Source organism: Ischnura elegans, chromosome 2, assembly GCF_921293095.1.
Source record: "Ischnura elegans chromosome 2, ioIscEleg1.1, whole genome shotgun sequence".
Classification (NCBI taxonomy): domain Eukaryota; kingdom Metazoa; phylum Arthropoda; class Insecta; order Odonata; family Coenagrionidae; genus Ischnura; species Ischnura elegans.
The window spans coordinates 87,024,869-87,169,047 of NC_060247.1; the positions used below are offsets into that span (position 1 = coordinate 87,024,869).

Below are 144,179 nucleotides of genomic sequence, written 5' to 3' on the forward strand. Positions count from 1 at the left end.
GCGTGAAATACGTACTTCAGGAGCAATATTCTTTCGATTTAGGCAATTAAAAAAGTAGGAAACCTCCCTAAAGACTCATGAACTTAAGAAAAACTGTAATAAATGAACTCTGCTCTTTGAAGACAGTATGATTATTGATACCACTCAGAACACTCACTCTGTGTGCATTATAATAGCCGACCTTAAACAAAGTAAAAAGTCCCCTTATTTCCCAAGTTAGATCCCTGTCACAAGCTTGGGCTTCTGAATGTACGTTTAATTATCATTTACATACTTGTTACATTACCAATTGCTGTTCATAATTCTTGAATCTTGAGTCGACGTCATTGCTTCGTTTTTATATGTACTTACCTATATATAACTACTCAACTTCACTTTTATTCATTCAGCGCGAACAATCGATGGCTGATTCGATGATTGCACCACGTTGAGAACTTATGGATAAGCTTCTTTAAGTTTGCTCAGTCCAACGAGATTAGAAAGTCTGAATAATAGTCTCGAGTCTTTAGAAGCCTCGTTGTGTTAGCCTCCCCCCCCCCCCACCATAGAGACCGTTTAATATTTGGTGGCCCCTGTGCAGATGTCGGTTTTGGGTATTGGCGAGTCTATTTTGAAGAAGTAACATCTCTGTGGTAACATCACATGAGGGTGTACTAATTTTAATTGCTAATTTTAACTGCGACTCGACTACATTCAATGTCTCTGCTTGACTCAATCCGAAGCGCTTCGCCCCTCCTCCGAATTACTCTTTGTAGGCAGTATGATTATACAACAATTGATACCACGCAGAGCACTCATGTTGTTTACATTTCAATAGCCAACCTGAACAAATCCTAAATTTAGACCCCTGTCACAAGTGTGGGCAACTGACTGTACTCGTTTACGGAAGGAAAAAGAGCTTATTCTCTTTTATTTTCGTTGAGGATGAAAAACCCGAAGTTTTTATTCTGAAAATGAAAATCAAACTTTATTGAGGAAACAAGGCCCGTAAAATTCTGGTAATAGGACTCCCTCTTGGTAAAGTCCGCTCAATGAAAGTTTTTTAGGGAAAAAAAATTTTAAGTCGCATATTTTTGTACATTTGCAGAGCTTAGCCTTATTAAAACCCGCTACCACCCCTGACCCCTGGGAGAGAGCGGAGGTCAGGGCTCCCGTGACTTTTACGCGTTTTTCGTATAGAACTCGTAAACCATGACCTTTACTGAAACGATTCAAGAATAAAATTTAAAACGATTCTAAAATATTCATCAAAGCTTTTCCTTATGGTTTTTATTTTCGGAACTGTAGTTTTCGAGTTGCAGTGGATTTGAAATTGGGAGTGGAAAAATATTATTTCATTGGTGTGAAAGAAACGTGTAGAGTCAATTTCAATAGGAAATAAAAGCTATGTGCATATTTATTGCGAGAAACATCTACCGGGAGTGGTGAAGGCCGTTTTACACGGGGCACATACTTGCAAAATCTGGCGTGTGAACAAGGGCGCAGTCAAAATTGCGTCGTGTTAGGGGGTGAATTGCTAGAACACATGCGAGAATGCGTGGACTTGAGATGGCAACATAGCCCCTGTTCTAATTTCGTTCATACATTCGCGCAATTCCGCGCCATTTTAGAAATTGATGCAGTTCTAACCTGCGCAATTCCGTGCCCCGTGTAAAACGGCCTCAAGAGTTATTGGGAGAATAAGAGGAACCCGATTCAATTCCAGGAGAAGGATCTTTCCCATACATATTGATGGCTAATATATCATTAGTTGCCTCATTTTCCTCCATTTCCCCGTATCAATTTAGTTGCTGCATCGTTCGCAATCAGCAGAGGTAAGTGTGATTTCCAACTGTTCCATTCTGTCAAATTTTTGTCCCATGTCAATACCAAATTTTGTGGATATGCAACGTGAATTTGATCCATAATGTTTCAAATCTCTAATCACATTTAATTTTTTTCCCCATATCAATACTAAATTTTGATGTTTTACATCGTAAATTTGATCCTTATTCCGTGTCAAATGATGATAAATTGATGATTATTTTTCGGGATTATTCAGCGTCGACTCATTTTTGGTGGACGACAGTTTCGGGCGCGTTCCAGCTCCCGTCTTTGGGTCATAATGATCTGCAGAGCTGGACTTCATCACATATGAGGCTGGTCAGGCGCACGCAGATTTGCTCGGTTTTAATTCCATTGTGGGAAGAGACGTTTGAGAGATGAAGATAAAGGATAGCCATCCTCTTTATTGAAAATCATTTCGTGAATCGCTATTTCTATCGCCTCCCTTATCAGCCGAGGGAAACAAAAAATAATAATTTTTAATAATTTAGAAATAGTGAATAGCGAAAATAACTTAATTAGCGAGGACGGCTATCCTTAAGCTTCATCTTTCAAACGGCTCTTCCAACAATGGAATTCAAGCCGAGAAAATCAGCGCGCGCATGAGTAGTCTTAATTATAAAGAATAGGGTGGTTTCCATTTATTTTTTTATTGCCTAAATCGAAAGATTATTACTCCTGGAATACGAATTTCACACTTTTAGATTTTTAAATGATGATATCTATTTTTCGCGATTAAATTAAAGGTGAAAATTTTCAAGCGCACGAAAACGCGATGGCAAAGCACGAATGCCGGGAAAAGCCCGTGTGACGTCATTCTGGTTCCCGCTGCCGCAAAGTGAGGTGACCTCGGGGCGAGGACATGTGCGCCGCTAGGCGCAGGCTGCTGATGCAGGCTGCTAGCAGGTACCAGAGTACCCTGCTAGCAGATACCGCTTGGCTTAATTATGGATTATTAATACCTTATCAAACTATGGAAACTTTCTGACTTTAGCTAGTTTTAATAGGTTATTATTAAGAGAATTTTCCCTGAGCTCTGTGCCTCATGCATGCATTGGTAATCTCAGACGATATAAAAATCCTATCTACTCTTATAGAAACTAGGTCCCTGTGGAGTCACGTGTAGTGGCATCGCATGGGCGCCAATCTGGCCTTTTTCAAATGCGGTTAAAATTGACCCTTGCCATTCGCCTAAACTGGGATTTCTAAAACCAAATAATTTGTATATTATGAATACTCTAATGGTGGGTAATGAATCGCAATCAATGCATTTCGTTTTCTTTGATGAAGGAAACTACCCTATTGAAGCTTTACAGATTATTTTGACCCAGGAGAAGGAGCTGGAACGCGCCCGAAACTGTCGTCCATCAAAAATCAGTTGACGCGAAATCAACTGAGAAAATAATCGTCAATTAAATCACCGCGGAAGCCTTCGTAACGATAATAAATTGTTTTGAAATCTCGGCATTCTTCTATTACAGTGGAGAGTGGCAGGGGAACGATTGGAACTATTTTCGAACGCACAATGGAGGGATTTGGAGTGAGACTTAAGAGATTTTAAATTATCCGAAGAAGAGATTAGGGTAATAGTAGACATATAGGGGGGCAAGGTCAAAAGGCGAATCTGTGAGACTGTCGGGACGGTTTTATTAGATAGATTATATAGATTAGATGGAGAGGTGAAGGAAAGAATTTTGTTGTTGCGTAGCTCGTAATCAGCAGTGGTAGCTGTGATTTCAAACGGCCCCATTCAGTCATATTTTTCCCCCAATCGATAATAAATTTTGTGATTACACAACGTTAGGAAAGAATTTTGTTGTTGCGTAGCTCGTAATCAGCAGTGGTAGCTGTGATTTCAAACGGCCCCATTCAGTCATATTTTTCCCCCAATCGATAATAAATTTTGTGATTACACAACTTGCATTTGATGTATATTCTGTACCAAATGACGATCCTTTTTGTTAACATCACGGCACTGTTCTATACAAAAGTGTGCAAAAACCGGTGTCTCTTATATTGAGTGTGATCAGTACCTTCCAGAAAGTGAAGATGGCGACTTGTCTAAAAAAGTTACTTTATCTATTCTAGCCAAAATATTATACAAGGACTAAGTTAATGTTGGCATTTAAACTTACGACCAATCGAAAATGTTAGTCCTTGCACCTCTTCGGTATGGGCTCTTCTCTGCTCTCATAATAGGGGATTTCAATGGACGAATTTCACATATATGCGTGAAGGAAGTCCAGAAATACCTGTATAACGATGAAAACCTGTTACTTATTGCAATATTTACGATAGAAAATGATATGAAAATGTGTTTCCAGAGACCTTATTTAATGCAACAGGCAATTTAGTGCAACACGCTTATTTAATCAAATTTCCATGAAGTGTAATCAACTAGAATGAGATAATACGTATGGAAATGAATGAAAACTAGCTCTGAAGTTATATACGAGTCATTCCATTTGAAATCAATACAGCTTCCAACCTGACCCTCTTCGATTTTCATGAAATTTGGTGTGTTCATTACACATAACAAGAGAATGAAAAATACCAAATTACAGATTTTTATCACAAGTATCATAAGAGTAATGGCCACTTGAAGTTATAAAAATGTGCGGAAAATTTGGCCAACACCCATGACAGAAATGGCTGTAACTTCCGTTCTAATAATGATAGAACAATGAATTAGGTAATTTTGGAAAGGTCTTAAAACAAGCTTTCCAATGATATGCCATTTGGTCATATTAGAGGAATTCTCATAGTTAAGGTCAGTGACCTTGACCTTTAATATCTCAAAACATGTCACCTTCGAAATTAATGAAAAAAATATATTTGATTTATCACGATATTCTTTACAAGTTAGTAAAAATTCAAGTTGGGATGACCATGGGATCAGGAGATATAAATTAATGAGTACAGCAATGCCTGGCATTATTTCACTACAGGATGAGCCCCATAGCAGGAGGGGTTCAGATACGGAAGGGACCCAAGGCCGAAAAAAAAGCGAAACAACGTAGGCGTGAAAAACCCCAATCCTAAGCTTCAAACGTCGTAAATATGATACTAGATGCTGGCAGGTCTTCGAGGTTCCGAGGACCATTGAGTGACAAGGCCTGGAAGGTCCATGACTTCACTATATATTGCCACGGTGAAAGAGAAAGGAAACGATGAGGCAGAAAAGCAGATGATAATGAACCACAGAGGAAAGCATTCAGTGACCCCACACAGAACACACAATCGCTAAGAAAGCACATAAATCGGAGCGTGAGTGGAGGAATATCTTCCATGAGCATCCACCAGGCACCGCTCCTAAAGCATCCTGGCATCAGCAGGAAAAATATTCGAAAGAAATACGAGCACTCAAACAAAGGCAATTAAGAGGCGCAGAAAGAAAGCAGGCAGATATTTCTCACAGATATACTCATTAAAGTACATATATGGAGGCTAAAGATATAGGATTTGTTGATGAAACCTTCGGACGCCTATGTGTGTCACGCACGCTTGAGGCGCATTCAGAAGATGCAGTCAGTGCATCGTACATGCTGAGAGAAGGACCACGGGAATTTAAAGTCACGCTTAAGGGGTTAAGCATTGTTACGTGCGCCAGGAGCAGGAATAGGTCACATGTAAACCTCATTTGGTTCTGTTACCCACCTGTGAAAAATAGTATACTGTGCATAAGTGAAGTGTTTGGCATAAGTTATTGTATGACAGTGTGGCTGGTGCATATACACCAATATTTGCTGAAAACGTTTTGTGTATTGACAAAGTTACCTTGAAGATGGAGTTTGAGCAGATCATCTATTGCTGTAATCCATTCGGGGAAAATGGACACGATAGATACAAGAAAAATCTACGTAAAGTGCAAATGTGGATGATTGACATGATTGGTGGCATAACCAGTGACTACAAAATATGTGATAAATGTAGAAAAAAGTTATCTCAGGGACAACGGCCTGTGACTACATCAAAACAAGTGGATTCCACTAAACGGCATAGCTCCTCAGAAGAGTCGGACACATTCGTGGCCCCAGAAATTGCCTTAGATTCATTAAATGATAGTTTGGTATCTCTTGGTGAGTCCCCAGTGAAAAAGAAGAGACTGAGTGAGAAAACTTATGCACAGAGGAAGTTTGAGAAAGTGTCTGAGGTTTTCAAAAGTAAATATGTATCTAGTGTAGAAAAAAATACAGAGCATGAAAACAATTTAGAATCTCAAATAATATTGCAATTGAAAGATAAATTCAGAACAAGCACCACAAACAGTGAAAAGATACAAATTCTGACACTACTTCCAAAAGGTTGGAGCATTCGAATGATTGAAAATGAATTTGGAGCCTCAAACTATTTAGTAAGAAAAGCAAAGCAATTAGTCAAAGAATTCGGTATTTTAGCAACTCCCAATCCACGACCTAAACGTTCCTTAAGCGAACAAATAGTGAACAGTGTCATAGAATTCTACAATAGAGACGATATAAGCCGCTGTTTGCCTGGAAAGAAGGATTTTGTGTCCGTCAAAGAAAATGGTTCCAGGATTCACAAACAAAAACGACTAGTGCTAGCAAACCTGCACGAACTGTATAAGGCATTTAAGGATGAACACCCAGGACTGAAAGTAGGGCTATCAAAATTCTGCCAGTTGCGACTCAGGAACTGCGTTTTGGCCGGTGCAGCTGGTACCCATAGTGTTTGTGTTTGTAGTATTCACCAAAATGTGAAGCTCATGTTGGAAGGTTGCAGACTGAAAGAGTTGACACGTGATGCAGACTGTCAACTTAGCACATACAAACAGTGTCTTGCTTGGATTATTTGTAATCCTGCACATCCAAAATGTTATAATTCCACTTGTGAAAACTGCCCAGGTATGCATTCCATCATGACACACCTACAAGAATTATTTGATGAAAATGGAATGGATGAAATAACATACAAACAGTGGATATCTACCGATAGAACAACTCTCCAGACATGTGTATCATCCGTGGAAGACTTTTTGGAAAACCTTGGAGACAAATTAAAAAAGTTTTTGTTGCATTCCTTCATAGCCACACAACAATCACAATTTCTACAACATCTGAAAGAGAGACTTAGTGACAATGAATATATTGTAATATGTGATTTTGCCGAAAATTATGCATTTGTCTTGCAAGATGAGGTTCAGGGATTTCATTGGAACAATGCTCAGGCCACAATGCATCCATTTGTTATTTATTACAGACATCCAGAAAACCATATGATAGATCACATTTCATTTGTTATAATTTCAGAATGCCGTAAACATGACACAGTGAGTGTTCATCTTTTTCAGCGTCACCTGATCAACTTCATGAAATCCCACTTCCTCAGAACACCCAAACACGTGTACTACTTCTCAGATGGTGCTGCAGCCCAATATAAGAATCACAAAAATTTTACAAACATAACTTTTCATCATGCTGATTTCAGTGTCTCTTCAGAGTGGCATTTCTTTGCCACATCACATGGCAAAGGACCATGTGATGGTGTTGCTGGTACTGTCAAGAGACTTGCTGCTCGTGCCAGTCTGCAGTGCATCTACAACTCGCAGATAATGACACCCAGACAGTTGTTTGAATGGTGCTCCAAGAACATTGAAGTGTGTCATTTTTGTTATACAACCAACAGCGAGTATGATGAAGAATTATCTCTCCTTCAAGAGCGATTTGCACAAAGTCACACAATCGCAGGTACCCACAAAATACATTGCGTTATTCCCATTGGCCATTACAATATTCAAACGAAAATTTTCTCCGATTCTCTAGACATCAGAAATGAATCCCTAACTAGGCCCCAACGAGACTTGTTCCTTGATGACATCACAGGTTTTGTTGCATGTATGTATGAAGGTCACTGGTGGCTTGGATGTGTTTTAAATGTTAATGAAGATACCAATGAGGTTTCAATTAGCCTCCTACATCCTCATGGGCCTTCACCTTCATATGTATACCCTGAGAAACCTGACATCTTAACTGTGGACAAGAAGGACATTGTTGCGAAGGTTGATGTGAGAACAGCAACCGGTCAAACTTATTTGATTTCACCAAAAGATGCACAAAGAGTATTATATGCTGCTTCCCGTTACTGAAGAATAAGAAGTCAGGTGATTTATTTTTCACATTTGTATCTGTAATTCTGAATGCCTGCAAAACATATTTTATGCTGGGAGGCAAAAACCATGATTTGCATCATTGAAAGTCTGATATCAGTGCATGTGACCTCCCATATTACAAATTCTTGCTATTGGCCCGTTGATTCACTTACTGACTGTGCTTTGGTAAATTACCATTTTTTTCTAACAAAAACATTTTTCAGTGCTTCTATTCCCATTGTAAGTATCTGAATACGTTTAATTGGGAAATAATGCAACACATTGCTGTACTCATTAATTTATATCTCCTGATCCCATGGTCATCCCAACTTGAATTTTTACTAACTTGTAAAGAATATCATGATAAATCAAATACATTTTTTTCATTAATTTCGAAGGTGACATGTTTTGAGATATTAAAGGTCAAGGTCACTGACCTTAACTATGAGAATTCCTCTAATATGACAAAATGGCATATCATTGGAAAGCTTGTTTTAAGACCTTTCCAAAATTACCTAATTCATTGTTCTATCATTATTAGAACGGAAGTTACAGCCATTTCTGTCATGGGTGTTGGCCAAATTTTCCGCACATTTTTATAACTTCAAGTGGCCATTACTCTTATGATACTTGTGATAAAAATCTGTAATTTGGTATTTTTCATTCTCTTGTTATGTGTAATGAACACACCAAATTTCATGAAAATCGAAGAGGGTCAGGTTGGAAATTGTACTTTTCTGTGTTGATTTGAAATGGAATGACCCATACACGGTATTACATTGCTAAAAAATCCTTAGAATTGCGAGTAAAATTATTGTTTTTACTTAGAACAAAAAGAAACTTGGACTGAAATATAAAGCGGTATTCATCATAGCTAAAATTTTCAAGTCAAAACGACATTTCTGTCATAGTTTGTTACGCTCGAGTACATATAATTCCATTCAGAGCTACTGAAGTGAATTCAGATTTTTATGGCGTTAAAAAATTCTGTTGGGCATATACGCAATTGTGAATGCTTGTCCAAAATTTGTTTCGAGTCGATCATTGTTAACGTAGACCACTTAATTAACTTTGAATAGCAATTATTTTGGATATCGATGAGAAGCGCAATGAAGCCCTCCATTACATGTATGTAGTTGATACCCCGAAACCAGATCTACGGGCGGTAAAGACACATATTTGCAGAAATAAATGGGAGACGGGTGTAATAGGTTTACTTGTAAACTGATCATCTTGGCTTATAGAAAGAGAAGTGGGAGCTGCTTGAGTAAAGTACCATCCATTAACCAAAAATGATACTCATAAGAGAAGATTAGTAAACCTTATGATTTGTTTATGACACCTGCAAAGTCTATCCTGAATTCGTAGGTCGATTAATTTTATCTAAAATTTTACTATTCTAAAGTCTAAATATTTTTCTAAGCTATGGTTATCACAGCTACATTATTACAAAAATCACTGCCGGTACTATCAGGTTCTACGTTACGACCTGATCGTAATATTAATACTTACGAAAATGTTCTGCCTTGGAGTATAATGTATTTTTATCAGCAGTTAATAGGTGATCATTTAAAATCGTTGAGGACATGTCGGCAATTTCAATCCCACCAATTTGTGATTAAATCCATGCCCGTCTGCGCTTGCAATCAATCGCAATATCATGCTATAATTATCGGCACTTAAAAGAGTAAATATTGCCCTTTAACTTGCGATGCCATTTTCTTTCCCCGGGAACTGAGCATTCCTTGATCATTTAATTATATTCTCGTCTCTTTATCCGGTTGGACTTCAGTAAATTGTGACTTGTGTGTGCGGGTTATTATGAGCGCACTCGCCTTGAACAGGAAAGGGAAACCCTGTCTGGTGTCTGCGGGGAAATGAGGTCATCGGAAGACGGCCTCAGAGGGGCCTGACCAGCCTGACCCTCAACTCGCGCGGTGGCCAAGTCCACTGAGGATGCTAAGAATCATTTTGATGAACTATCTCAGGGTTAGTATAGGAATTTGAAGTATCTGTGAATCTTCGAATACTAGACCATTTTCCTTCATCTAAACGAAGTTGTTTACTCCATCAAAAATGCATAGTAACTAAAAATGCCGGCTATGATATTGTCAATTTTAGAACTCGGTACATTTTTATTATAATTCTTCTAATTTTGTCGAGTGCCAATGAATATTTTTTAATTTTTTTGTAAGAGATATTATTTATTATTGCTAGTTGTAAAATATGAAAATTATACTTTTAGAATCGATAAGACATGTTTTATATGAAAAACGTTGGTAATAACTGCGAATTAACTGACAAATGTTCGAGAGAAGTTACTTTTTTAATATTTTTGAGATGTTGATACAATGTCGGATTTGTATGAATTTTTCGAATGATATGTTGAGCAAATTATAATACATTACTTGTAGTGCTTCACATTATCTAAAAACTCAAGTTACTTGAGCCAATGGGCTCAAATTAATCGTGACCACATCTCTTGCTCTCTAGTGTATAAAGATTTTGGGCTCAAGTTCGCCACAGCAATTATGTCACTGTTTAAATATTTTAGGAATGGTTTACTCATCACCTGCTTCCATTATTCAGAAACAAAGAAGGGAAGAAGGTTATAATTGGAGACTCAACTCAATATCAACGTTATTTAACTCGGTGTACTTTGCTTGTCTTCCCCTAAGTCGTCCCACCTCACTCGACCACTGTATGTTGCGTATTTTCGGCTTTTCAAAATAATGTTGAAGGACGTTCTTGACCGATGGACACAGTCACATGTAAGAAAAAGAAGAAGTGTGCTTTCAAAGGATCGGTTTCCAACGCAAACTGCTTTAGTAGAAATTGGTCAAAACACAGAATGCAACCTAAAGGCAGGCATCAAGAAAGCTGGATTAATGCCTATAGACGAAATTAGATTATAAGCCGTTTGCCAAATCAAGACTAATCCTAACCAAATGCAGCCTTTCCCATCATTGTAGATGCATTATTTCAAAGACTGCAAGAGGAGAGGGGAGAGTTTGTTACACCTCGCACTACTTAGAAGAAAAAATCTCCAAGTGCCAATGGACAAAGTGTGTGTCTGACTTCTTCTCTACCAGTACCTCTGACGAAAACGATATATATCAGGAAAATGACCCTAAACTGAAGGCGTCGTAAAGAAATCAAGATCAGCATTCGAAAAAGAAAAACTTCGCAAGTCTCCACATCAGAAGAAGATGAGGCATTCAGTTTAAGATCAGGAGGTGACAGCGACATCAGCCTCTACGATAGTGATGAGAAGCATATCGGGTACTAGCCTGTGTGTTCTCTCAAAGCCAAATCTCATCAGCACCGATGGATGTAAAGTAAGATAACCTAGAAATAGGCAATTTTGTTTTGGTAAAATGGAAAGAAAAGCAATATCCAGGAAGCATCCTCGCTATAGAAGCAGAGCGTGTTATGGTCGACTGCGTGGAACCTACGCTCAAAGCTTGTAGGTGGCGCAAAAATAAAGAATGTCATGTCGCACAAATTTGAAGATGTGGCCATGAAAATAGACCCCCAAGACTAATAAAGAGAGGTTTATATTATTTAACTGGGCTCTATAGATTGCTATACGCAAGCCTACTTTTGTTTGTACAATATCTTTGAAAGGTTGCTCAAATTAAGGTTTCGAGTTCATTATTTAATTAACATAATTAAAATTACGTTTTAAAATAATATTTTTCTTTGAAATAAACGTTTTGAAGAGCACTGAATGTTTATAAATTATTTATTTCAATAAAAATCGCCCTACTTGAACCCAAACTGCCTTCAAATGGTAATATCAATGGGAATTATAGTCTGGGGTCAAGTAACCCAATCTTGAGCCTGTGGCGCATCGTCCGCCACAATGTAGAGTTGGACCAGTGGATAAGTGTCCGCCTACTAATCGGACGGCGCGCGTTCGAGTCCTGGCGCCGGCCGGTATTTTTTCCTATATCTTTTCAGGAATTATAGAAGGTTCGAGGAAGATCCGGCGCGGCGTTCCAGAATATTCGCCGCATGTATATAAGCTAGCCATCTGGGCTACCCAAGTCAGTTCTGTATTGTCAAGTCACAATAAACGCCTCTCCGCAGATAACCAAAGTGTGTTATTTAGCGTAGCCATCGCTACAAGCCAAATAAAATATAAAAACGAAAATATTGTCGTATGAAAACAAAAATATAAAAACAAAAATATGTCATTAAAAATGTGTAATATATGTTTAAGCATTCATAATGAGCTCTAGTTTAAATATATAAGGTGAGAATGTGAAATATAACAATTTGATGTGCCTATTTTTGAAAATGATGTTAAAATTTAAAAAATATAGGCTCAAGTAGCCCGTGTTTTCCGCACATAATTATAAATCGCTGAGCACTACCATTAAACAGAATTTTATGGCATAAATTAATCCACTAATGCGTATCCTTTAAGTGAAAGTAACGTCATATTTAAAAATTAGGCTCAAATTTACACTGTTTATAATTATTCACCTATGTTCACGAAAGCTCTTCTTGCTATTTTCGCAGCCCATATGTTCGAATGTAAATGTTACATCTACCGATACACGACATTGCATGGTCATGCGAGGATTATACCGCACACATCATCGAAAAATTCATGTAAAATTTAATGGCAAACTTGGAGCTGGGTATTGCGTATCCTAAGACTATTTCAGCCAGCCTATTTTGGCACTGAAAATTCTGGGCTTGTTAGCATGAAGACAGACACTTGACGCAAGGTCAGACATCGAATGATTCTGGCAACAGAGTCGCTATTAATCCGCGATTTCGTCGATTTTGTTTCTCTCTTGAGATGGGGGGACCTTGACGACCTTGACCAAGAAAAGAACGTACACTCTGGCTGTTCCTCGATACCTCAGGAATTCGAAGGACTATTGATATTTATGAAAGGGCGAGAAAAACATCTAATAAAATTCTCCAACGGCTCTGAATTAAAAAAGCACTCATTTCATTCATTACGACTGGATTGGAATTCAAGCCTTCCAAACGAACAATACTGTAAACATCTGAACGATGGGCTCGCTGCGAAGGAATTAGAAGCTTCGTTCCGAAGTAGAATTACCGCTGTGATTCTTCCGAGAACGAATTCCCTGGTCTAAGAGAATTTGGTAGTAGCGAATAACCGAGCAGTGCTCAGCATCTAGTAATATTCCAAATTCAAGGGGACTGCAAAGAGGAGGCCCAATTCCGTCTCATAGAAGACTGATTTTCGTTGCCACTTCGGTCGCATTTTAATCGGTTTTCAAAAATGTCCGCGGCACGGTGACGAGTGCAATGCGATCCAATTTTTTTCGACATTTTTCGGTATCATGTTTATAATTACGAGGAATAGCATTGAAAGGTAACGAATTTGATGTATCACATCATCATGTGTATAAATTTCGGTTAATACCCCTAATTGTACCTTATTTCCCCGTGAAACTCGGGTCAATTTGTCCGTCAGCGACGCGTGTGGCGACTTTTGTAAACCCATTTAAATGCGCGGTGGATGACAACACGTTTAGAGGCCGAGTTGAGGATCCTTTTATGCAACATTTGTGTCCAAGGGCTTCACGTCAGAATGCTTAATTTCGCCCAAATTTATTCTGACGCTTTCTGCTTTGCCCTGGGGTGAGTTTTGGACAGAAGGTAAAAGCGGTAGATTCAGCGCTGTATATCCTCCACGCCGTTAGCCGAGTCGATAGATGAAATAGTTATATTTTTTCCTTTGGCGCCTGCTCTCGACGTGATTGAAATTCAGAAGTGGGCGAAAACCCAGTGTTGGTCTAAAATGTATAATTTAGTGGTTAGCGTATGCAGAGGAAGTTAAGGCCGAATGGAATGGCTATTAATCAAGAAAATAAATTTATGCGAATGACCTTAGATTTGGTCCCCATCTTCATGGCCTTACCAATCTATCTAGAAAATAATCCCTTTCCCATTCAGCGAGGGACTATTCACCTATAATGGAAATGTTTTTGCCGAACATGGGTTCACAGAGTGCCTTTACTGAAAACTTGCATGCCACCCGGCGTTGCTCAGGAAGGATAGTACCAAGAGAAGTGAGAAACTTGGAATTCGTCGTCTCATAGCAGGATTTTAGGTAGGAAAGGAAACAAAGCAGGCATAATGATGGTATTCATATGTAACAGCAAACTATGGAGAAAAAAACTGTTCCCATATACCGCGCACGGGATCAGCTCTAGCCCACTCCACAACATTGATCGTTATGTTTGACCGTGCGTACACTTAAAACGTCGTGTGGACGCATACCCCAGCAAAAAGGTTTGCGCCAAGAGGATTAATAGTTTTTGAGCTATGTTTTATGAACGGTAATGAGAAATCGACGCAAAGGACGCATCGGGCACAACCAGAATTAGCACTACGAGCTTTGGGAGCATAAGATGCACCTCGTACTTTGGTTGCAATCCGTGTTGCAATTTGGAAATGCATAGCTTACAGACAAACAGACTTTTTCTTTGGTATTTAGAAATTTTTCCAAGAAATATTCTCCATGAGGTGGTAGCGTAGTTAGGTGTTTATGAAGAAGACTAAGTTAAAAGAGGTTGACACCACTTCAGTTCTTGGAGGAGAGTATACCATGATATTTCACATTGTGAATGATGTAAATATTATTATTAGAAAGAAATTCGATCCTTTATTCGTTGGTCCCTCCTTTTCGTTTCGCTTGAACCAAATACTTCTGCTTTCGTTGATGGATCATTGTGGTGGCTATACAACGGAGAAGTTGCAAATGCATATTCATCACGGGATCTTCATATGTATGCTTTTTCTCTTCCATAACAATTGGCCCTAATCACAATGAACTTAGAAGTGTTGATTTCACATCTGCTCACATTATAGTCTTAACTTTCAAACAAAGGTGCATTAGTGCCTCAGTATATTTCCCAATCCATTTTTATTTAATAACTGGGGAATGCCTAGATTCTTTTTAATAGGAAAATATTTTTTTTCTTTTCCTACTCACTAAGGACGTCTGTGATAAAGGGAAGGGGTATAGCCCAGGTCATAGAGGAGAAAAGGCTCGTAAAAAGAATGAATAGTAGAGAGAAAGATCATATACACGTCTTGCTCATAGGCGAAAATTCTTTTGGGAATGGGTACAGGCGGGGTTGATTAGTAGAAATAGTGCATTGTTTTACGCATAAATCCACCTTATTTAAAAAGTATCCTGCAAAAATATGAAATCGTTTTTGGGAATGAATTAAATCCTGATTTCAGCTTGCTAAAATTATACCTGATATTTGGGTCTTACTGGTCGTATAAGGCTCGTTCGCGTGTTAATCTATCTATATTTACATACCACGCCGCAAGCCACCTCATTTGGCGTGTGGCGGTGGTATTGGGACACAAGGCGCAAACAACTATAAAGGAAATGCTCTAACGAAGTTCTGCATAGCATTCATTAAAGTCGTTCACACGAATATTAATAAATAGGATCCTCAAGGCGGCTTCCAAATGTGTTGTCAACCACCGCGCATTTAAATAGGTTTACAGAAGTCGCCACTCGCGTCGCTGACAGACAAATTAATCTGATTTTCGCGGGAAACTATTATATAATTAGGGGTGTCAACCGAAATTCACATTCATTATGATGTAATTTATCAAATTCATAGCTTATAAATTCGTTTGCGGCTTAATTTTGTGGAATAATGATATATCCGTGATTAAAACACAAATGGTAATATCCGCACTATTTCATTTATCACTCAACAGACCATGGTTTCGACACTTGGTGTCATTTTCAAGGTGGAGACCTTGAAAATGACTGTGTCGAAGTGTCGAAACCGTGGTAAATATAATAGTGTGGATATTACCATTTGTGCTTTAATCATGAAATTCATAACTCTCCAACGCTATTCCCTGCAATTACAATTATTATACTGAAAAATATTGGAAAAAAGTGGATCGAATTAAACTCATCACGTTTTGGAAAGCCGGTTAAAATGCGACCGCAGTGGCAACAGCAATCCGCTTTCTATCCCTAGTAGCAATTGATATCTATACAATATCCATACAATATCTATACTATCCAAAGGATATCCAATTTTCATCCAACAATATTGCTTAGATATCCACATAATATCCGAAGTTGTCGCCAAATGCCATCTATATAATATCCAACTTGGATACTACCTAATATCTAATTTTCATCCAATAATATTTTATGAATATTGGGGGGCCCATACTGGAGGTCTTGCCCCCCTGATGAACTCCTCCTGTTGTTGCAATCAATATTCAACCATACAAATTGTGCATATAGGTAATTGCTCTACCTAATTTTTAAAATCCAAATTCTTTACAGCGATGTGTAATGCATTTTCAAGAGGGAGATTGAAAATATATATTTAACTCTCTCACTGGAAAGAATTTGACTGGAAATGCTGAGGACAGTAATTATATGCACATATTCAAATGGGAAATTCACAAGAAATTAAGTAATGAACCCAATCAAGAGAATATAAAGATCAATTTCATTGAAAAAGTTATTTGAAACTGGCGTGGTTAATTTTAGATGATTCATTTCATAGCAGGAGTTAGAAAAAATCTATCATTAATGAAACTCATTTGGTTATTAACAGAAAAATAAATTCTAATACTTTTATGCATTTATGTTATCACAAATCTATTTATTTTCTAATTTATCTTAATGCCCAAAATGGAACAACTTAAGTAATATTTTCTAACAGAATTTTAAAACAAGCTAGGTACACTAATAAACAGCTTTAGAATACTTCCAAAAAGATATCAAATTTAACATTAAAAAGGAAATTTAACATTGTTATTCAATGTAACTTAAAAGTTAAAACACCAATTGACGTAATATGGGAAAATTAATTCCACACTATTGCTACTAATAAGTGAGAACTGCACTTTTGAATAGGATGATCAATATGATGGCCTTTCTTCTAGGCATCCCTAAATTTGGCATGTCTAAGTCAATCCTTTATGTAATTTTCTAGTTCCTTAGATGAAGCACTTAGGTGGTAATGTCGAACTGCATCTGTAAAAGAAGAGGTATTCCCTATGACAATGATATCAACAACATGTAGTCCAATTAATCATCATAGGTAATTTATAAAATTTTTGGAGGAACAATTTATTGGAAAATAAGGAAGAGATATGTAAAACAATAACTTATGTAGTGGGGATGAAGAGCTTAAGAAATAAGCCTTACTGAACAAAGGGATAGATGTTTGTTCGGGGTGTTTTCACAAATAAATATCCTTTTGATTTAGAATTGCCCCACTATCTACCCTCTCATTTAATGATGAAAAATGTAATATAAAACTTACCAAAAATTATTGATTTCAGCCCAAGCTCAGGAATTACTCTTTCCTTTTTGTAGCCTATCCAGCTATAGTTTGCTGACAAGTTGTCTTTCATGACATACCGGAAAGTTCGTACAATCATTTCCTTAGAAGTGTTGCCTCCAATGAGGGCCAACTCGGAAATCTGCAATGAAATTAACAAAGTAAATACATGTTAATCTTCATTTTCTAAGGTAGATGTGTCAAGTCTTTCATAGAATGACAAATATTCATGATGATACAATTTTATAGGAATCTGTCGCATGAGACATTTTGTCTAACAATAGTTTCACCAGCATTATTGCTAGTTTCTTCAGGTTTTATTGGCAATTCAGATATGTCCTGTTTATTGTACATTGCATTCACAAACTGATATCCAATATATATTTAAACCAGTTGAGATATTATTTTTCGAATATATTATTTTTGCCTCAATTCCAAATTCTACAGAAATTGCCAGCAAATTGTGAAAATTGATAACGATATAACTCTTTATGACTTTCATTGCAATTTAGGCATTTGTGAAAAATGAACTGAAGCGCAAATCAATACCTAGATGATAATGATCGGAGAGAGTTGACTATGTTTTGAACAGCTTATTAATTACTATAATTCTTCGACATATTTTTATTGGTTATTCATTTTCATGAAAAAACCTTCGTATACGAGTTGATTGATTGAGACTGATACTTTAATACCATAACGAACTGCTAACAAAGTGGATTCTTCTGCGAGAAACCTGCTATTTCAACATAATCGGTGAATGGATTGTATTTTTACTATGGCCGCGAAAGCAAAGATCATGCTAAATTGTGATTACACTGTGAACATAGTAATTAATAATCTTAAATACTTATTGGATATAAATTAGCGGTTCATTAATCGTATTATTACATACGAAAGGGTACTTGGGCACAAGTTCGGTGATTCACTGACGAATCGAAAAAATGTTCCATTTACTTACATTTACATGGTCAGCTCAGCAGATATGTGTTGATGCTGACAAAGGTATCTTCTTATATCTCTTCGTGCCGCTAAGATCCACTTTATCCGGTAATTCAGTATACAGAAACTTAATCCGGCGTTGATTTCAAAGTGCCTGAAATAGTATTCTTCAAATTCTTTTTGCCAGTCTTCACAGCGAAACACGGATTATTTTCGTCTTGCGTAGCGTACTTCAACGTAAATTTGCTTGTAAAATAAGATTCTACAGCATAGCTAAATTCGCAAAGTCACAAAACACAGTAACTACGAATGTAAACAAGGGTAAACATTTGCGATGGCAGTTGGGTCACGTGCAATGCAAGATGCAATGCCGCCGGTCGTTATGGCGCAAGTTTCAAAATACGATATTTAATCCGTTATATTAAAAAATAATTACGTAATATAATGGGCAAAATATGTAACTTAGGTATTTAAAACGCCAAATATATATTTCCCATAGTTCCCAAAAGTTACGAAAATACTTGCTTGTCCCTGTTTTCACTTTTTGTTGCCTAAATTATTTTGTTCAATTTACTACATATTTGCATTCCTCTTTCATTGCAACCATAGTTAGTATACATCACTAGCGCAGCGAGGGGGATTTGGAGGATAAACCTCCCTACCCGTAGAGCTTAGAGAAATTTTAAAGTTTAATCCATTTCTTTTAATTTGATTAATATTACTGATATAATCTATAGTGTGAGCGATCAATAAAATATCCCTCAGAAAGCCGTAAAACTCACCATTTTGAGATATTTATCAGAAAATTATTCTAGGGGAGGGCCCTCGCATATCCCACTTACCCTAGCGGGTATTCCAGACCCTCAGACCCCCCAGTGTTAGTTGCGCCTAAAACCATTGATTCCTGGCTGCTCCCCTGGTGCACAATGTATTCACTAATTATGTTCACGTTTGTTTGAATGGAATTAAAGAAATGTCTATCATTCCCATTTATATCCAAAAGTCAATAGAAAATTAACATCATTACAATATCCACACAATATTACTTTTGGATATTATGCTTTTTCAAAAAGCCAGCACATATCAATATCCTCACAATATCCATACAATATTACTTTTAGACATAATGCGTATTGGATATTGGTAACCATCTATGGATATTATATGGATATCCATTGCTACTAGGGATGGGATGGAATTGGGCATCCTCTATGCAGTTCCTTGTTTGTCTATTGTTTGGGGGAAAACAAATTCCCATATTTATCCGTTTGGCAAAATATATCTCTTAATTTATCGTTTCTGTCGGACCTCGTAATGAAACGTGGCATTCTAATATGTTCTTCGTATATTACTGAGCGATATTCATCAATAGAGTTTACTTTCCAACAATATGGGCTGCGTAAATAGTTATAAGATATTTTGTGCAGATAGGTAAATAATTTAAATGGTGTAAATTGGAACTCAGTCGTTAAATATGACGCTAATTTTATTTGAAGGTCAGGCATTGATGGATTAAATTTAAATCATAAAATCAGTTTAATGGTTGTGCCCAGCAAATCGTGACTATGTGATCATTGTAACTATCTAATTGCTACAGCTCCTAGAGTTGGTCACCTTGATATTTCATTTGAAGCCAATGAATCCGTGAAGTCTTTAATTAAAGTGTCATCCGTGATTCCCTGCAGTCGTACAATCAAAAAGATGTCATCACGAATAATCGAGCTATTGTTGTGCGGAGGAAATCGTTTATGACGCTTTGACGCTAAATGGAACTAGAGGATGACCATTTTAAGCAATCTAAGCCTAATGCAATGCTGTCCGTAAGGAGGATATTTCGAGTTGAAATGACATTGAAGGTCAGATCACAGAAATCTTGGTGGAGCCTTCGTCGGAATGGGCGTAGATGGTAACTTACGAGATGTGGGCGCGGAGGAAGAAATGGAAAGTGTGATTTTCGTGGACGGGTGAGAAAAACGAAAAAGAAATCGATACACTGTGAAGGAGATGGCAGAATTGGATCGAGGACGCTTCAACCTCTGACGCAATTCTGTGAGAAGAAGGTAACAGAGGGAGGAAGGGGAAGTTGTTAAATTTAGCCATAAACTAAGGCGATTATATTCTAATATATTCCACGTAATAAATTTAAATTGACCAGAGAGGGAACCACTATAATGAGGACTGCCTGTCCAACGTGATAATCATCTCGATAACCAGGCTAAACTGAAATAGGTAGTGGACTTCTTGTATCAATTTTGATTGAGGTATAATCTCTTCTTTATGGTAAAATACGCCCGTAGTAGAGAGAAAATCGTTTCTAATGTACAATTGCAAGTTACGCACTTCGAATCCCGGTTAACAAAGGTAGTCCATCTTACCGTGTCCTTATTTGTAATTGCTTTGGGCATAGCTTAACGATCTTACAATATGTTGGGAATGTGACACTTATGAAAAGCATTTATAGATTGAATGTTTCCTTTTATACATACTCTGTATTAGTTCTTCAGCGCTAATCCACCAAATAAATTGTATCATAAATTCTAAAATAATCTGATTACCCCTGAAACCTGATTCTGGTAGTTTTGTTTCATAAGTCTCGTAAAACATAATTTCCTTATTAGATCAATAATAGTTGAAACAGTGTTCTAGCACATTTTTTATGCATAAACAGAAAATATAAGTTCCATTGTCGAAGGTTTTATTGGGTGTTCCTCAATTCTAATGTTGCCTACAATTATGGTAAAAGATTAGAATGAATATAAATAAGAAGTGAGGGCGAAAGGCGATTTGCTATCCTCCAATTACACCACGAAGATACTTGGCTACTCTATCTATCCCAATAGCTTTTACATATTGTTCCCGATACATTAACATAATTATTTTTCGACTTATTTAGGTGATTCGCGTTATCACACGAGTATAAAGATAATATGGGAACAGTGAGCCGAGCAGGGTCATTGAACTCAATCTGCAGTAAACTAGATGAGACCGAATTTCTCATTTCTGGCAACAAAAGCATGCTAAAATGCATGTTCTGGCTTAAAGAAAATTCATTTCTGGTTGCTTGAATTTTCTTTAAACCTGAAATTCTTACTTATTTGATTACTTCAAACCAGAAACTTACCGTTTCAATCCTAGCAGAAAAATAAAATCAGAAATGATTAGGAAAATGACGTGCGACTAGCGCCTAGAAAGGACGAACGACCATAAAAAGTGAAAAATCTTCTCAGAATGGCATTTAGCAAGTGTGTTCGGTATTGTAATGTTAATAAGATGAAGAAAGAAGAGACAAGAATTTTGACAGTCCGAGTTATTTAGGCGATTCGCGTTATCACACCAGTATAAAGATAATATGAGAACAGTGAGCCGAGCACGGTTATTGAACTCAAGCTGCAGTAAACTGGATGAGACCGGATTTCTCATTTCTGGCAACAATAGCATGCTAAAATGCATGCTCTGGCTTTAAAAAAATCATTTCTGGTTGCATGAATTTTCTTTAAACCAGAGCCAGCTACAGTACTATGACTTTTTTCCTCATTTTAACTAAGCTAGTGCAGATCATAGTTACCACCTATTTGGATTTATTAAGGTGGTTAGAGCGCCTCCATAAAAGTTACGAAAATTTTATTAACCTTTGGTTTTCGAGATATTTGAAGGTAAAGTTAGAATAATTTAACATGGGTTTTTTATGGATAAATTTGGTTTTTTCGAGCTAGTGAAACTGTTTGTAACAAGACGTTGTTGAGACGACACACATTAGAACTAAATACGTCCGGAAAAGTATAAGACGATGAAATAAGAAAGGTAGTTGCGAAAAACTGCCTGAAACTGATAAGGCGGCTAGGAATCTCTGGTACCAACATTGCAAAACGAAAACCATTCATCCGAATTCGCCTAAATTACGCAAATATATTTTATTTACAGGCTTTTACATGCGTTTAGCACATCTTTTGTTTCTAAAGAAATATATTTATTTATGATTTAACATTTAGTTTGTAAATATTTAGCCAAAGTGTCGTCAACAGTTCAGCGTGCAAAGATTGGAAGCATTGTTGAAACTAGTCAAGTTGACTACCGCGAATACCTTTTAAAAAATACCTTCATTTTTTACTTTTTCATTGAGCTGAAGTGCAAAACTGCACTCAAAATTTCATTCTTTTATTATTTTTTATTTTATTTAAATTTTGGCGACTCTTTTGTGCAAATAATACGTAGCTCGAGTAGCTCACTTGACTTCGGCCGATTCTGCTCTGACTACCTTGCATCAAAAATAAATTGAACATAGATTGTAACTTATAATCTTTCTTTTCAGCTGTTTTCGTTTTTAGGGATATGAATCATTTCTTTAACCCTCTGTTGGTCGCAAAGCGTCTACCAGATGGCAAGGCATTTTCTTTTCTTAGTATTTTCATAGTTAGAAAATTTGCCTTCTTTGTTAAGCTTATACATTATTTTATGCTTCTGAATTAGTCACCAAACTGATTTTATGTTTTGTCAGATTTCTGGAAAAAAAATATTGATATTTTGTTGTTTTTGGAGTCTAGTAGACGCCACGCGACAACTTCAGCTACAGGACGTTATATGATAATACCATCGCGATATTCATAAACAAGTTTTTTTAATACTTTAATAATTTAAAAAACTGATATTTAAAGCATATCATTTTGGATATGCGTCTTATTTCTGCCAGTTTTTTTTACTGCAATCAATGTAACACCGGAATTAAACTATTCTTGCAAGAACTGACTATGGCTCTCACATAATTTGAGTGAACTTTGGCATATACTACACCGTTTTCCCCCTCCCACTCATTTATAGTGGCTTGCAGGGTATGGACATAGTTGTAGATGCAGTACGTTAACCATATATATATATATACATAACAATTTTGTAGTTGCATCAAATTATAATTTTTCAATCTGATAGGAGAAAATGTTTTGGTTCAAGTTTAACTCAAGACGCTTTCAAAATGAAATACCTCCAAATTCACCACAATGATAAATTTAGGAGCAGTAAATGCTCAGATAATAATCCAGAGAAAAATTATATTTCCCAGAAACTTCGTAAAAGAATATTTTGTAAAAATTTGGCCAAAGAATTAGCGGCGGAACACATAAAAAAGACGTCTAAAATCACTTTTTTTTATCAATACAGTGGAAGAAAAGAGGATTAGAACTCGATGTAATAATTAATAAAACACCGAAGAGAATGAGTTGTGTAAGGGTACGCGAATATGTTTCCGAAAGGACACTGAATAAAATAGAAAAAAAGAAATGCCGTAGCCCAGAAGAGGTCTATGGGCGAAAAAATCATAGAATGGCTAATAACATGTATATTATAATCATTGTAAAAATTTCTTTTTCATGGAGCATTCAGAAAATTCTGGCAGTTTTTCTTCAAATAAAACATTTATAGAAAGAAACAATAATATAATTACGATGCAATAAAACTGTTAAAACGACATAATAAGTAGATTTAAGTATTTTATCAATACAAATGTCTCCATCATTTTTATGCATAAATTTTTTGCTCATGCATGAAATTAAATATTCTATGACTCACTTTTCGTAGTTAAAAAATTCATTTCTGGTTGCATGAAATTTCTTTGAATATTGCATAATGGTGTCTGTGAGACACGTGGTCATCGTGGAAATTGCGCGTGAAGTTTGGTGGCCTCATTTCTCACGACGCACCAGCCAATGCCAAGTTCAGAGGGCTATTAAACTCCAATGCTGTCCATTATGAAATGAAGCATGAAATATATCACAGTTGAAACATATCACATAATAATAAGAATATGAACTATATTACATAATAATAAGAACAGAGCTACAAAGATTTAATTCCTCCATCCTCCTTGAATCGTGAAGCATTGTTTACTCCGCTTTCCGTTCCATTGGCTTGGAATCACGCGAATTTTAACCAAATGGCTAAATTTTGTAATAAGAGGTATTAATTAACGTGATAATAATTCCGAAAAAAATTTTCAATTATTATTTAATATAATCGATTTTTTCCCCTCTCTTGCTTAAATTACAATTTGCAAGGTCACATAGTGTAATTATATTGTTTATGGATGATTTGTTTTGGCAAATCCTATTCTTTAAGCACTGCAATGTCTGTCCTATATTGCAACTGTTATAACCGAGGCATAGAATGAAATATAATTTTAGATTTTAAGGGGTTTCTTATTTTATTTTTGTGTATCAATCATCAGAATATCCATACAATTGCATTGCATTTATCCTCATACTCTAATGGATTTACTTTTCATATCATAAAATTCGAATTTTTCTTAAGTAAAGGTATTCAAATAACTTTCTTGATTTTTTTTTGCCCAAAAACATATTCAATAGTTTTTTGTTGCAAAGCTACCGAACCCTATTTTCTTACCGTATAGCATACTTTTATAACGCATAAATTCGTGGAATAATTACAGGAAATAATCAGTCATCGATACCGTGATCTTACAGCTTCAAAGTTTCTTCCATGACCCGACCAAATAATCGATCTTAGACTGCCTGCCTGCCATTTACAACTAATATTCTTCAATTCAATCTGTTTCATTACAATATTTCATTTTTTAATTTTAATGAATATGAAGTAAAATTTGAAGAGCTTTTGTTATATTATAAATAACTTCTCAATGGTTCAAATTCCTATCCATTGTTGTCCATATTCCTAGATTCAAGCGTATACGTCACTTATATTCACGTGTCAGTTTAGTTATTTGCTTGGTGAGAAATGATTCTTAAACCTGATGTCTGAGAATGGATCTGTTTCTTGTGAATCATTGTGGCATCTTACAGCTCAAAAGACAATGCTTTATTAAACCCCACTTACTTCGATTTTTTATATAGTCCTTAATCTTATTATCGTACTTCAAATGCCTTTTGAGATATATCCCACTATCTTATGAAATCATTTGGTTGTAAAGATTCTTGTGTGACTGAAACCCAACACCACTCAAGCATAGAACTTACCTGTTTCATTACCTAATCATTGTTGCATTGTTGACACTGGCTCAAAGCTCTCGTTTCACTAAGCTCAAAGATTAATTGTTTCATACAAATATGTTCGCATATTTTTTTCCAACCTTAACCTTCTTGTCTTGTCTTGTCCCATGTCTTTAAAAATCTAGAGTATTAAATATAAAGGATTCCAACAAAAACTGTTTTCATGGCAACTGCGAAGTGCATCCAAAAAATGTTTGCGTTGCCGTAGCTCGGTAACTAAGAAGTTGTGATCACATTTTTGTGGACAAAAATGCTTAAAATTGTCTCCCCTACCACCTCCTGAAGTATAGAAGATTCTACCTGAAACACCTGCATACTTGCGGATTCTATAATATTTCACTGCGTAGCCGTAGCGTAATATTTCACCCAAGTTTTTCGTGGAGCATATATGTGGGAGACTTCAATGCCATTGAAAGTTCTTGGGAAAACCTTTAAGGGGACTCAACGGGACCTGCATTGCTTGTTTGGGTTAACGCTTCTGCCTGTTTCTTCCTTGTTTTCTGGTTCACTCCAGGTTCGTGTGTAATTAGTACCCATAAATCATCATATTAAGCTCTCTGTGATCGTAATTTCTGTGTTTGTTTTCCTCCGTTCTGCAGCGATTCAATTGCGCGCCACGTACAAGAATCAATGGAAGTATTTTTCTTTCTTTTCTGCGTGTCAGAGCCTTCACCTTCATCGAGGATCAGTCTGCATTCTGTAAGCGATACTTTTTTAGAGATCAAGTATCCATGCACGCACGTAATTAAAGACGTTATTTACACCTAATTTTTTTCTGCATCATCTTCATTCATTTAGACATATCCCTCGCTAAAAGATCTTCTCATTGTTATGTACATACGTGTTGTTAAAACTTTGGTTAGATAGATGGATAGTATATTTTTAGAGTATTTTCACGAAAATACTTAAGGTCTTATTTAATTAGTTCAAAGTATACATTGAATAGTTAATTTAATTAGATACTTATCGTTCATTTTAAATTTATAGCTGCAAACGGCACTTACTTAGTGATCTTTAATTGATAAGAATTCTCAATATTTAAAAAGCATCACTCACTATGTCCTTCAACCTGAAGATTGTCAGGGGTAAAGCAGGATATACAACGTCGGCTCTGGGAATCTGTCAATTGCATAACTATAACATTTTGAATGCAATTCAATTTTGATTTATAATTATTTAAATTTAAATTATTTAATTTCTGAATGCCATGGACAAACAAATACCATAGTTACTTTTACATAGATACGTTTACTGGTACATACCGATTTTTTTAGCAAAGACGCGAAAAGAAAGAATACAACCACTTAAAATGGAACTTCAGCTGAAGTTACTAACTTTAGAAGTTACTACGCAGTAAGTCACTAACCTAGGTTACGCCAACTTTTTTTCTGCATCCGCTTCATTCATTTAGACATATCCCTCGCTAAAAGATCTTCTCATTGTTCAATTCATTAACTCGTTTATAAGATATGATTCACTCGTTTGTAAGATATGATCGTATCACTCCAAAATCAATGTGTTTTTCTCCCTTAAGATCGAGACAGAGTCTACATCTTCGTAATGATTCATGTTGCATCTCTGTGATAGGTAATGTGGAAATCGGTATGTACCAGTAAAAGTACCTATGTAAAAGTAACTATAGTATTTGATTGTCCATGGCATTCAGCAATGAAATAATTTAAACTTAAATCATAATAAATCAAAATTGAATTACATTCAAAATGTTCTAGTTAAGCAATTGACTGATTCCCAGAGCCTACGTTGTGTACCCTGCCTTACCCCTGCAAGGTCGTTCAATTCAAATAGTGAGAGTCACGTGACGTGGCTACCGGGCGAGGGAGCGTGGAAGAGTCGCGAGAACATTGCAAGCGAAACTCGTTTCCTCGTCACGGGGCTGGGGAGCCGCGCGCCTTTCCCGCGATTTTTGCACTCCGCTTCGCTGCTAGCGCTACCTGTTGGACAAAATATTTACTTCTACCAGACGAAAAATGAATTCTGGAGGGAACGTTTGAAAGAGCTTTAGCGCAAAACGCTTGCAGCTGGGTTGTCTCCGTTCGGCTCTAGTTACCAGTCGATGTTATGGCTAGAAAATTTTTTATTTCATTCAGCCGATGTGAAAACTAAAAAAAATTAATATAATTCAGTTCTCATTTTTTTAGAATCGAAATTTTCGTTGTAATTTATTTGATTGCTTTAGAATCGAAATTTTTATTGTAATATATTTGAATGCTTTAAGTTGAATCTGATGGTCATTGAATCATCATATTTTACGAATTTGTCTTGCCTGAGGACAGAGCCATGATGTTTCTTAGGCCCCCTTCAGGTTTTCAGGTATTATACTAAGACCGCTGAAATTTATAAAGTTCGACTAATCGTATTTTATTCGTAAATATTCATTGCAGTATCTCCATTAATTGTTGTGTGTTTCTTTGCCGTAATGCAACGAATTACATTCGTGGCAGTTGTAAGAATGAACTGAAAATCGTATCATTCAGTGTCCGTATGATTCGTATCGTATCATTCAGTCGTTCGTAAGATATGATCGTATCATTCCAAAATCAATCAGTGTTTTTCTCCCTTAAGATCGAGATAGAGTCTACATCTTCGTAATGATTCATGTTGAATTTCTGTAATGATTTATCTGTTTTTATATTTAGGACAAGGGTCGATTGTGTACATCGAATTGATGTCGTGCTTTAATCCTAGAATCCATTTTTGCGTATTTTACGCATTAAAAGTGTATTTTTCAAGCATGATTATATCGAGCAATCGTTTACTTACATTATCGTATTCCAGCATAAGAGAGGAAGAATGAATAGGTGGGCCAACCACTAGAACCTTCCCATTGCTCCTGTGGAGAGGTACACAGTTGGACGATTTATCTTTTTTTATTTAAGTTGTTGCTAGGTGTAAGTATAAACGTTTCCTACTAAAGGAAAACATGTATTGATAATAAAAGCATAAGAGAGGAAGCATATGTTTCCATAAAATGTTTCCTTTTGGTAGGAAACATTGAGTCTTGCACATTGTAACAACTTAAAGAATGAAAAAGAAAAATCGTCCAACTTGGACATGATGCCTTTCTGCAGTTAGCGATTTAAATGTGATTACTCTTGGAGTTATTTTTTGTTTATGTTTAACAAATCTTAGGCGATTCTACATGCTTGTTCACATTACCTTAAGTTCCATTTTAAGTGGTTGTATTCTTTCTTTTCGCCTCCTGGAAAATTGGACCATAGGATTCCGAGTTTAAAAACACATTCGATAGTGAATGGGAGTGGGTAATCGCCTTTTAGTATTTTGAAATTTCTGTAAGATTCCCAGTCATTCTTGGGATATAGCGTGTCCGTTTCGAAATTTACTTTGCCTATACGGATATAGAACCATAGATTGAGCAAAAGTGTGTTCGGATTCTGACAAACTTTGTGAAATTGTTGTATGATGGATTCAAAGTATGCATAAATAATTCTTCAATTCTCCGGGCTCTTAGTAGAATTTTACCCAAGTTTCTATTCAGAAACATTCTCGAAAATGATTGATTGGTTTGAAACAAACCTGAATATCCTCAGAGAGTAAACAGTTTATTTTTTATTATCTTCCTTATATTTTTTTGTAAATGAAATCTGGTAAATCAGAGTGGCGTTAACGTCCTAAATGTTGAATTAAGAGCACCCATTCATGTGGCTCATTTGAGTTTATATTTTAGCGTTTTTAATGAATACAATTGTTTTGACGTACTGAACTCTATTATCCTTCCTAAAAATTAAATTTTTAATGCTCCATCGAGGTTCTTTCATTGTCTCAAGCTTGGAACTATACATATAAGTACTGGAAACGATTATTGAAAATAAATGTAAACTGAAACACCAGCAAGCAATTATCTATCACGGAAAGGCGTCGCGACCACATAAAACACCACATGACCACACGCGTCGTGTACTTATTGGTATCGGTGAGAATTTATTATTTCTCTATTCATGATGTCATTGGTCAAGTGCGTTGTTAAAGGAAGATTACTATGGCGGTGATGTTAACTATGCTTGTTTTTGTCTGCCGAGGCCTCGGACGACACGCACAGAAAGGTATTCTCAAAATAAATTTTTCTGCCATTAATTCTCCCTGTCCTGATTGACCATTAACTACCATAGCACAATTCGTTTACTTATATGTTTAATAACAGTTTCGATGCCATGAAATTTTCTTTTACATCCTTTTCTCCTTCCAACGTGGGTTATTTTTTCACCATTACCATTTATTGTTCATATCGCGCTTCATATGTTCACATCTGTGGATTAGTTCAAACGCTCTCATATTATTTCCATCCTAGCCTCAATAAAGATGCAAATAATGAAATTTTCTCATCAGTATAACGGTAATACATTAAAGTAATAATTGGCGAAAAATTAATACCGTATCACTTCTATCTGCTGCCATGAAAACTGTGTTCATCGTATTTTGTGCGACAAAAATAATCGTCGAGATGATCACGGCCAAGGGTACGGCCAGCAATGCTCTAATTTCCTTGGGGATGGAAACGCTCGAATCAGTTTAAATGATGGAAATAATAATTACACCGTAGCACCATTCTATCCAATCTCTCCGTGAGAAATAGCCCGAGAACGTCATTGGTGGAAGCTCTAGGAAATGAGCGGCGAAGGATTAGAACGGAAGATATCCGTCGCTAGGGGATATAATATCATTCCACTACTCGCGAGTAAAATTCAAATCGTATGGGGTTTTGCCGATTTCCCTCACGTCTCGGGCGAATGCCAGGCCGCGAATCTATCCCGAAGGAAAAGAATTTAAGCGCAATAAGTTTATCCTATCGCTGTTAATATCTTCCAACCAATCACTTCAATATTCACAAATTTTGGTAAAGTATGGAGAGGACATTATTACTTTTCCGGAGTACCTCCAGGTATTTTCATGCTGACTAGTCTCAATAAGTGAATGTCCATGACAGTATTTGAAGTAAATACTCTTTCATAAAATTGAGTTGAATCTTCATTAGGCCGAAAGAATTTTGTGTGTCCCTTGATTTTCGAAACATAGTCTTCAGAAGTTTTTTAAAGGTCTTAAAATATTTAGTAAATATGGAGTTGCCCCTTTTTAATACTCCGTATCTCATTTTTGTTAATTTAACGTCAGTAGATTCTCTTATATTCTTCTTCTTATTCTCCTCTTATATTAAAATTTGTACTTGACTCATATTCAAATTAACCTGGCGCCAATCAATTCATCGTGAATATAAACGTTCTTTCATCAAATTGACTTGAATGTTCATAACACAGCAAGAATTTTGTGTGTCTCTTGAAATTCGGAAAACTGCCTTAAAGGGTACACCTTGTACTTTTATGAGAAGTTTCTCCTATCTCTGCCTCGAGCTCAAGCACTAGAGGTGGAATGATGCTGTGTCCCCTAACGACGAGATTTCTTCCGTTTCGATCCTTCTCGGTCCGCTTCCTCGGGATTTCACTCTTACGATGACATTTCTTATTGGAATGACTAATGCGTGGAAGCCTTATCATTGAAAATGATTCTAGAGTTTTCATCTCTAAGGCAATGAGAGCATTGTTAGCCATTGCCTCGGCCCTGATAACTGCGGGGCCCATTCAGTTTCCATGGCAGCAAGGCATGAGGGTGAAAACAATAATTTTTTTCTGAAATCATTCTTTCATCGTCTTACGCTTATACCAATTAGAATTTTGACTTATTAATATGTCTATTGAGGTAATCTAGTTTTTCGTTTGATGTATACCTACTTCCATAGTAGGTTTGCACGATATGTACTCATTTGATAAACTTAGAAAATGGTCTAAGGAAAAAATCTGACTTTAGAAATGCATGACGTTCGGATTATCAATGATGAAAAATTATATAAACTTGATTCTAGAGGAAGAGAATATTTCGTAAACTGGTACTATTTTAAGTCTCAATCGGTGTTGTTGGTTAAAACCTACAGTTTGCGGTATAAGTTTGACAGCATCAATATAGTTGATAATAATATCGAACATTAAGAAATATCATTACATATTTTCAAACAAATCTTCTGGTTTAAAAATTCCTCAGCCAAAATATATATTGACATTTGTAAACTTGCAGGCGTATAAATCACTGATCAGAAAAGAAATTAGGTGATTATATTAGCTATCGCTTTGTGAAGCATTTTATTTTCAGTACCTTGTGAAATTTTACTTTTCATAGGTACATGATGGGAGACTTCCGAGCTCTCTTGCAATGGGGAATTCCACTGAAAATGGATGATTATGTAATAAAAAATATCTTCCACACTGAAAATTACTGTGAAAGCATTATTCTCTAACCTTCCTATTATTCTTAAATTTCCACTTTTAAAATTGAATAGTAATCTTGCGCACCAAACGACTCATCGCCATGTTTGCTGAGCGTTACGTCAGAGTTCAGTAAACAATACATTTACGTGGTGCCAGTAGACTGTTTGTCCCAGTTTTAGAAAAAAAAACATATGCATCTCCCTGTACTTTTTTCTCACTACAATTTATTTCTTTTCATATTAATTTCATCATAAGTCATGTGAAAGATTTACACAGCATAATTGAAAGGTTTAAAGAATGTTTGCGTAGTGGAAGATGCAGCACAGTCATGACAAACAGAGCTTATTACTTTTTCATCCTCCTCATCTACGGCGATTTCCACAATATAAGGTAATTGTTCTCACAGTATGTTCTGGTGTTACCTTAGCCCCAACAGTGCAAACGCTCAAATTTATTGTCACTTAAACCTATCCAACAGCTAATCTCCGTACATCTCACTTACAGCCCTAGGAATACTAAGTAAATCGGCGTCAAATATGTACCGTTGTTTTTCTCCAAAACGTTAACTTCACGTATTCCAATATTGCACCCATTACATATTAAAAGTAATGAGTAAATGACAGTAGTAAAATGAGAAACAAACAGAGCTCTAGATTACTAGCGAACGAGCGACTAGCGTTGATTTAATTTATGTTGCATTTCAGTTTCGCGGCTTCTCAATTCCGCACCAATAAATCTTCATTGCCGGAGAAGAAATCGGCGACCATGAATTAATCTATACCTTTTGAATGTTCCCAGAATGCGCCTTTACGAAGTCAGAGTCAGCCTTCGCGCAATGCGTACACCGTAAAATCTGTAAAAGCATTCACAACTGTTCAAACATTCACAACTGTTTGTGTTTGTAAAAGTATTCTGTTTTTGAGACACCCTTCAAGTTATGAATCAGTATCGTCGTAGCTGTTTGTTATGGTCGTTACCATGGGCGTAACCAGCGAGGGTCCCCTTCCCCCCCCCCCCCATCCCCCCAAGGGGATTTACAGCCCTCCCCCCCTAAAAGCAAAAATCGCTTATCGAGAGGGAATGTATTCACAAGCTGTACTGAAAGATATTGCGTGCATAGTTTACGTGTTCGGACAATTTCACTTAATAGTGTCAAAACTTGATACTACTTGAAATGCGTAAAATGGTTGACTGGAAATACCTGCGATCCTAGTTGGCAGGCATCACCGCAACGCATAACGGTCTTAGCTGGTTGCCGAATTACATAATTCCAACAGTTAGGGTCAGGATTCAGTATTGATAGGGAATTACTCGCTCATGAAATGAAGCAGAAGAGGATTATAAGAAAGTAAGCGCATGCATGCGGTAATGATCTGGTTATCATAATCTATGCCCTATCTTGAATGCTGCATATACCGCTTATTGAGTATAGAGCATTGATGGTAGTTATAATTTCCATAATTTGACATTTCAAAAGTACACCATGTAGCACTGTATTATTTCAGTTGAAAACCTGCTATGATCTGTGATTTGCATTCTCTGCCTCTTGCGGGAAGAAATCCGGATCACATCTTCCAACTCAATGCTAGGGCAGCATTCCTTGTTTTGTTGAAATAAGTACAGGGATTCTATTTCTGTCACGACAGGCCTAGATGGCAGACTTGTCAAAATAAATTTTCTCAAAAAAATATAGGCTGGAATCCAAGATGGTGGGATTATTTCAAAATCAAAATAATAAATATATTTATAATTTAATAAATTTATTTATATATCACTATTGTGATGCTTTGGGGCAGATGACGGTCATTTTTCTGGAGGGAGCAGAGTTCATTACTTCCCCTGGCACCATGGTTACATGCAATTTCTCTCAGGAGTGATGTGTCTTGAGATCTGATATGCATAAACAAGTGGATTTTCAATATTTTTTAAGTATTTTTAACACTGTTTGTTATGATGATGAAATAAATGTTTTAATTACCACCTAAAGATTACCATCTTCTCAATTTTTACGGGGAGGGCAGCCACCCTCCCCCACTCCTTTATCCCCCACTAGTGATGCTCGATATTTATGGGAAAAGCATTGTTTTAACTATGATATAAATATCATTGTGACAAAAAAATTGATATTTTTTCGGCTCTTTCACAAGAATTTTGATAAAAATAAAAACTAGGTGTGTCACAAAACTATCTTTTGAGTTATTAGCAGATGAATATTGCAATAGAGGTCAACTAGTTATCAAACTAGTTACCTGAAAATGGCACTATAAACGGTTCTTAAAGTTTGAAAAAACAGCAGTTTAAAAAATATAAGCATTATTTTTCCACAATTGTACCCCCTTTCATTGCTGTCTGATATCAATGATATCAATGCCCGGTACACACAAACCCACAAAATTGTCTTTTTATTATTGTTTAGGGGTCTACACCAAGGATGGTAAGTATGGGATAGAGCACCTAGTTTTAGGGATTTAGCTTGATGGTGTCAGTCATAAAGCATGCATCATAATATTGACAATGCATAAGACCTAGGACAACTTTGAGAGGACTTACGATCTGCAATGGGTCATACAAAGTTTTTTCTGACTTATAACTGCATTAGAGGTAGATCAGTTTGCAAAGAAATGTGGAACTCTATTTCTTGATGGCATATGTTGTGTTTCACTAGCTATAAAATACCCAGTCATATTCCTAAAATCTACAAAAGCAATTGCTTCCCGTGTCATACCATCGGCTTATAAGCAAAGTCCAATGTATTTGATACCATTGCCGAGTTTGGATGAACTCCAATGAAATACCAGCGCAAATCTTCAGGCCTCCATCTTCAATTAGATGGAATTAGATACACTTCATACTGCACATGACGACTGAATCCAAAGACAAGGTGTCACTAATTCAAATTTATTTACCGTATCAACTCATTTTTAAATTAACATGTACATATTATTTACAATAGGTTTTTACACCCACATCTTCATGATTATGTTTTTTTTAACTTTGAGGGGTATTTGCTGTCAGATGTGATGATGAAAAAGAAACACATTTGTCAACCTTAATAGAAAAAGAATTATTCCCCAAAATAGTCATGATTAATGGCAGTATTCTTTCAAAGAAAAACTGCAGGGAGCGCCCTTCATCAAAATATTAAATGTTTTTTTTAGTAATATTTACTACTTCTTCAAAAGAAAGCAACAAATAATGAATTACCATAAAGCAATACATGTAAATTTCCTGGTACATAGAATAGTTTCAATTGCGTATTGTGCATACAATTCATGAATTCTTACACCCCTAATGCTGAGATTGGTATGAAGTTAAATACTGACAAGTATGAAATATGTTTATCCACTTCAATCATTAATATTGACATATCATAGACAGGGTGAACTGGTATCTATAGATTACCCGTGAGCATTACATAAGTGGCAATCTAATTATGTATGCCATCACTTTGCAACACTGGTCTGAACTGTGTAAAATAATTTATATACAGTCTTTGAACACTTGACCATCAATTAGCAACCAAGGCCATGGACTATGGACTGCTTTACATTTTCAGCTTTTATACAATTTTCAGCATTGTTCTTAAAAAGCCGGTTCATATAAGTACTCATCAATACCTCTTTGGCATCAGATTTTCAAGTATCTGAGTGGAACATTAAGATCAAGCATCAAAATTACATTTTTCCTGCTTGATGCACTGTTTGTAAGCAATTGGATGGCATCTTATGATGTTCCAATTTTCGTCCACTAATTTAAAAAACATCTCCATCGAATATGTAGTTATATTCAGCAAAACCATGATCTTGGGGTGATGAAATCCATGACAGGATCCTGAAGGAAGAAGAAATGAAGACAATGCTTTACAAGTTTTGAATTTAAACCTACATCTATTACATCATTTAAATGATCCTTTCTAATATATCTAGGCAAAATATGTATTTAGCTAATCACAAAGGAAACCCATCCAAAATTTAAAAATCTTAACAAATGTTGGTGCAAGAGGTATAAGTGTCCCTTGAATGGTCAGAATGAGACAATTCTAGAGTAGGTCTGCTTGTATATCAGCTATGCCGTCATACTATTGGCTAAGTTGCATTCACTAAGCTTTTTTTACCTACTCTGGAATATGTCATTCATAACTCCTTATTAGGATAAATTATTTTTGGCCATTCCTGACAAATGTTAAATCCCTCATTCTTATGAGTTACAGCCACCTGAATGAATTAGTCGAGACTCTGGATTGGGTTAATGTGACTTTTGATACTGCCCCCAAAAGTAAAAAGTTGCTATGATTAACTCAAAATTTTGGATATAATGAAGAAGTATAAGCGAGTATGGGGGGAGGGGGAATGATCACTTAAAATAGTTTTTCACACTTATGCATCAGCATTTTCACATTCATCAGATTCACTATATTTCATAAAAAGCACAGTTAACCTATTATGAGTCATACTTGACATACACTATGAAAGAGTAAAGGGTAAATTATAATGACATAATTTGAAATACTAACCAGCTGCATTGGGCAAACCTTCCTGGCATACCATTCATTACAATACAAGGCGAATAGAATAGCATCTCCTAATCCCAATGAAAATATCATCATCATGTTGCAAAAGTCTCCTTTGGTTTTAACATAAGATGTCATCATCCCTGAAATTTATAAAATACTATTTACATGGCATCAAGGACAGCAAAAAGACAAGTAAATGATGAATCTAACTTTACCGAGAGATTTAGTATGTGAAAATAACTTTAATTTCTCCAAATGCGTCAATAACAATCTTTCAAACAAAAGAATTTGTTTATGGGAGCAGTCTTGATACATTATTAAAAATTATTTCATGGAAATCATCTAAACAGTGGCATTACTGTAACAGGCATATGATAAATTAGAAAAAAATGAAATGTACTCAATGCCATAGGTAGTCAGTAAGGGTAGGACAATGCCATTCAAAACCCCCAAAATTTTGTAGAGCTTAGTTAAGAGTGTTCTGTATCCTAAAAAAAAACCAAATGTACTCTTCTTCTGAATAAGCCACGCAAAGAGTTCTTTATTTGCTGCCTTGAGTTTAAAGATGCATTTGAATCAAAAGAAATACATGCATAAATTTTAACCCATTTAGTGTGGTGGGCTGATGCATCGTCTTTTGCCGCTTGGGCGAAATGTGCGGTGGGGTGATATATATAGGCTCTTACATAGTCCAGTATTAAATTTGCCATAACTTATTATATTAGATTTATATTTCAGTAAACATAAAAATATTTTGTCAATATTAACCAGTTTAACCTCATCAATGTAAAAAAAACCACATATGCATATGTAATAAAATGGCTATGTATTGCTTTTTTCCTAGTTGCAACATTTTATTAAAATACCGTCCAAATTGCCGGCGATACCACTCCAGGTGACATCACAGGGACCTAGATGCTATACAAGTAGTCAGGAGTTTTACATCGTCTGAGATTACCAATGCATACATGACCTAAAGAGCTTGGGGAAACATCTCTTAATAATCACCTATTAAAATTGCCTACAGTCGGAAAGTTTCCTTCGTTTGATAGGGATTTAATAATCCTTATTTAAGCCAAGCACTACCTGCTAGCAGGATATTCTATGCTACCCCCATGCTCGGCAGCAAGCATTTTATCTGCGCTCATAGCCTAGCACCAAGGTGGCCTCACACGGCGGCAGCCAGAATGGCGTCACACGGGCTTTTTCCAGCATTCAAATTTTGCCGTCACGTTTTCCCGTGCTTGACAATTTTCATTTTTCATTCAATCGCAAAAAATAGATATCGTCATTAAAAAATCTAAAAGCGTGAAATACGTACTCCAGGAGTAATAATCTCTCAATTTAGGAAACTAAAAAAATAATAGGAAACCACCCTATTGAATGACAGAATCTTTGAGCCAAGCGCTCCAATCGGCCGTGAGGTTACCTTGTTGCCGGATGCTTTGGACAACTCATGACTTCAAATGCTTTCCCTTCCAGAGATTGCAATGTATCCAGGACATCCAGACAAACTCAAGGCCAATCAGAGCGCTCGACTCAAAGTTTCTATGGTTTAAAAATGGAGCTTTTTTGATCTAAGCATCACTTGTAATTGTGGTTCCTATTGGTATTAGCTATCCAAGGTTAAAATTTCATGACATAATTTTTCTGCACCCTGTACATCACATAGCATATTAAATAATTATCTTCATAATTTAAAACAACATGAATTTTTCAAAAATTGAAGTCAACTTGGAAAAGCCATGTATTTTTAATCAAAATAATAGTATGAATAGGAAAGTCGCAAGGGAATGTTGAAATCAACAGTTATGTAACAGCCTTCTTGCAGAGACTTTGATACTTAATAGCATTCGTATTTTTATAGAATATATCTGATGGAATGAATTTAAATATATAATAATTTTAGAATTCCCCTAAGATATATGTATTAGTATGTGCTGATGCATCTATTTTTGATAGTGCTTCACTGCTGATGACAACAATGAGTTGGCATGCATTGTTAATCAAAAAACCCTGAGGAAATGACATCATTTTATTTCCAACATTTTAGAAAATTATCTAATCCATGAGTTTAATTGAATTAGTGGGAAAATGAATAAAATTTTTACAGTAATGTACAGCAGAGCTTTGAATATCCATTTGATTAACCATTTATTGGGTTGTCTGTGTGGCAAACCTAACTGGTCGAAATTGCCTCACATACCAAAAGTGTCCTGATAAAAAGGTTCGATTCTCATCACAGATGTTATGCTCTACTGCGATGCCGAACCAATTTCTAGAGTTACTACAAAATGATTTAATTATACCAAAAAATCCACAGAGAAAAAAATCATTCAACTTGACCGGAATTCGGACCGGGATCCTCCAATTTCTGGTATTTTAAAATTTGTCTGGTATAGTCCTCAAATTTTCACTGGGGAGCATGATGCCTTGGTAGCTTAACTGGCTAAAGCACTCGAAATGCACCGGATAATGGGGGGATCCGGGTTCGAATCCTGGTTAAGGCGAATGATTTTTTCTCTGTGGATTTACCTCAGAGTTAATAAGAGTTGTATCCTTAGGGATGAATGTAAGTGAGTGGGGCCCATTTTATTAGATGAATTTGATTGCATTTTATCATTCAAGAAATTTGAGGAAGACACCAGAAAATAATGTCATTGGTGCTAAACAACTGGTATTGAGGTAACAGCTACCCAAGCAGCAGACAATATCCATTCCATATCTAAATTAAGTTGATGCCCTATATGTCTGAATATAGTCCCCCCTTTTTTTCCAAAAATGCCCAAGGTAAAAGTAAAGGGGGGACTATATTCAAACGCATTTTTTTTTAACTTTCCCGAAACTGAAGCCCCAAAATTGGGGGGGGGACTATATTCAGAGGGGGATTATATTCGGAGAAATATGGTATATCCAAAACACATTGTTATTACGCAATAGATATTTTGACAACATTAAATAGATATCCTATTTGTAACATCCACAACAAGTGGTAAAAATTACGTTACATAGATATTCAAGTCTTACCCAGCTAGCACATTATAAGTCATTGAGATAAGGTGAAAGGAAGAAATAAGGAAGTCGCTTCTCAAGTAAGCTTGTTATGGGTTTCTTACGGCCAGGGCGACAAACATCCAGAGTAATGGCAAAATGGATGCCAAACTTTCAGCACTTCCGTAGATGCTGTTATTATCCCATCGTTACAGAGTGTTAATTAAGGCCTTTATGCATTAAAACAATGTTTTTATTATTGGCGCTTCTATATTATGAGGAGAAATAACATCATACCACCATAATTTGAAAATCATTCACATTTATGAACTGATAGCTTAACGAAGGTCGTAAGAAAAACACAATTTCACAAGAATACCAACGTAGAATAATATGAAAATGCCGGAAGGAACATCTAATATACGTATTGTAGTCATCGGGTTATCAAACCATAATTTAAAATTCATAAATGTTAAAATGTATGGACCTTGAATAAATTCAGTTTTTCATGCACATGCCAAACAAGTTTTTTTACATAATTGGATATTTAATTAGAAACTACGCTCCCTCATCTCAACAACTGCTGTGGTGTAGTGGTCAGCGTGTAGTGCTACGGCTCCGGGGGTCGCACGTTCGATTCCACCCTGATGTTATTTTTTTTTCTCTTTCCGCCGCATGGATAGAGTACTTGTACTATACTTTATATCTTCACTAGCCGGTTGCTTGCAGTTATTAATTTTTTTCTATTTACGGGAAAATCTGTTATCAGTTGTTTAGCCCTTATAAAAACTCGCTAAATTTCCCCAATAGCCTTTAAATTCATGTCAAGATGAGCCGCGTAGCATGTTTAGTACGCTGTTCAGCCGCCTTTGGCGCTCCAACAGAAGTGACTTACATTGCCTGAGGATATTTGACGGCAATCCTTACCTAAACGTCCCTAACGTCTTACCCTTGCCTTATATAAGTCCCTTAGCTTACGATAAGCTGCTTATCAATTTTTTCCGTAAGAAAACCATAAGAAACGGTTAACTCACTTACTTTGTGCTATCTGGGTATGTATCCAGGATATTAAAAAATTGTTATTCCAAACATTATCCATAGGTAGTTAGCATATGTTCTGCATAGAATTGAAGTGCACAAATGTTTTGTTGTATGTCTGGGGATTACCAAAAACCATTACATATAAGCATAACCATTTTGTACTTATTAGATTTATTGAGGATATCTAAGAAATGTTGTAATATGGACCTCCATTTCCACAGTTGGGCATTGCTGAAACGTTGCTGGGTGGGTCCTTTTGATATTTTACAGATATCCCTAAAATGTTTATTTGATTTATATGGATATTGTACGGATGCCATATGTTAATGCTGACAATGTTGTCAGGATGTTGTTGGGATATTAATTGCTGCTTGGGTAGAATTTTAAAAACCTGACATTGGGTCAGGGTCTTTCATAATAGATAGGAATTCTTACCTCCGATTCCAGCGAACATTATGAATTGAATTGGATAAAGGAATTTTAATCCACCGGCAATTATGTATTCATGAAAAAATGCAGACACAGTGAAAACTGCCATGCGAGGAATCATTGGTCTGTTTCTATACTTCTTGGTATCTTTATCTTTAACTGCAGAGAGGGCGGCAACGTCCTGATAAATGTACACATACAGCCAATCTCCAACAAGCACATTCCATGTCCTGAAGAAAGTGGAGAAGTCTGTGCATGCCCACCAATCCTATGTACGAGAAAAAGATTTAATTGAAAAAAATTTGTAAAACGACAAGTCCATCATGATTGGGAAGGTTTAGGGGTTCCCACTCTCCAAAAATTATTGATAGTTATGTTATTAAGTGTACTGCCCCCTATAATGAGAACCCTTAAATGTACCCACTCACCAAAAACTTCCAAAATTTGTGTTCTATTCTCATGTTTGGATAACATGATAATGCATTAACTGAAAACCAGAGGTCTTTTTAAAATCATCACCTTGAACTTCAAATCCTTAAACTTAATAATCCTTATAATTATACTTATCTTTTGGAGAGGCTTAACTGGTATATAGGTAACTAAACATACAAATTAGTTAAGGTATTAGGTTAGGGTATTGAGGCAGTTGCTGAACCTAAATTGATTTACTCCATGTATGATGGCATGCTAAAAATGAAGATGAATTGATATCTTATTGTATGAAAATGCCAAATATTTTTGGCCCTCTGAAATCTTAATTTGGTGTTTTATAATCATTCAGTTAGGTTAACGGTATAATCGGTGAGGTCTCAGGGTTTTGGCTTTAAGTAATTAGTAATCAGCTATGTACCTCACCTTTTTATGAAAATGATGAGTATGTATGTACAGTCAACTCCAAAAGTAAATGTGGGAAGCTCAGCCGCGCCACTCCTAGGACCCAGCTCGAACCACATCAAATTCGCATGGCAAACTTTCGGATGTTGGCACTGCATTTGAAAAAAGACGCGGTAAGAGGAGTTGGGGGTGGTTGGGGTGGAAGAGAAGTGGGATGAGGAAGCTACGAACTGCGAGAAGTCCTTTGGTTTGAGCCGTATAGCGCGAGTTGAATGGACACTACCTTTCGAGCTATTATATCGGCGACAAAAATTCTTTCGTGGACTAAAAACATACGAGCGAGATCCCAGGCAGTACGATCGCAGCTGGCACGAGTGACGAAGCTAGGAGCAAGGTAGAGAGCCAGGAGGAGAGTACCGAGGCAGGAAAGGAGAAAGTTATCAGGAGAAAAGTGTATCCACCGACATGAACCTGGTGTCGGCACCATTGCATTTTTTCCGTAGAGGCGTGTGGGACTCGGAAATAATCTTGCATAAATTGTATTCACAACAAATTTCTCAATAGCTGTTGGTTAATCAAGAGTATCTTTTAATAAATAACTGCAAATTGTGCATTTCTACCGGCAGATATGTTTGTGACAGCACATAATATCAGTCAAACTACTCCATAGTAAAGTAAAACCGACAACTGATTTCTCAGGGTCGAGATATTAAAACTGAACTGCCGATAGTATTTTTATTAATTAATATCTTTAAAAAAATAATCAAGCTTTCAATGCATAGCTTGCTTGGAAAGCAATAATAATATTCCCAACATGATTCGCCATAATTATGAATAATTCCAACTTCAAGAAACGTTTAGCAATTAAATTCTTTTTTAGGATCCAAGTTCCCTAACCTGACCAAACACTGACAGGATGCTATGATCATAATGTAGCGCCGCGGCGCTAGATTGCCGGATCGTGGAAGAAGGGTTGGCAAGTGAAATAAAACGCCTTCCAAGCCCAAGCAAGGCCGCTTTACTCTTTCATCATAGGGTTTTTCTCGGACTATGTCCCTATATGACTTATGGAGGATCCCACATCTGTAAACGTGTAAGGTGTCAAGTTAATTCTCCCAGAGGATTATGCCATAAGGATCTCCCCAATCACTCCAATATACTTGGTGTCTGGTCACTAAGATACTAGCACACTTACCGGTGCTGACTTGGCACATAACATCTTGGCCAGTAAAAACTCGCTTCCAATTCCCATCCCACTGACAGAGTGATAGAGCATCGATTCCGATTAAATATATTTATGGCGCACATCAAGCTGAATAAAATTCCTGAGCGTCTTTTTATTATCATTCTTATTATTCGAAACCATTGCGCTTCTTACACGTCAAGCACTGTAGTAATCATTTGCATGAAAACATGAATAATTATAGTTCGCCAAAATAGAAAATAAATGGTTATTAGAAATTGTGAGTTGAGAGTTTTCCGTTTGTTTTGTCGAAATATTTAACCGATGATTTCCACCACAATACTTATGTCAACGTAAAAACACCTGTCATTATTTAATGCAAAAACAAATTTAAATGTCCAGAAGCGAATTTGTGGCCTAAAACTACTATTTGTGGCTGCATGCAACCTAACAGCTAGATATCGCATCCGAATAGGTAAGAGTAATGCACTTAAAAGTTTGATTCTCCCACCTAAAGGACGGTGAAATGCTGTGCTGGCTGTAAAATTCCTTGCGTTCAATTCTCACATCCAAAGAATTAGTTACCTATCACTCTCGATTGCGAATCCAAACCACCCCAGGCAAAAGATTTTTTGTTTCATGCCCCCGGCCATCGAATTATTTCTTCTTAGCAGTCAGGAACTTTTAATTGCAGCAAAAAATCCTTAAAATTCTCTCACCATTTCCATGACAATCAAACCCTACTCAAAACATTTCTAATTGAAAACGAAATTCAAAAGTGAATTTTTGCTATGTGCATAACTAAGAAAACTAGACAATTGTTTGTGTAAGATTGGAGGGGTGAGATCCCTAATTAGAATTTCACGTTCCCAGTGAGAAATGGGTGGTGGAATCCACGTGGAACCCACGTGGAGAATTAACGTGGATACCACGTGTTTTTGGTCGTGGAATCAACGTGGAACCCACGTGGAAATTTGGTGGAAAAATTAAAACAGCAGTTGGTGCTGTCCTAAAACCATTAAAACCTCAACCACTCTATATCTAAACCTTCTATATATGTGTCTACGATTTTTCATGTGCTCTCATGGCTGCCTTTCCACGAATTATATAAAAATAGAATGTGCGATACATTTTCACATAACTAGCGTGGTTTCAGGATGATAAATGACGCAATGTCACACCAGAGAGTTAAGTTCCACAAATTAGAAATTCTGTTTAACATTTTATGATAATCACCACAAATCCGCTTGAAATCAACGTGGATTCCACGTGGGTCCAACCACTCAATATCCACCACCACCAAATATCCACCACTCAACGTGGATTCCACGTGGGTTCCACGTGGACTCCACCACCCATTTCTCACTGGGTTGTCTCTCATAGGGGAGGCGAGAGGTCATGAGGCGTCAAAAATCGTTTTATGCAGTATTTTAATAGCACACTATCAAAAATATTTTGAGAAATTATCTGGAGCTCGATGCAGGGATAAGTGACGCCTTTCTAAAAAAATTTTGAGCTTAAATAGAATTAGTGGACTGAAATTCGAGTGTTGCGATGTTGCCCCGTAACACAACGCATCGGAAAATCGAGGGGCTCTCTAAGGCCTTTCTTCGTCACTCATGCCGGCTAAGATTGTACTGCCTGGGATCCCGCTCGTATGTTTTTAGTCCACGAAAGAATTTTTGTCGCCGATAAAATAGCTCGAAAGGTAGTGTCCATTCAACTCACACTATACGGCGCAAACCAAAGAACTTCTCGCAGTTCGTAGCTTCCTCATCCCACTTCTCTTCCACCCCAACCACCCCCAACTCCTCTTACCGCGTCTTTTTTCAAATGCAGTGCCAACATCCGAAAGTTTGTCAGGCGAATTTGACGTGGTTCGAGCTGGGTCCTAGGTGTGGCGCGGCTGATCTTCCCACATTTACTTTTGGAGTTGACTGTACATATTATTAAAATTTTAATTAAAAATTATTTGAGAGAGTTATCGTTTAGACCAATTTAGCAACTTGTGTTTTCCTAGGTAAATATATTGTATATTTCATATTGGTCCAGGACCAAGTCACCACTTAGGCTGCAGTTGTTCATGTTATAGTAGTGGGATTAAATAATGTAAATGAAACTGCTTGCTAACATATTTATGGCTGTACCTACCTTATAAAATAAGCGATCTGGAAAATGCATTAACTCTGCAAAGCCATTCATCCAACAATGAAGCAAGAGGTAGAAAGATGTTAGGTGCAGCATCAGCATTGGAATGGTGGTGTGTATGATACTCGATGCCAAGACTTTCAAAGACATATTTTCTGGAGTAAAATTTTGATATTTTGGGGAGATGTAATGCTTGAATATGGTTGCCCAAATCACCATCATTGCAGCAAAACTGGTAAAATTCCATATTACAACATTCCAATCAATGTGGCTTTTCCTGCAAACAAGTAAATAAATATACATATGTACTTTCTGAAGAGCTTTGGATGATGTCATCTTAATTTTATGGAAATATATCATACACCTTTACAAATATGTGATTGATGTGTGTGATTAATCTGGAGCCACACAATATATAGTTGCATAATAAAATCAACTAATTATCGTTTTTAGTCCCAAGGAATCACATGGTAGGTCATACAAATGTAGATTTCATATCCAACTCAAAGCACCTACCATTCAGGATCAGTGACAATAATGCCTAGCAAATCAAATAAGTGGAATTCTTGAATGACCAGGATTTGGAATTGGTTTCCCGAAGTATATTTGCACCATGTAAGTGTGAAATGATTAGCTCACAAGAGAACTGATAGAAGAGCTTTGTGTAACAAATATTTTAGGTAAGTTGACAAGTAATAATGATGACAGCAAAACACATTTATTTTCAATTGAAATATTTTGATTTTTATATTTTAAAAGTTTTAGTACATATATCTAATGAATAATTAATTTTTAAAGTATACCGGGACTAGCCACGGTGATAACTTATAAGGGAGTCACCCGCAATGCACATTCGTGCGAAAGATCCACAGAGAAAAAATCATTCGCCTTGACCGGGATTCAAAACCCGGATCCCCCGATTTCCGGTCGAGTGCTTTGGCCAGTTAAGCTACCGAGGCGTCGTTCTTCCCTGTGGATAATATATGTATAGTCCTCAAATTTTCACAGGGAAGAACGACGCCTCGGTAGCTTAACTGGCTAAAGCACTCGACCGGAAATCGGGGGATCCGGGTTCGAATCCCGGTCAAGGCAAATAATTTTTTCTCTGTGGATCTTTCGCACGAATAATTAATTATAAATAACATAGAATACAATCTCAGTGAGGGGGCCCTTACGCAGAAAAAAGTGTTGCAATTGAGTTTGACAGACAAGATAGAGCCTGGGCAGCTGGTCGAGTCTTTCTCTGAATTGGGACTCAGTAAGAGACTCAGCCAGTACTTATTTATTAGCACTAGTATGCTATAAATTTGACAATATTGACACCAAACTCAAATTTTGACAAATGCCTTTCATTTTCATGAGGTGTAGAGACAACAGACACTTTCTGACCCCAGATAGCAACTATACCTGATGCTTTTAATTTTGCAGTGGAAAATCCCTCGTAGCCATTTATGAAATGAAAATGAGAAAGAAAATCTCCAATGCCTTTAGCTGGTGCTAAGATCACCAAAGTAGGGATATTAAACATGAGTCTTATCAGACAAGAGAGTTATAATCAGAAATAATTTTAGAAATTTGTTCCAGAACAGCCTCATGGTAATTGTGATTTGGAATTGAGATATGTATAAGGAAAGGGGAACAAGAAAATCAGAAACAATATGTACACAGATATAATGGAGCATGACATCACGATAAAGAATAATTTAATGAAAAATTTGTTAGGTAGCATGTATGCATAACAAGAAATTAATTTCAGCTATACTTTATGGAATTTATATAAAGCTCTCATGAAAATCGCTTGGTATAAATGCCCACTTTATTTCATACATACCAGGTTTCAATGTAGTAACTACATGTTTCCAAATAAATTTTTTTATTAGAATAGATAAAAAATGGTATTGCTTACCTTGGATAATGACTCCTATAAATAAGTGTAGGCACAAACAGAAAATATGTGTAGTGCGAAATATCAGGGAAACATTTTGCAAATTCCTCGTCTCCACAGTTTTTCATCAATTTTGGAATGGTTGTCCGACTAAAGGCATATTTTTTCATCGAAAAGCGTACCTACACAAAAATAAAGCAAAATCATTTATTAAATTAATTAACTTTATCCCAGTAAATAATTTGAAGTTCAATCAATGAATTTTATTTCTCATTGATAATACCAACTAATTGAATGAAAGGTTGGTCTAGAGCTTCAGAAATTTCTTAGCATCGAAAATATATTGTAAATCAAAATTTATTTGCTATTGTACTCAATTTTATACACACAACTGGTTTCAATACATTTTGTATTATTGTCAGGTGACTTTTCCTTGATAATTTTGTTCCAACACCGCATTTAAATGACTTTTTTTTGATAAAAAGTCAACTGCCAATAATACAAAGTTGATTGAAAGGGGCCATGTGAATAAAATTGTTTGTGGAAAATTTCCAGTTAAGTTTTAATTTACATTACGTTATAATTCCACCAGATTATGCCTGAATCAACTCCTTATATCTAACAGAATGGATGGTTGAATTACAAATATAAGATTTAATACTCAGACATAGGTACCACAAACATTTGCCAAGTTTTCATGCGCATTGTGCAATGTGCGCAATGTGCATTGTGATGTTGATGATTTTGGGACGGGAGGAGTTCATTTTATAAAAACTGGTAGTTGCAGGTGGGAGATTAGCACAAGTATGCTATAAATTTGACAATATTTTCACCAAACTCAAATTTTGACAAATGCCTTCAATGAATTTGAATGTCATCAAGTATTTGCCATAGGGCAGAGTGGAGAGTGTGATGTCCCTTCCTCAATTGAGGTTTGGCTGAGAAGGATAGGCCATCGTCCTCATGCCAAAAAATTAGTCAATGCCTATATGGCTTTTAATTATCTTTTAACTCTGAGACACTCTATATGTTACTCATTCTGCCTTCCTCATATTTAAGTCTACATCCCCTTCCCTAATCCTCAAATTTCACCATCAGCCTTAGCACGCTTAAACACTGCAAGCATTCACAAGAGATGTATTTAACGTAAGTATGTACTTGAATGAGGTACAACAACTTACCTGTTCAAACAGAACTATCATTGTAGATGCAACTGGAAGATTTTTTTGCATCAAGAAATAGCAAGGACCAAATAGGAATGTGAGCATATAAACTACCATGAATAATAAAAAATAACTATCCCATTTTTCAATCAAGTGCTGTTTTTTCCCTGGAAAAAGAAAAGCATCAAGTGAATTATTGAAATTAATTGCAATGATAAAAAACTATAGCATTAAATTCATACAGCCTGACATAGAAAGCTTGATCAAAGGTGGGTATAAACTACATATGTTTCCACCAACAGATCCAAATTCTCTCTCACAAGTGCTTTCTCTGATCTGGAAGGGATATTGCTACCATAATAAATATCACTTTTTCCTATTTGAAGCACATAAATACTGCAAATTTTACAAATTTTATATTCATAGTTTAAAATGGTTCAAGAATTCTGGCGGTTCAAAATTACAAGAAGTACCTTACCTAATATGCATGTATCAGAATGCTCGCAAGAGGGAAACCATAGGCTTCCATAAAGTGATACTGAGCTAAAGCTACTGAGTGATTTGGATAGAAAGATGATATAACTAGGCTTAAGCAATCTTGAGGAATTAAATAGAGGCATTTTTTAGTAATGAGCTTTTTTCCCTTAACTTGTTTCTAAAACTCCCATTACTTACCAAGCTTTTGGAACTTTCTCCTCTCAGTTGCCCAGAAGTAAAATGCATAGTAATATGCTACTGTGGAAGAAAATATTCCCAGCCAATAAACAATAATAGTTCCTAGTCCTCCAAAATTCCACAGAAGAAGATCAAATGCTAGGTCAAACCTAATAAAATTTGAGGAGATCAAACAATAATTTTAGTATAAGCTTATAAATAACACCATTAAAATAAATTTGCATGTATTATTGAAGGATGAGATTATTACAATGCACATGCATCATCCAACAGTGATGCCGTTAAAGGCTTTTAAGGGGAAAGCTGATAGAGGTACAGAACACACAATTCAGTATTTCTCAAGACTCAATCGGAGCAGCTTTTGCCTTCTCAGTCCTCTGTGGGAAATAACCTCAATTTTTAAACACATAATTTCTTAGGATAACTGTAGCCTTATGAAAAGAGAAATTACAGTAAAACCCCTTATTTACACTTTTCTAGGGACCCAAGAAAAAAAGTGTAAATTGCGGGAAAATGCAAATAGCGGGAAATAGAGAATTTTCACTTTTATTCATATACTGGCTTTGGAAATGTGAATTTTTTAATTGTTCACTAAGCATTATTCCATAACATTGTTTCCCTCAGAAGCACAGTGATTGTGCTGGCAGCAAAAAATTGAAAACTAATCCTGTTTTGTCTGCATTGAAAGCATCTTTTGGGCTGTAACCCTTCCAGAACTCTAATATATTCAGATTCTTTCCACTGAGTTGCTGTCTCTATGTTAACATCTTTGCTTTCACCACTCACCATCTTATATACAAGACTGTACCTATTTTTGAATCTATCCAACCAACCATTATAGATGCTGTGGAATCTTCGATTCCCAATATTGCGGGGAAATGCTTTTTCTCAAGGGCCTTTGGGCCTGTTTACACGATACATTAACACGTACGAGTTAATTTCTGCTTGCATGAATGATTTTTGTGGACCGGAACGGGACATGTACGAATGTAGGTAGGGGCAGATCCAGGATTTTTTTCTGGGAAGGGCACAGAGGGCCTGACAGGCAAAAGATCTTGTCTGAATTGAGATTAAAAACAAGATATAACAATGACTTTAAAAAATTCTCTTTATTTTTATATCAAAGTTATTCTTATTGAACTAAATGATTAAGCCTCCTTTAGTAATACACAAAACAAAGTGAATGTAATGATGACCATCAGGCGGATCCAGGATTTCTTTCTGGGGGGCACAAGCAATGCCGTATCCAGCATTTTGTTCTGGAGGGGGGGGGGGGCACAATGATACCACGTTATACAAAAGGAACGCAATGATAACCCGACCGTATTAAAAATCTTGCATATTTTTTAAGTGTCTGGGGGGCACATGCCCCCCCCCCCCCCCCCCCATAGATCCTCCTATGATAACCGTATTCAAATTTTGTCTATTTTTTTAAGCATCTGGGGGGGGGCACATCCCCTGCCCCAAAATCCGACTACGAATGCATGAACCAAATTTGAACAGGTTCTATTTTCTGCTCATGCATACGCGCAAGTTGGGTGAATACACGGTGCATTTTCATGTTCAAAATTTAGACATTAACTTGTACGGGTTAATGTACTATGTAAACAGGCCTTTAGATGACACCGTTTGGAGGGACATTTGATGATCTTGCACCTAAAAACTACTCCTTTAGAATTCGTTCTATTTCTTCTTACCTGGAATTCTTCACATATATTCTCTTTTTTGATAAATGGCCGCACTGGTTTGCATATTTTACAATGGCATCGCGATTTCTCACCACGGTATCGAATGTTGAGACTGGGAATCCGATCGGATTTCCAGTCCCAACATTCGAGTTGCTTCGCCAGCGTTTGAATCGATGTGGGTTCCGGTGTGGGAATCGACTAGCTCTAAAATTTTCATTTTATCGTCAATTAAAAATGTCCGTTTTTCACCTCGAATTTCCATTTTCAAGCCGGATAAGTTCTATTTCCTGTACGAATTGAGGGTAACTTGGCAACACACGAGTATCTGAACTACTCCTCGGCGATCAAGTGCGTAGTACAAACTGTCTTGCGACTTTATAATTTTTGAAAGTTACAATAGTTTGCGATACACTGCTATTTGAATGGGATAATTCAAGTTTAAATAATTTTTTTTAAGTATTTAATTAACCCATAATTGCTACGCAACTGTTGAATGAAGTCAGCGCAAATGATCCCAGTTGTCGGTCAAGTTTTATAGTTCCGGCATTTATCACGTTTCATCACGTCTGGTTTCCTTTCAAACTCTCGCATCAAATTATCGACTACATGATTATTGTCAACATTCCTTCAGGAGTTCTTGCATTATAATTATTGCATAGCTCGATTGCTCAAAACACCTACTTTCATATCATGAATCTTTTCGCCGCTGACAGAAAACGAGATGACGTAGTTCAACTTTCCGACGTTAGTAGCGTTCTGTCCCGCCACATTCAAATTCTTCCCGAAAATAGTTCTCATTACGTCTCTCTCTCTTAGATTTTTAAATAAAAATGCGCGAAAGAAAGCCAAAAGACAGTTTTTATGGGCTGATATGCACGATTAATTGTTTTAGTACGCAAATATTTTTTTTTAGTCGGCACGTCGCGATGCACATGGCGGGAAAACGAAAAAAACACGGCGTAAATACAGGGTTCTATTTACATTGGAGAGATAGGAAATATGACGGGACCCAGAAAAAACTTGCAATTTGCGGGAAAACGTAAATTCCGATAACGCAAATACGGGGTTCTACTGTATTTGAAGAAAACTTATTCTTAGTTTTATACTTACTCCTGAATTCCCATCATGTGTAGAGTAATTTCCTTGATTATGTAAGCCATCAGAAAAACTACAACCATCTTACTCATGGAGAATCCATGTTTAGAGTAATAAATATCTGTGAGCAATGAATTTCTTTCCAAACATAACTTATCACCATATATTTCTCCTGGTTCACTGTAAATAAATGCATGAAAGAATTTACATATGCAGGTATGGAAAAATATGTTAAAAATTTATGGTGTATAACTTGAGCAAAAAAGTATTCTCCAGTGAATAATAGTGAAAATCCAAACTGTAAAATGATTATTACATATCATCCGACACAACATTCAGAGGAACTTCACTTTCAAGGATTGCATATGAGAGGCCAAGTGAAGGCGATCTCAATTCAGGCATGAAAAAAGCAGAACGTGAGTGGCAATAGAAAATTTTTATCATAAAAGCAGGCATATACCGAAAGGTAGTGTCATTATCTTCATTATCATCTTCAAAATAAATAAAGCATTCATAAAATTTAAATAATCCAAGAGCAATAAAGAGGATTCATGGAGGGTAGGAAAGCAAATAAAAACACACTTTCTACTAACAAGGTTTTTTTCTTATTTGTATTAACTTTTAAAAAGCTTATAACAGCATTAATAGGGAACATTTGTGAAGAAAAATGGATAAGTTCGGAATCCCAAGAAATATGATTAACTTAGCAAAGTTGAATAGTAAGGATGCATTGTTGATCATTAATGGAAATAATTCTGAACCATATACAATACAATACATGTACAATAAACATGGGGGATGGCAGGGAGATGGGTTTTCCCCAATTCCATTTCACATACCAGACAAGGAAACTTTGAAACAAGTAGCCAGAAGAGAGCATGGAATCAGAATTCAGACCAAAATAAATGTTTGCAGCCTTTACAGGTGGTGCGGAGATACATAGGTACTTGCAGAAAGATGAATTCATTTAAATATGCTGATAAAAGTATTCATGAAGAAAACAGAAAAAAATGAGACTAAAGATAGTATTGCAAGACAGAGAACCGGACCAAATTGAGGGGCATTTTTTAGGGGGTCAAATGAGGATCCTAGAAGCTAAGCGGTATAAGTAATTTTTTTTTAATTTTGGAGATAGATGCAGATAATAGTTGGTGGGGTGCATAGTTTTGTTGTAGCAGAGGCACTGCTGATTCCTGAATCAATGTACAGTAAAGGTCATTTTATAACCCACCCCACTAAACCACGGTTTCAGGTATACCATGGTTCTCACCATGTCCCCCTTTGTCATAATGGTATGATTTTGATTTGTACTTGTGGGTTATTTTTCGGCAAATTTCATCCTATCGACTGCTCCACCAGAAGAAAAAATCAGATTGTTTTCAAAACTTCCATTACGATAGAATGCCGACAATACCTGGACAATAAAATAGCATTTTCAATATGTTATATGCAAACAAATTGGCAGTAAAATTTAGCTTCAGAGGTTTTTTTTTTCCTTTTCCTCCAAAAATAGTTTCCTATATGAACACAGGTTGCCCATAGTGGGGGTATGAACTCTGTCCTCCCAGACCCGTGTTATAACCAGATTTTACTGTATTTTTACTTATCAGTGAGTCACTTGTATCCCTTTGTTACAGCAATATTGTGTTCCCCACCAACCATTATCTGCATTTATCTCCAAAATTGTAATAAATGCACTTGTACCCCTTGGCTTCTAAGGTCCTCAAACATCAACAGGGATATAAAGGGCCTTGGGAGTGATTAACTAAAGTAAAATTAAGTCAAGCAATGATATAGACAAAACCAGCAACAAGAATCCTAGTCTTGACCCATACATTGAGCTTAGTTCATTCAAGAAAATTTTCAAAATAACAAAAAATTAGGAACAGTAAGAAATTAGCTCCTATTAACTTTGAGATTTTTTCCCTAATGTGCATTCATCATGAGTTGGTATACTTGTGTAGAAAACTTAAGATCTCTAACTTTCATTAAAAAGGGACATGGAAATATGTTGATATCACTAGATCCTTCCACCTAACAATATTGGCACTATTGGGCGAGATTAAATAAGCGATAAAATCGACTAATTTCAATTAAAAAGATTTTTAAAATAATTCTTACCTTTTGGTGTATTTTATAGAATCCCCGGTTACCGGAGTGTCAGTAGCCGCACAAATCTCTTCAACTTTGATTTTTTGACCCATTTTACGGTATATTCTGCCTCTGGAAGGTACAAAAAATCAACCAGAATATTATCGCCAAAGTCAAATAGAAACAAATTCAAAACATCAGGAAGCGCACTGAAGTAAAAGGTACTTCCCGCGATTTCTAAGCCCACTCGGCGCCAAAATTCGTTTCAAAAGAACCCGCGAGATAAATCGAAATACATACGTAACGACTTGAGTTCGCCGCGCAATTCGAAAAAATTGCGGAGTGCTACCTAAGAAATTCGCCCGATGAACGAAAAGGAACGCCTAGAAATACGTTGTTCACCTCCTAATCGGACGAAGAAATGGCGGAATGAGAGTGCCAGATATAAGATGTGCACGACATGCGAGCAATTTTGAATCTAAAGTGACAACCTGGGAGAAGCCCATCCAATATCATCACACTGACCTTAGTTGCTTCACTGAAGCTTTGGCGTGAACCACCTAAGTGTGCTAATCAAAATGTCAACAGCATTAGAAACACACCCACATCTTTTATCCGTGAAGATTTCCTGGGTGACGTTTGAATACACTGACGGACAAAATGGAAGTCGAGATTTTTTACGACCCAGCCAGGAGGAAAAAATATTGCCGTCTGTTGTAAGATTGCCACCGCCAATTGTTACGTTGATCCCGAGGCAATTTTTTACCGTTTTCTTTTGTTCCATTTTTCTTCCGACGCATCACAGAACTAAAAAAACACAAAGGAATCCATATTAGAATCAATTCTATTTTCTTTCAAACAAAGGATTAAGGAGAGAAGAGAAAAAAACGATGAAAAAGTTATCAGCCTGCGTCATTGCTTTGAAGTGAGAGATTTATTATTTGAATATCGAAACAATAGGATACTCTGGTAGTTTTGAGAACCACCGTTTCCTATGGACTCATCATCAAGGTTAAAATGAAACGCAAAAAGCATATAACAAGGACCCACAAGATGGTAAAGTATAGTCAAACAGGTAGAAGGCTTCGGAAAGGGATCTACGTCCGAGATAGAGTCAACGATATAAGATAAAGAGTCAATGACATTTACTGAATATTATATACTCGGTAAAACAAATTACCGTAGTATAGACTAAAAACTTTTTTGGGTTAACTAAAGTATGGTTTATAGCTGAGTAGATCCTACACAAAATAAATTTCCAGAGAGATCCCTGTGCCTTCGATTACATTTGTGGGTAATCTATGACCACTTACTCATGGTAGGGAAACAGAGGGTCTCCAAAATATTGAACACACATATTATTTGTTCTCCAGCACAGAGACATTCGGGGGCCAGTCTTCGGCTTCAGGATAAAATCGTTTCAAGTATAAGTGTCCAGGGTCCTACCGTATATCTCTGACACTTGGAATACTTAGAAAATTGAGCAAAAAAAGGCTGGAAAAGCCAATTGAATTGTGGAATTGTCGGAGTGCTCTTCAAATTCGGCGAACACGTAAGATCTCCAAAAATGGAGTCTTCCTGAGCAGGGCCGGCCTTAGGGCGGGGCGACCGCCCCGGGTTCGTGAAAAAATTAAAATATACGATAGTTTTGAAAACGCTATTGAAAAAACGCGCTTTTTATGTTTATTTTACGTTATAATTTTATGAATAAATATAAATTTTATTTGTATTATACTATTTTGAACTCAACTACGTGATGGTATCATAACGGCGTAATTACGAAGTCTGAATTTGGGAGGGGAACACATACTTAGCCAGAGAGTGGTAGGGATTCAAAATGCTCGAGTTTGTAGATGGGGTATAGAGTTTAATATTTTAAGTGAAGGGCCCCGCACTCAAGGTTCGCCCCTAGCCCCGCACCTGCTAGGGCCGGCCCTGTTCCTGAGAATTGATATACGTTCTTCACTTTGGGAGATTCTGTAACGGAGGAGAGATGAATCGTTTGAAAGGATACATCATATTGCGCGAAAACTTGCTTAGATACAATGACGCATACTGGCTGCTTCAGTAGGAATTTGCAATACTTCAGGAGGTGGTTGGAGAAACAATTTTAATCATTTTTTGTCCATGAGCAGGTGGATTATTAAGGAGGTTAAAAAATTAATGTTGGTCGAAAATGTTCGATTATAACTTTCTGAAGCAATAAATCTTTGAGCTTAATTAAACGAGAGCTTTGAGCGAGTATCAACAATATGATTGCGCAATATCACCCATTTTGAGATTAATTGTTATGTGTGGTATGTAAATGTGAGTGTATGTGTAAATATATGGTTGCCTGTGCGCAAAATGACCAGTAAATGACCTTTTAAAATGCATCCTACAAAGCAAAATTACCATATTCATAATTAATTGAAGAGTTAATAACGCGTTCAGGACATAGTTTTGTCAACAGAAACAAAAATAAAGAAGTTATACGTAAAAAAAACTAACCTAGTCGTTTTTTATCATGTATTTTATTGCACTCATGTCAAATCAAAAACCCGTTGCTATAGAATGAAATTTTAGCGCATAAGTAATTGCTGGTAGTTTCTACTTTGGAGTAAACCATTGAATTTAACAAAAGCGTCATTTTTATTAAATCGATTTTTTCTGTGTAGTATTTGAAGTGGAGAATTTATCTTATCTTCACCGGCAGAATGGTAGAAAACTTTTTATCACAATAAAGACCACCGGAATCATGACAAATAAATTCACGGTCCAACGAAACCTACGATACGAACATCATTACTCATTTGGCTATAAAAATATCGTTAAATCTGAAAAGCTCCGATAAAATTTTACTGTCCAGCTAACAGGTGATATGGGATGATTGCCAATTCTAAATTTCAGGCTTTCTAAAAATGATTTTGAATGAATGTTACAATGGCGGCTAAACGGTTAATTGTCAGATACTGAAACTTGATTGCTATAAAAAATTATATACGGGTATATCTCTCAGACAACCCTTATAACCACACCATCGTACAGCTCAAAACCACCTCTCTGAATGAGGAAATCATTTTAAAACTGGTTTTTGATGATTGATTTAAACATTCACCAATAAAATACAAAATTAATAAAATATTACAAACTCTTCTCATAATCCCTTGCATTCATATTAAAAATCTCTCATCTCTACGTGCTAAAACCGGTAGGTACCTATTAAACGGCCAGCATTACAACGCATTTCTAAGTTGACGAAAATCTCAAAGCGGGAAGTGTTTCTCATATGGAGATCACACGTACCTATATACGTTTTCAGTGCCTATGTTACTCATTCCGTTTGGCAAAAAGATTCATTGTGAAATAACTACTCCCTCTGATGGGGTTACTAAACACAAGGAGAGTGACCAAGAACGTCACGATCCATGAAATATTATAATATTTGAAACTAGTTTTGTGAATATACGGATAGTACTCCAGTTTTGGACCATCGTGAGGGGGAAAAATGTACATCTTCACCATTTTTTCTTCCTCGGGAAGTGGGGGCCTTAAGCTCAGTACTTGTCCAGCAAGGAAAGCTTGACGCGGAGTTTCTATTTGTTTCTCTCGCCAAGTCATGCTCACTGTTTTTCCAACATTAATCCAAGTTTCGTCTGTGAATACATTCGTCCTATGTTCGCGACGACATTTTAAAGATGCTTTAAATAATTGTGCCGCCAACGAATAATATCATCCCTTTCAATAAGGATGCTTCTTTTCCCCCTGCGTTAGTACACGAAGCCTATGTCCAAAAGAAGACGGCATAGTGTGGTATTTTTGTAATCTGGGAGATCACTATCCATATTTACCGAGATGAAGATGGATTTTAAAGTCGGAGGAATATTTTTCACGAAGATTTCATGTACCTTCCTTCTCATTCTCGATCTCACAAAATCGTCGAAAATCACTACTCTCGAATTTTTTAAAGACTGTCTAATTTATTTAGTTTTTGAAGGAGTTACCAATCGACCACGGGAGCTTTCCTTTCTCCTTCTGTAAGCAGTGGACTCTGAGCACCCAGTAGCCTTCGAAGTTTCTCGGTAGGCCTCACTAATGCTGAGCACCAACTGTCTTTCGCGACTTCTGAGCTTCTCACCTTTTCTCCTCTTCTTTGTATCGGACATGGTGATTGGACATGGCGTTACAGCAGAGATAAATGTAAAACTTACTTCACAGTTCTCAAATTCAGCAGATCACACAACCTTGTTCACTCCAAAAAATGCAACGACAAACTGAACGCCTTCGTAAATTCTTCCCCCGGCCCTTTCGGCTAGGGTCGCTTCTGGTGTAGATGTTTTATGGTGTGCTATGAACGGAATTTGAGGAAAACCCAAGCTCTCTTTTGTAAAAGGCATGCACTGGAAGGGATAGTGTTTTGCGCAGATTATAAGACCTTTTCTTTATTGGTTTCTGCGGCGGGACCGAAACACCCAAGGCGAAATTTGCGTTTTATTTCCAAGCCGGTAAAATTTGCTTTCTTTCGTGCATCAATGTATTGAAATAAAAACACTGCTGTTACGACGTATGAGTATTCTCTGTTCTGGATATCAAACGAATAGATATATATTTCATAGTATGCATTGACAAAAAGCTCCTTTTCCGCCCAAGAATTTTCCCTCTTGTGGCATTTTTTAGTGTTACCCCCCCCCCCCCCAAAATTTCTGGTACCCCTCCCCCCCAGAAATTCTTCGAACTTCCTCGAACTTCCTCCGAACTTATCCGCAGAACTTAGCGCGAAAAATCCTTAGCGGGAGAAGGTTTTTCGCGCAAAGGATTTTCGCGCAAAACGCCTGTAGCAAAACCCTGTCTCGCAAAATCCTGTCTCCGGAAAATGCTGCCTCCGGAAAGCAGCATCCGAAAGCCAGCACCGGAAGCCAGCACCGAAGCCAGCACCGAAGCCAGCACCGAAGCCAGCACCGAAGCCAGCACCGAACCCAGCACCGAACCCAGCCTACCTGCAATCCAAGACTTATATAGGACTACTGCGGAGGAATACTTACTCCTTGGCAAGCAAGGGGAAATCGGTGCTAAGGCCTTAGTATTGCACTTGGAGTGAGAAGTTTTACCATTGTCCTATCACAACTCTCTCTCCCTCCAACACCTCACCCCAGTATCTCCTTCCCCTCCATGTGTTCCAATGAACTATCCCCCTGATTCCTCTGATGTCTCCAACCCAGAAGTTGAGGGGAAAATTCTGGGTGCTGTGCGGTTGTCTCAAAACCAGGGAATGCTGATTTTGTGGAGCGGCCGTTCTATGCAGAGTGGCGCCGTAGTTGAATTCGCCTGCCTACCCCTCCACTCCCTGGAAGAATCCCTCCCCTCAAATCCTGGCTTTTCCTGAATAGGAGAGCCCTTTTTCTGCTCGTGACCTGCTGGGAGTCACATGTCTTGTGAGCCATGGCATATTTAGAGCAATTTTCTGCTGGTATTTAGCTGGTAATGTTTTCTTTTGGGATCATGAATTACTATCATTGTTTTCTGTAATACTTCTGATTTTTTGAATACTCTACCTTGAATAGATATCGTACGGTAATAACTCGTAAATTGTTTTTGGCTACCTTTTTCTTGTGAGCTGTTTTTCTTGTTTGTGGAGTCTTTCCCTGATCCAGCATGTGACCGACGGTTGGAGTATTTCCCTTGTCTGGACTTACGTGAAAAATCAACCAGATTTTACGACGTAACGTCACACTCTGCGCGCAAGAAAAAGCAAGAAGTCCGGCCCAGCGGCGCCGTAATATTATTTTAAGATCAAAACCTTGTAACTCCCTTCAAAATTAAGAGAAGTAAATTATTTTTTCACTATAATAACTTTGTATTTTTCTTCCAATTTGATACGCAGCATATAGGGACCTACGATGAAATAAACGTAAGTTAGGAAGCGACTACTTTTTACCTTCCGAAAATCAAATTTATTTTGTCTTAAAGGGTATTACGTCGGCATAACAACATTTTAACTCAATCATTGTAAAATTGCTGAAGACTTTCAAAGAGAAAATAGTATGAAGAATTTTGTGCAGAAGACAGAAAACGGTCAGGCAGCAATTGCAAGACGAAGATAAAATAAAAAATACACGTTTCTAATGGAAATTTAAGGATACGTTTTCAATAGCTTTTGTTGTAATTTTTATCGAAAAACTATTGGTACCAATGAGTGCAGCATCTCTTACTACATTAGAATACAACGTTTTAATCAGTGCATAGTGCAACATTAATTTTCGCGCTGTTATTGACAACACCGCGCTCCCGGCCTTACGGAGATCAACGTGGGAAACTTGTTTATATAGCATGTTACTCAGTGTAAACGCACCTTTAGATATGGGTCAAAACAAACTGAAATTCGGCCCTGTTGGACTTTAATTTCATGTTTTTCAGTGGAATAGTGCCTTTCCAGCCCCAAAAAACTAAATTAAAAGTCTCACTCACTGTTCCTGAGTGCGAGAGAATAAAATAATCTTCTAAGCAAATTTCCGTAAAATAAGGCTGAAGAAAAGCAGGAGAAATCCATGTTCGAAGGAAGTGTTTATAAAATAAGTCCTATCAGTTACTTGTGCATTATTTCGACCTGGCCATATCACTCCAGCTCTGATTTGTCGTCTTCTAATTTCTCACGGAGATTTGGGCCGCAGTTGCTGGTAAATTCAAGTGAAATATTTCTTTTTAACCGTGGAAGTATTCCGGCTTGCTCTATTTTTCTCTAGCTTTTATCTTTCATTTTCTACCGCAAAAAAATGGAAATTTATCGCCCTCAGTTTTCGATTCCTAGTCTTGCTGTGAGTAAGAAGTTCGCATTTTCACATTAGCTTATTTCATTTCGATAATATTTATCAACTCTGACGACTCAGTGTACAGGGAGATGCAACTGTTCCCAAGATAGTAAAATATACCAATGACAGCACTTTAATGCCAAAAACTACTTTTCGACGCCATTTGGAATTTGTAAAACACAAAATGAGTTATTGAGTGCAGCCGTGTCATTATTAGATCGATGATTATTCCCTAAAAGTGAATAAAAATAGGCTCAGGGTATAAGGTATGGAAATTCAAAGCAATATCGTACACTCACTCCACCACTGAGGTTATATCGTGGCCTACAATCACCTCCGTGTATCTCAATATCACACGAAAACGGTTTAATGATCCCCGGGATAAAATTTTTAGAACATTTTATTTACTTTAATTTTGAACTCTGAAATTTCTCCATTAAAAGTTGATATTTATGAACAAAAAATTTTTAAAAAGTAATAACTTTTCGCCCATTTTTGTAATGCTGCGTCACGAAATTTTGTTGAGTAACCTCAGATTCCGATTTAGCAGCCCAAAATTCTCGTAAAATGAAACATCAAAACTACCCCAAAATTATCTGATGAAAACTGCATCTTGACTTCGAATGTCTCCACGGACAAGGACCCACTACCGCGTATAAAAATGCAAGTCCAATAAATTCACTTGCATAATTGACGGCCTCAGCCTTGAATACATGGAACCAATTCATCAGGTAAAATGACTATGCTGACTTTGTTGTTCCTCATAAGAAAACTTTATTTAAACGACCGGGGTATTGAAGTCTCCTAACTCGAACTCTGCCCGACGATGAAGTGAGACTTCAAAACCGGGTCGCTTAAGTATAGTTTTTTATGTGGAACAACTAAGTCAGTATTGTCATTTGCATGAAAAATCACTCACAACGTGACCACTTAGGTTTGTTCGGAGTGATCACTCCTTCGTGGATCTAAAAAACGTATTGACTAATGGTTCAACAGGATAGCTTCTACAAAAGGGACCCTCAAATCCTACAAAAAAATTCACAAACTAGGATAAAAGTCTCCGATTTTGGAGCAATCATAGATTAATGATATATGTGGGATTATTTCAATGGCAGTCATATTTCAATCAAGTTTAGGAACACTCGGAAAAGCATCCGTTTTTAACTATTAAAAAAATATAATCACCGCTTGCAACTTAGTCACCGCGATAATATTTTAAAACTAATGGGAACTAACTACTCAGCATTCAAAAAGCACTTTAAGGAAACCTGACGCTACAGAAGGGATGTGAAATATACAATAGCGTTTCTTGCTGTTATGCCCTCACTGAACCTTTCGAATTCGAATTTTTTTCATCATAAGAATTGGAATCTTTAATACGAGCTCTAACGCTTCGGATAATCCTTGTCAAAAGAGATACACACTCGTACCAGTTTCTTATTTTCTATTGCTTAAGAATTGTTGAATTCAACTCACTATTGCATACGCTGTCGTTCAAGTGCTGGATATCTCACTGGCATCGCAGAGGGCTTCCATCAGTAAAAAGTAAATGCTTAACTACTGATAATTTTTGCATAAAATGATCAACTTTTTTACAAAAAAACTTTTTAGGATAATAAAGAGTCATAGCATGATTCAAGTCAAACTTTCACGCTTTTTGAAGTACATTAATCCTCATCCAACGAAAATTACTATTCCTAGCCATTCCGTGCGAGGAGCACATTCGCTCGGAAGAATCCATTGAAATACAGTAAAATTAATGACCGCAAGAAAAAATACACCAGGACCGTATAACAAACAAGATACCTTTGGCTTTACCATCCATTGGATCATGGCTACCCGCGAACCTTCACGCGTTCCTTAGCGCTGTGAGTTGGCCAAGAACACGGTAGCCTCACGTTTTGGCTACAGGGTTCGAGTGATTATTTCCGCGAAGAAATGAATGTGTGAACAAAAAAATGGACGATTAAAAACTTTCAAAAAAATCGCCAAAACTATAGTTGAAGTTAAAATGAATAAATCGAAAAATGTTCACGACCACAGTTTCAACCCTTACGCACCATTTTCTCACCAAAATTCGGCTGGTGAACCTTTACGAACTTCGAATTTTTTATTGTAACCGTGGTTTTAGAAAATTAGTTAACTTATTTCATTTAAACTGGATTATTTAAAGAAAAAAATATAGCATTGATCCATGTTTCGTCTCACTTTCGTTACCTACTGCATCCGGTAACATTTCACCTTAAAATACACCAACCGTAATGGCCACAAAGATAAGAGGATAGGCGCTGCCGTACCACTCCGCCGACACCGAAAACCGATCCACGCCGTGGAATAGACTCCGGCTCAGCTGAGTATGAACTGGGTAATCTCCCAGAGAACTTTTCAGCACTCTGATGCATACTCAATATTTAATAATATTTTAATGATTTTGAATTCTTTGAATTAATTTTTAATCGTACTTGACCAATACACATCGTAAAGACAAACTCCTAGCCGCCGTCAAATTTTCATCTCGCAGCACGCGTCTAAATAGCACTAAGGGTTCACCGTCAACGAGATTTCAGAGTCCTGAGATGGATATTAAATTTTTAATGCACTTCACCAACACTTTTTTCCCTCCATGTCCCCATATTAACGGTTAATTCTAGTGGAGAAGGGGTCATGATGAGTAGAAGTACTCACGCGGCTTGCGACTCTCCCGGTGGTGGTGGTGTAGCGGCCGGCACGGGATCCTTCAATAGAGTGAGGAGCTAGAAAAACGACTTACGATCACTGCCAGCGCCGGGTGTTATCAAAAAGTTGTCCCCACCAACGCTGCCCCACCAGTGGGAGCGTCTGGGTAAATAGATACACTGCTGTAAGGAGCAGGCGGTAGCCGGGATAAAAAAGGTGGAGGACGCACACTTCGCAACTGAAAAAAAATTATGCATGCCTTCGGGAAATGGTTACGCTCGAGAAATCACTATAGGTCTCACGCCGTTACAACCAATCCACCTCTTTAAGGTTCCGGATTAATGACCGCCTTCTCCGCATTTTTTATTTAACAGCACGATGTAAGGGGATTTTTTAAACTGGCGAATTACTTCCTTCTCTAATTGACACTCGGTGACGCAAGATGGGGGTAGACCTCAGACGGGAGCAGGCGAAACCGGTACGGCAAGCATTAGCGGATTAGAGGGAAACGTCGAGGGCTGTTAAAAGCCCCGGAAGGTCAATGTCGCTTAATGAAATCGTCATATAGGGCGTGAGTCATATAATTATTTTTCGCGATCCAGTTCAGCGAGGAATTATCGACGCTTTCCAATGTTACTTAAGGAAATACCTGTAGGAGGGTGGTCCGAATGATGGAGCACGGGTCATTTTCATGAAAATTTCAAATTTTACTTTACTAATTGTACCATACCGATTGACAACCAAGTAAAATAGTTTTGTTGCGATATATTTTCTGCAAAATTGATTGTGAAACATCCGCCTATTAACAAAAACTATTTATGGTAATTATTATTATTATTATTATAGTATTCTACCGATTAAGGTAGGTTTCCATGGAGTACTAAAGAAGTGATCTGGGAGCCTCCCTTTTCTTCCTGCACTGCTTTCTTCTATTCACTGTTACTGTTACAGGCCTACTCCCTGTCAATCTATCTAAAAACCTAGGTTGCTGTGACGTCACGTGGAGTGGCATCTCATGGGCGTCTATCTGGCCTTTTTCAAATGAGGTTAAAATTGACCATTAACATTCGTCTAAACTGGGATTTCTAAAACCAAATAATTTGTGTATCATGAATACACTAATGGTGGGTTACAAATCGCAATCAATGCCTTTCGTTTTCTTTGATGAAGGAAACTACTCTATTGTCAAGGCAGTTTTGCCGAGGTTCAATGGTGGCCATTTGTTCAATCATGGGTGATTCAATTATGCCCTTGCGGTCCAAAAGGTACGTGGTTCGAATCCCAGTCCAGGGTAATTTTTTCTCATGACATGTAATGTGTATTCTCTATTCTATCAAACTAAAAAAAATTGTCATCGAAAGATACTGCATACCCCATTGGGAATGAGAAAAATTACAACCTGCCGATCATTACAAGCAACGGCCTAGGACTTGGATAAAGATTCCCCCCCTCTCTGGGAGCTCCTTTTCATTGAATTCCAGCAATCTTCCGATAAATTATTTCATATCTGGAATTATCCTCCGGTTTTAAAACTAGCAATCCAGTTTTTTTCGCTGCTAATTGCGAAAAATGTTTGCAGCAACTTCATTTTTTTAAATAACACCTTCAACTCACTCTTTCCATTATGATAGCCGCATATCGCTTACCTTTTATCTGTACTCCTAGGATCGACGACCTTATTTCTGTGGTTTATCGTAACTTGTAAAATCCTTTATCATACTCACGGTCGGTATCATTTTGCAAGCACCCTATTTTATTCGTGCTTAATGATTCCTTTTTCGTATTTACTGTCAACGTAATGATGGTGATTATTCACACCGTAGTGCCCTCTTCACCCTCCCACCCCAGTACGCTCATTCCGCACTTGGTGATTCCCTCATATCGCCGCATAATAATAAATCCCATCATTCAACACGTAGATGTTTCTAGCTCCATCTAGAGGTAATCATCTAGCTCCATCGCCTAAAAATCTGCGCCAATGGAGGCAATTTACTTGTCTTCGAAAGAGGAAATAGAAATGATAATATATTTTAGGAGAGATGAACATTTTCAGTATCATTGCAGCGGGTTCGCGCGGAGGCACCATTAACCACAACCGCGGAAAGGCAGCGGGCGCCGAGGACGCGGAGCTGCGAGAGTGACACCGAATCATGTATAAAAGGCCGTGTCTTGCGGCATTTAGGGGGTTATTGCTGTGAAACCACCTAGCTGTACGGTCGCTTGTGGGCTTTATAATAAAGAGGCCAAACCTGGAAATTTATTTACTTATTTATTTATTTAATCCAAAAACAGCACGAGGCCAATTACAGAGGACTACAATAGCAGGAGAAATAATTTCATAACATTAAGCAACGTAACCAACAATAACAAAAATATTCTACAGTATTTACAAATAAATAAAAAGAATAGTCATCGGGTGGTGCGAGGAATAGGGGGAAAATTACAATAGTGATGGTGCAAGTTGGGTGAGGGATGAAAAAAAGGATCAAAATTTGGAACACATTTGGCATAGGAGTTAATGGAAGAAGGGAAGTCTGAATAGAAAATAACGTTTAGAAACAGAAAGGCAAGTGAAACAATGAAATAGGTCACTCGACCTCGTCGTGCGCGAAGGAACACGAAGCGGAAAAAAAGAAAGAAGGTCAGATGATCTGCATTTGCCATCAATGATATTTAAAAAGAGTCTTCGGTTATTGAGGATACTGCGATCAGCTAAAGTAGAAATGCCAAGAGAGGATCTAATCTTATTGAGGGAAAAGTTACGAAAAGGCGAGTGGCGGTAGCGGATTGTCGGCATTAGTTATTTTACGGCAACAATACAATCATCATTTTATCAAAATAAAACTTACTGCATACTTTACGTCATGGATAAAATTCCCTGGGTATTTTCCGTATATTTTTCACCCTGACTCTCTCTTAATCGGAATTATTTCCCTTTTTTTCATACGGAAAGGATTAAAAATCAATGCATGAATACCAAAGTGACCTACGTAGTGGGTTTCCATGTCAAAAGATGCTACTACCACCGTCAAAGACATAGAGTAACACCAACCTTAGAAATAATTGACGCCTTAAAAAACCTTAAATAGAGTGTTCCCATTTCTTTTTGAAAATGCATGCGTCGGGAAAGTGCATATCAGGGGGGATTTGAGTACTGAGGGCCCCCTCCGACCCTCCGAAATAATTTCGCTAGCGGTAACTGCCCGCTATATATCCGGTCAGGATATTAATATGATAGGGGCACTAATCTTCTTTCTTTCTCTCGGCTACTAAAAGTTGTTGAAACTGAAATAAGGGCCACAGATCCGTAATTTTCCCAAATCTGATGATATCAAACGCTGCTGTAAGAGGTCTTAACATTAAAGTTTTTCAAAAACTCAGGTGGAATTCGGAAACATACGCCTACGGAGACCAAGCTATAATAACTACGGCAGTTTCGGTAACGCCAACTATAACTATAAATTTCAAACGGATATTTATTTCATAGGAATAAGGTACTTAAGCTGTAAATTGTGAGAATGCATGAGAATTGGCAAAAAATTAACAATATATGCAACCCGCAAAACAATTAAAGCACCCCCACCCCTCGAGGGAATTTTTTTGCAATGTATTTGGAATACGCGCGCAGATTCACCCGCCGACCAGTGGCATAGCCAGGATGCGTCCGGATCCCCCCCCCCCGAAACATAAAAACACAATTATTTTCTTTCATGAAAGAAAACCAAAATATTGAAAAATCATGAATTCAAAAAATCTTAACCTAATGAAGTTTTTCGACAGTGAAAAGTGTTAAAATTATTTTAAAACCCATTGCTAAGTGTACCCTGTTTTTCATAAATTTTCCTCCTTGGTTTTCGACCCCTCCCTTCCCCCTTCCCTCCGAACAAAATTCCTGGCTACTCCACTGCCGCCAACTTCATCATAAATCCGAAAACGGTCAAGAAAAAAACGAAAGGAAAACTAAGCACACAGTTACCGGTTGCCGAGTGCTAAATAACGGGTCTCGGGGCTGTCACTGACGACACAGCTGTCCAAACGACCTTTACTTTCATTTGATCCGAAACCAACGTGTGGCTGTCCTGGTCTCCGCTCCTTCAATGGAACACGTTTTCCGGCATTTTATGTTATGCGAAAGATATAAATCCATGACGTAGACTCTTACTCTCAAAAGCAATAGTCCCCAAGCGCCCGATATTTACACATTAATTAGCGGCTATATTTCACATTGAAATGAATCTCATAAAATTAATATCCCGATATATATCGAACGGCTTGCTGCAGTCTTTGAGATAAAAATATATGATTCAATTGTGTAGATATGAGTTTAAAGTTTCTCAGAAGAGTTAAATAACTTCGTTAAAATTTCATAAGGATTTCAATGCCGTTAATACCATGTTTTAACCATGAAAACGCGCCTCTATATCATCAGAAGTTCTTCCTTAAATATTTATTTCGATTTATTTGTTAACTATCTGGATAGTCTGCTTCCATACAGTTCCTAATAGATTGGCCAATAAATTAAGCTATAACTAGTGGTCACAGAAAGTCTGTACAAACTCATGCATAAACCATTAATTATTGCACTAATTAAAACAACTATATTACATATGTATCAGAAAGGAAACACAATGGCAGGTTCCACATTTTATTAATTACTGCGACCGATTTCGATTACATGGTATCACCATGAGGCCTGATGATGATACTATGCAATCGAAACCGGTCGCAGTAATTAATAAATTGTGGAACCTGCCATTTTCTTTCCTTTCTGGTTCATCATCAAGGAGTTCCATCATATTTCACCTGACACGATTGAACTCTTATTACTACACTAATTTAAGCAATGAGAACCATAGGTGGATTTAAGGGGGGGGGGGCACGTGCCCCCCAGACTCTTAAAATATAGACAAAATATTAATATGGCTATCATTACGTTCGTTTTTTTAGTGTATTACGGAGCCTCGATCATTTGATGTCATATTAATAACTTTCATATTTAAATAAAGAGAATATTTCGTAAAGTAATTGTCTTTTCTTGTTTTTAATCTCAAGTATGAGAAGATCCTTTGCCTGTTAGACCCTTGTGTCCCCCCCTGGTAAACAAATCTGGATCCGCCCCTGATGAGAACCATAAATAGCATAGTTTTTCTTGGATTCTCCGAAAAATAAGATTCGGCGTAGGCTGAAAATACGATATGCATGCACTGACCCCATCATTGCCACATCGGAACAAAATTAAAACTAATTTTCTTATTACATCCAACCCATGGTTTTTAATTATTTCTAATTCAATTAAAATATTTTCATATACATCACATGCTCAGGCTTGGTGGAACCACATATCTAATGTGCTAAATAAATCGCTTGGTAAATACTGGTCGAAACCCTGGGTCGGATCAATAAAAGTTTTTGTGGAACGTTACAAGTGATTCATTTAGGTCATTATAATATTTTCATTTCGTAGGCATCGTGAATTTGAGAGTATATAACCTCATAGATCAGGGAGGTCGACGGAAAAAAGGGAATTGAATGTTATACGATATTGGAAGTGATCTTAAGCCAAATCATATGGTATGGTATTCGTAGGAGGTGATTGAAAGCTGTGGTCATTTGCGACATGAGGCAAGGGCAAGGAAAGTAGGGTGGAGAGAAACCTGGCGTCGGCATTAGCCTGCTCTAATCGAAAGTCGCCAAGGGGACCACGGCTTTACGTCCCATCCGATGGACGGAGTGTTGTACATGAATTGCTCCCCGCACTGCACTCCAGCAGGGATCGGGCAGTCTCTGAAAAAAAATCTTCGCCACCTCTAGGATTTGAACCCGGATCCACTGGTTGGTAGCCAGCCAGCACTTTAACCACCACATTTTCCCGATCCCCGGCACATCTTATTGTCAGTAGGACCCACAATGCTGAATTCGAGATTATATTCTATTTTATTTCTTCAAAATGTGTTAAAAACGTTTATTCCGCCACAGTGTGCTATTGAGGACACTTCATGCTGATATTCTTATGTGAAGTAGAGACGACATTGTTCCAAACCGGCTATAAAATTACTAAATGGCACGCGTACACGCTATTATACGTATGTTGCCGCCTGAGACGCCTGTAAAACTTGAATAATTAGCTGACAAAGTGTTAGAAAAAGTCAAGTTCAGTCCCCAAGAACGACGATTAAAGAAAATAGCAAAAAGTGCCTATGTAAACAGCAACTGCTCGCACTCAAGTGGCTACTTGTAGTCTTCAATTGCATATGACCTACCAACCTTATTTCGCCGTTCTCAGGGAAAACAGGGACAAAACGCCCGCATAAAGTTTACGGTTGGATGATCACACAGCGAGGTGACAGACCACTTAGTTCAAGTCCGCTCAAAGGTTAAGGAGGGCATTTGACCACAGGCCTTGTAGAAGCTTTTTTTAAATTAATTTTATTTAAATTATTTGAATAAAAAGGCCTATACCTCAAATGTATTCGCCGAAAATTTCGCGGATGAAAAATGTTTTTTAGCCTTCAAAAATAAATCTTCATAGTATGCTTGAAAACACGACGTCATCGGACCGTAACGTCACGGGACGGTATCCACTGATGACAGACTGAGGCAGTGGATAGAAAATCGGTCTATGCATGGGCGAAAACGCTAATTTGGAGAAAATAATTGCTGTTTTAACGTCAAACGGGAAATTGGGAATGTTTTGGGTTGCCAAGGCGTTGTTGAAACAAATAAAGGGGATTGTTTGGGAAGATTTGGAAAGATTGAATGAAAATAAGTTGATTACAGATTGTGGTCTACGTTACACACCTACATCATTTGCTTAATGGAACAAGTGTATTGAAGCATGGATACTCAATAGAAAAGTGTAAGAAAACCATATAAATCGTGTACAGTGCCCTGTACACGAGATTTCTGTTTTACACGATATACACTTGTGTCGGGCTACCAACGCCTCTTCGGAAAGCTGCCTAATAGGAAGTATGGCATTTTTCACAATTTCTGCTCCATGAATTAAAACTTTGTGAATAGTTGGTGGCTTTTGATACCATGGATAAATATTTACATACAGTTTAGTAGTTTTAAGGCAGTAAGCTGAGGAAACCGTATAATTTACTCGTAGTCAAATCGATACAGCTCTCTAAATTACTGAGAAGCGGGTAATTAGATCCTCCGACGTTCCTGGATGAGGATTGTATATGGCACTCAAATTAGAATTGTCGATTACTAATAGTTTACCAAACCACGCAATAGCAGCCAACCTAATCATTAACAAAACCCACTGCGTTGACTAGTTTTTAGAAATCTACTATTCATTCTGGAGCACTCATCCCACTTTCGCAAATATTTATTTAAAAACACATTTTTTGAATGAAGGCCGCAAGCACCGTTTTCCATATCTCATCTCCTTTCAATATAAGGTTTTTTGCGTAAAAACTCCAATACGAATGATTTCTTCTGTGCGCAAAGGGTAAGAAAAAAAAGACTTTGCTGTTCCAAAAAATAAAATATATATTTGCTATCGGTTTCGATACGGCGTATCATCATCTGGCAATGTCACATATTAGTACACAGAATTTATACTCTTGAAGAAGCTAGAGGGGCGGTGGAGTGGAGCTGGGGAAAGGGGAGGGTAGATGGGGGAGTGGGTTTTTTGGAAAGGGTAGTGGATTTTGGAGAGAGGTATATTTCTTATATTTCGTGGACACCCTCTATTAGCCAAGATCACCATATGCAAATCTTGGTGAGTCACTGTCGTTGTATTCGTTACTTGGCAATTTCTCTGTAAACGACCTTCGGCAAACACTCCAACGAGGTATACTGAAGGAAGACTGATGTTGAGCTCTCGGCTACAAATGAGCTAGCCAATCGCATAGACGGCATTTTTTGGGAAAACACAATTTGCAGAATGGAAAATGTGCACGTGTTCATATTAACAGAATAAATATGGGTGCATAAAGGGATAGCGGCCAAGGACATAGGGCTTGGGGAGCGCGCGAACTGTTAGGTTTATTGCCGTACGCACGCAGCTTCCGCACAAAGACTCAAGGGTAAAATCGTCAGAAGAGGGTACATTAGGGTGTTGCTTATTTTTTATTTTTTCTCGGATTTTTTATTTCTACCTCTTAAAGTAAGTATTGTATTCCTGGAAAACTGTTGAGCGGACGTTAAAATGAAGCGAATTTTGGCCCTAAAGGGCTGCAAAATCGTGCGTTACCCATGAAAATGATGTTACTTCAAAAAATCGGGGAAATTTAATGTTATTGCATTTATGCTCTTTGAGCAACCTCTAAATGTTAAACAATTGAGCTGAAATTTTTAGGATATCCATTCTGCACCCCATAGCATATTTTAAGAGGTAGAAATCAAAAATCCGAGAAAAAATAAAAAATAAGCAACACCCTAGGGTACATGCCATACAAACATCACAAATAACAAGTAGCTGAATGCAATGTACTCAACATTTTTGGAAAATCCAGTCTCTCAAATGGACTCCTATGAATGTCACGCAAAGTTCCCGAGTGTATATATATCCCGTGTATTGGGGGTCACGGGACGCGAAAATCGCCCGACATCATTTTGCTTTGCCTGAAAAAATCCTAGGGGTGCTATTTGGAGCAATATTTTTCTTTTCCGTCTAATTCTATAAACTTCAGTCTAACCTATAGTGTAAATATCTTGGCAAGTGGCGGTAACTACGTTCATCCTAGCATTAGGTAAAAAATTAACGAAAACCGGTGATATTTTAAACAAATCATAAATTTAATTTCAAAACAGTGAACTGTGACAAAGTTTCGCTTTTAATTAATGAAAATAATATAACTATAAATAAATATCATAAAAAATCCAAATTATTTATTGCATTTCATTTCTTGGGGAACAAACATTGAACTTTTTCGTAAAAATCGCGCGCTCAGGATTTCATTGATTTTTATTGATTTTTGGCTAGCTATAAAAATTAAGCAAATTATTTTCATAAAAATTAACTTCAGTTTTTCATGCCCTGGACATTCATGCCGATCATGCTGTTCCAATTCTTTTCAGTTTTTTAAGGCTTCTTTTTTCCCCCGCTCTTCTAAGGACTACCTCATTATTTACTTGGTCTACTCCATTTTTCTTCATCATGCTTCTTCCATTTCACATCGTACCTAATTGCGTTTGGTATTTCATGTTTTTTGTTTTTTTGTTTTTTTTTTTTGGTATTATTTTATTGAGTTAAATATTAAGCACGCAGACGTATTCCCGAAAATGAATTATAATAGTGCATCTAATCGCTGCGAAAACCTTAAAACTAAAATTAATGCATATTTGGCGAGAGAATTTCCTTAGAAACTGGTGCGAAATAGTTGTTATCAAGGACTTCATATGATGATATACTATCCCCGGTACGAAATGAGAAAGTCCATATTTTGATTTTTGTCCAGCTTTTTTCGATTTTAGCCCACTGTGGGACGTTACATAAAGTTTAAATGCATGCAAATAAAATTGTAGTGCGCATGAGGGTGCTGCAGGAAAATTCGCCTCTCTCCGGAAGAAAAAGAGAGGCAACGTAGATAGTGTTCCCATTTTTCCCCGTGTGAAGTCCTTGATAACAACTATTTCGCACCAGTTTCTAAGGAAATTCTCTCGCCAAATATGCTTTAATACCTAAACCATTTACTCTAAAACATGAAATACCAAACGCAATTAGGTACGATGTGAAATGGAAGAAGCATGATGAAGAAAAATGGAGTAGACCGAGTAAATAATGAGAAAGTCCTTAGAAGAGTGGGGGAAAAAAGAAGCCTTAAAAAACTGAAAAGAATTGGAACAGCATGATCGGCCTCATTATAAAGCTTTATGGACTAATTAAGGCAATTATTGAAGGGCAAGAAAAGCAAAGGAAGGTCCAAATGTTACATTGGAAAGATTACCGAGGATCTTAAAGAGGAGAATTACTTAAATATTATAAGGTTAACTGGCAGGAAAGAAGAATGGAGAGTTGCGACGTAACGATCTTCAAAATGCTTGACTTATGATGATGACGATGATAATGAACAATGAAATCCAAGTGGTAGCAAATAATTTCAGATACAAACTAATAGCAATTTATCATCTATGAAAATACAAGAGGGAATATTCAGTCGACACATAGGTTTCCTGAAATTAGTCCTGAAGTTTGGATGAATTGTTTTACCAAATCAAGTAATTTATTTTGCTTAAAATGTAATCACTCTTAAAACATATAGCTGCCTATATACTTCCTGATATTATAATTATACTTATAATTTTGACTCGTGTAAGAGAAAAACGATTACTTTATGCACATGGGACATTGACAAAGTATAAAGGAATATCTGGACTCATGAGCATCGATTCATAGACATAAACAATGTTACTGACCTTATACAATGTATCAAGTTTACAGTTAAACATGGGAATGAAATATTACTCAATGTTCTTTGATTATGATTTTTTGCAAAACAAGCTATCAAGAAGTGCGCAGCAATGGCTTACGACTTCCACTATCCACAATGACTTGTGAGACGCATGTTGCGCACGAAGACCATTAGCCTTACGTAGAGCGCCAAGATATCAATATGGGACAGTTATTACTCATTGTCAGATAATAAGTTGAGGAAAATGTGGAAAGGGAAACGGGCCGGGGGATACTGGAATGTGTCTCGTTAACGGGAAAGGAAGAAACTGCGACTGACATATAACAATTTTACGAGCTAGTGCACGCGGTAATCATAAATATATAGTCAGAGTTTTTGTTTCAATAAAGAAGCCAAAAATAAATAGAAAAAATTAATTCAATAGCAAACACTTATATTGCCACAGCAATATTGATCTTTCTCTAGTTATTTCAATGAAATCGTATTTCTAAATACGCACATGAAAATTTTCTTTTCGGATGAGAATGATTTCCAAAGATCAAAAAAACCTTGATCTGTTGAATCCAAGGCGTTTGGATCAGCCTATTGTTGCGGTATCTTGAAAATCGTGCACGTTCGCTTTTACAACCTTACCATATGTGAAATAGAGGGTCGTGCGATATGCATCGCGAGTATTTTCATTCTACTTCTCGTTTTCGAAGCCAAATTCATTGGCTGCCCTAATAATCGACAATCAATCGGATCGCACGCATAGTGCCGAATTTGTCGAAAGATTTGCGCAGACCCGTCCCGTCAAGACCAGCATTTTCCGCCATTTTGAATTTTTTGAGGGAGGAAAATGGAGGTTTTCCGATTTTTACCCAGTAACACTTGGCATGGTGAGAGAGGATTCTAGTCCTCTACCGCCATGCCAAATAAGCTCTCCACCATTTCTAGAAATGGTCGAGAATTTTTATCCATCACTAGTTGAGTCAGTCAGTGAGTCACGCATCGTGCTTCATATATTAATATATGAACCCTGATACGAGATATAATGACTGTCTCAGCGGGAATTGAAGGAGTGATCTTCTAAAATTTGCTAATATAACGGGATATTACTGTTGGGGTCATAAGCCGCGTGAAATAAGATTAAGATAATAAAGGGAAGTAAGTCTGACATCTCTTTACATATATACCCTTCCTTTGTCTCGGTTCTCTTCATTTTCGAAGTATTGACGCCGACCCCTCGCTCAACAATCAATTGCTGTCCGTTATCTACTGAAGGTACGTGGGTAGCCTTTTAAGTGCCGAGAATGAAGAAAAAGTGAGGTAAAATAACGCAATTTTTAAAATGTTTTTCAAAGTACCTACTCTCCAAGATAGTCAATCCACATTTGCATTCGATAGAACCAGTCGTTATAACATTCATTCGGCTTGCATTCCGAGGTAGGGGTAGTCAAAATGGCTGATTTGTTGGCATCTACCGCTTCTTCAGACGTCTGGAAGCGATTTCCTCGTAGAATATTCTTGATTCTGGGGAATGTTAAAAAATCATTGGGGCTTAATTGCGGGCTGTATGGGGGGTCATCAAGAATTTCCACGTTTTGCTGTTCCAAAAACGGTGTGTGAGCTTGCATTGCCATGATGCAGCGTAATGCGTCGATTTGGGTCATCTTTCCGAAGATCAGCGATCACTTCCGGCAAGAAAATGGTCGTCTACCATTGAGAATTAACTATTCTTTGATTTTCAAGAGCAATCGTCGCTACATGCCCTGATTTGGCTACGAACGACGCGACCATTTTCTTGGAAACTCTGCGAGATCGAACAACTTATGTCGGTTTGAGCTCACTTTGGAAGACCCATACCGAAGATTGGCGTTTTTATTCTAGCTCGTAGGTATAGATCCATGATTCATCACCACTTACGATGTTGTTAACGTGCTTTGACGCTCCTGAGTTGAATCGTTGTAGAGTATTTCGGCACCATTTGACTCGAGCTGCTTTCTGTTCTTCTGTGAGGAGGTGCGGTATCCAGCGGGATACCAATTTTTTAACACCTAACTCTTCGTGTAAGATCTTTTGAACTAAGATCCCTGAGATGGTCAATGATGCCTGAATCTCATGGCATGTAACATGACGATCTTCCATAATCATGTTACGTACAGCATCCACGTTTTCTTGAGTGACGCCGGTTTTTGGTCGCCCTTCACGCGGCTCGTCACTGAGGCTAGAGCGACCTCGCTGAAACTCCTCATACCAGCGATAAACGGTTGTATTTGATAGTGCTTCTTCGCCAAAAACAATTTAAGTTCAGGAACGCACTCTTGCTGGGTGAGGCTTCGTCGAAAGTTATAGAAAATTATGGTGCGGTACTGTTCAGGACTTAATTCCATCTCGTACAGCAACTTGGGAACTTTGACAAGCCATCGTTTTAAAACTACCTGGCCGATCTTACTGAAACTTTGCATGGGCATTAACCAACTCAAAAAGATTTTTTATAAACACATTTATAGTTGCTAGGTGATAAGGATTGTTCTATTCCCGACACTTAAAAGGCTACTCTAGTAGAATAGGATATGAGTTGAGACCATCCGATTGAAATCAAACGGAAACCACCAGATGAACACCAAGAGAGAAATAACACAAGGCCATTAGGTACAAAGCCGTCAGATTTATTCTGGTATGGGAAAAAATTCCACTTTTTATTCTAGTTAACAGATCTTCAAACAATGGAACAAGAAGCTTCTAGTCGAATGTTTGCAATAACCCCGCTGACCTCAGGACATGCCTTTCGTTTCTAAGTGGATGAGGTTCACAGAATCATTTTTTGAATTTGGTTATAAAAAACAAGTGCGCATTATTCTTCCTCCGTGAAAGATGCTTGGATTGCCTATTATTTTTTTTTTAATTTGGCTATAAAAAACAAGTGCGCATTATTCTTCCTCCGTGAAAGATACTTGGATTGCCTATATTAATGAAAGATAAGGTAAACGCCGGGATAATTATTTATTGAAGATAAGTAAAACTCACACATTACCGGACCGATAAAGTAGCTATTTTAATTGCTAATAATTATTATTTCTGGGTCAAATGACAATGACACGACAGAAAGATTAAATTTAAACATATGCGGTGACAATTTTACGTAAAAGTAATGATTTTTCCGCTGTATTTTGAATCATATCATCGCATTACGTCCGGAAAAAATAATGGAATACGTGAATGTTGCAGATGAGTAAATAAACGGGGCGAAATTGATTTCACTTCGATGACATGAGAGAACTTTGCGATAAAAGAGGAGATCGTACGTCAGATGTTTTGTTTGTTTACGTTTTCTCAACGGAAGTCGCTAGTGCATGTGCACTTCTTCATCAACAGCTGGAGGAATTAGCTAATCACTCCGCGCCCAACGTGCGCAGACGCTTTTTCGATCCCGGATTTTTTTCCGGGGAAGATACCCATCCTTCATCTTTCGTCATGGGAATAGCTTTCAGGAAGCGTTAACAATGGGAGCCTCCGAATGAGAATGGATAGTGAAACGGCCTCTTAACTCGAGAGGTGAGCGACTAATTAAAATAGTAGAGTGCAGGTACAAGCAACCATTCGGGGGATCTAGGTTCAAGGGGTTATCCATAACTACATAGACACCAGTGGCGCAGCGAGGGGCGGGTTTTGGGGGATAACCCCCCCCCCCAAGAGCTCATAGAAATTTTTTGGTTAAATCTATTTTACTTAATTGGATTAATACTACATATAGAAAAGTGTGAGGATTAATAAAATATCCTTCAGAAGGTCGTAAAAATCACCATTTTGAACCGTTTGTCTTAATTTTTTCCGGTGGAGGGCCTCCGCACATCCCGCTTACCCTGGAGGGTATGCAATACCCCAAGCCCCCCAGTATCAGTTGCGCCTGAAACGCCCCTAGCCTTAATTCCTAGCTGCGCCCCTGATGGACACTACACATACAGTCAAGCCGGCGAGAGTTGTCCGATGGAAGTTCGAAAGGACGGGAGGAGAACCTTGTGCCAGCACGGTTTGCAGCCAATCGCTGTCCCCCAAACGCACATCACACCCTCGCCCAGTCCTTCGACGTTGTCACATGCATATGAAGTACTGAAATAAGCCTGAGCCACCAAAGCAAGCCCTTTCTTCATATCACCAAAGCAGGGTATTCTTCCTTTGGGTCCTTCACGCTCGTCGTCCCTTCTTGCTCCTCTTTTCATGGAACCCTTTTGTTTACATGTGAGGTGGGCGTTTCCCTTTCTTACCTGGTAACTTTACCCCCCACCCCGAACTAGACCCTAGTGCCTGTCATCGGACAACTCTCGGCGGCCGGTAGGTGGGAATCTAGCAATTTGATCGTTGGATTATTCTTCCTCATAGGATAATCCTCTAAAATCGCTGGCACAGTAATGGTTTTCCAGGTTTCGCTAGTGGTAGGACCCGCCCGCCTTTGTGACGGTGCAGGATTCCTCGTCCCATCTCTTCCTTCCCTATCCCGTCCCAGGAGGAACCGTCGGGCTCCTATCGCGGCGGCGCCTCCTTCCTTTCTCCTTCCTGTCCTCCCCCTTCTGCGGTGCAGAGGTGAAAAGCTTGCGCTCATAGACCCTGCCCCAGGAGTGTATCTTGCGAGCCCGCCCTGGAGTCTCGTTCCATTTGTAGGTAGGTGGGAGGTGCGAGGATTGTTCGCGAAGGCACATAATGAGCTCTAATTATTTACCTTATTATTTCTCTCCTATTTTTAGTTTATTTATTTCGTTGTTTTGTTGAATAACTATACCTTTTTATTTTGGTCTTTTTAGTTTCAATTTTGGTTTATTATTTTTTCTTTGTTGTACAAGTTTAGGTGTTTATACTGTTGTTGGGGTTGGGGAAGGTTGGGGAGATTAAGAGACATTTCCGTAGAAATTTCCGAATAAATAATCTTTTTATGGGATGATCCATGAAAGTGCATTCATTGATAACCCATTTCAAATCATATTTTCCAGATAAATATAAGTCTACAGGGACTATTTTAATCCCAGATAATTTCAATGGTGTTCACGAGAGAGGGTGGAAGGGGCCAAAAAGTATTCTATTCTAGCCACCGCGGATATTGGATTTTTCAATATCCCTCAGAATGACTTGAGGCGTATTCTGAGCAGAGGATGAGGTTTTTTCCTTTAAACTGCAAAAAAATTGTGTTTTACGCATATTTTCAGGAATTCTTATTTTTTTCTAGCATTATGCCCAATATTGGTTGAAATTCTTGAATTAAAAATTGACCACAAAGGAGTAACTAAAAATATTTCAATAAATACATCCCAGGAGTTATTTATGGAAACAAGAAAATACTTCGTGAAGGGTTCTCGGGATCGCCACCGGGTCAGGAACTGCATTATTGCCGACGTTTTGATGGCCGACTCGGCCATTATGCTCGGCAGTTATGCTGTTTCTGACCCGGTGGCGATTCCGAGAACTCTTCACGAAGTCTATTCGCCGGGAAAGCACTAAATCTTTCATCAAGAACATACTATTTATATTTTAGCACTTTTAAATGCCAGTTTTCACTCTTATGCATTTTCTGACTTGTAGGAAATCTTCCAGATATCAAATATTAATGATAATTCAATTCATTTATCTCTGTAATCGATTCATTTGAAATAATCTTTGAAGAGTGCAAATAATATTTTTAATACTAAATATATATATATATTATATATTATATATAAATATTATATAAAAATATTTATCCTTGCGCCTGTCTGTTATGGGTTTGGCGGATAATATTCCACGAAAGCGGGGATGATGCAATGACTAGGACAGTAGCGAATACAGAAAAAACTCAAGGGGGGCGCAAAATATATCTTGAGTTGTCTTTACTTGTATCGTAATAAAAGATGATCAAGTCACGGGCAAGTTAAAAGAAAATTTTATTTAAAGTGATTATACACATGTAAAAGACAATGCCATCTTATGATAAAAAAGTTACAATTGCGATTTTGCAATGTTCGGCAATACGGGCGGACCCGCAAGGGAGGGACGCGCGCCCCCCATCTGTAACCGCCACTGGACTAGGAGAATTTTGGCGCGAACAAAGAGGGAGCTCGTAATCCGGACGAGGTGGATGCTGTGGTAACACACGCGACGAATGCCATGACCATGACGATAGAGCTGGCGGAGGTCAAACTGAGGTCAAGGGTGAGGAACTAATGACGTCGAGAGCGTGGTGAGATGTTCAACGGAGTGGATGACGATAGGAAGTATATCATTGTGATAATCATGAAAAAATTAGCTCACAGGATTTTTTCAACTCCTCTTTTTTTATACGGCTTGTTAAGTACCTAAGCAGCCGTGACATGATGAATTTGATGAAAATAAAAACAAGAATCCCTTGGCATTCATCTTAGCGCCACTCACTCTTGCCCCTAAGCTTTACTATAATTACCGGAATAATAATTGAAAAAAGTTGGGTGTATAAATATTAACTTCCATTAGAGTCAATTTCTGGACGACATTCACCTATGCAGCCAATTTACGTTGAAAAAGTTCAAGATAAATTTGCGATTAGGCATCACCAAAGTGCCTGTCTTCCTTTGGATGAATGCGAATACAAAACGCGGGGCGCAATAAAATTGAACGTAATGACGCCTTACCTTAAATTTTACGGTGCGACTTAGGTGTTAACTTTAGATTCTACAACTTCAGCATAAGAGACCAGAAGTGACGGTTCACGGCATATCCAAATAGAGAGGAAAAAAGTGGACTGCTCTTTTGTGGCTATCTAGTGAAAAATGTCAGGGCCATCTCGATTAATGGAAAAGTTAGGGAATATCATCTTAATGTTTCAGTGGCCACACACTGGGTATTGCATTAAATTAAACTGTCATGGTTGTATTGGACGAAAATTCCTGTGGTTTCACTAGATATTTTCATAAAATATTATACTATGTACTCAAAGGCCGATGTGGTCCGAACCCTCCCCGAAATATGAAAACTCGATAATTTTTCTTCATAAAAGAAAACAAAATATTGAAAAATCATGAATTTACAAAATATTTCTTTGGAAAATTAAGTTTTTTCGATTATGATAAGCGCTAAAATTAGTTTAAAACCTAATACTTAGTGCCCCGTTTTTAAAAAATTTTCCCCCCTGGTTTTGGACCCCCCCCCCCCCCCCCCGAACGAAATTCCTGGCTACGCCCCTGTATATACTAATCAGTATTATCTCTCCATTAGCATGGTCGTAATCTAAAGTTGTAAAATAATAAACGGGCAATAATAATTAATAAACGTAAGTTCCGAAAATGGGATAATGAGGGTGCTTATGTTATTTCTAGGAAGAATAAAAAAATGGAAGCCTCAAAAATGCCTTCGCAACCTTTTACACATCATCGACAGCGGTACCTTTTCAACATTCTACCAATAAACTTCATTAGGTTTCTCTATTTATTTAGGAGTATTCGACTAGTGTACGCTAAATTTCTGTTCAGTACTATTCTCATTGATGATGTCTCTATGGGGAGGCAATGGTAGAAGCATTCGAAATTTGGTTTTGAAGATGAGTGTTAAAGAACAAACGGATCCAATGGGCGAGTAATGTCTAATCCTAACGCTCCATGCACATTACACGTTTGTCACGATCGACTTTGAAAATACCAAAATGATGGAAACAGAAAAAAGTAACAATAAATTATATAAAGAAATTATAAATATTTCTAAAACCGAAAAATATAAGTAATAAAAGATCAAAAATACACAATTTAAGAAAAATATAGTATTCTATCGGCAGGTAACTATGAATTTTATTTCCTTAGTTACCATCTATAAACATTGCAAAAAGGCAAGTCAAAATTCTAGTCTCTTATTTTTTGTTAATTTTCAGCAGCATGTTTCTCTTCATTTTCGAAAAAAAAAACATTTCTCCAACCCGTCTTACACATCAAGAAAATTACACGGTTTCGCCCGTGCGGGAAAAAAAACAGTACGGTTTTAAATCGAGGGGGTTGATTTTCATACGCTCTTGCACATTATACATACGTTTTCGCCCGTGCGGGAAAAAAGCGCACTGGGTTTTTTCTAATAGTCCACTGAAGAAGCGAACGAGACCTTTCACATTATACGGTTAGAGCACGGGCACGATTTTTAGTCGCATTGTAGCCGTCCAGTGCCACTGGGGCCACACTTATCGTCTTTCTGCTTAGCGATCCACGTAAACAAATGCACACTTTCACAATAGACGGTTTTAGTCGTGCGGGAGCTGTCTCCAGTACTGTTGAAAATAATATTTTTGTACAGTTAATTTTAAAACCGTGCGGTTTTTTTCCCGCACGAGCGAAACCGTGTAATGTGCTTGAGGTGAGAAAAAGGGTTTTTTTTAATCGTGAGAAGACGGGACAACTTAATCGGTCACAATATCGTTGAGTGACAAGAGGAGAACGGCAAAGGAAAATCTAGGAAGCATGGGCGTACCCAGCGGGGCACAGGGGGGGACAGCTGCCCCCCCTAGAAGCAAAAGTAAATGTAGTTCAAAAGGAAAGTTTTGAACAAATTTCCTTTAAATCCAAGAAAAGCCATATTAATATAAAACATGTTGTTAAAATAATTTTTTGAGCAAACATTTTTTAAAAAAGTAATGAAGCCCTGTCATAAATTTCTTGAAATTTTAGTTTCCTTAGCTTTTTTCTGTGTTACAACTTGAACAACCTCGGCTTGTCCCCCTCTAGTTTTGATCCTGGATGCGCCCTTGCTAGGAAGAGATATATGGAGTTGGTAATGCAGGATGTTTAAAAAAATAATTTCGTAAGTGTTAAAAGATTAGATGATGAGATAACTGAGTGGAGTCTAATCAATCTTCGGTTTGTCATTATTATGAAATTGAATAATCCATAAAAGAGCCTTCCTTTAATATTTATCACAATCATGCCCTTACTTTGGACATTCATGGATCCTTTAAGAGTTCGTCACGGTTCATGAGATTTTCTCCTAAAGGAGTGCTATCCCTGTCCCTCCCCTCAGCTTATCGAAGCATGCCTACTCCAGTTTTATTTACATCAAATACGTTAGAAAATCCCTTCCGCATTCATCGTTATATATTTCTAATTCACTACATTTTTCGATTTTACTATTTCCTCCAGGTCATTGCTACTTTCGACATCCCAAACCAGTGTCGCAGCGAGGGAGGGGGTTTTGGAGGATAAACCCCCTCAGAGCTCAGAGAAATTTGTAAGTTTAATCCATTTTACTTCATTGGATTAACATTACTCATAGAATAGCGTAAGAATTAATTAAATTACCCTCAGAAAAGCCGTAAAACTCACCATTATGTACCATTAATCTTAAAAATTTTCTTGAGAGAAATTTTTAAAGATAAATGGTTCGCCGCACCTTCCACGACTTAGTTTCGCCTAAAATCCCTTCAAGCCTTAATTCTTAGCTTCGCTCCTGTCCCAAACCATGACATAAAGTGATCTAACGGCCAATTAATATAGTTTAATCAATAATAACATTCGTTAGCCGAATTAATTTCATAGTGAAATAAATTATTCTAAATAAGTGGTATAAAACTGGATGAAAGAAAAAAATTAAAGAAACTCACCAAAGGCTGGCTCAATGGCACCGTGAATGGCTGACCAATTTGATGAATTGAAATGGGAAGAGGCACAAAATCTGAAGATATCTTTGATGCGAAGCTGAAAGGAAATAAAAAGAAAAAAATCAAAACAATTCCTCGTAAGTTACCCTTCTGATAGAGGTACACGATTGAATGAATATTTTTGATACACGAAAATACACGCATGGTACACAGATTACGCGATTCCATTCAGCTTACCGGGGACGAAAATATTATCTGCATAATGCAGAGAATATAAATTTTTGACACTTTGTTTCACTCAATAACGGTAAAGCTACAATTCATTCTCTGGTTTAATTATTTCACCTTTCCATAATCACAAAAAATTACTGATTTAGTTCCTCGGATAAATCAAAATTAATTTGATCGAGGACATGATGATCCTTGCTCACGTTTCCAGTCGAGCAGAAATTTATCAAGAAAGCTTTCAAACACGCGATCTCTCGTTAAAAAAATGTGACCGCGTCGGTATAATTGAATGCCTACTTCTTCAGCGTTCGCACTCATTATACAGATGCGTTATTAAATAGATTTAAAAACTAAAAGAGACTAAATAGGGATACTCACTCTCGCGCTGTGAGCTGCTCTTCACGTCAGGGTAGTCGGTAACGTTCTCCTCGAATCTCACGTCTCATCATCATTATGGGGATGTGCTGAGTTTTTATTGGACTCTATCGTAACCATCCTACGCATTAACATCAGATGATAGAGCATTTTTTCCACCGCTTATCAAGTCATTAATAGATGGCGACACAATGTATTCGTTTAAACGAAAGAATAAAGGATTAATCTGCGACTCAATTGATCTGAAACCGTCGATTGCACAACGCCATAGGCGGATCCAGGGGGGGGGGCACGGGGGCACGCAGTGAAATTCTGCGTTAAACTCGAGAAAAGCGGCAAGGTGACCCATGAACTCATCAAGGCAGCTTACGGGGATAGTGCCATGAGCAGAACAACCGCTCAACGTTTGAATACGACCCAGAAACGAAGCGGCAAAGTGCAGAATGGCACACAGCGACATCGCCGAAACCCAAAAAAGCTCGCATGTCCAAATCGAAGCAAAAATACATGCTCATGTGCTTCTTTGATTCGAAAGGTGTCATCCACAGTGAGTTTGTGCCACCAGGGCAAACCGTTAATGCAGCTTTTTACGTGCAAGTACTGGAAAGACTGCGAAAACGCATCTTCCGCGTCCGACCAGCCATCGCCGCTTCGTGGATCCTTCATCATGACATTGCGCCGGCCCACACCGCGTTCATTGTCGTTGACTAACTGGCGAAACACGGCGTGGAAACCCACCCTAAAGCCCGGATATCGCCCCCCCGGACTTCTTTCTCTTTCCCAAGCTCAAGACCCCTCTGAAAGGGCGTCACCACGGGTCGGTGGAAGCTCTCCAAAAGGCCGTGACGCGCGCTGTAAAGGACATCCCGGAGTCAGCCTTCCAGGAAGCGTATGCTGCGTGGAAAACTCGCTGGCAGCGTTGTGTCGATGCCCAAGGGGGCTATTTTGAAGATTTTTGAAGCGATGTACCTATATGAGAAATACATTTTTTGTTCTCGACTCAGTCCTACTACTTTCAGGACACACCCTAACTCAGACAAGGAGAGTTTTTTTTCTCATCAACTGAATTTCACACTTTTAGGAAGGCGCGAGTAACATATCTTTCACAAAGAGATGACAGGCGATGCGTACTTTTTTGAAAGACACCTCTTCTCCCTTTCTTCTCTCCTTTCCTAATTAACGTTTTCATTCGTGCTGTCGTATCAACTGGTGGTGGGCGAATCTCGGATTTAAATTTCGAATAGATTGGTTAAAAACTTTTGAAACAATTTAAAATGACACCATTTATTTTGATTCTTTTAATGTTAATGGCAATCAAACTATACGAATTGTTTCAAATATTAAAGTAAAATGTAGGGATGGTCGGATCGGATACCTCGGATCCAAATATCCGCGGATATTGCCCTTTATCGGATACATCGGATCTGGATACGAAATTTTTAAATAATAGCTTCAGTGAATGCAACGCCCCATAATGGTGGAAAGAGTTCCGATTCTCTCTTCGAATGTGCCGTGGCATGCGATTCTTGTCCTACGCCACTGGTCAGTGGTTTATCCGAAGATTTTTCCTATTTTCATTTCCAAACCCAAGCGTAACAGTTTAGGTCCTGGGGCCCTATCCACTAAGACAATCTCTCGGATAGTTCGTGGTTGGTTCTCGGTTCATCCGAACTTTCCGTCACGGGAACTCGTCCGAGAGCGGCCGAAATGACGGAGGGTGTCGGAAAGTGACTTTCCGTTTCTCGGAAACGGAAAGTGATATGCCAGCTGGTAAGTTATGGAATATTTTTACCAGTAAAGTGATGCTGTAGAAGCTGGTAAGAAATCTCAAATCATTTGCAATACTGGCACGGTATGTGTACTAAATACAATGGTAAATAGATGATTATGAACGAAGTTTGGAATTAAATAAAGTTGCAGTTGAACCGAAGAAGTCAATGCCTGTTTTTGTTCAAGTTGTAGTTACTTTCTTAATAAGTTCCAATTTGGGAAATGGTGTTATCCGTTGAAATAAATAAATAAATGCCTTTAAAGGCATTGACGCTTTTCAACAATGCATTAATTAAGTTACTTAATCAATTTGTTTTGGAGTCAGTTGTTTCGAATTTGACGTTGTGTTTGGATTTCGACCTGCTAGATTTGAACATTGATAAAATGTGTTTCTTATTCAATAAGTCAACATATTTAAATCTACTATTGTCAATTAAAAATATGCTATACCAATTAATTAAGGCATATTAATTCTTCCTCGGTTAACAAACCAAATAAAAATATTTTATTTGATGGGAAAACGGTTTGATCAGCAAGAAATTGCATAAACTTTGAATATACCATACTACATTAATATTTCTTCTCATATTAGCATATTATTAGCATATTTTCACTTACCTCCTCCGCGTTCCATTTTCAAAGGTATGATAAACAATTGCCGGACGATAATCAGCCATTGGCTCCGTGAGGATACGTCATCAGTAACTTCGGCAATCTCCGCCTCTTCTGCCCAAGAAGGGGGGAGGGCACGGAATATATTCCGCGAAGCATAGTGGATAGCGTAACAACGCTTCCGAGTGACGGAAACGGAATCGGACACGGAAACGGAAAGTTCGATTCCGAAATCACGGAAACGAGGAGACTTAGTTACTGAATAGGGCTCCTGAGCATGTAAAGATCTTTAAAAAAACAACTTGAAAGCCAACAAAAATTATTCATAATTTATAAAAATACTAGCTGACCCGGCGAACTTCGTACCGCCTAACAATCAATGAACTTACAGTTTACTTACACCATTTATAAATCAAGAGCGGCTGTATCGTTTTTAATCATGTTTAATTTATTATAATAAAATAAGGATACAAATTCAATAAAACTACGTAAATGAGTACCAAAATTGCTTGTCAGAAAGACATTTTCTTTATTGAATCTACATAGGGTGAATCGGAGCACGTTTACGCGGAATTTTTTCAACAAATTTTCTTACGTTTTAGCTTAAGAAATTTTGGGCATTGTGGTTTAATAAAGCAGTTCATGAAATAAAAATTATACGCATTCAGTTGTTGGCTATTTGCGTTATTAGCTGTAAAAAAATGATTTTAGGTCCAAGTCTGTTGCATACACTCCCCAGGACCCCAGACCGACGCTTGACTGATGCTCAAAATCGTGCAAGAAAAGCCCCTATGAAGCAGCATTTGCATTAAATGACTTAAGGCGCGCCAGTTTTAGTATCTCTGTTTGGAAAAAATGCACTGCGTAAACGTACTGCATGCGTAAACGCACCACGGTGAGCCCTACACATTCGGGTTTAATGTCTTGCGTCAAGCACCTTCTGAGAAACAACAGTTTTTGTTTTATTATCAGGCGCAAGATGAAGCGGATGAAGCTAAATAAATATAGCGAAGCAAAGCAGTGACGCAGCGAGGGGAGGTTTTGGGGGATAAACCCCTTCCCCCCCCCCCCCCCCCAAGAGCTTAGAGAATTTTTTTATGAAAGATTTTGTTATTAATATTTGGGGGACGGATGACTAACAAACAAAACATATTTAACTATTCACACAGCCACAAAACCCACTATTTTGAACCATTTATCTTAAAAAATGTCTGGGGGAAGTGCCCCCACACTTCCCGCTTACCTTAGCGAGTTTTCTATACCCTACAGACCCGTGGTATTAGCTGCGCCCAAAACCCCCTATCCTAGCTACGCACTTGAAGCGAAGGAAGAAATACAGAGGATGGTTTATCGACTCGTGAACATAGCACGCTAAATTGACCATGAGAAAATCATGGGTTTTCATTAGCACATGAGCACAAACAACACAAAAACTGAAAGAATGACCATGCGATTTTTTAATCGTTATCACGAATGCAACACGAATTGTAAATTGAATACGTTTAAGCTCAAAAGGGCATATGAGTTGAGATCATGGAATCCACGGAATGAGGACTTCCTAACCTTTGAATTTTCCTTTGAGTAAAGTTGCGTGAATCACATTCATCACCAATTTTTTTAATGATCAAACACGTTCCGTTGGATAGTTATGGTTGGTTTAGGCTTCAAAAGATCATGAGCGCAGAAACTACATTTTTCTGTAAATCGTGCCTTGGTAAGCCAGGTACGTCCAAGGACTTAAAATATTCAGATAGATAGTTGGTGATTTCGTCTTCGTTTGTTACACATTTAAAAGATTCGAATCCATGCAGATTACGAACTATTTGAAATTACCTCGTTTTAGTCATCCACATCTTCGTTCTTGCTCGCTAAATCAGCCATCTTTGATTATTTTGGTGATCAATCATATTCTGGAACTCTTTGTTGATGAGCTCACCTTCCGCTGAAACTAATTTGCAATCATTCCAAGGAAATGAGTTAAAACTACTCGATTTCTCGACAGGAACACGGACATTACCGTTTGTCAACAATTGCTTGGAGATTTGTTTACAAACACGGTAGTGAAGTGTCAACTCGAGCTGGGCCACGGCTGGGCTTACAATCAGCTCGAATTAAAATTTTAAAATGTAATTTCAATTTAATTAATATTTTGAATATATTTAGTAATTAAAATGTTGTATTGTTACTAAATTCAGTTATTAACCCTCATATGGATTTACAAATTTAGTTACGTCGTTGGATTTTCGGCGCCGCAGCGGCGCCACGTCATTTTTTGTTATTATCTTTCAAAGTGAGCGTGAATTTACAAGTTTTCTGATTGATAATGGTAAATACATCTATTAGCTTTATTTCTCACCGTGTTTTGCTAGATTTGACCCATTATTGTGGAAGTTATAACAAAAAATCTTGAACGCTGCATTCTTTTCCATTTTTTGCCGTATTGCTCTCTATTTCTGTTCCCTTTGTCTGTTATGTTCGAATGAAAGTTTTAATTTCATGTGTAATGGTTGTTTGAAATATTTTTTCTGATATGCTGTGCTGGACAAACTCCGCTTTTTAATGTTTATATTGTTTATATTTTTATGTATCTAAATACTATAAATGAGGACCGAATAAAATTCGTTTATGCCCATATGACATAATTTTCCTTCCCTGTGTCCACCCATATGTTTTGTCTTTGCAGTGTATACAGAAGGATAAGTTATTAAACGTTAATAATGAAACAGCTGTAGGTGAAGTGTGAAGAAACGAGTGTTACTTTCGTGATTTTTACAGGATTCTGGCGATAAAGGCAAATCTCGTGAATACTCTGGGAGCTTATAACCTGCAGTTAAAAAAATAATGTCCTATGTGTTTTGAAATATCACGAATATGATATAATTAGCGATGTGTCCAACAACCCAACACTGCTTCGGAGGTGGAGCTAGAAGAGCCGTTATTTTTTTCCGACCGCGGAGTCCCATTCCCTCACTGAGGACGTTTCCTTAGACATGAACGAGTAAATGTGATGCGTGGGAGTGCATCAGCTGAGGTTATACTCCTGGATAGGTGGGAAATCCAAGAAAATAACTTCTTAGAAGTATGGGTTATAGGTGGTAGGGAAGAAGGAACAGGCGCCTATTTTCTTTCGTCCAGCTCTGCGTGAGGGACGGATGGAAGAATGTTCCAAGGTGACAAAAATACCCTCAAGTTGGGAGGACTTCCCTCATCTTTTCTTTCCGTAGAGTTCCACTGACCCAAACATTGAGACTATCCATACCTTCCCACTAAGCTTCCTTATTCGTCATTCACCGCCTTCTTCCCCCATCCCACAAAACTTGATTGAACTTCTCTCCACCGTAATGACCCACCCGAGCTGGACCTTCTTGGAATGAAGGGAGGGCCACTGCGAGGCGTTTTGACAAGGCTTTTGTTCCTTGTCCCTCATGCAGCGATGGAAGGATAAAGAAAAAGAAGGCTATTGTATCTAATTGTCTCCTTGCACTCCCAACCTTTTTCGCGATAAGGGTTTTCTACTCTTACCTGGCCTAACGATCTGGGTATTCCCTGATCCTTGGCAGTCGACACACTACCACCTTTTCACCTCAAAACAACCTACCTGGCATTCCTTCTCCTTACTCCTCCTCACTAACCCCTTCACTTAAGTAAAACCCCCAATAAATAAAATATCTGTGCATTTGAGTACACAAAGAAACGAGAAATATATTCACAAACTTTCACTTAACGGAAATTTTCTATTCTCCTATTCATCATGAAACGATTTTTACCATGTAAATACTGAAGTAATGGTCAGGAAAAATAAATAATTTTCTATCACACAATAAGTTGGGTAGTTATCTTGATTTCACCCCAATGGTAAACTGATACGTCATCGGTAATTATATAAACGCCAGCAATTTTTTATAGACTATCGTAGCTGCAAAGGAATATTTTCGAATGAGAAGTACAAGACATAACAGTTACCGTGCGATGTGTTCTTTACGGTAGTCGGTGAAACCTCTGTATCTCCTGGCAAGTACAGTTGCTCATTCAACGAGAAATATTCACACGACGGTGAGAAGGCAATATTCTACGATTTCAGATAATGCATTGTGTTAAAATTTTCTTAGAATTGCTGATTGGTGTAATTATAAACAGAGTAACACTGGGATGTACTCAAAGGTGACTATCACCATGGCAGGTATGTGGACGCGGAACGGAGAAGGTGCCCAAGCAAAACTAAGACGGAAGCCATGGAAAAAACAACCTAGCGTAGCCATGGGTTTCTATGAATAATTCTTGCAAAACGATGAAGTTTTGTCAATGAACGAGGCAAGCATAATGATTCTTAGCTGAAAGAAAAAGCACAATTGGTATTGTAATATTTTCCTTTTGTTAAACAATTTCACTTGATTTATAAGTTTTAGATATTAAATAATAGGATTATAAATAGATTATAGCATTTCATACGAAGCATAATTGCTTTGACATTAGCGTTCCGAGTGCAGTCCCTGACGTAGCGACGAGGAAATAATCGGCGCTAGGAAAACTAAGTCGGAGGCCCAGGAAATAAACAACTTTAGCCATGAGTTTCTGTGAATAATTCTTCTAAAAAGATGAAGTTTTGCCAATGAACATTATATCGAGGGACATTACGATTCTTAGCAAAAATAGAAAGCAAAATTAGCATAGTAATATTTTACTTTTGTTTAACAATTACATTTTGTTTATAAAGTTTAGAAAATTAAATAATATGATTATAAATAGATTATAGCATTTCATACGAAACATAATTATTCTTACATTAACATTGAGAGTGCAGTCCCCGACGTAGCGACGAGGAAATACTGAGCGCCGCAGCGGCGCCATAAATCCAACGACGTAACTTTTTTCATTAGAGGCCAATAAAATGAAAACTATCGACACTATGCAAACAAAAGTTTAGACGTAGACGAAGAAAGCAGAAAAAATAGACTACTGAAAATTTCAAAATGATTCATTGGAATGGAAACTTTTTACACCACTTTAAAAACCACGAGCGCCGCTGAGGCGCAGTGAATCCATATGAGGGTTAAAGTGGTAAAAACAAAACAAATTATATAATTTGTAGTTTTGACCGACTTATCAATTGTTGTGTTACTATAACTCCTAAAAGCATGCCCATAGGAAAGAGATGAATTTTTTTTTGAAATTATCCTTAATGGCCTATATGTTAACCCCGCCTGAGACGAATCCAAAGAACCAAATCTCATTGAAATCGGTGCAGCCGTTCTCGAGTTATAAGTGTTCTAACTAACACGATTTTCGACTTTCTTTTATATATATAGATTAACATGTGTATGAAAATCTAAGAAGCATTACTTGGATTGTACGTACCCAGAATAAACTTGAATAATTACTTCGTTTAATAGCAGGAATTTGAAAATGCATTTGGATCCGATAATATCCGATCCGAAATATCCGGCTCCGAAAATCAAGGATCCGATCCGAATCCGGATCCGAAAAAAATCCTGGATCCGTCCATCCCTTGTAAAATGTAGGACTTTACTTTTTCCCGGCGGATGGTGGCAGTAAATTCTTCTCGGAATTTCATCCGGGTAAACTCCTCGATCTAAATCGGCATCTATGCGGTCATATTTTTTACCGAGAGGTCGCGTGTTCAGGGATGCCGACTTACAAAAAAATTTTTTTAGGAAATTTTTTGTAAGTCGGCATTTTTTTAGGAAAAAGGAAATTTTTTTTAAGACATCGTCAGAGCCCACGTTACCGTGCGGCGGGTGGGTTTCAATCTCTGAAATGCGAAAGATGCGTAGATACACGTGGTAAGGAGACGGAAGTCCATAGATTACAACCGCTCTCGGACACTTGAAGGTCGTCAGGTTTGCAAACACTGAGAAGTCGAAAAACCGGTCTCATCAAACCGACTTAAGATTTACATATACCAAGAACGCGCAGGTAAATCAACAGACGCTAGGTGACGATGTACAGAGATAAGAGTTTAAATCCCGCGAAAGAAATATCGACGCGTCAAAATAATAATAAATCATTGACGCATGGGAAGAATTCCGGTCGGATAACATTTGCTTCGGAAAATGAAATACGATCATATCCAAACGTAGATGTTGTGCATTAGATTAATATTCAGAAGATATGAGAGAAGCATATTCACTTTTTGTATAATATTTTCAATCAGGAGAAGTGAATTAACCCTGAAGAGAATTAAAAATGACGTGTTTTTGGAAGATTTCTTGAAGTTTAGCAATTAATAAAAAGAGCATTTCTTTTAAACAATTAAGGCAAGAAGGGAAATCTAATATACTTCGCAAATTTGGTTAACGGCATATGAGCGTATATATCAAATGGTATGAGAGCAGCCTCATATTCACCCATTACGAATAGCAAACGACTGATAAAGATCCATAAATAATTTTCAAGCAACAATTTCCAGCGAAAGAAAACATCACGAAAAATAGCTTTACAGCAATTAGAGAAAATTATTACAATAACAGAGATAACGGCTTAGAGATGTGCTTTAGAGAAACCAACATTGACCAAATCCACTACCAGAGATTTGAATTCGCTTGGCAGAAAGCATTAAGCAAGCTATGCAGATTTACGTAATCATACCTGCGCAATAATTGTCAACTGTTGCGATAGTAAAGTGATCGGTAAATTATGCTGAGAATAACTCATGGGGCGTTATAAATGAGGTTGTTTAGGTACTGCAATTTTAAAGAGTTGCAAAATGTCTATCTTGCCTCATCGAGCTCCCAATGTGTCCTACTATCAAGGTAAACATGAATTTCAGCAGCAGAAAACCTAAAAAGGTAGTATTCTATATTAAGGAAGTCCATTTCGTAATCTATAATCACTTGAAAGTGAATTTGTTCCAAATAGGTTTACGAAAAACTGATTGTAATACTACAAAGAAAGAAGAAAGTCTTTCTAATTAAATAATGCTTTTTTTACCTACATCTCTAAAAAAGAGATTTTTACACACCAACAACCTTCCCTTTCTCTCTGTGCCCCTACATGATGATATAAACTGATGGGCTAGGTGGCGGAAGCAGTGAGCTGCGAAGAAATCTCCGTCTAGGTGTGAAGAAACGTGGGTCATTTTAACATCAAGACGCGAGTAACTCTATTATCATTACCAAATCATATTTCCACAGCGACATTTGTTACAATTTAACGATTCATCGTGTGAAATAAAACTTATCTCCAGTTATAGTATATATTTTCTTGTTGATGACAATCGAATGAACTTTCTTGCATGACGATAATAGAGAACTTAAAGAGTATTTAATTTTACAAAATTATAAAATTTCTAAACAGTCTTTCATACGGTGATTCGTACTCATTAATTCATCGGCTGCGATGAAATACATCGTGGTTGCCTTTAATAATGAAGGAGGCCTTGAATAAACTCAAAATGAAAGGCGGTTCACTACAATGTTTTTGAAGCATTGACAGCAGTTGCTACATTATTGGCAAACTGTAGTTCTTTTTCCTAGACAGTATTACGCAATGCAAATTCCATAAACTTCCTCATAATTTCTGATCTTAAATTTTACTTTATAATTTTGATTATTTGTAAGGGTTGGGCATCGAGAACGTGTCAGTGAGGTCGCTAGTATGTTGGCCTCCCTCCCCGTAGGATCGGGTTATTATCCCAGTTTTCCAGAATTTTCAGAAATCCCTGCTTGAATGATGTGTGGAGGACAATGCAAGTGTAACGGCCGTTTTATACGGGGCACGGAATTGCGCAGGTTAGAGCTGCTTTCATTTCTAAAATGGCGTAGAATTGCGCGAATGCATGAACGAAATTAGAATAGGGGCTATTTTGCCGTCTCGCATCCACGCATTCTCGCATGTGTTGTAGCAATTCACCGCTTTACACGACGCAATATTGACTGCGCCTTCGCACGTACGTCAGATTGCGCAATTCCGTGTACCGTGTAAAACGGCCTTAACACTCCGTCCGTTGGATGGGACATTGTCCCTTGGCGCTTGTAGTGGGCCCTGGTCGCTTCTATAGCGGCTAAGGTATCCCCTTTCTCCCCCTTCCTTCCCTATCCCTACTCCAGAGGCGCTGTCGGGCTCCTATCGCAGCGGCGCACAGTGGGCGGAAATCGAAAAAAGCTTGACAAAACTAATATCTCCGTTATTATTCAACGTAGATCCACGATTTTTTCGATTTTTAATTATTTTTACCTCCTTAATCCGATTCTAATGTTATTTTTGCTCTAGAACAATCAGGGGCCTCTCTAAAATAAAATGGCGGAAACAGTAAAAATTCCCTAATTTTAATATTAAAAGCGCTGCATGTTAGATGCTTATTATATTCAGACAAGTACTATCACTGACTTAGAAACTTTGATACATAACCCTAAACAACTTAACTGTGATGTATCGATACATCATAGAATGTAAAGATGCGTGGTATCTATGTAATATTAAGGATATGGATTTTACCAATGTATTCCACGGAAATTAATGCAAGTATTTTTCGATTATTTTCATTAGAAGTTAAAACCATATTTCTGTTTCTGAAATGAATGACTAATGAAATGGAAATAATGCATACCTGAGTAAATACAGTTATAGGTCTTCGTTACCTGAATCAATCTCGTCTCCATCTGACTCTGCGTTCTCGTCAATCAGAAGGAGGTTCCTAGCTCCCTTAGGTACCTTCACATTTCCGTGTTTCGAATCGATTGATGAGGATACTATTGCGTCCGAAGATAGAAGAAGTCTTAGAAAAATAAAATTTTGCACTGGAAAATTTTCTGGAGTGCTGCTCTTTGAACCTCCTAATATCCTTGTGCCTCGATCCAAGGGCCTCCTTCGACAATTGTCCAATGGGTAGCACTGCTGCGTTTACAATACACGCTCCATGTGTTAGAATCTTATGCACAGTTGGGGGTATATAATACCATTCAGAGTGCTCCACATAAAGGGCGGCAGTGGAGGAGCAATACTCGCGGAAACGATCTTCATCAATTAGAAGTCGCTAATTTCCCAAAAAATCCTTTATCTCTACATCTCCCCCAATACTAAATTTTTAATAGAAATTTGAATGCCAATAGTTTTTTCGACTCTACCGTCTACACCATTCCTTGGCACATAGCATCGAGCAGTTCTTTTCGAGTCACTTTCCTCCTCTTCATTTTCTCCCCCGTCGGAGATAAAAGCTTCTAAATCTACAAGCCACAAAAAATTGCTACATTTTCTAACGTTGCCTTATCGACATAAAATATTTCTACAACTAGTGGTGTTAATCATACCTGTGACCGATTAATGTATTCCCTTCGTCGTGTACGACCTCTCTGTATTAGAGTAAGTTCGACAACCGGGAACCAATCGATGGGCTCACCTAGGAGAACTCCTCTGTCAGTAGTCACTGTGGCTAAAAGACGTCGATGTTTCAACACTCACCAGCTAAGTTAGACTCACCGTATGAGTAAAACTGAGGAAGCAAGACATTATCTAAGACAATAGAACGTGTGAATTTTTGGGAAAACCACCCGGTAAATCGCCAGCTAACTCAATCACTAGCGTGTTCCAGAGAAGCGATCTTTTGGACGGCATTAACCGATGCACGTGCGCTGCGGTGGTAAAACAAATAGCGGCGAGTTTCAAAGAAAAAACCTAGCCCCAAACACCAAATTCAAGAGCCCCACATTTTGAAGGAACAATAAGCTGGAGTAGTCAAGAGGTGTTACTTAGAGAACTACTAGTAGTGGAAGCGGATAACCGCCCCAAGGAACAATTGCGGTCTGTCGGTCGTGTGCACTGACCGCGCCTGCTTCGATTCTTTCCCTCTCCTCAAGGTCGGAGGGATTTCTAGTTTGACGGGACCTAAAGTGCGGGAAATTCCCTGTACATATGTATGTGAGAATAAGTACGAATAAGGGAACAAAGCACTCTGCCGACGTATGGTCACACGTCCTCATAGGGCTCATGGGTGACCGGCGGCAGCGGCGAATTTTCTACTTTCTATGTGCAACAATAGAGTACGAAATTTTTTTGTACAAAGTATTGCCTTTACTTTTAGATTTCACATCTTTCCTAACAATTGGGGTAAAAATAATAGTGGTGGAACCATTATTTGCTTTAAACTGGAGCAAAAACCAAATCAGGGTAATCCGCGGCCGGGCCGGGCGGCAGCGTTGACTTTTTATACATATCCCATCAACAAGCAAGGTAGCAAGTTGGAGCAAGATTTTTCTTTTGAACCATATAGTCAAGATTCTGGTCTTTATTTCCATATGAATTTTAAGATCGAGTCTCGTCGCCCTCATAAAGTTTTTTTCCACTTTATGTCAAAAATAGTCCAAAAACAATGCACTTTTGAATGTTTAATTATTATATGAAAAATTGATAAAAATAAATAAACTATCCCGTGTAATTCTTAGAAAAGGTTTACTCTTTTACAAAATATGCGTTGAAGTTTATGGAAAACCATATTAACGGCTCAATAGCGAAAGTAAATACTCGATTTTTGCAGAAATTCAGAATTGACATTTTTTATAATTTTTTCTCGTCTTTAACGGATTCTAATGATTTAATGGGTGAACCAAATATTTAAATAGCCATATTTCCTTAACCCTTGGACCCTCTTTCCTTTCTTCCTTCCCTTCCAAATCCTCCCCGGGAGTGCGGGCGTATCAGTTGTAGTACTGGGTTCCGGCCCCGGCGGTTGTAACCTTCATAGAACCCCCCTTGGGTTCTCATTGGTGTCCCTTGGCGCCTTTCGTTATGAGTAGGCCAATGCCAACGCCGGGTTTCTCTCCATCCTATATCCTTGCCTCAGCAATCTCCTCCACTCTCTTTCAAATACCATACCAGGATATATATTTATCATAAAACTTACTAGCACCCGTAATTTAAATTGTTTGGGCATAATTAAAGACTCATAGCGTTAAATCAAATCTGAACCATTCTATAAATTATAGCAAAGTAAGCTTTAACTGCAACATCAATTACCATTTAAACTCTCATCACGCAATTCGCCTCATTCATCGGTTGCGGTGGAATAAGTCGTTGTCTCCTTTAATAGTGAAGTAGGCCTTGAATAAACTCAAAATGAAAGGCACTTCACTACAATCTTTGAAAAGCATCGATAGAAGTGGTTACTTTCTTGGCAAATTGTAGTTGTTTCATCCCAGACTTTATTACGTAATTCGAATTCAATGAACTTCCTCATAATTTATGATCTTACAGGGCGAATAATTAAATTTAATAGAACTTTAAATCCCATCAATAACAACCGTAATACCCATCAAGAAGATGATACAACTGTACAGAGATGCCAACCAATGCTCTCAACAGAACTTTATGGTGATTTTCCTTTCACACCATATCTTTCAGTTCTTATGAATATTCCGAGATTAAATTAGTCGTTTGAGGAAGACATGAAACAAAATGAAGTCTTTTGCTCTATGGGTGATAGCTCTGTGTATTTTTCTTTCGAGTATTACTTGTATCACCAGTGGCGGTCTGGGGTGATTGGGGGCCCTCGGATAGGGCTCGTGATGGGGCCCCCACGTTACCGGAGGATTCTGGGATCCAGTGGCTCAGCGAGGGGGGGTTTTGGGGGATAAACCCCCCCCCCCCAGAGCCTGAAGAAATACTTAGGTTTAATCCATTTCACTTAATTGGATTATGATTACTTATAGAATAGTGTTGGGATTAATCAAATACCCCTCAGAAAGCCGTAAAACTCGCCCTTTTAAATCATTAATCTTAAAATTTTTCTGAAGGAGGGCCCCCACAACTCCAAATTACCCTGGCGGGTATACAATACCCCCGCACCCCAAAGTATTAGTTGCTCCTAAACCCCCCCCCCCCCAGCCTTATTTCTTAGCTGCGCCCCTGCTGGGGTTCTTCCCCGGAAAATTTTAGGAGATAGCATGCCCGGAAATAGAGTTTGACACTATTCTGGCTATTTAAAACCAGATAAAAAGTTAATAAAAAATAGCAATTTCGTGAATAAAAACACTATGAAAAGAGATAATTTCACAGCTTTTGTAATTTAATTAGGTATTATGATTCTATAACCTATTATTTTGCGAATTGTTGTACCTTGAAACTGTGATGAAATCTTAAAAAAAAACTATAAAATAACCTTTTCTAATAACCCTTTTTTTAAAAAAAAGGACTAGGTTTTCTTTAGCCCTATGACACTTTTATTTTTTATTTATATACTATTTTTGCAACTAGTATGCGTACAGTGTAAAGAAACTAATTAAGAAATAGGATTACATATTTGAAAAAAAGTTTGGTTCAAGTAACCCGAGTATTTTTTTAAATGCACCTTTCATATACGTTTCACGATAGACGCGAGCGATGTTGGGCCCCCCCCAAAGCTCGGGGCCCTCGACGATCGCCGAACAGCCGACCTGGCCAGACCGCCCCTGTGTATCACAAAAAATAGGTATAAATATTCCTGGCACCGAAAATTCCCAGACGCAGAAAAAAGCTTCAAAAAAGCATACCTACCTCTAAGGTGAGCGTTTATCCCAGGTTAATTCAATGATATTTTTTATTACCTCTAAGGATCCCTAAAAAAACAAAAATGAAATAATGAAGAGGTACAACTTGTGGAAAGATGAGATTCGTGAAAATATGTTGATAGGGTTAACTTTGCCAAAATGCGTTTTTCAATTCACGTTGGTAAGACGCACGACGGGCTGAAATCGAAAAAACATGGCTGAAACGGCAAAAATGTTTTTTTTTAGTATGGGAGTTAGAACTTTGCACAGTTGTCCTCTATACGATAGTTTCCTTCATCAAAGAAAACCAAAGACATTGATTGCGATTAGTTAACCACTATTAGTGTATTCATAATATAAAAATTATTTGGTTTTAGAAATCCCAGTTTAGACGAATGTTAATGGTCAAAAGTCCAGATAGGCGGCCATACGATGCCACTCCACGTTACGTCACAGAGACCTAGATTCTATACGAGTAGTCAGGAGTTTTACATCGTCTGAGATTACCAATGAATGCATGTGGCACAAAGCTCAGGGTAACATCTCTTAATAATCGCTTATTAAAATTGCCTATGGTCGGATAGTTTCCTTCGTTTGATCGGGTATTAATAATCCTTATTTGAGCCAAGCGCTACCTGCTAGTAGGGTAATCTACGCTACCGCCATGCTCGGCAGCAAGCAGCCTGCATCGTTGCGGCGTTCATAGCCTCGCACCCAGGTGGCCCCACACAGCAGCAGCCAGATGCCACACGGTCTCTGCACAGCATTCATACTTAGCCGTCGCGTTTCGCGCGCCTGAAATTTTTCAATTTTTCATTTAATCGCGAAAAATAGATATCGTCATTTAAAAGTCTGAAAGCGTGAAATACGTTCGCCAGGAGTAATAATATTTCGATTTAGGCAATTAAAAAATATAGGAAACCACCCTCTTAATTAATGCATGTTTTGACGCATACAGTTTTTCACAGGTAACTTTTATTAACAAAATACATGGCGACAAAGTTGAACGAATTTCTCAAATATAGCTCGCATTGAATTTTCGAAATCAGCATGCTGAAAGTAATGGCATACTTCTTATAAACATTTAATCGCTACAAAAATTCACAATTATTTAAAAAAATCAAATTTTTCCGGCCGCGGACTGCGCGGCACGTTTTAAACGTCGATTTTATTTTTGGTGTTGGGAACAGTCCTTGATGGCTTATGTGGATGAAAAATTTAAAACTTATGATGTAATTTTTATACAAATATCTGAGAGAAACTCCGTGTCCTCTTTACATTTATACGGACAAAAATGTTTCTGAAATCAGCGTCCGCCATTTCGTAATATATTGACAGTTAATATCGCAAGACAGCGAAGAAATCACGCTATAAAAATGTAAAAGAAATTTGGTATTAATATACTATTGCTTTCATTATCATTTACTTTAAAAGATTCACTTGACAACATCCGTTGAGTACGGTATTCCCCATGGCCAGCAGGCAGCTCCGAATTGTGCCACAAGCTCGAAAAATCGATCTTAATTTCGGTGTCGGAGGCGGTCGCAGATCATCTCTTCGTATCACGTTCTAGTCTTTGTTGCATATGTAGAATAAATATCTTGAGGTAACTCGGTGATCCTTTTTCATAATCCTACAGAAACCGATACATTCGACGAAAAACAGTAGCCACCATTTTGTATCGTATTGGCCACGAATACAACAGATAAGTCGTGGAAGTTGATGAGAATTAACTCAAACATACTGTGTATTTCATGATCTGCGATAGCCTCCGACACCGAAATTAAGATCGATTTTTCGAACTTGAGGAACAGTCCGGAGCTGGCTGCTGACCATTGTGAATTTTTATTGCCATTGAATTAATGAAAATGAAAAAGCAGGATCAATTTCCACAATTTTGGAAATTGCTCCTGCTTTTTCATTTTCATTATGTCACGTTTCCACTCCATCTCGCCTGAAACCTCAGACTATATGCCATTGAATTGTTGCAAAAGCTGTGTCTTTAGTTTTAACATGCTGAATCTCGAAAAATATTCAATGCGGACAATTTTTGCGGAAACAGTTTTTTTCCCAAACACGATAAACTACATAAATGTAGTACAGTAATAAAGTACATATTTGTAGTTTATTTCGATTTTATATTTGTTGTAATTCAATTAAATGCTCAGGAGAAAGGAGAAGTATTAGAATTTTGATAACTTCTACCTTGGAGTATAATTTGTAAATGTTTTCCATTTTCCATGATAATACCTGAAATTAGGATTTTAAATGTTGGCCCAAGCTACTGGTTACCGTAGAGCGCTCTTGTTTGTATTTACTGAAGTTATCGCAATAGCTGCAGGATTCCAGCCAACTCGGGCATGCAAAACTGGAAATAAAGTCGTTTTATGCTTAGGAAGTTAGCGCCATCATACAGACCAGCATTCATTTATTTCTAAGAGGCTTACCCCTATTTCGCTAGGCATTGGGTGGGGCTGCGCAGCGGCGGGTATGCAAGCCCGAGATTGCAGGACCATAGCGACCTTAGCGTCTTGAGTCTCCTCGAGCGACGGTTGAGAAAACAGATGACGGAGAACGACGAATGTTCAAATTTACAAAGGTGGAGTGAAGCAATCGAGCACATAAGGTGGCGTTGTGCCCGTGTCCTTGGAAAAAGTGAGACCATCCCCCTCACAACTAATTGAATCGACAAATTTATTCAGAGGCATCTCACATCTTTGTGTCTCATGCGGGAAGCATCAAACGCGGCCCTACAGTCGTTAAATTATAGCAGCGACTTATAAGAATCACAAGCGCCTCTAACTTTCGAATATAAAGGCAATCGCACACAAGCGAAGCACTCCGTTTCTTTATGAAAGATAATCACGTCAGGCTCGGGAATAGTAGATTGCTCCTCCGGCTATAGCAGATCTCAGATCACAAGAGGAACCTCCGAAGCAAAGTCGTGAGAAAGCAGACGTATCAGTATGTGCGGATCCAGGATTTTTTCTAGACAGGCAAACGGTCATCTCATATTTGGGATTATGAACAACATACAACAATAGGGTGGTTTCCTATTATTTTTTTATTGCCTAAATCGAAAGATTATTACTCCTGGAGTACGAATTTCACAATTTTAGATTTTTAAATGACGATGTCTATTTTTCGCGATTAAACGAAAAGTGAAAATTTTCAAGCGCGCGAAAACGCGACGGCTAAGTAGGAACGATGGGAAAAATTCCGTGTGACGTATTTCTGGTTCCCCCTGACGCCTTATGAGGTGACCTTGGGGCGAGGCTTGAGCGCTGATACGACGTAGAATGCTAGCAGGTAGCCGAGTACACTGCTGGGTAGCGCTTGGCTTAAATAAGGATTATTATTCCCCTATCAAACGAAGGAAACTTTCCGAACTTAGGTATTTTTAATGTGTGATTATTAAGAGATGTTTCCCTGAGCTCTGTGCCTCATGCATGAATTAGTAATCTCAGACGATGTAAAACTCCTATCTACTCGTATAGAAACTAGGTCCCTGTGACATCACGTGGATTGGAATCGCATGGGCGCAAATCTGGCCTTTTTCAAATGAGGTTAAAATTGACCTTTGCCATTCGTCTAAACTGGGATTTCTAAAACCAAATAATTTGTATATTATGAATACACTAATGGTGGGTAAGGAATCGCAATCAATGCATTTCGTTTTCTTTGATGAAGGAAACTACCCTATTACTATACGGAATTTATTTTTTTATTTTAATATAAAAGTTATTAATATGAAAATATTAATATGTTACATTTATAATAACGGCAGTTTTCTTTCATATTTCCCCGAGAGAGATTATATTTTTTTAAATTATTAACTCGCGATCAATAGCGGATGTATCAGAACGGATTATTTTCATCTTTGCATGGCATTTTCTCTATCACGTTAATGATTTTCTGACTTCCGCGTCATACCAACTCGGTTCACTGCCTTCGTTTTTATTTTACTAGTGATATAACTTTTGATTCCTGAATTCACGCGCGAAAGAACAGCTTTTCAACTACACTCTACATTTAACTATATTTATAATTACACAAATCAAAATGAACGTAATGATAATGGGACCGCATTAAAAATCTTGTCTATTTTTTTTAGATTCTGGGGGGAGCATGTGCCCCGTCCTCCCCTAAATCTGCCTATGCGTATCAGAGATATAAGGGCCTCATAGTCAGAGTATATCCATGTATACAGGTAATAGTCTCCCCATCTATAAAGCAATAAAAGAGAACATCGCACGGGTGGGCCGAAAAAAATATTTTTTTACAAAAATATGTTTTTATTAGATCCAAATTGGGGATCAGTAGCCGAGCGGAAATGTTAAGAACCAGGATCACAGATGTCATTTTTTTCAAAATCGAATATTATTTATCACAGGTTCCTGAGTTGTAGATAGTAAATTTTGCGAAAATGTACCAAGACGGATTACGGAAACAAGCACCTAAACGAAGATATTTTGTCTGATATGAGGGTGTATCCATACTCAAAATGCTCGCAATTCGCACAGCATCGGAAAACCGTAGGTTTCACGAAAGAAATTTTATACTTTGCTTGTATAAAGCTGAAGACAATGTTCATTATGACTGACACTCCTAAGGGCGTACCCAGGATCAAAACTAGGGGGGGGGAGAGCCATTGTTGTTCAAGTAAGATTTAAGGTAAGATTTAAGCATGGAAAAGGTGAATGAAACCAACATTTTAAGGACACTGTAATTGCTCTTTATTAGTTTCAAATATTATTTCCTTGAAAAAATAGTATTTTCCTTTACGAAATTTGCGATTTTTGCTTCTAGGGGAGGGGGCAGCTGCAAAACACCGGGAGGGCCCCCACCCATCTGGGCCACGTGTAGTACAGTTTGCATTTTACAATTATTTTTGTGCTATCAACAATTTATTGGCTTTATCGTCTTCTTGATCACACCAGAAATACGGGCGTTTTTTGATCGTCTTTCTACGATAATTTTGAAGAATTTTGTTCAATCTGCGATAGAAGCCCCCTTCTGACTTGGCAACGCTGCAGCCATCAACTGTGGGCTGGGTAGCGAAAGTCCTCTCGTGAGCCCGAGAATGACAAACCCCGTTCTGACCTGGGAATCGGAAAATGTTATGCATTCGTGCAAAGGAAAAATTTGCCAACTGCTCATGCAAGCACAAACCTATTAGTAAGTTCTGCATCTACATATATGTAATACCATGCGAGCCACCTCTAAGGTGAATTGTACGTGGGAACCGGTGAATTGTACGTGGTGCATGCTGCATGCCGGTGATTGATCACCCCCTGCCAAACACCCTAGAGGTGGCTCGCAGCGTATTATGTAGATGTTAGGTGTTTGGCAGAGGGTGACCAATCTTCAACATGCAGCATGCAAGATGACCGCCGCATTTCACGCCGCAATTTCATAGAAATATTCTACACATGGTATCAAATAGTATCCAATATCCCGAAAGAAATTTTACTGTAGGTGGAGATTTTAACGTACCTTCCATAGATTGATAGACCTTTAGCTTTTACAGGCCGATATCTTTAACGTCCATCTCTTGCAAAGTCCTTGAACACATCGTAGTCAGCTCGGTAATGAAACACCTAGACGCGCAAAACTTATTAATGGGAACTCAACATGGATTCAGGAAAAGCAGATAGTGCGAAACTCAGTTAGCGCTTTTCGCCCACGATGTTTTAGTCTCCGGGGAAGACAACATTCCAGTAGACGCGATTTTTCTTGATTTCAAAAAGGCATTTTATAAAGTACCCCACGGAAAGTTAATGATAAAACTGAAATCTTATGGTCTAGACGAAGATGTCATTTCCTGGATTAGAGAATTTTTGAGCGACCGCGTCCAAAGAGTAGTATTAGACGGTGCAGTCTCCAATGAGGTTAGAGTCACTTCTGGCGTTCCTCAGGGTAGTGTCATTGGCCCACTCCTATTCCTTCTTTATATAAACGACATTGGCGAAGTAGTGCATAGTAAGTTACGATTATTTGCAGACGACGCTGTAGTTTACAGAGAAATCCGTTCCAGCAAAGATAAAGATCAACTAACGAATGACCTTGCTGCTATCCAAGCTTGGTGCGATGCTTGGCAGTTAGAATTAAATTTGGAAAAATGCGTCGTGATGAATTTCTGGAAGAAGAATAACTCCCTACAGCGTAACTATATCATTCGGGGCACCCAGTTAAAGGCAATTGAATCCGTGAAATATCTAGGGGTTAGACTCAATAATGATCTATCGTGGAATAAACATATTCGAGAAATAACCGGTCAAGCTAATGGTAAAATGGGTTTTGTTAAAAGAATATTAGGAAAGTGCGACGACAAAGTGAGAGAAATTAGCTACTTTTCCCTCGTTAGACCACATTTGGAATACGCTGCCAGTGTTTGGGACCCTCATGAAAAAGGCTTAATAACAGAGTTAGAACGCGTGCAAAGGAGAGCTGCCAGGTATGTGAAAGGTCGTTACGATAGTCTTGTTAGTGTAACTGACCTCTTAGATAAACTCGGATGGGAATCTCTGTCGGACCGTAGATTGAAAAATAGACTAAACCTTTTAGATAAATTCAAGAGCAGTGTCTTTTCTGACGAAGTTAACCATATCTTGCGGACGCCAATGTACTACGGAAGATCAGATCATATAAATAAAATAAGAGAGATAGATTGCAGAACAGACAGATTCCGAATGTCATTTTTTCCTCGATCAATAAGAAATTATAACGGCAGCAATAGACCTCGTAAATAGATTGCATGACTTGTAGTGTAGCCTACTAACCTATGTAAAACTTAAAGCATGTTTCTGAATTTCTATTCTATTACTAACAGCATATAGTAGTATAGTTTGTTATTATACGGGACGTTTTTTGGACGGTGTGGTGTGCATGTGGGAGTCCAAATGCATGCTGCATGCTGGTGATTGATCACCCCCTGCCAAACACCCTAGAGGTGGCTCGCAGGGTATTATGTAGATGTAGATGTTAGCTTCCTTTCTGGTGAGAGATAAAGGTGTATAAAATGGTTAGCGAAGCGTTACTGCACGCTCATTCATCAAATGCATTGCATCACATATCCTATTGCTATATAGCCTCCGTAGGTACCTAACAGAGGAGAAGATATTCTTGATTTATTAGCGACAAATATACCACTTGAACGTCAACACCATCTAGGGAATCAGCGTCCATAGAGTAATAGCACCTAAATTTTCTATAAATATCGCTAAAAATTCAAAAACAAGAACGGAAAGTTTTCATTTTTGAAAGAGCTGATTTTATAGGGTCAAGAGTAGTAATATAAATCGTCGAGATATAATGAAGAAAGGCACCACGGATTTATCCGTTAATGAACGTGAGTTAATAATTTTAAAAAATATACAAGTTGTCTAAAGCCGCCACGAAGAAAGGGTTCAGGAATGCATTCATGAATTTTAAAGGAATAACACTTGTAGAGCAGTTACGGGATAACCCAAAAGCATTTTGGCCTTATGTTAAGGAAGCTCACGGTAAAAGATCTACCGTGTGTTCGCTAAGAAACGATAATGAAGATGTGTTGAAAAATAGCTCCGATACAGCGAATTTATTAATTTACTACTTCAAGAGCATGTTCACCGAGCCTTCTGAGAACTCATCCAAGACAGTTGACAATCTCTGCATCTCGAAAGATACCTCCTCTCAACATTCGTGCGCACGGAATGGAAAATTTATTGAAATCATAATACGAGGGCGTCTTTTTCAACCTCAAGGTGGGTACTGCGCATCTAGGGCAATCGCGTGCCCTCCGTACCACAAGCTCAAGTCACGAGCAACAAGCTGACCGTAAGTTGTTAGTTTAAGGTTAGTAGCAATCTCATTAACTACACCGCCTCAATTGATTCTCCAGCCAAGATTGCACTGCGGAGAGACAGTCAGAAAACTCGCCCAATGGCTTCAGAATTGACTTTAATGCCAATGAAAGAAATTTATTTTAATGACTAGATTGTGAAACAAAGTGAAATATTACATCCATTCCTATTTAAAACACAAGAAGAGACATACTGACTTCTGGAAGTGTTCTGATCCATGATAACGCCCGTCATCTCATGTCAGTGCTGATGCAGTGAGGCCCAACAGCTGCTTGAGCAATTTCGATGTGACATTTTTGGTCACCAGCTGTCTTCCATTTTTACGCTTACACGAAGAAGTTGCTAGGAGCAATTCCTCAAGAGGCGATTATGTCGAAAGGACACCACAACTGTGCTCAAGATTTAGAAATGAAATAATTTTTAATCAATCATTTCGTCTTCTGTTCATGGCCCGTCGGAGCTTGAAAAAAAAACGTCCCTCGTAAACACCTTTATGCATACGCAACCCCTTCTCGCGTGTATATACAAATAGCCACAGAAATTGCCCTCTATTTGCATTCAATATTCATTCAATCCAACAAGCAGCACGAAGTACCTAACGACTGGAAAATTCGGCTTAAGGTTGGAAGTGTCTCTTCATTATGTTTCTTGACTGGAAAATTGCCAATGCAACTCCACTATTAAAAAATGAAGATAAAGAACAGCCATTTAACCACAGACCGTTATCTTTAAAGTCTGTCTCATGTAAATACTTTGAACATATTGCTGTCAGCTCAGTTATGAAACACCTACATGAGTAAAAGTTAAATTATGGGATCGCAGGTTCCGTTCAAACAGCAATAACGTGTTCAAAATGTCAAAAAATCCCTTGTGAAAATAGTGATGGTACATCAGGAAAATTAGGCACAGAGAAACTTATATTATCACAAAAGTTTACAAAACCGCGCATAAAAGAAGCTTTATCGATTGTAGTTGTAAATTGCCATATGATTAAGGGCAAAGTTGCTGATTTCCACCATCTAATTCCAAAAACAGAAGCTGATGTAATCCTAAGAACCGAAAGTTGTTTATCGGATGATATACATGAAATAAATTCATATTTTATCAATAAAAATATTAATTAAGCTATACACGAGTTTATCTACATCTACATAATACCCTGCGAGCCACCTCTAGGGTGTTTGGCAGAGGGTGATCAATCTCCAGCATGCAGCATTCAATTGGACTCCAACATGCACACCACGTAGTACAAAAAACGTCACGCATACCTACTAACAAATTCTACTACCATATGCTGTTAGAAATAATAATAAAATTAAGAAATATGCATTAAGTTTTACATAGGTTAGTAGGCTACACTACAAGTCATACAATCCATTTATGAGTTCTATCGCTGCCGTTATAATCTCTTATTGATCGTGGAAAAAAGACATTCTGAATATGTCTGTTCTACAATCCATCTCTCTTATTTTATTTATATGTACTGATCTTCCGTAGTATGTTGGCGTCCGTAAGTTATGGATAACTTCGAAAGAAAAGACACTGCTCTTGAATTTATGTAAAAGGTTTAGTCTATTTTTCAATCTACGGTCCGACAGAGATTCCCATCCGAGTTTATCTAAGAGGTCAGTTACACTAACAAGACTATCGTAACGACCTTTCACATACCTGCAGGGCTATTCTACTAAACGGGGCCATACGTATGGCCGGCCGTAAGTTTCTTATGGTCTGACCCGAAATTACGGCCTAAACCGATTCCACTCTCGAGGGGCCATATCGTATGGCCCGGCCAAAAGTCTTAACGCCCTTTCTGCAGGCGAGTATGAGAATTATAATTGGTACTATAAGTTTGGGTCACTTTTTTATATACTAGTCATTTTTTTGAGAAGGAAGTTTGTTCCAACGTGAATAAAAAAGTAATTATATGTTCCTTAACCGAAATGGACTCTTATTTAAGGATAAATTTGGATTTTCTTTAAACACTAATCTAGCGGCAGACGCTGAAGATCTTTAAAACAAGTGAAGAACGCAAATCACGGGCGAGAAGAAGCAGAAGAAATTTGTACCGTGCAGTATTATAATATTCGTGAATTGTGCATGTTATGGATAGAGTTAGAACATGACATCCTATTGTAGTTCTAACCCCCTTCCTCTCCTTCCAATGGTGTAACTATTGTCTCGTGGCTGCAATCATTTGCCCCCAAAAGCCTTATAAATCCTGCCAATGTACGAAATCTAAAGATGAAATTGAAACTTTAAGTTTCATTAATTTTATTATCAGAGGCTTATGTTTCGGTAGCTGTATAAAGTTAAAACATCAATATGAGACTATCATTCTTTCCTTGATTTGTGGACGACATTTGTCCTTTACGCATCGACCTACTGAAGATTGCCTTACTGCCAAAATAAATTTCTTGCCCTATGTTTCTTAGATATCCTCCCTCATGAACCGTTATGCTACGAGAATCTTAAAATATAAAACATTTAATAGCGGATATTTCAAACTACCTACAGCTTTTCGAAACAAGTAAGGAATCTGCTAGCAAATGGAGCACAGAAAGCAAATAAAAGCCGGGTCCGGGAAGAGCAGAGCATCCGTTAAAAGTATTCCTAACTTTTTAACTACAAGCGAACTTTTAGCTCATCCGCTATATCTACTTAAAAATTAAGTAACAACTTTTGACGCACGGAAATAGTTAATGAAAATATCGTCATCGTATGCGAACGGATTACCTACACGTATCCCGTATCCTCCTTATGAAATCGACGTCTTTTTTAAATATATCTAGCCAATGCCCGTTGAATCCGTATGTGCTCACCCACAATATTCATATATTTCTTGAAACAATCGCTAAGTAATCGATGACACTTCGTAAGTTTCTTTTATAACACCTTAGGCGAGCAATGTTATTTCGTATGGCCCGAGTTATGACCGCCTCTTAGGCAGGCCATATTATTACGGCCTTTAGGCCATAGCTACCGCCCGACTTATGGCCTTTCGCTCAGAGTAGAATCGCTCGAAGCCATACGTATGTCTCGAGGCCGTAGTTATGGTCGATTTCGACTTATGGCCCGGCCATACGATTAGTGGAATAACCCTGCTGGCAGCTCTTCTTTGCACGCGTTCCAACTCCGTTACTAAGCCTTTCTCGTGAGGGTCCCAAACACTGGCAGCGTATTCCAAATGTGGTCTAACGAGGGAAAAGTAGCTGATTTCTCTCACTTTGTCGTCGCACTTTCCTATTATTCTTTTGACAAAACCCATTTTACGATTAGCTTGACCGGTTATTTCTCGAATATGTTTATCCCACGATAGATCATTATTAAGCCTGACTCCTATATATTGCACAGATTCAACAGTCTCTAATTGGGTACCCCGAATTAAATAGTTACGTTGTAGGGAGTTATTCTTCTTCCAGAAATTCATTACGACGCATTTTTTCAAATTTAATTCTAACTGCCAAGCATTGCATCACGCTTGGATAGCAGCAGGTCATTCGTTAGTTGATCTTTATCTTTGCTGGAACGGATTTCTCTGTAAACTACAGCGTCGTCTGTAAGTAATCGTAACTTACTATGCACTACTTCGCCAATGTCGTTTATATAAAGAAGGAATAGGAGTGAGCCTATGACACTACCCTAAGGGACGCCAGAAGTGACTCTTACCTCATTTGAGACTCCACCGTGTAATACTACTCTTTGGACGCGGTCGCTCAAAAATTCCCTTATCCAGGAAATGACATCTTCGTCTAGACCATAAGATTTCAGCTTTATTAGTAACTTTCCGTGAGGTACTTTATCAAATGCCTTTTTTAAATCAAGAAATATCGCGTCTACTGGAATGTTGTCTTCCCCGGAGACTAAAATATCATGGGCGAAAAGTGCTAACTGAGTTTCGCACGATCTGCTTTTCCTGAATCCATGTTGAGTTCCCATTAATAAGTTTTGCGCGTCGAGGTGTTTCATTACCGAGCTGACTACGATGTGTTCAAGGACTTTGCATGAGATGGACGTTAATGATATCGGCCTGTATAATTAGATGGGTGTTCCTTGTCTCCACTTTTAAATATTGGCGTTACATTTGCGATTTTCCAGTCATTGGGTACTTCGTGTTGCTTGATGGATTTACTGAATATTATTTGCAAGTAGGGGGAAATTTCTGAGGCTAGTTCTCTATGCACGCGAGAAGGGATTTTGTCTGGACCAGATGATATATTTGGACCGAGCGATTTCAATACATTTTCTATTCCGTACGTACTAATGTTAATAGGCGGCATCTTTCGTATGCAGAGATTGTCAACGGTCTCGGGTGAGTTCTCGGAAGGCTCGGTTAACACGCTCTTGAAGTAGGAATTTAATACATTGGCTTTTTCGCAACTGTTTGTCAACATATCTCCATTGTCGTTTCTCAGCGAACATACGGTAGATCGTTTACCTTGAACTTACCTAACATATGACCAAAATGCTTTTGGGTTATCCCGTAACTGCTCAACTAGTGTTTTTCTTTTAAAATTAGTTAATGCATTCCTGAACGCTTCCTTCGTGGCGGCTTTAGCCGTCCTATATTTTTTTATTATTAACTCGCGTTCATGAGCGAATAAATCCGTGCTGACTTTTTTTCATTTTAGCATTCACGCTCTCTGTCGCCTCAATGATTTTCTCACCTCCGCGTCGTACCATCTCGGTTCGCTGCCTTCTTTTACTGTGTTACTAGGGATGTAGCTATTTATTCCCGAAGTTACGAGCGAAAGAAAAGCTTTCCAAGTATCCCCTACGTTTAACTTTAATATTGATTTTTGAAACGCGGGGAAAGCATTTTTCAGATGACTTTTAAACCCATCAAAATCTGCTCTTTTAAAAATGAAAACTTTATGCTCTTTTTTAAAGTTTACAGCGGTATTTAGAGAAAACTTTGCAGTTACTACCCGATGGTCACTTATTCCTTCAACGGTGCTAACGTTTATTACCTGATGAGGTATATTTGTCGCTAAAAAAAACAAGAATACTTTCTCCTCTGTTCGGTGCGGATGCTATTTTAAACAATGAATTAGATGTAAAAGTGTGTAATATGACCTCGCGAATCACTTTATCCCACCAGGAATGAAGCTATAAGTCTCCCAATCTATAGAAGGTAAGTTGAATACTCCACCTACAATCAAGTTTCTCTCAGGACACTTGGATGCTACGCTGTTTATTTGCGTTTGAAAATCCAATATTGACGTTATATCTGAGTTAGGTGGTCAGTAATACGAACATAATAAAATAGGTTTGAATTTTGGACATTTAATTAAACACCACACAGATTCAACGCTTGTCTCAGTTACGGTTATCGCTTGGTTGACGATTGAATTCTTTACAGCAATAAAAACTCCCCCCACTCGATCAATTCTATCTTTCCGATAAACAGTAAACGATTTTGGGAAGAATTTTATCTTGCATTCTAGCGTGCAGTAACTTTTCGCAAATCATTTTATACGCCTTTATCTCTCACCAGAAAGGAAGCTAAAGGTCTATCAATCTATGGAAGGTACGTTAAAATCTCCACCTACAGTAAAATTTCTTTCGGGATATTGGATACTATTTGATACCATGTGTAGAATATTTCTATGAAATTGCGGCGTGAAATGCGGCGGTCATCTTGCATGCTGCATGTTGAAGATTGGTCACCCTCTGCCAAACACCTAACATCTACATAATACGCTGCGAGCCACCTCTAGGGTGTTTGGCAGGGGGTGATCAATCACCGGCATGCAGCATGCACCACGTACAATTCACCTTAGAGGTGGCTCGCATGGTATTACATATATGTAGATGCAGAACTTACTAATAGGTTTGTGCTTGCATGAGCAGTTGGCAAATTTTTCCTTTGCACGAATGCATAACATTTTCCGATTCCCAGGTCAGAACGGGGTTTGTCATTCTCGGGCTCACGAGAGGACTTTCGCTACCCAGCCCACAGTTGATGGCTGCAGCGTTGCCAAGTCAGAAGGGGGCTTCTATCGCAGATTGAACAAAATTCTTCAAAATCATCGTAGAAAGACGATCAAAAAACGCCCGTATTTCTGGTGTGATCAAGAAGACGATAAAGCCAATAAATTGTTGATAGCACAAAAAGAATTGTAAAATGCAAACTGTACTACACGTGGCTCAGATGGGTGGGGGCCCTCCCGGTGTTTTGGGTCCTTCCCTCGCGAGCTCGGGTGCCCGGGAAAGGGTCGGATTAGGCTCGGAGGCGAGGGTGAACCCTCATTAGCGGGACTGACCGTCGGTCGTCCCCACGAGAGCGACATTAACCTTTCTTTTCTATAATTTCCGAGGCCGTAGAAGCTCAACCCCCATTCTTTGCATTGAACTTGATGGCAGAATAAGTTACTCACTCACACATAGTATTTATTCAAAAGAGAGAAAAAATTAGGCATTAATATGTGAAAAATGTCTCTCAAAAATCAATCTAGACTCTAAGTAGGGCAGATTATAAAAATTATACGTATTGACATCTTAGTTCCTCGGTGAGCAGAATATTCAGTGAAACTTTAACAAGCAGATAATATAGAGTTAAAGTTATGTGGGGAATTACCTTAACCCTTTGAGTGCCACCGGCTTTTTGGTGGGTACTCCCAGAAGTGCCATGGGTATTTTGCAAATTTTGTAGGCCTTTTTTCAAAACTTAATAATTTGCTTATTTATTGCTATTTTTGCATAGTTCTTTTTGTATTTAGGAGTAAATTCTTTCTTAAAAATAAAAATTAAAAAATATTGCCCGTTTTTTCTTGGTCTAACGCAATTGTTGTAGCTTAATCTTGATTTTACGAGATTGAATTATTTAATTTTTCACTTTTGACCCAAAAATCGAGACGTAAAATCCCTTCTACATCAACAAAACAAGAGTTAACATAAAATTTCATTGTTTTTCTAGAAAACTGTCACATAATCGCAAAGAAAATTGCACAAATTTTCAGTTTTTTTACATTATATTCTTGCAATGACAGTTGCATAAAATTCAGGAGATATCAAGAAAATTATAATACGAATATTTTCTCACCCATGAGTCTTAAACATGTGAAAACTGTATGACAGAGATATCTGGATAATAATGGCAAAACTTTGCGGTAATTATTACAAAAAAATTATTCACAGTTACACTAAAAGTTATTAAACATATGTTAGTTGACATTCATACAAAAAATTGCAACATTTCAAACTTACTTCCAAATGAAATAAATGAATGTAACGTTATTCACAAATGTGATAGGAAACACACAGTCCATGTAGACCTTTTCCACATTTAACACAAACTGTTCTAGATCTGTGGACGGGGCCGCCATCTTTCCTACTGCATACTACACAAACTTTTTCCCTCCTTCCTGGCAATTTCCGTATCCCGCATATTCCCGTTGACACTGTGTTGGGAGTTGACAGATTTGGCTTATTCTTTGTGAGAAACCATTCACCCTCAATGCTGTCTATTATTTCAGACATAAATTGCAATCTTGAAATTTTTTTCCAGGATTGCTTGATTTATAGATGATATAGGCATTCAGTACCATTCTAGAAACTACATTGAAAACTACTTTCTTCCAGTATTTCATTGATCTTCTCTCATCTAAATAACCACAAAGCATCATATCCGCAGTATCAATCCCACCCATATACCGATTGTACTGCTCAATGATTTGTGGCCTTTCCTTTGGCAATGTTTGACCCTTTCGAACAACGTAATTGCTTTTGGCTATCGAGTTAGTTGAAAGTAATAACACTGGATTTTTCTGTGATTTTTTTCTCGGTATCCAAGGAGGAGAAGCTCTTCACATCTAACATACTTTTTCTCACCCACGCTGAATTTTTCTTTGAGGGGTTGAGGAATTCCTTTCCTATTACGTCTCAACGTACCAGTTAAAAATGTTCTTTTTTTGAACAAATCACGAGCTAAATCTATACTTGTGAAAAAATTGTCCACTACAACATGATACCCTTTCAAAAATAGTTTCCAGCAATCAGTAAATTGTTTACTACTACATGCCCTAAGCCGTGTTTTTTTATTTTTTCGCTGTCTTCTTTGGTTTTTGCCCCTTTATAACAATAAAATGCCAGACAATAATTCACCACAGAATCGCATAGCATCCAGAATTTTATTCCCCATTTATGATGGTGCTTGTTAGGCAAATACTGCAATAGCTGGGAGTGATTTTTAGTGCCTACTAATGACTCATCTATACTTAGGTACTGATGAGGGGTAAAATGGTGGCGAAAAACATAGTTAGCATGATCAACAATGGGAAGAAATTTAGCACAGGGATCGTAGAGTTAGAGACCAGGTGGAAATAGTTTCGTATTGTCTGTCAAATGGAAAAATTTCAGAATCAGTTGAAACCTATTTCTGGAAAACATCTTTCCAAACCAAGGGATAAAGCGAGAGTTAGTAGACCAGTAGGAAAAAATGGATGTTCTTCTCGTGATACCCATTTCCATGAACACCGCTATAAAAGCCCTCATTTCCTCCACTGTGACTGGACGCCATTTCTGCATTCTCGAATTTGGTGACAGTCCATCATGTGAAGCCCAAAACTGTTCAGCGTACCTGTTAGTCTCCTTCACAACCAAGTTCCAGAATGCTCTTGTAAAGAAGAGGTCGAAGTACGCGATTGGAGGAGAATTTTGAGGCGGAAGACGTTTGGGCCCAGGAGTTTCCAAGAATTCAAAATCTGGAGCCTGAGGTAAATCACAATTGTCCTGAACTGCAACAAATTCAGGAGAACGATCACTGCTTCCACCTCCACTTTCAAGTTCATCAGAACTGTCACTATCATCACTATAATCTATTCTTGCCGGTCTCTTCTTAGCAAATAATATCACACTTTCATCTGAGTCTGATGTCAGTTCCTCTTCACTCTTGTTTCGACGAGAATGGGCGCTGTCCTCACTTAGCACAGAGTTGTCGTCACCATCACTTAGCGAATTTATATATTCAACTAGTCGGTCATCATCGGCACCAAGCGTAAATTCATTTCTCGACGTTGACGCCATTTACTGAATCAATGGGCTACTTCAATTTCGAGGAGGCAAAATGCGAACACAAACCCGCTCGTCGCAGAAGAATACTGGCTACGCAAACAGAACTGTGAGCTTTATATAGGTGGGGAAATGTCATTGTGTAGAAGATAGCAAAAGACGGCACACAATGTATTCTTTTATGCTCACCATCATCATATTTCAATTACTACTGTCTTAGATGCCATGAAAACGAGGTTGGAAATCGGAGTCACATTGTCGACTCAGCGCTCCAGCTGACCGATACACATGCTGCGAGAGATAGCACGATATCAATTACATAGTATCTTCTCTTCTCTCTTTCGGTGCTAAATATCAAAAACACGATTGAAATGGCACATTGAGCTACAAATGACCTGTTTGGAAGTAACTGAGCAGAGATATACCTCGTGTCTTCTTGTAACGATCATATATCGTCGCGCTGTGAAAAAGAATGCGACGCGCTTCGCAGGGGAGAACATTTTTCAAATAAGTTAAAAAGAAATAGGTGTTCGCAAAAAAATAATACAACTGGTAGGACTACAAAATAGGGTGTATAAGATGGTAGTCAATTGATTTTAGGTGACCAAACAATGTGGCTTATGAAGTACAACATCAAGAAGCTGTTTCGTAAAGACCTAAAATGGTCCTCGGAAATTTCCATCCGTCATATGGTCATAAAAATTTAAAAATATGTTGATCGTTGCAATTAACAATTCAAATTATAATGCAACGCGATAAAAAAGAAACCATTCTGGTATTATGTACAATAAAAAATGTTGATTGTTTGAAAAAAATATTGTTTTAGCGGGCTTCATAATAGACGACGATATATCGTCGTTGGCACTTCTGGCGCATTCTGCAAACGACGATATATCGTTGCGTGGCACTCAAAGGGTTAATACTACGTATGTATTTGTATGGATACAAATCTCCTGATTAAATATGTAAAGGTATTTAACTGAAAAATTTCTTGAGCAGGTTATTGCTTAAAAATTTTAGGCCAAGGCAAGAGCGTACCCAGGATCAAAATTACAGGGGGGGGAAGTTTTTGTAATTTTGTTGTTCAGGTTGTAGGTAAGATTTAAGCATGGAAAAGGTGAATGAAATCAAAATTTTAAAGAAACTGTGACAGCTCTTTATTAGTTTTAAAAATTATTTGCTTGAAAAAATATATTTTTCCTATAAAGGCATTTGCAGTTTTTGCTTCTGGGGAGGGGGGGCTGACCCCTCCTGCCCCTCGCTAGGTACGCCCATGGGTCATACATCAATGGTGTCAAGGTTCAAATTCAGTTCTTACCTCATTTAAGGCTGATGGATTTGAGATCAACTCTTTGTCAGTGCTTAATTAACACGTTGCGTACGGATGGCGAGAATTCTCGTCATTTTTTTCCCGAATGTTCCGGACGGGTGACAAAGATTCTCGTCATTTAGGTGCATCAACCTAAACAATTTTAAAGCGTAGGTACAATACGTATTCGTTAGCACATTTTCAGTTGTTGTTCGTTATTCATAATGAATTGATGCATCATAACACTTGATTGGGTAAATTTATATTCTAAACATTAGCTTTTCAACCATGTTTAAACCAAAGGTATATTTCCAATCTCAACACCTCCACCCAGAATCGGCACTCCTAGGAATTTAAATACCCCGGTATGCAACGTGTTAATTATTTACTCATTATACTGATTGTTTCCATTTTTTGAAGAAAGGGCAGGAAATGAAGAGCAAATGGCAACAGTCATGCTTCCCACCACCTAAAGATCTGAAGGAGCAGGTTGCAGAGTAGATGCTCTTCTGCTCATGAGTGAGAGTGGAAAACCAGTGGCATAGCAAGGGGGAACCCCCTCCAACCCCCCCAAATATAAAAACACAATTCACAATTACTTTGCTTCATCATGAGGTAAAACAAAATATGTAATGGAAAATCTTGTATTTACAAAATATTTCTCTGAAAAATGAAGACTTTTCCATTCGGAAAAGTGTTTAAGTTAGTTTACAACCCTTTACTTAGTACCAAAAATTTTCCCCCAGATGAAATTCCTGGCTACGACAGTGATGGAAACTATAGTGGTTGACACATGGACATTCATTCCACTCTGGGAATGATTACGTTCACTTTTATGACCCTAGCACTGTCATGTGGAAGGCAAGGAGAAACCAACACATTATTATCTAAAGGTGTCACTGCTGCTCTATTCAATTTCAATATCATGGTAGAAATGTAAGTTATATTAGATAGAGTTAGTAATGAGGAAGTCCTAAGATGAGTAGGAGAGAAGAGAAGCCTCATGAAAACCTTGATAAGAAGACGAAACAACCTTGCAGGCCATATATTGAGACCTCTTGGCCTGATGAACACAATCGTTGAGGGACAAGTAGAAGGCAAGAACAGAAAAGGAAGACGTCAAACAAAATATATGGAACTGATAAGGAAAGATGTGAAAGAGAAGAAATATGTAAGTGTGAAAAGATTAGCTGATAGGAGAATTGAGTGGAGAGCTGCATCAAAACAATCTTAGGATAGTTGACCACTGATGATGACAGAAATTGATCCCCTCAAACAAAATATTGCAAAGATAATTAGTGCTTTAGGCTTTAACAGGCTCTAGTTTTAAAAACTTTTAATGACAGAGACAATATACACCATGAGCCTGCTTTTGACCGGCAGAAGATGGGAGAAGGTGAAATTTGATTTTCCAAGAGTGAACCTTGACATACAAGGAATCAGTGAAGTTTCCCAGAAAGGGAGACTTAGAGAGTAGAAGCTGTTGGGTTATTCACACAGGTACTCTAAATGCAAAAGCTGGAGTCTACATAACACGCAGAGAGAGAACCATAATGCAAGTGAAAAACTTCCCGAGGTGTTATTGGTATATTGACACAGTGGGGGGGTGGTTTTGGGGCATAACACCCCCACCCCCCAGAGCTGAGAGAAATTTTTAAGTTCCATTTTACTTAATTGCATTAATATTACTAATAGAATAGCGTAAGGATTTATAAAATATCCCTTAGAAAGCTGTAAAACTCACTATTTATCCTAAAATTTTTCTGGGGAGGGCTCCCGCACCTCTCGCTCACCCTGGTGGGTATGCCATACCCCCAGACACCCCAGTATTAGTTGCACCTAAAACCCCTCCCAGCCTTAATTCCTAGCTGCGCCCCTGTATTGACAAAATAGTAATGGTGAGATTAAAAACCAACCCTGTAGTTACTGCAGTGGTGCTTGTTAATATGCCTACAACAGCCAACAAAGATGAAAAAGAGAGAGGAATCTACGAAGATATAATGGAAGTAATACAAAAAGCAAGAGGTGCCATGAGCTATTATAAAATTTTAGAATCATATGCCCTCAACAATACTGACAGGAGAATAGAGAATAAAATGGAGAGAATGGTTCCTAGATGAATATCAATTAGGATGCCATAAAATAAAGGGAACCAGTGCTGGCCCTTAGGCTGCTCATAGAGAGGAGAATGGAGAAGCACAAATTGCAGTGGTGGACTTGGTCAAAGTTTTTCACAGAGTGGAATGGTATTACATACATGCTTGGTATACTGAAAGAAATTGGAGATTTGAAGTGGCATACTACTTACTCAAAGTTTAAATAAAAACTAAGAACATTTGTAGCTTGACTAAAGCTATGAAGAAGCAAGGATAAGGAAAGGAGAGATACAAGGGTGTGCACTGTTTCCAGGTAATTTTGAATGTCTACTATACATAATGAACATTGAGAAAGCCAACAACAAACTCAAAAAGAAGGCTTCAGTAGATAACATAAGCAGGATAAAATAGCATGGTTTGCTTGAGAGGGACATACGAAGGATCAAGTGATGTAATTATGGAAAAGGCAATGGTTAGCTGGGAATCAAGTGAAAATCAGTGAGGAGGAAATCACAGTACATATGTACGAGGGTGGTTTGAAAAGTACTCGGAATCACCAAGAGTTGTCAGCACTAGTGCAACGAACTTTTCACATGATATCCATGGGACTGTTTGCAGTAAACACATACAACATCAATACTCGTGGAAAATAACTGTGGCGGTGACGTGGCTTTTTTGTTGTTCCCGCATAGTGATTTGCGAAGATGGAAAAAATCGAGATTCGTGCAGTGATTCGTAAAAATAGGTATGAAAGCAAAGGACATTCATGCCGATTTCCAGAATACACCAGAGGGCTCTGCTCCTTCATAGTCAACTGTTGCAAACAAATGAATTTTAATTTGGTCGGGAGAGCTTAGATGATGGTCCGCGCAAAGGTCGGCCAAGAAGTGTCACTACTCCAGAATTCATTATAAAAGTGCACAAAATGGTAATGGAGGATCACCGATTGAAAGTGAATGAAATTGCTCTTGCTTGCTAGATGTCATATAAATGGGTATATTATATTTTAACGGAAAAGTTAGAAATGAAAAAATTATCTGCTAGATGAGTGCCGCAACTCTTGACGCTGGATGAAAAAAAACGCATGAGAATGGACATATTGGAACAATGTTTGACCCGTTTTAGGGAAAAAGAACAAGTTTCTTGCACCGTTTTGTGATCAAAAATGAAACTTGGGTCCATTACTATTCCCCAGAGATAAAAACACAGCCAAATCTGTGGAAACATGATGATGATCCACCACCAAAGAAAGCAAAGACAATTCTTTTGACTGGAAATGTCATGGTATCAGTGTTCCGGGATGTGAAGGGGATTCTGTATATAGATTGTCTCCCCACTTGGCAAAAAGTTACCAGAGAATCCTATGCTAACGTCTCGGACTAAGTGCAACAAAATATATGTGAAAAAAAGGCCAGGTTTAGCAAGGAAGAAAGTCATCTTTCATCAATACAATGCGCGCCTGCACACATGACCTGTCGCCATGGCAAAATAACACGAACTATGGTATTAATTGGAAGTAAGGAAATAAAACTTTGTAAGGTTCACTGTTATTTAATTATGGGCACGACCCGGGTTTCGTAACTTGGTTACATCGTCAGGTGACTGATCATGCATGCATCATACATTTACACAAAGTACACAAGTGACAGTGAGGACATCTATCGGAAAGGAAAAGGACTGGTTGAAAGAACGGGGGTGAGGGTTAAACACGGAATGGAATAGGGAGAGGGGGGGAAAGGGGCAGCCTTGATTTGGGACGAGGGTTTTTCCTGTGAGGATAGGTATCTGACCAGCCAGGGGAGGGCGGGGTTAAAGTGGGTGAGGAGACGAGAGTTAAAGAAGGTGGCGGTGTTGGGGAAGAAAGAGAGGATTAGCGGGGTACATTGAGTTTTCTACATCACAATAGTCTATGGAAGGTCATTGAGTTCGGCTGTGGAAGGTGCTGGTATGGGTTAATGATTTCCCCGAAGGACATGGGTCACTGGGGGAATTTTGGTAAAAGCACTGCGTAATACTACGCAGTGCTTTTACCAAATTATTGAGAGATGGAGAGGTTTTACAAAGTAAAGCCTGAAGTTATTAGTTATGGTATTAATTGTTGCCACTTCCACTTTATTCACCTGATGTGCCTCCGTCAGGCTTCCATCTCTACCCAAAACTGAAATTTTTTCATGGTGGACTTGGTGGATGAAATGATTCACTTCAAATGAAGAACTGATAGCCGGAGTTGACAACTATTTTACAGGACCAGAGAAATCTCATTTTTTAGATGGGATCAAGACACTAGAATATCGTTGGACCAAATGTAGTTATCTACAAGGAGACTATATTGAAAAATAATTTAAGTTTCAGTGATGTAAGAACATTTTTTCTATTCCATTCTGAGAACTTTTCAAACCACCCTCGTATTAGAATTCAGCAGAAGAGGAGACGTCAAGATCAACATTCAACTAGGAAAAAAAATGGAGAAGTTTTGTTACTTAGGTGACCAAAGATGGGTTGAGAAAGAAAGAAACCGTCAGTAGAATAGCCCAGGAAAATTTGAAAAAGGCTATAATAACAGAATGTTTTTAGGACCTCAATTGAACTCCTGACTTTCTAGAAGTCGGAAAGCTGTGAACAAAAAAGCAACCATAATAACCACAGGCTAAAGAAATTTTATCACAGTAGCTATAAGGCAAAACCTTTCTTGTAACTTTTCAACATCCTGTCTCTATTTATCACAGCAGTGATCTTTATGAATGGACAGCTTACTCCAGTAGCATAACTAGGATTTTGAAATGGAGGGGTTTATCAGAAATTTCAGGGCCCTTCCAGAGTGTATGGAAAATACCCCAGGGCAAAGGTTGTATTCCAGAAACCTACCCCTTACCCCCACCATGGCTATGTCACTGGCTTACTCAGAAGGAAACTAGTGAAACCCACCTATGATTTGCTGGTAGCATTTTTATAAAGTTCAACATGTCAAATTAACCATGACCTACCTTAGGTGATGACAGCATTTTTTACCCTACCTTCGGTCAAACTTAATTTTATAGATTCTATTCACATGTATTGATTTATTTAGGAAATAATCACAGACTAGCCAGCAACATTCCTGTAGAGTCAACAGCAAGTGTACACTAATTTATCAATATATTGAGTCATTAGTATTTCCTCAGCTATAATCAGATTGCATGCCAAAGACTCCATCAATTATGAATACACAACTTTTTGCTCATAGAAGTCTCCATAACCTGTTATAAATTTTTATTTTTGGACAACAGCAAAGGCATGCCAATTTATTAACACATTTGCAAAGGCACAAAGCCTTTGGGGTCACTATGAAATTGGCAGCATTAACTAGAGGAGCAAAATGACAACAGCAATACAGCTGCACCAAAATTAAGAAAAGAAAACAATTGGCATCCTCCACAGTGAATGTGCTAAGATGTACATTAATGATTATGTCAACATGGACTGGCAATCATTTACACCTCACTCAGGAAAAAAATTGGCACTTAGTGCAATGATGAATAGTATTCTTTCCCACAATCTCACTTTGATGTATAGGGTCTTGTGCAAAAGGAAAAACCTCCTTTTCTCTCACAATGGTTCTCCCATTCCCACAAATATCAAACACACATCTCCTGTTCCAAAATTTCTATTTTATGAATTTGTATAAATATATAAATATGAATGCAATCAAAATGAAAATGTACAGGGGCAGACCCATATGCATAGATGAATAAAAAAAACAATTATTCAATAGTGCACAGAATATTTCCTGGCATTGTTCCATGATCAACAAAAACTCCAACATCAAAATAACCAAATAAGCCTAACTCAAATAATTTCATTGATAAAAATCCGTTCAATGCATTTTACTGGCCAACAAAAGTTTCTTAAAAACTGCATAGAGTCAAACAAAGTGAAACAGACATGAGAAATGAATAATTTACTGTATATTGCGAACAGCATTCATGAAGCTCAGTAAAATACTTCCAATAAATATATGAGAACCCTGATATTTACTTTCCGTTATGCAAACCACATCTTGGTACTTGCAAAATGTCTCAATCTTGATTGTATGATGCCATGAATAACTCCATAAAAAAACAATGCATAATGCCTCAGTATGCATGATATTTTTCCAAAAGAGCTTTGGATATCCTAAATTTCTTGATTAGGCTACTAAGAATAAGGCATGAGCTCCAGTACACAAAACAAATATTTTTCACATTCAATCTTCAGGTACTACTTCAAATTGTATTCCTTTGCTTGCACCAGGTCTAATCACATTCACTTTCAAACTTCCTTTTTGTTCCAGCGCCTTGTACACATCCTGAGCAGAATATACCGACTGACCATTGATGATTGAGACAATGTCTCCAGGCCTAAGCCCCGCACTAGAACAATAAAGAATGAATTAGCAGGAAGTAATCTGAAAATGGGACACCATATTAACTCCAATATTTGACATTTATAAACATATTAATTAAGGATGGGTTGGTTCAGGTCCTGCTGTGGTTCCTGGCGTCGGCTTGAAATTTTTGTACGTTACCAACTAGTTAAATAAAAAAACAAATTACATCTATAGTAATTAGACCCATTAGATCATTGAATTTGCATTGATATAAAACTAAAATGGTGCTGTAGTTCCTAAAAAGTATGTAATTCATGCTCATATTTCTATCGAAAAGGACAAACTAGGAAAAGGAAAGCAAAACTGATTCAAACATAATTTTAAGACCTGTGCCAAAGTGAGGTAGCGAGATTTTTGAATTAGAACCAGGTTTCATGAATTTAAGATAGAAAGATGCTTTAGTGAATTTACTCTAATTGGGAATCAGCGTAAAACAATGTATAGTAATTTGCCAGATACACCCCTTTCATAGTTTAAATGAAAGAGTTCAATGAAAATGTGGCACCAGTCATTCTTTCTTTTATGCAAGACTCATTAATTCTTTTCTTAAAAATAGGAAGTCTGGTTAAAAATGTCAAGGTATCTGAATGTGCATAACTCGAGAAAGTGGAGGGGTAAGTGGCAGTGGTGGGAGGACAGAGGATGAGAGGAGAAGTGCTTCAGACGAAGACAGCTGGAATTGCCAACTCACTAATTTTGAATAAAATTTATTCTTACCAACACAGAAGTCTAATATAACATGCCTAACCTACCTAATTCAGTGTTTGATGTATTCTAACATCTATCCTAAGAATTCACTGTAAACTGAATGAACAATAAAAGCCAAATAACAAAACCGAAGGAAGCAGCTAAAAAGGTTAAAATGGCAGTGACTTCATGTGTTCTGAGTGATATCTCAAGTGAGAATGGCTCCTTTCACCCACACCATTGTGTAATGCTAATGTTTCAAAATGGGCTAGCCCAACCCCAAAATCAACATCTGCTCATGGGCCACTAAGTATTAACCAGGCTGTAAATACAATATTTTACCCAGATTGAATTTGAAGCCTTGATTTTCAGGTAGCATAAAGTTATCAATTCAATTATTGAATTAATGATTTTAGTACTGATTCCTTTTTAGCTCCAATCCCAATAGGGTAGTTTCCTTCATCAAATAAAACGAAAGGCATTGATTGCGATTCGTTACCCACCATTACTGTATTCATAATATACAAATTATTTCGTTTTAGAAATACCGGTTTAGACGAATGGCAATAGTCCATTTTTATCCTCATTTGAAAAGGGCCAGATTGGCACCCATGCGATGCCACTCCACGTGACGTCACAGGGACCTAGTTTCTATACCAGAAGATAGGAGTTATACATCGTCTGAGGTTACCAATGCATGCATGAGGCGCAGAGCTCAGGGAAACATGTCTTAATAATCACTTATCAAAACTGGCTAAGGTCGGAAAGTTTTCTTCATTTGATAAGGTATTAATAATCCTTATTTAAGCCAAGCGCTACCAGCCAGCAGGGTACTCAGCTACCCGCTAGCAGCCTGCGTCGTATCAGCACTCAACTCGCCTCAAGGTCACCTCACAGGGCAGCAGCGGGAACCAGAAATACGCCACACGGAGAGATTTCCCAGCATTCATATTTCAAGCGTCGCGTTTTCGCGCGCTTGAAAATTTTCACTTTTCATTTAATCGCAAAAAATAGATATCGTCATGTAAAAATCTAAAAGCGTGAAATACGTACTCCAGGAGTAATAATCTTTTGATTTAGGCAATAAAAAAATAATAGGAAACCACCCTATTGTGCTTTGAAGATCAGGAACCATCGCAACTGAGTAATGAAGAACTGAAGATGCAAACCGACCCATCCCTAATATTTACTCATACGAGAGCATGCAGCGCAACACTCATTTCACTCACTTGTAGGCTGGTGAACCAATCACGACCTTCCAAACTAAGATCCCATGGGAAACATCAGTAGGAAAATTGTGATTTCGCTGCTGTAGCTCAACAAGTATCTCTGGTGTCAGTGTCAGCATAGTAATTCCCATGAATCGCCTCACAACTCCTTTCTTTTCTTTACTTTCCCCTGCATAAAACAAAATTCATTGAAGAAGACGATTCCACAAATGGGAAATCAACATGTACATAAATATAAAGAGCAACTAGTTTTGAGATACACGCAAATACAAAATATACAAGATAAAGTGAAAATTCATGGTTAAATAAAAACACAGTACTATTCCACAACCTTATATTTTTGCAGTCTACTAGTTTCAACGTTACAACGTCATTATCAAGACATAAAGTGAAAATATTACAATACCTTTGACACGATTATCGACAGACTTTTTCAGGAACTCCTTAGCATAGTCAATGGGAATAGCAAAAGATATGCCAGGGGTCACCTTCATGGAATTTATTCCAATAGCTTCACCATCAAGATTCACCAAAGGGCCTCCAGAATTCCCAAACTTTCAGTGAGAAAGAAAAAAAAGGATCATAAAATTACAGTACCACATTAGGAAGGCAACTACTTAAACGAAAAGCATATCTGTACACCATAAAAATTTCTCATTTTGTTTCTTAACACATTCAGTGCGAATGACATATATATATGTCATGAGGGCTTTTCCACTCAGGCGGATGACATAAATGTATGTCTTCGGGAGTACGTTTTTCCGCTGGTCACTAGGGTGCTCCGAGTGCGCGTAGCGTTACTTTTTCACCCTCCCGCTGTTCGGGATTGACCTTACACCATTGCGGAAGTGTCCGTTTCTAGTTCTACGTGTTCCTTCATTTTTAGTGTTTTTTAGTTTACTTTACTGCTGTTTTTGGAACAATTTGGCAGGTTGAGATTTTTCTTTTCATTTCCTTCGTCTCTTTTTCATCATTCTTATCGTAAATATCATAATCATGTCTTACATATGGATTATTCTTTTTTAATTTGTTTTTTTACCTTCATTTTTAATTTATTCATATTTTATATGCTATCACAAAAATTATGATTAGACTAACTTTTTTATTAAAGATATTTATCCCCGTTTCGTACGCACTACATTATAAAAAAATGATCTTAGTGCGGTGCTTCAGTTAATGATGTTATATTTGAATTTCTTTTGCTAGGAACATTTTTTATTAATGCAAATTACGTTTATCCTGGATGATTTTTTTGGGTCTTTTTCCTACTTTTACAGCATATTTTCCCATTCGTTTCCCTAGGTCAATTACCAATCCTCTATTCATTTCGATTTTATTTCATTTTCTTAGTTATTCATACGTGTTGGGTTAGTTGCAGATTTTCTTCCTTTTCATAAAAAAAATAACATTAATGGCGTATGCAACACTGCATTACATTATCTACAGTATTGGTCTGTATTTTTTTACTCGTTTATTTGTTTCCTTAGCTTTGTAAACGAAATTGCGGAAAAGAATAGATAAACTCAGAGGTATTTTAAGCATTACGGCATTTAACCATTATTTATTCCCTTGAAATAGTATTTTTATTATATTTTTTTAATTATTCCTATCTTATGTGCAACCACAAAAATTATTATCAGACTTAGTTTTTGTTAATAACGTGTATTCCCGTCTCAAAACTTACTATTTTATTCCAAAATGTTTCCATGCGGTCCAAAAGGTCGTATTTTATACTTTATTAATAATTTTAAAATAATTATTTTTAATTACGTTTTTTTTACATAATTAGGGTTTTTTTCCTAATTTTACGGCATATTTTCTCAGTCATTGCTCCGCATCAATTACTTGTCCTCTGATCATTATGGTGTTTTCATTTTGTAGGTCATTAATACATTCTAGTGTTAGGTACAGATACAGTCTTAATTTTCATAAAAACTAAGGTATTAATCACATATGCAACACTCCATTACACAAATTGTACTATTTTGCTGGATAATTTTTAAGGCTCAAGGTTGGAGTCCCTCCCTACCAGCGGCACTCCCAGAGATTATTTCAACTTGCCAATGATATTTTCTTTGAAATAATCCTCTCATAGACAGAGAAAAATGCAGAAAGCATTTTCCTCCGAAATCCTTCACCAAGGGCCTTCACTAAGGGCATAATGGATTGGAAGCTGTTGGACAGGGAGAACTGGAAACTTGGCTGGGCCTTCTTCTCCAGATGGGCGCAATTAGGGTTAACACGATTTCTAACGATTGGAGGTCAGAATTAGTGTGAGTACCGATATTCGGGAGAAAATGTGCCGTGATAGGTTTTTAGGAATGATGCAGGCTCTTCATTTCTCTGCTAACTGTGAAGGCATCCACAGGACAGTGACTGCAATATGCCCAGAATGTGAAGGTCAACCAGGGCTCTGTCTAAGGCCTTGCTTTCAAATATATCATAAAAATTTGTGAGAATTTTTATTGAAATGTTTCAATTTTGCAATAACTCTGAGGTAACATAGATTTTAAAAATGTTTATCCCATAAATTTATATTTTTCTTGCCGTTCATTGTGTGTTCTACTTCTGTGACTTGAAAAAATTAAATCTACGGCCGTTGAAACAAAAAAAAATACACGTAAAGACTAATTCCAAGATATTTCCGCCATTAACCTAAGGAATCAATGGTAGAAGAAGTATTATAAACGGAAATATGAAAAGTTCACTCCTTCATACAAAGAAAATTGCATGTGTGTAATGCGGGTTGCGTGAATTGTCAATTACTGGTGACGGGTGGCATACATGTATGTCATTAGGGTTTTTCACAAATTGCGTGAAAAAGAAACAAAAAAAATTGCAAATTCTATAGTATTACTTCCAAGACCACTGTTATGAAGGAAAATCACCCATCCGTCACTGGAGGTTTCGGTGAAAATATCATCCGCATTGAATGTGTTAACTTTGGCCATGAAGTACATACTTAATTTTTTGGTATATTCTATGAACTGATTGCATTTTTGCACTCATTGTGAGATATTGTTCAATATGGCATTGGAATTGATGAAAAATAGACTTAAAAATTTTCCTCAGTTTTCCAACCCACATTCATGTAGTTTCAACCAAAGATTGAGCATATCACATACATAGTAGTGATAAAATCTTTTTTAATAATCTAGTCCCGATTTGTTTAAAGTAAATAGTAGATATTACTTCAATTATGAATAAAAAGCTACATCATTTAAAATGCTTACATATACCCAAAGCAAAACTCAAATACCTAAAGTAAACATAAAATTTTCATACCAAACAGAGGAATCATTACTGCTATTACTTATTGAGTGTTACTCTTTCCGCTGCGGGAAAGCACCCCATAAACAGAATTCATTAAACTAATTTACCTATGACTCAGTTTTCAAAACACTCACCAATAATTGGTGATATTTACTGATATTGGTGATGATGATTGGAATATAAATTATGGCATGAATAACTTGAATTCCTGGTCTCTCGACTGAACAACAAGCAACACAAAATGCTTTCTTTATTTTGGCTCTAAGGTGAATTTTTTAGCAACAGCTTTACCACAGTACAAAAACGTTTTCCCATTTGTACCATAATTACCGTATTTCTCCGAATATAGTCCCCCTCTGAATATAGTCCCCCCCCCCCCTAATTTTGAGGCTTCAGTTTCGGGAAAAGTTAAAAAAATGCATTTGAATATAGTCCCCCCTTTACTTTTACCACAGGCATTTTTGGAAAAAAAGGGGGGACTATATTCAGACATATACGGTACTTGCCTTTAAACAGAATATCACACTAAATTGAACCAACTTCTAAGGCCTTCAAGTACATATTAATATACCGAGAAACAAACCAAGATGCACCTTTCAACATACTTTAGTAGTTTGTAGCATTGTAGGCTAATTGCATTCGGAGCAGCTGCGTATTACGGTTTCTCAAGCGAGCTTTCATGGCCATTGCAGGTCACATACACAATGTAAATAGTAAAACAACTGTATGTATAAACATATCGTATATTCATCGCTTGATGATGCAGCCTGCAATTGCTCCGAAAGCTAGCTTGACAGAGCATATTATGCAGCTACTCCCGAAAGCCTATTATACTAATGATTCTTGCAGCAAAAGCCTATGATTCATGGCAACATACTCATAATCATATTTATATAATACCAAAAGAGACATTCTGTCCCAAATCTGTCACTAAAACCCTGGACATCAGTGACTATGGTTAGACTAGCTCACCTGACTCACTATGGATAGTACACTGAGGTGCCTATGGAGGAAAAAAGGTATGATATGTTTATAAATACAGTTGTTTTCATATTCACAACGTATTTCTCGAAATAAACTAAAAACAATGCTAGCTTTAAATTATTCAGGCATGCTGAAATACCCTCATATTTACTGAAATCACTTTTTAAAAAAGCCATCAATCACAAGTAGCCAACTCAAGCTCAATCTACTTTTATGTGTGCCAAATAAGTTCCCCACCCTGCTGTACCCTCACCGTGATTTTTAGGGACAACCTTCATATGTGACTATTTGGAAAATGTTATATGAAAATTCTTGCGGCACTTCTGGCTTTGAAAACTTGACTTTTTGTGGCCTCCATAATTTTGTCTGGCTTAAAGTTCAAATCAAGAGAAAGCCATTTGGTTCTTGGGTTTTCAAAAGCCTTTTAGAAGCTTGAAATATGAGATAAAAATTCATACTCGATACTTAAATAAGGAGTTACCTCATTCTCAACCATCAAAGATAGTAAATAATTTTATCATTGACATAGGCTAGTAACGGGCTCATTCACCAATTTTCATTCATCTTCGATTGCGTTAGAGTGGAAAAATAAAGAGACGCAATTTTCATCCATTGCTTACTTCTTGACCTATTAGCGGCAAAAAACAACATACTCAACCCTTTCACAACCTCAAGCCAATTGGATCAACACTTCTCAGCAGATCTTCTTCCCCTTGCAAATTACTCACGTGGCTACCTGTTATTTTCACTCTAGGGAACAATTTCATCCCTCAATAAAAGGTTTTACCTGAGTGAGAAAATGAGCCAAAAGTCTTTTGACATCATCAACTCATGAAAAGTGAGCGGAAACTTGAGCAAATTTAATTATAATATGTATATTTACGAGGAATGGCTGAATGAGTCAAATCTTTGGTCATTATAACTCATCTTCCAAATTCTCATGCGCCTTCTATCCACTGAATTTTTTAAATGAATCGTTATTTCAGGTCTGACTGAAAATCCCTATAGTCAAAAAGTTATTTGAAACATCAGCATTTTTTCACCAAAAATAGCCTTTTACATATGTACTTGCTTTATATGAATATGCATGCCTCCTTCAACGTCAGCAAAGGCTTAAAAGAATTATATCATTGACAGAGGATATCACAGAAATAACTCCTTAAAGTACTATGCGGCACTAAAGCAGCACTGGCCCATTGATGATAAAAAAATTAAGAATGATGACTGCAAATTATAGGAAAATGAAGGTCTCCCACTAACTCAATGTTTCAACTTAAAGGTAGGCATTGATAGTATGTGCTAAAGGTCTTCTCAGATTAAGCTCAATGCATGAGAATTTCATATATGTGCTGTATGAAAACTTGTTTCATTCCTTCAGCCACCTCATACCAAATGAAATTTATCCAATGTGTATGAATGCTTCAACTAAGATTTGAACCAAGGACCTTTCACTCACAGTAGAAAACACTCTACTCTCTAGACTATCACATACTCCAAAATGAAGGTAATAATGATAAGGACAGAGAGAACACATAAACATTTTGATAAAATAATGAAGTATGTATTGATCAAATTAACCCTTTCCCGCTGGCGCCTACCATCATCATTAGTCAACAATCCTAAGATTGGTTTGACGCAGCTCTCCATTTCTCTCTCCTATCCGCTAATCTCTTCATAGCTACATATTTATTCTCTTTTACATCCTTTATAACCTGTCCTATATAACTCATTGGGGGCCGTCCCTTGCCCTTTTTCCCTTCCACTTGTCCTTCAACGATTGTCTTCATCAGACCATCGTGCCTCAAAATGTGGCCAACTAAGTTGTCCCTTCTTCTGCTTAATGTTTTTAGGAGGCTTCTCTTTTCTCCTACTCTCCTTAGCACTTCCTGGTTACTCACACGGCCAATGCGCCTACCATAGGAAAACATTTTCTGCGCAATGAGTGGCATAAGAATATTTGAAACCTCTCTGTGCGGAGTTGTTATTTGGGGTGGAGTTACCCTATTATTTTCCTCCCTCCAATTTGGGACCCTGCATAGCCCATCCCTTACCCCCACCACTGAACTAGACCCTCTAACTCTACCTTAGCATATATCCATGGTCAACTTATTGCATTACCAGCTTTCTTTCCAACCAAATATTGCATTTGATTTTCAATTATTTACTCTTCTAAAAGAATTACTAACATTTTTTTAAGCATTGTGGGATTTTAAATGGTTTCTAGCATTAATAACAACAAAGCTAGTGAACACACACACTAAACACAAGACTGTAAGTCCACAAGTCCATAATTTTAAACACTAATATTTCATTTAAAAGTTGCTTACACACAGAATAAAATGAATAATTCATTTTGAAGTATAAAAAAATTGTAGCATGCAACAAAATATATCATTGCAAAAACCAATGGCCACATAACCACTTCCCAACAGATTCCTGCTGTGAAGATGACCGTAAATGAGTGGGAGGGTCGGGTTTAATTGCCGAGGAGTGACCCTAAGGTCTCGCTAAGCTGGGCTCAGGCCAGGCCTGAATGCATCCGACAATTGCTACCTCAGCAGTCACTTCCCTTCCTTCATATCATTTGGCCGTTTGCATTGAAAAATCCATGATAGCTATACCTGACGTCAGGTCTTCTGCTTATGAAAATGCCCACCAAACGCTACCAAATGCTCAGCGCAAAAGGGTTATACAAAGAGAAATTACCTATATGGTAATACAGCATGGATTAAAAGTACCACACGAAATATCTTTTGAGTTAGCTATCTCAGTATAAAAATTTTCAAGTTTTGGGAAAGTAATATTTGCTGTTGATATTCAAAGTTCTCTGGCCATTTATTTTTGTGAATAATTTTACGCTCACTCTATTGATGGAAAAATATAGGCAGGTATCATATTTCTTGGGGAAATAAGTATGTTATGTCTAGCGTATTAAATTGCAGCTGATTTGTCATCGAATTATAAACTTTTACAGCTTCCCATCTTTCACATCATATTCTTTGAGAGTAAACTAAAAAATGAGTAACTTCTACAACTACTTAAACTAGTATATTAGCTGCAATAATAAAGTACTGAGAATTGCATAGGTAGAGACAAAATAAAACCAAGAAAAGCCATGGCAAAAGAAGCCATTCAGAAAAATAAAAGGAAAGAACGCAGCAGCATGGCATTAGAAATGAGATAACAATGGTTCAACACTTGGCATATAATGCCACAAAATTTAAGAGAGAAAAGCATGAACATTATGCAAGAGAGAAGAATAGAGTTGGGGCATTTGAAATAAAGACACGAAACAGGTTCGAGGAAATACAATGGACAAAAAAAATAAGGGATTAAGAGGCACTGACATGGATTGAAGAATGAGAGGAAACTACATGATGCTAAAAACTTTGGATGGTGAATACATTAAGTAAAATGGGAGTTTAGTCATGAAAGGAATTTTCGGATAGCTTAAAGAGAGAGAGACAGCAAGGCACAGGTAAGAGACAAATGGAGAGAGAAAATGGTGGATCAAACCTCAAACTTAGCAGAACAAAAAATGATGATATGCTGCACTTCTGTGATCTTCCTGTGATCTAAGAACACGAGTTTATTGCTCTAACCCCCATCCTCACAAATATTTCACTGCCTTGAACAGAAAACAGCATCTCAAGGCAAAGTTTTAACACTGCATAAACATACTGAAAAAGCCTACTTAAATGAACAACATTTTCATTTGAATATGAGAGAGCATGATTAATGAATAAATTATAGCCAATCCTATCATACCTGTATTTACTGAAGGCTTTAGTATGGTAATTGCAGGAGGTGATTGACTGCCTAGGGCATTTTCGCCACGAGGGAAGAGTTGGGTAGGGAGGGTGGAGAGAAACCTCACTTTAGCCTATTCTTAATGAAGGACTCCAAAGAGACCACAGCTTAATGCCCCATCCAATGGACAGAGTGCTGTATAAGTGCACTTCATACATCCCTCAAATAGATTGTACAGTTCCTAAAAAATCTCTGCCAGCAGATTTGAAGCTAGACCCACAGGGTGAGAAGCCAGCATTTGTCACACCACACCAACCCTATCCCATTTACAAAAGAGTGATTCCACATCATTCCCATGTGGCGTAATTCGCCTACAATTGAGCACTTCGCCAGAGGATGAGAATGAGAATGCTCTTCAAACAAGTTGTGTGTAGGGGAAATAAAATACCACAGCAAGGTATAGTATCACCAAAGGCAGGGAAGAAGGAAAATCTTGAACAACAACCCTGACCCTCCCAGTTGATATTACGGCCAAAAGCCTGTATGACACTTCACAATTTATTGGCCAATCCACTGGATATTGGATTGTAGACCAACTGACACACACCAATTTCTATTCCAATATCTTTTTCATAATATTGGACACAATTTCTTGCCAAATTTGGAATTTAGAGCAGGTTCTATTTTCTTGCGGCCAACCTCCAATCATAAGTCTGGCCAATCTGGCCAATAAGAGCTGTATCCGGTGGTTTGAGAATAAAATAAAATAAATAAATAAAATAAAATAAGTCAAGTTTTGTTGACTCCTAGGGGCCAAAATAAGAGGCGCTTTGCAAAACATCCGGTTTGGCTGTAAAACATTGGCTTTTTTCCGAGAATTCGCTTGAAATTTCTAAAATGTGGACGAAAGAAGTTTTCTCACTATTGATTGAAGTGTACAAATCGCAGGAAAACTTATACAACGTAAAATCATCGAAATACACTGAGGTTCTATAGAGGGACATTAGAATACTATAATGGCCAATATTGGAGTAAAAATTGGAACGTGTCACATGATATGTAACGCCCAATATTTTAAACAATGTTGCGCACCGATTAACTGGCCTATAATGCGGGCTTAAAAACCTACAGATAATGATCTACATCCATTTTAAAAAGTGAGATCAAATATACAGTGATATATTAACCAACATTTGATGACCAATAAGACAATTATTTTTATTTATTGTAGCAATCTCCCCCGGAAAACATTTTTTCTTTGTGGCCCTCTCAAAAATATTTCATGAAAACATGTGTTAGAAATTTTAAAATCGACGCCGTTTCTCCTTATACCGCTGAAAATTCTTGAAAACGATTGGACATCTGCTCCATTACAATAGCCTTCAAATGCCGCAAACTGCATTTAAAAATATGCTTTCTAGCACTAGATATTTAAAAGGTGAAAATCCGATTTTCGAGCTAGCCGGCCCTAGATGGCCGTTAGTAAGCTGGAAGTGTGGGGAGGTTAGTCCTTTTTGACCGCAAATCATATGCTCTAAGTATGGGAAACATCCTGGAGGAGGGACTTTTCACCCTCTTATCCAGCTATGCCTCTTACTAATACTGGTGTAAGATGTAAAAATTGATAGTGCTATGACCAATCAGTAGTAATTGAATTACCTGGAGAATCTATATTATATTTTTCTTCAATAGCCTTATTTTGCCTGCCCTTTCCTATAATTTTAACGTTCCTTCAATGAATTTAAAAAACATTAAATAATTTGGAAAACTAAATGATAAAAGAACTAAGAATAGTAACATCCAATACTACTCCCGTAAAACCTGAAAATTTTTACCCTATAAAAGCTATCTCAGGCATAAATTTGTGCAGTACTTTCAATCCATACAAAATTGACATTCATAATTATTGTGCCCCAAATTGCAGGTTAGGAAAGAAGGCCTTGGCATTTTGGAAAATGAAGACATCATGAATTTTGACTGAGGAGGTAGAAAAATAGAAATATTATACTTGGTGTTTCAATTGAAGTTTTCAATGGAGTGCAGAACCTCAACATTTACTTATCTATCAAAATACTAAAAAGAGTATACTATTCGTCAAGATTTTTTGGATGAAGGTACTTTTCTTATAATAATATGGTAATGACATTTAAACAGTAGTTTTTTCCCATTCACCCTAATAAAATACGATCTCCAAATCATGGAAGCAAAAATGAAATCAAAGTGAAATATTTTGAATTTGATAGTAGTCTTGTGTAGGGGAGATAAATTGTACACTCAAGATTTTCAAGAAGATTTAGGGGAACCTTTTCTTTGATGGATACTTGTAGACATAAACAATAGAAAAATAGCATTATCCCAATAAAAATGCCATCTATCGCTAATTAGTTTGATGAATTAAATGAAAAAAATATCACATGTTATTCAATATCAAACATGAACTGAAAATGATTAGACACTCCAACTCACTCACTGTAATAGCAGCATCTGTTTGAATGTACTGCATATCTTTCCCTCGAAGGCCCAACTCAGAGCTATCACGGTTCACAGTACTTATAACTCCAGCTGTAATTGTATTTGACAATGACAAAGGGCTGCCAATGGCTACCACCCATTCACCAGGTCGTATCTTTGAAGATGATCCTAGAGGCATCACAGGTAACTTCCTCTGAAATATAAATATTACATAAAGATTGCAAGCTATTACTTACTTATTCTAAGTCAAAATCAATACATGAATCAAATCAGGAAATGCATATAATTTCATTAAATAAAACAACATCTTCAACCTGGGATATGATTATTTTATGCACTTACACACGGTATACGAACAGTAGCCAAATCCGATTTCAAATCCACACTCTCCACAGATCCAGTGAAAGTTTGGCCATCATGAAGTTTGACCTGCATAACAGACAATTCCTCATACAATGTAAAGTAGCATGGTAATGAGGGACCCACCACAAACTATGTATCATTAGGTACCTGTACAGAACAGTTCGGCTTATCAATAACAACATGGGCATTAGTAAGGATGAGTCCATCCTCATGAACGATGAATCCAGAACCACTTGATGCTGTAGCCGATCGACCACTGAAAAAATCCAGCCTGAAAGAATAAACTTTAGTGAAAACATTTTCCTTTGTTTACATAAACATATGAAGGCTAAAGGACGCTGTTACCTTCTTTGATCCTTTATCTCGATGTATACCACAGAAGGAGCACATTTCTCCACTACATCAGCGATAAAATTAAATCTTTGTGACAGGCGAGAGTTGGGCGAATCGGGATCACCAGGTAGAAACGCTGATGCTGCTGACACGATTGGCAATGGAAGATGCAAATTTTCCCAGAGTTTATGCTTCTTACTCTTCACAAATAAGGTAAGGCCGAACCCAACACTTAACGCAGCACCAAGAATGAATGCATAACTGCCCCGGGAGTTGTGTCTACTTTTGTTGCCGACCGATTCAGCCGTAATGAATTTGCGGCTATTTACACATGACATACATAAGTAAACATGGCTGCTTATTTTTGAGACATTACTGAAAATTAACCGGCTATTGTGCACATTAAGATATATACTCCTTAACATACTTAGCGCGTGCTTCTTCGGACAGGAAAGGAAACAAAACAACGCCGATAATAAATGATGCTCGACTATTTGCGGTGTATTCAAAAGAGCATGTTGAGGGAGGCATGATTGTTGGAATGGTTAAAGATTAATTTCGTTTACTAAACGACTTATTTTGAATTAATTGATATAAATCTAGCGTTCCTCTTCATGGAGGGCCTCAATAACTTCACACAAATTAGATATTAGCAAGAGCGGAAAGAAAAATAACAATAAAAATAAAAAATAACAAAATATTAATATTGAGAATAAAGTCACATTGAAGTACGCAAGTGCTACCAAAAGTAATATATCAATAAACATCAGAAGAGTAAATCGAGAATATTTAAGCAATTTCTTAATACCTATCTTTGTTTTAAGGTTGTTCAAAATATGACTTCGCGGAAAACAGAAGTACCTTTCGAATTTTTGATTAAGAAATATAAATTTTCTGGATAACGTCAAAAAATTCAATGGTATATAATACCTCAGCACAATAAGACAACAATATAACTCGGAACTATTTCAAATGGGCGTGATTAAAGACAAAATATGGAAAATTTTGAGCCTGCATTGACAGATTTTTTCTAATATTAGCTACATACCTAGATTCAACCACAATTTCCCATTGTTTACACTTCCATGGAGCTCGTATAGTAACCCTGGAAAAAGCTACATAACCCCAAAATTTTTTCATAAAAATCAAATTAAATGTATTCGATGGCGATCAGACTTTCGGCAATTACGTCATTTTCGTGCCTGCCATACCAACACAACAAACAAAATTGTGCACCTTGCTTCGAATCCTCCTATTGCGCTTAATTCTCTTTCCCGCACCTCGAAATCAACCTTGGAAGTGGTTACCAAATATACACACAATGACTTATTTATTTATGTACTTAATACATTTTCAACCTTTATAAGATTTAAATCTTACAATTTAATTACATTTTCTTGACATTGACGTCACCCTACGCATTATCTATATTCAGGGGCGGTCTGGAGTGATTGGAGGCCCTCGGCTGGGGCTCATGATGTGGCCTTCTTACCATGGCCATCAGGTGTACTCCCCCGGAAAACTTTAGGAAATTGATTGCCTGGAAATAGATTTGAAGCTATTCTGGCTCTCAGAAATAAAATAATACTATGTAACAGATAACGATTTCATAATAAAAAATTCCGTGAAAAGTGAAAATTTCACAGCATATAAAATTTCAAAATGTATATTGTGGTACTATAATCTATTTAGTGGATTTGTTCCTTGAAACGGCACTAATATAAAAAACTTTCCAATAAAGCTTTTAAAAGGAACCTTTTTACACTGAGTACATTGTAAATATAGCATATTAATGAAAAAATAGGATTTTATTAATGCAAGAATTAACTTTAGCTCAAGTAATCTGAGTCTTTTTTATCATACGTCTGTCATATACACATCACGATTGGCGCGAGCGTTGTGGGCGTCCAATATGCTCGGGGCCCGCGGCGACCGCCGACCTAGCCAGACGACCCTCGTCTATATTCAGCCCTTCAAAAGTCCTCACTCTCCCCAAAAGATTTCAGAGACCCATAATGAAACTTAGCCGTAATTGTGGCACGATAGAAACTAATTATTCGAGGATTGAATTTTTATTATTAAAATCTAGCTCATTTTTTCCATATTTCAAAGTAATATACATACCAAGGTACATACTCCCCTTTTCAAGTTTGCTTAATTCCGATACATTTGCCTTATGAAATTAAACGTGTCAGGTATGACTCCCAGAAAGTTAATTGGACGTAAACAGGTTTCCGAAAATTCCGATTTTTTCGGAATGGGTGTGAGCATTTAGCCTTGCACAAAAGGAATCAAATGGGGAATCTCATTTCAGTTCTGAAAATGAGTAACTTGATCAATTCGAAGCCAAATCTCACTTGACAAACTTTGTTTTTTTGCCGATAGGCAATACCGTTTTTTATGGACTGCAAGTTGTGAAACGCTATGAACAAGCTGCCATGTTTATCTTTCTATCATATGGCCAAGCTTAAACAATAAACAGAGTCAACGGTTTCTTTCACCGTTACCAAATTACCATCTATCAAGGATTTTTATAAGGCTGGATAACAGTTTCCAGTCGTCGTAATATAAATGGGAATAAAGTTCTCACAGTAGCAATTACTATAATTTTATTAATGAATATTTTATTAACTCAAACGAAAAATACATCAGATCGACACAACCAATATTGCCATTAATATATTTCTAAATAATTGAAAAAAGATGAATACGAATACGGTCAATAATATCTATACAAATGAGCGGTACAAGTCCTTACGAATAAAAGGAGTGATTAGCTTTAAAAGTTTACTACACTTCTGTCCATTCCTCCATCGTTATCAGCATAAGTCTTGCCCACAGGGAAGTCATCTCGTGAGTTTCCGTAATTCCTCTTCGAATAAGGCGAGTCCGTTTTCTCTGGGGCAGCGAGGCATGATGAATCCATGGAACACGATACTGCAAGAGATGAAGAATTTTCATCATAAATAGGAAATTGATATTTCCAAATCCTGTCTATAAGCTTGAGGGTTAAACGTCAGAGAATATCGAAAATAATCAATTCGGGCATCGAAAGAGAATATTTACGGGCAAATAATTGATCGTGCAGTGGAAAAGAATTCGCGATTCGTTTTAAAAAAATTGAAAATGGATAGGAAAAATAAGTCACGACGAAGAAAACTCCCAAATTCAGACATTCACTACATTGCGCATAGCAAAAAAAAAAAAACGCGAAAGTTTCTGCCCACTTTGCGTGAGTTGGTGACTTCATGAAGTATCGATATGTTTACTCGTTTAAAGAGAACCGCTCACTAACCCATTTCCGTCCATAAAACTTTCTGCTTGCGATTGGGAAGATATTTAGGTACGTCGCTACCATGGTCAACTTAAGTAATTCAGTGAAATATTTTGGTCAACACCAACTTCTTTCTTCGGAAAGACCCGTAGCCGTATAGCAATACTATCCAACGCTATCAACAACGACTCAAAATAATTTTGAATATATCGGAAAATATTCTTTACCAACGCTATTGTCAAAAGGTTTGTGTTAGACAAAATGCGTGCCAGCGTAGAGTCTCATGACTTACTCTTCCCCTCCCGCCCGCCGCACTGAAAGCCGAATTATTGTAAGTGATTCATACTTCAACTCTTTGAATATGTTAGAATATTTTACAACAGCCGTGAGACTTAATTCGAGGAAACAGGCAAAAATATCATCTTTAAAAAAAACAAAACAGTAGGTTTCGTTTTATAGTTGCCATCCCAGGAGCTTTATGTTTATTTTTCAATATCCTGTTTGTCAATATAGTAGGTATTGAAGGTTTTTAATTTCTTTGGTTATTATGATTCTATTGCAATGTATTATGCTGTGACATCTTTTCTAAACTTATACGGTAACGAGTTAAGTTGGTAGTGCACAGATGTTGCTGAGGACATTTTAAGGTTAGAATAAAAATGTTACTACACTTTACTTCGTAGTTTGTTGAAATAAATATTCTTGCTTTAAGGTTGCTTTAATTTTGTTAATAGGCGTTTATCAAAGTATTTATATTTCAAGAGTGTCAATTTAAATAAAAGTTTTGATGAGAAATATGAATTTTATTGTTTTGGAATTATTTATTAAGGACTTCTTTAATTCGAATTTTTGGATAGTTCGAAGTTTTTAACTGGTCCCTTGATGTTAGGAATTATCCAAGTTCCGCAGTACTTGCTAATTATTTACTCATAGAAAGCGTCCATAATGAAAATACCGTTACTCCCCGTCTCTTTCCGTTGCTGTCTTATTTCGACCGGTTTCAAAAATATACTTATAACTGGATTAAGCTATTGCTACCAACAACAAAATATTTTTGGCACTTCGATAGCTCTTAGGAGTTTACGTTTCCCTCAAGAGCCTCATATGCTAAGAATGGTTGGATGTAGCCATATGGTTACGGTGGGCGGAAATGGGTTTAGAGAGGGAATTGCACACAAAAGTGTTAGCAACAACGAACCGTGTGAAGGCTGAAATGTGGTAGGAAGGCGGTGACACGCTCGGCATGAGCTCGAGGTGTCATCAACTTATCCGCGAAATGGCCGTCAATTTTTCGCACAAATGCCTCGAGAGGTAGGCGGCTGATACAGAATAGTGTTGGAAATTTTTCGACCAAGTTGAATTTTTCCAGCAATCGATTTTTAATCGAGATTAAAAGCTTTACTTTTAAAAAATAATCGAAATTTAAACCGAAAAATAGACAGCTCTTTAAAAAATAGTGCGTACAAAAAAATTTTTATCATTCTTTCGAAAAACGTTCGAAATAGCCATTTGAGGTGTAGAAAACGTCCCAAAAAATCTACTTGCAATAAATTCGTGAATTAGTCGAGTCGCAAAAAATTACAAATGCACGCAAATTAAAGTGTTGGGATCACCGCTTGGAACGATTCAGCTATACTTAAATTTTTAATAAAGATCAACTAATTGCGATGTTTTCTTGATGATGGAGAGCGTGCTTTCCGATTTTACCGGCCTTAAAGAAAAGTCTTTCTCATAGGACGGGTAACGTGATCATTGGCCGGTAAAGACGCCGCTAAGATCAAACGAAATGTTCAAGAAAATGTTCAATGATCGAAGTTGAAAAATCGAGTCTGGATTTAAACTCAAAGATCAAGGTTAGATCTCGATTTCCTCGATCTCTGACATTTAAAACTCGATTTTCGATTTTAATTCGATTAATCGAAATAAGTTTTTCCATCGCTAAATCAGAAATGGAAAAATAAGGGTCTGTATTATTTCGAAGTCTGCTGCGTGTTCGGCGGTGAAATATACATGAATAGCACGAGAATTTTGAAATGACATTTTAAAAATAAAATGCGACCGAAGTGGCAACAGAAATCAGACTTCTGTGGAATGGAATTGGGCCTCCTCTATGCAGTCCCCCTTGCCACGGACCTTTGACTTTCGGGGTACTGCGCATACCACTACGCTATCCAAGTTTCTAATTACCCATTATAATTTTACCGAGCGGATAGCATAGTGGAAGTGGCCTTCGAAAGTCAAAAGAAAGAGATTCGATTCCCGGTGTAGGGGAATTTTTTCTCATGGTAATTCATGCATTAATTTCTTCTTTATTTTTTTAATAATATAATCTTTATGGTCTCTTTATTTCTCAAATAATATAATCGACAATTAAAAAAATAATGGAGCGCGCGCCCATTCCGAAAAATCACGAGAATCCCCCTCTCAAGACCAGGGGCGCAGCTAGGAATTAAGGCTAGGGGGTATTCAGGCGCAACTATTACTGGGTGGTATGGGGGTGTGGTATACCCGCCAGGGTAAGCGGGAGGTGTGAGGGCCATCCGCCAGAAGAAAAAATTAAGATAAATGGTTCAGCACTTTGAGTTTTACGTCCTTCTGAGGGATATTTTGTTAATCCTCACACTATTCTATAAGCAATATTAATCCAATCAAGTAAAATAAATTTATCTTAACACGTTGCGTACGGATGGCAAAAATTCTCGCCATTTTTGTCCCGAACTTTCCGGACGGATGACGAAGATTCTCGTCATGTAGGCACGTCCACCTAAACAATGTTAAAGCGTACAATACGTATTCGTTAGTACGTTTTCAGTTGTTGTTCGTTATTCACAATGAATTGATGCATCATAACGTTTGATTGGGTAAAGTTATATTCTAAACATTAGCTTTTTAACCATGTTTAATCCAAAGGCATTACGCCATATAAGGCACATATTTCCAATCTCAACACCTCCACCCAGAATTCCTAGAAATTTAAATCCCCCATCGCTGCGCCGCCGCTCAACACCCACCATCGTCGCAGCAGATTCCCTTTGCAGCACAACGTCCCCCAGCGATGGCTCCGCACCGTTTGCCGCCGCTCTCGCAGGCGCCAGGGAGCACGGCCTCGATGGTGCACGGCCTCAGAAGCGCACTATTGGTCCCGTCCGCCACGAGGCAACCGGCCGTTGGAGAGCAGCAGATGGAAGGCCCGAAGCACCGCCCACCGTACCCGCAGCTCGCGCACTAACCGGGGTGGATAAAAAAAAGTATCAATAAATAACATGATAAATGATAATATGAACAATGTAAATACTCTAACACTGTTTTCATACTGTGTAAAATCATATGGCTCAAAACGCGGCCAACAATATCAATTTCATATTTTTTTTATTTTAATTTTGTTATATTTATTCCCATAACACCGAAAACAGTTCATATTTCAAAGTTTAAATATTTTATTTCTCTAAAAATGTACTCTTGCAACTCTACCAGCAATAATTTATCATTATAAATCCATGCAGCAAAATAATTACCGTTGGAGCACTATGTACGTAAGAACGAGTCGGCAACTCCAAAACGGAGTTTCTCCTAAAGGGTACCTTTATTCGTGATAACAAGTTATTCTGAATTTTATGACAATAAAAATTATTGTCATAGTTATTATTATAATATTAAATATTTATTAAAATGGTAGGTGCATTATTACGATGTGCAATTGTTACTGAGATGGGGAAAATGCTCTCCCCGAGGTGAAAAATGAAGGATTTCTGCAGCATTGAAGGTTGTATTCCGAACTCCCGGCGAAAACCAATGTATTTTCAAGGAGAAGATAGACCGTTATTTTTATTCTGTAGTAATATACCCTCAGGGACCCCAACCCTCACCACGCGGTGGTCCATGGTAATGATTAGGTTATCATTCTATTTTTAAAATTCCTTACTCTAAATCATCGAGCGGGGATTTTTATGTCCAATGGCTGAACGAAGGAATTTTTAAATCCTTATAATAATTATATTTTACGATCAGCTGCTCCAAAAAATATTTTTAGCTGTAACACTCATTTTTGTGAATTGCGCAGGCTTATGTCTCAGTGCGCCATCGCATCATTGGTTACGACTAATCTTAAGCCTATCAAATCTCTCCTGTATCATCCCATCCCTATCTCAATCGTGAGTTTGTAGCTCATGTTAAGGAGGTTGTTTGGATGTGGAGACGAAAAAGACCTAAAATCAAAGCAAACTCACCCATACTCACTGCATCCACAAAATAGCCTTGCATTTAAGAGGTGTGCTCCACTGAGGCTAAAGGATCACGGCGATCCAGTAATTCCTGTTTTGAACGACAGATTCTGTGGCACTTTCAGTAGGCACTCGCAGCAAAGACCGTGGTCGTTCATTTGTATTTTCCCGTTCGGCTCATACTGGTGGTGAAGTTCACATGAATTGCCATGAGAAAAAAATTCCCCTAGTTCACGCGGCAGGTTTGAAATAAACCACATGGTGGTGAAGTATTTACTCTTACACACGTTTGGAGGTAACTCTCACGAGCATTGTGCATAAAACTACTTCTTACCCAAGAGTGGACACACATTAAAATGCTTTATTAGGCATTAACAAATAAAAAGATGAAGATGGAAATTTTAAAAAAGTAACAGCATCGGTAGCACGCATGATACCCAAGCACCCTCCGAAGCAAAGTTCCGGATAAGTTCCTGTCTCAGAAGAGCTTATATATCCCTTGGGAGAGCAATACTAAGTAATATCTAATGATAGCAAAACCCAGCAGTCGGCATCAATCAATTTCAATCTTTCAATCAATCAATCAAATCAATTAGTTATCCCTTTCAAATCCTATTCCCTGCCTCCCTCTCCTCCGCCAAACAATCAGTCTTCCCACTTGCGTGGTTTCATTCTCTCTCCTGTCAGTAGTCTCGATATGAATTCTGAAATAAACTCCGAGAGTTGAACTTGGCTCATCGGGGTCGGAAGCTATAGCTCACTATCAACCACACCAACCCTATCCCATGGATAATTGAGCATCCATCTCTTACCTGCCTCACGGCGACCTTCCCGAAT

The 144,179-nt window shown here is 37.6% G+C and overlaps 3 protein-coding genes across 5 annotated transcripts in view; all 3 read right to left on the reverse strand.

Moving 5' to 3' along the window:
- Positions 1-34,398: 34,398 nt before the first annotated feature.
- Positions 34,399-83,373, reverse strand: LOC124154101 (sterol O-acyltransferase 1-like). Of its 3 annotated transcripts, XM_046527616.1 has the most exons (11): positions 83,240-83,373; positions 82,637-82,730; positions 53,283-53,384; positions 51,177-51,341; positions 48,379-48,527; positions 47,722-47,870; positions 46,562-46,722; positions 44,659-44,932; positions 40,497-40,758; positions 36,030-36,169; positions 34,399-35,347 (listed from the first exon to the last, which is right to left on the reverse strand). In XM_046527616.1, exons 3-11 carry the CDS (start codon positions 53,363-53,365, stop codon positions 35,303-35,305), a joined length of 1,428 nt encoding a protein of 475 aa, XP_046383572.1. In that variant the 5' UTR covers positions 53,366-53,384; positions 82,637-82,730; positions 83,240-83,373; the 3' UTR covers positions 34,399-35,302. The 3 variants fall into 3 exon arrangements, with proteins under 3 accessions (XP_046383572.1, XP_046383574.1, XP_046383575.1); XM_046527618.1 differs by lacking the exons at positions 82,637-82,730; positions 83,240-83,373 and adding an exon at positions 62,723-63,182; XM_046527619.1 differs by lacking the exons at positions 82,637-82,730; positions 83,240-83,373 and adding an exon at positions 53,553-54,333.
- Positions 83,374-121,979: 38,606 nt separating this feature from the next.
- Positions 121,980-137,027, reverse strand: LOC124154102 (serine protease HTRA2, mitochondrial). Its single transcript, XM_046527620.1, has 7 exons — positions 135,861-137,027; positions 135,663-135,786; positions 135,495-135,581; positions 135,151-135,345; positions 125,080-125,227; positions 124,674-124,842; positions 121,980-122,740 (listed from the first exon to the last, which is right to left on the reverse strand). Exons 1-7 carry the CDS (start codon positions 136,271-136,273, stop codon positions 122,575-122,577), a joined length of 1,302 nt encoding a protein of 433 aa, XP_046383576.1. The 5' UTR covers positions 136,274-137,027; the 3' UTR covers positions 121,980-122,574.
- A 1,415-nt stretch (positions 137,028-138,442) lies between these two features.
- LOC124174096 (vasotocin-neurophysin VT-like) overlaps positions 138,443-144,179 on the reverse strand; it is a 6,010-nt gene continuing 273 nt past the window's right edge. The window contains exons 1-3 of the mRNA XM_046553230.1: positions 144,155-144,179; positions 142,134-142,347; positions 138,443-138,785 (exon numbers count right to left, since the gene is read on the reverse strand). The exon at positions 144,155-144,179 is cut by the window's right edge and continues 273 nt beyond it. Coding sequence (XP_046409186.1) covers positions 138,628-138,785; positions 142,134-142,347; positions 144,155-144,179 — 397 coding nt within the window. The 3' untranslated portion in view covers positions 138,443-138,627. The remainder of the gene's footprint in view (positions 138,786-142,133; positions 142,348-144,154) is intronic.

Bases quoted from the DNA above. Each gene is read 5' to 3' on its own strand.
- LOC124154101 (XM_046527616.1), bottom strand. From the start codon at position 53,365: ATGGGTCAAAAAATCAAAGTTGAAGAGATTTGTGCGGCTACTGACACT. The intron at 51,342-53,282 runs GTAAGAATTATT...ATTTATTTACAG, and splicing joins TCTATAAAATACACCAAAAG to TGAACCAGGAGAAATATATG. The intron at 35,348-36,029 runs GTTAGTATTTCA...TTCTTCCTTCAG, and splicing joins AGGTTTGCCCAATGCAGCTG to GATCCTGTCATGGATTTCAT.
- LOC124154102 (XM_046527620.1), bottom strand. From the start codon at position 136,273: ATGTTAAGGAGTATATATCTTAATGTGCACAATAGCCGGTTAATTTTC. The intron at 135,787-135,860 runs GTAACAGCGTCC...TTATTCTTTCAG, and splicing joins GAGATAAAGGATCAAAGAAG to GCTGGATTTTTTCAGTGGTC. The intron at 135,346-135,494 runs GTAAGTGCATAA...TTTATATTTCAG, and splicing joins CTACTGTTCGTATACCGTGT to AGGAAGTTACCTGTGATGCC.